The sequence below is a fragment of the Trifolium pratense genome, linkage group LG2 (genome assembly GCF_020283565.1).
Source record: "Trifolium pratense cultivar HEN17-A07 linkage group LG2, ARS_RC_1.1, whole genome shotgun sequence".
NCBI classification, from domain to species: Eukaryota; Viridiplantae; Streptophyta; class Magnoliopsida; order Fabales; family Fabaceae; genus Trifolium; species Trifolium pratense.
This window is the reverse complement of record NC_060060.1, coordinates 25,301,452-25,445,630: the sequence shown is the minus strand read 5'-3', so window position 1 is coordinate 25,445,630 and position 144,179 is coordinate 25,301,452. Positions and strand designations below refer to the sequence as shown.

Here is a 144,179-nt window from a genome sequence, read left to right as displayed (position 1 = left end):
TGAAATAGCTTCATCCTCTTGTAGCATATTCCTCATCATACTTCACCCTCTACTAAACAAACACTTTTGCATAACTTGATTCAAGTTTCAAAACTTGCAAAAACCATAAAAAAGACTCACTGCACCATGTCCCTAGCAGGACTTATTGTAGACCAAGAAATGAATCACAAGAGATCATTCCACAGAAGAAATGATTCTGGTGAACTTGATGTGTTTGAAGCATCAAGATACTTCTCAGGATACAATGAAGTTATTGGATACACTACTGGCTCCACACAAAAGATGGTAAGAGAAGAAAGGTTTGGACATAAAGGAAGAATAAGCTTAGACATGCCAATGAGAAGCTTACTTCCACAACAATTTAATGGAGGGGTTGATCAAAAACAAGTGAAAGAGAAGAAACACAACAAACAACCTAGTTCACCGGGTGGTCGACTCGCAAGTTTCTTGAACTCTCTTTTCAATCAATCAACATCTAAAAAGAAGAAATCAAAATCAAGTTCACAATCCATGAAAGACGAAGACGAGAGTCCCGGTGGAAGAAGAAGGAGAAGAAGTAGCATTAGTCATTTCAGAAGCTCTAGCACTGCAGATTCAAGGACTATTTACTCTTTAAACTCGGGTTTTCGAACTCCTCCTTATGTACAAACTCCAACAAAAGGGTGCAAGGAATTCAAAACCTTATTATCTGATCAAAAGAATGAATTTTCTTTCAAGAAACCATCAAACACTTTGCAAAGTGAGTTTTGTTGGGATGATAAGAAAAAGAGAGACTCAACTTTGTTGGATAATAACTACAAACAGTTGGTGGACAAAAAATTCTTAGCAGTAGAAGAGGAAAAGGTTATAAGAAAATTCAATGAAATTGATGATGGTGCTGAAAGTGATTCAAGTTCTGATCTGTTTGAATTGCAAAACTATGAATTGAGTCACTATTCAAGTGGTTTACCTGTCTATGAAACTACCAACATGGATAATATCAAGAGAGGAGCAACGATTTCGGTGGTCTAGTCCATACCGAACTTCTTTAAATGGCGCGCCTCGTAAACCGACGGTGGGATTGAACTCCTCAGATATGCCGAGTTTTTTTTTATAAGAAAAAAGGAGGAGCAACAATTTCTAATGTCCCTTTGTGATGATTATGATATAATGTAAAATTGATTTCTAGTTAATTTGTTTCATGTTGAATTAGTTATAATTAATTAGAAACTATGAAAAGGGAAATATGTTAGATTTTGCTTGTTTTGTTTTCCCTCTGGATTTGATTTCCAACCTTCTTTCAATACTTTTTTCTCTGTTTGTACTTTGTACAATTTGGAATGTTTGCTTGTCTTACTCTACCTAATTTTTATTATTTTAGATTGCAAAAGCATAACTAAAATGTCATCAAGTGATTAGTGGCTTGTGATTAGATTAGTTTAGCCGTGATTTTAGGTTTATCAAGTGTCATTTGGGTTGCAATTATGTACAATTATAGACCTTTTTTTAGATGAAATAATCATTGTGAGCTTTAATCATTTCCTGCATGCCTTAATTTGATGTGGATCAGGCCTCATTTTTTTTATAAGGAATGGTGTACTAAAACACAAATAAATGGAGTATATTCCCATTATCATAACCCAGTTAGAGATATCACATTATAAATGTAGGGGCCGAACTTCAAATTTAGAATTCTCTACTTATTCATCCCAAGATGTGAATTTCTAGTTACTAAATTATTTTATCAAAAAACATTTACTATAGTTGTCAATCCAACATGATTCATCTACACCTACATATAACCTAATAATTAGAATCTACATTTTAACACACATTTGTGTCCAAAATTTTAAGAAAGAGTTTGGATAGATATAATTGAAAATTAGAGGCATTTCAAAATTTTCAATTGAATTTTTTTGTTTGGATAGTGCAAAGAAACTCTTCATTAATTCTTAAATTCTATGAAAAAAAATAACTTTGCCAAGTTGGGGGAAGGGGTTAGGAGACAAAATGGGGGAAACAGAATTAGGATCAAGAAAGGGAAAACGAAAATCAGTGTTCAATTGTCTTTAGAAGTGGTTATCAAAAGAATTTTTGGCCAAAATTAGAATTAATTCTAGCAACTCGAATTATATCTACTTTTTTTAGAGTGACATGTAAGAAAATTAGGGATCTTAAACTCTCCATCAAGGAAGAGTTTCTTCTTTTTTTCCTATGATTTGAAGAACCATTTTCACCACTCATACAGTTGTCATGACCATTATTAGGGGAAGATAGTGGAAGATATATAGTTGATTATTAGGGGTTTTGGAAGTTTTGAAAACTAAGGAAATGGATATCTAAGATGGGTAATATTTTGCCGGGTTGAGTGGGAGTATGACCTAGTTGCTTACAGTTGGAGGCTATCAAAGAGTAAAAAGATGGAATAATTTGATAGCCTTTTGAAAGAATGATGAATGCAGACAATCAAATGATGCATGGGAAACCAAAAGGGTCGGTGTAACTATCAATGTGGGGTGGAGGGCCCAAATTTTGTTATGATATATGAATTCAAATTCAAATTGGAGAAATGTGTATATGAGTATTGTATGTATGTATATATCAATAATGATTGTCTTGTGAGTTCAACACAATTTAATCAGCGATTATGATGGATCCAAGGAATGAAAGACAGATTTCTAAAAGCAAGTGTAATTAGAGTAGAATTAGTGTCGATCCAAAGTACATTCCAACCCTTTCTATTAACAATCGTTATAGCTAACATCACCTCAACAATTTCAGCCTAAAAAGCATAGGTAACACCAAGATTCTTAGCAAAACAACCAAAAGTACCCGCAAAACTATCTCGAAAAATACTATCGGAGGCAACCAAGCTTGAACACCCGAGTACAGCCTCGTCAATGTTGCATTTGTCCAATAAACCTTTGATAGATACCAATAAACGTCTCACTTCTACAATTTCATTTTATTAACTATTCATATTTTATCTTTTTCCCAAATCACATCAATATTTATAATTGAGATATTGTATACGTGTTGATATCTTTATATTGAAATAACTCATACAAATTGAGTTGCAATTGCAAAATGTAATATATAGTAGCATTTTCTCTCACCTTAGCTGCAAATTTTAGAAGTACATTCTTGGAGGACATAAAGACGTTACATATAATATGCAGTACGAAGGTTCGAACCCTGTTACTCTCACTTATCCGCCTTAAAAAGTAAAATTTTAGTCATTAGACTACTTGACAAAAAAAAATACCAATAAGAGAATTATACAAAACAATAAGATCGAGCACAGCAGAAAAAAAAAAAAAAAAAAAAAAGGAACACACAATTAAAGAGAAACACAACAAAAGCACCCTACAACACCAAACAACACAAAAGCAAGTGCAAAAGTACCCCAATACATCCCCACTATTAGAATTTGAGAGACCTAAACTCAACCAAAAAAACTAACTTGAGAGTTGAGGTTTGCACTACACTTATAAATGCTATATTTATCATATATCTAGCCAATGTGGGACTTCTAACACCCACTTCAAAGGAAAGAAGAGCAGAGTCTGGAGTGGAGGGAAACTCAGAGATAGGAAGCACGAACAGGAGCCCAAGCAACCCAAACTACACACCAACTCACTCCTCTATTGATCCCAACACAAGACAAATTGCACCTCCCACTCATATAAAGAGCAGAGGCTACCACGATTTTCGTCTAAGAACCATTTTTAGGATAAAAGTTTCAACATATCCACCAAACTCTCGACTACCAAGGAACCTCCGACAAAAATAACATCATATCAAACTAAATTCAAACCTAGCATAAACCTCGGTCTAACACCTATATCAAGGAAACTCTCAAATAACCCGACATTGCCCTGAAGTATCTGCCATGAGAACACAATCACTCTATCTCTTTTCTAGTGTATGTATTAGAATTTATATTGAGGGTTGAGAAAGTTTAGGAGAAAATGTAACAGGGACTCAAAAGCGGGATAGATAGTACATATCTTTTAATGGGCAAATTAAATCTTCCTTTTTCTTTTTAGATTTTTATAGATTACTACTTACTAGTTAAAGAAGTTAAAAATAGTAGTTTTGCATTGAGAAAAATAATTTTCAATTTTTAATACAATATTTTTATATTAGGTTTTTTTAACAAATGTCTTAAGAGCTTCTGCATTTTCCTTTTTTATAAAATTGTCAATCATTTCGCTAAATTCTCACTAAATTCTTAAAAAAAAAAATTAATCATTTCACTAAATGCTTATATCAATGCACATATCATGGTCACACCTTAAAGTTAAGTTATTTACCTTAATTTGATTTTAAAAAAAAAGTCACTTACCTTAATCTATAACTTTTTCCCTACTAAACCACCCGTGATAATGGGTGGTCAAGAAAATTCGTTGTTAATCATTCATATTTGTACCCTAGACATGCTTTCTCTTTCCATCAATTCCAATTGATGTTACTACGAGTAAGTACTTATAACATTTCCCATTATTGATTAATATTGAATGACTAACTTGGAGAAAAGCACGGGCTTTTGCCCTCACATGTATAAAAAAAAAACTTGGAGAAAAGCTAAAATAACCAACTAATTGAAAGATTTTGCCAACATCAATACCACATCCAAAAAGCATGTAGAGGAAATTATAGTTAGTTGGTTCGGTGGTGATTGACGTTGAATTTGGTTAGAAGACCACAGTTCGATCCCACAACTGTGATTGGTAGAGGTTTGAAACCACTTAATATTAGAACTGATCCCGAATCAAATTAAACTGATGACGAAAAAAAATCATGTAAAGGAGGGTTGAATTAATGAAACAACTGTTCCAACAAACAAAAGCAAACAAAATAAAATTAAGATTCTTTTTTTTAGCAAAATAAGATAGTTATAAGAAATTTATAAAATGTAAAATAAAAGCCAATAGAAACTTTTGATGTATTTCCTTTGATTAATCTAGGCTACTTAGTTGTACTTTTTAGCCCTTTATTTTTTCAATTTGATGATTTTGACCTCACATATAATTTTCTTTTTTATTTTGAAGTTCTTCACTCATTTTTTCTTTGAAAACTTTTTTTTTTCCCCCCAGTATTTGGTCCACTGGACTGCCTAATGTGGTTCAGGGTCAGTTCTAGAATCAAGTGGTTTCTGCCCCCTCCCGATCGCAGTTGTGGGATCAATTCGTGGTCATTCCTACCAAATTCAGCGCCAATCACCACTAGATAAACTAACGCAATTCGTAACAAGTTGGTCCAATGACAGTATTGAAGAGGTACTCAAGAGATCCCACAAGTTGACGCGGTATGGTGTTGGGTGAGCAAGTAAAGATCCCTGAGCTTTGGACAATTTTACACTTGTAACTGGTGTAGAAATAGGTTTGCAATTAGTGATGTTGGCTTTACGTAGAAGAACATTAGCATACTTGGATTGAGAGAAAAAATCCTTAAGATGTAAGATGTTCTTTGCACTTGAATGTAAGGTAATAATGAAGAGGACCCAAATTTGCAATCAAGACACTACCTAGTCATGACCGTGACTATAAAGGTTTAATTAGATGATATGACATGATGCACATATCAACTTATTGATACAAATTAAACTGAACACAGTTGAACTAATATAATATCTCTATTAACAACAAGTAAGAATTTTTTTATTTGAACAAAAGTATAGCTTATCTTACTAGTAACTCAAAAGTAGCAATGTTCAGTGACCATGACATTATTCATATGAATCAATTATCATTATCAATTAATTGAAGGTATGTTTTATTTGGTTGTAACAACAGAATGTTAGCATGGCAAAGTGTTGGGCTGAAGCAATAATTTCGGCACGTATCCATCTATACCATACGGTGAAAGATGTCATTATGCATACTAGTATACGGACCCGTGCCAAGCACGGGTTAAAAAGTAACTATAAAAATTAGGATTTTAATATTTTAAATTTCATAATTATCTAACACAAAAAATGATAAATTACACTAATATATATGTTTAATAAGTCACCAAATTTTTTTGTCTTTAAGAATCTGTGTAACAAATTTTGCTACTTCAAAAATTAAAATGCCAATAATTAAATGATGACTAAAATTTTGGGAAAAAAAAATAAGGCCAAAAAATCATTTTTTTAATAAGGGATCTAAATTTTACTTTTATGAAAATATGAAGACCAATATACATTTAAATTTATTTTTATTACAAAAACAATTTAACACAATTCAAATTTGCTGCGCACATAAAATAAAGTAAAGTAGTTACATTCGAAAATCATCTTTTTATTTCTAAACTTTTGACTTTCTGCATTTTATTTAAAGTAAAATAGTTATATGCGAATATCATCTTTTTCTTACGGTTAGCCTGTCATAATTTGGTTCTTGCTTTTTCCTTACTCAATCATCGGAAGTTGGACACTTCCTCTATTTTTACTCGATGTGGCCTCCAGGAAACGACTTTCCTTCATTGTGTTCAGGACTATACATTCTCTAGAAACCTTTGGCACCACATTGAATTCAATGACCGGACTTTCTTCTCTTTAATTGACGCACATGATTGGCCAAGGTTGGCTCCATGTGTCCCTAAACTAATTCCTTCTCGGCTGGTGTTTGGTGTATATGGAGATATCATAATTTAATTTATTCAAACAATGAATTTTGTCCTTAAATCAACTATCCTTCAACATCTAGAGCTTGGTCGAGATTTTCACATCTTTTTTCTCCTCTAATCACGTTGGTACAGGTTCATCAAATGGAACAATGAAAACTTCTCTTGTGTGGTCCTCAACGTTGACGGTAGTTGTTTAGGTTCCCCGATTAGAGCTAGTTATGAGGGTCTTATCAGATATAATTTATATTTTTACTTACCAGACTTTTCTGGCTTCATTCGTGAGTTGTCTGACATGATTCTTGCGAAACTTTATGTTGTTTATAGAGGTCTTACATTGGCCAAAAATTTGGCTATTGAAGAACTTGTTTGCTACTCTGACTTATTACTCTACATCAAATATTGAATGTTAATATTCAATATAAGTATAATATTACAAAACATATAAAATTCAAGATAAAGCTTTGTTATAGTGATTATAACACAAAACTTAAAATCATGAAACAAATCAAATGAAACCGATTCGGTGGTAAGATTAAACATTGGTCTTGGTAGTGGAGTTTGGGTAAAAATCTTCGAGCTATTGTCATTTATATGAATGACTTTTTTTTTTTTTTTGAAGGAATTTATATGAATGGCTTATGACACATATAGAATGTTAACTAAAGGCAAGAGATTAAGAATTGTCATAACTAAAGGCAATTAAATGACACATATATGAAACCAGAGCCGATTGACTACAATATACAAAGCAAATTGAACAACATGTCATTTTCTTATAACAACAATAATAAAATATACAAACACAACAATACCAAGAACATATCCACATGAATTCCATTCCAAAACTTGACATTTTCCTATGCCAATCTTATTAGTGAGGTGATTTCTAATAAATATGTTATATTTCAGTACCTTCCAAAGCTTGACATTTTTTTTTGTTCTTATTTCCACTCAGTTATTCACCAGAACATATCCACATGAATTTCATTCATCTCTTTGGGTAATAACATGTTGCCGGCATAATGTTGCGCAAAAGCTGAAATACATCTTAAACATTTCTTTACAACAACTTCACTTTCAAAAGTACACCTTCCACCGATTTAGAAATCACATCATTGTTGAAATCAAATCACCAATGGTCTCTTTGACTCAAGGACGACATGAAAAAAATAGAATTTAAAATCTGGATACTTGTTATTGATATTAGCACAAAATTCAGCTTATGAACTATTTTTTTAAAATAAAATGAAAGTGCAGTGACAAAATGAAAGGTTTTTTAAATGCAGGGACTAAAACTCAAATGACCCGTAAGTACATGGACCTTTTGCATATTTAAGCCCTAAACGAATTATGTAAATTCTGATTTTGTATAAATTGTAATTGTATAATTTGCTTACTTCATATCCTACAGGCTGCACTAATACTATGCTGAAATTCTACCCAACTCAAACAATGAAAGTGTTAAAGTTGTTGATTATGAATTGTTGGAAGCACATCTAGAAATTAGGTCTCAAATTTCAAGCTATAATCCTGACATTAGCTTCAGAATTATGTTCGATGTGACTCAAAATTTGCAAACTTAAAAGAACATAAGATCTTTGTGCAAAACTTGTGAAAACAAATAAGTGCAACACATTTGATATGGTTTATAAGCTTCTTAAGTTGGCTTTGGTCTTGCCGATAGCAACTGCAAGCATCAAACATGTTTTTTCAATTATGAAATTTGTGAACGTGTTTTTTTTTGCCACACAAATATGTCAGGTTTAGATCTGGCCTTGTACTCGAGAGAACTTGATGGATGCAATGGATTTAAAGAAATGAAAACACAGATAGAAAACTATTCAAGAGAACTTGAAATACATAATTTGAAGCATGAAGAGAAGAACGATGGTTTTGTTGAACTTAATGATAAAGAGAATGATAAATTTTAGGTTGTTGCCTCGTACTGTTTGAGTGTTACCTCATAGGCAAAGTCAAAGTGGAATTCGTAAGCTTAATAAATTTATTGATGCATTTCCTTGGTTAATTAAAATCAAAAACAAAAAAACAAACAAATTCAGTTTAGTTTTTTTGGTTTAGTTAATTTTTTTACTTAAAGCAAAAAAAGATCGAGTAATTTTCACTTTGATTTGATTTGTTGGGTTCATCGATTTTGTCCAAATATTTCTGCATACTTAAGTATACTAACCACTTTTTGTTGAAAAAGATGTATAATCAACACTTAGCAACATGGAATTTTTTTTTACAACCCTTAGCAACATGAAATGAAACCTAAAAAACTACTATTTTTGCCACATTTAATTGAATATATGATTTCTTTTTTGACAAAAATTGAAAATATGAATTTATATGAATTAATGAAACATTTAATTTCATAATTAAAAAAAAAATTGCAACTATTCTTTGAACTCTAAGGTGTTTCATGTCTTAGATTAAGTATCATCCCGTCTACCTTAAATTCTTTTTAATAAAAGTTAATATAAAAATGAATTTGAATATATTTTTTAACGGAATTATTTAGGATCAAAGTAATTATTTAGGAGTATAATAACATTTGAATTTTTTTTCTAGAAAACACATTTACATTTCTTTTTTACCAAAAGTCATTTAAAATTTGAAATTGAATTGGCTAATTAAAAACTATCCGTGACTTATTAAGTTTAGGATATTTCACTATTATATTCTTATTGCATCTGAATAGTTTTTTCCTTAAAAAAAATCAGAAGAATCATGTAGTGTTATTTTTTAAGAATCATGTAGAGTTTGACATTTAGAAGTATATGATTAGTACGTTGACAGAGTGTTAAAAAAATTTGCATTAGAAGTCAAAAAAAAAAAATCATTGATTATTTTGATTATGTATAGAAAAACTGACAATTTGAAACAAAAAAAAATTGAGAAGATCTGATTTTCGTTCCTTTAATTCATGATTATGAATAATTAATTGAGAATTGTGTCATTTATTGTAGATTAATTTTTAATAAATGTCCATTATTTAAGTTGAAAAAGTTATGGTAGGAGAAGTCAAGTCAAAATTATGGGACATAATTAAGTGTTTTTAATTTATAATCATATTCAAAATTCACATGTATTTGAATTACAAAATTGGTCTCAATTTTACTCTTTGTTCAAATATTCGGTAGAGTAAATCTTGTGACAAAAGAAATAAAACATTCTGTTTTTTTTTTTTACAAAAAAAAGAGTAATTCATTCTAAGTTAATCATCTTAGAGAAGAATAAAAACAAATTTTTATTTTCTAACAAAAGATTTATCTGCATTAATTTATCTATATTTTCCTCTAACATGTCTCAAAAGTCTTTAATCCATTTTAATCTCATTGTTGTGATCATTATTCTACAACCATATAAAAATAAAAATAACATTAAAACCGAACTCAAAACAAAAATTCAAATAAAAAATATAATCTAATGAGAAATAATCGCATCCATTCGTAGGACACATTAATGTCACATAGAAGCAAAGCTAATAAACCACATTCACATTATAAAAGAAAAATCACTTTCGTATCGCACAGATTATAAAATGCACCGATGTCCAAAGAGTTTCCAAAGGAAAAATTAGTGGTGTTATATGTCCGGTAATCAATATTAGACCACACTTACATATTAGTCTTCACAATATAATTTGATTTTACTATTTCATTAGTAAAAAACATAATATTAGTGAACATCTTACATTAAAATAAATAGGATATAACAACATGACCATATGGTTTTGAACAACAAAACGTTTTATAACCTTTGCGAATACAAACCTTTAAAGAAAGATTCTAATATATGATCAAATATTTCTTTCCAAAAGCTAATGAACCTGTATAAAAATTTGAATAAAAGAATGGTGAAACAAAAGAAAGGATAATTGAGAAAAAGAAATATTTGAAATTTAAAAAATGCAAATTCATGCCAATATATAAATTAAAATGAGAAACAATTAAAAAGAAGAAAGATGTGTCAAAAAAAAAAGCAAGAAGAAGAACTTGAGGCAGTGAGCATCAACATGATTTAATTTGTTGAATAAAACTTTATAGGAGACTCATTATTTATAGATGTAAAATAATAACATAAAAGGTAGTAGTAATAATAATAATAATAATAATAATAATAATAATAATAATAAGTACAATAAAAAAGTATAACAACAATGGGATTTTAAAATAGTGGTTGTTGTAGAAAATTAATTGATTGATATACCTTTATATAGAGAGATATATGAAAGATGGTTTTAGAGATGCATCACAATATTAAATAAAATTTTGTGTAGTACAACTATGTGATCTGACATATTTAATTTTATTTATGAATGAGATGAGATTAAAATTGATTAGTAACTGATGATAATTTTAAGGAATAAATATATTTTAATTTATTGTTTAAAATATTATTAAAGGAAATAATTTTGGTTTCATTTCCCTTAATGTATTAAATGTAATCCTTAAATTAAGAAGGAATGGATTACCTTATTCATTTTTAAATTAAATTAAAACTATACATAAATATAATTGAATTGAAATTGAAATGTTTCTAGAATAAAAGAATATTCTATATTCAGGAATTTTTGATATATTACCGAAAAAAATCAAACAATTTTGAAATAGCATTTACCAGCTAATATGCTATAATAAAGATTATCCTTTATTTTTTAAAAGTTTTTCATATAGTTCGGTGAATATTTTGGGTACAAAATTACAAATTCAATGATGTTCTTCAATACATATGTCAAATAATCTTATGACACATTATTTTGTATATTTTTATGGTACATTGTTTTATATTTGATTGTTGTCAAATATATAAACATTTTTTTATAAAATATATAAATATAATTTAAATATGCAATTTATATATATATATATATATATATATATATATATATATATATATATATATATATGTTACTATTAAGAACCATGTAAAATAAAAACTTACTAAGAGCATCTATTTAACTTTGGGCACATTGAGTAAAAAAAAAACTTTGGGCACATGTATAATTTAAATATTGTTTTATATTTGTCATTACTATTGAAATAGTTCCAATCCTCCCAACAAAATTAAATTGTGAACTTATTTATAAAAAAAAAGAAAAGAAAGAAAGAGTATTATAGTATAGTCATATAAAAAAGTATTATAGTATAGACATTTTCAATCTTTACATTACACAAAATATTGGATGTAGTTCATTCAAGACTTATAGAATGCCAGAGGTAAACAAAACTTTTGCACATTTTCGTTAATCCATTACTTCAAATAATCATACATGCTTCCTCTATAAGTGTGATGTCAACGAATTCACATGTCAAATTGATAGGTTGTCAATTTGTTCATTACACCTAAAATCAAGAAATTTATTCAAAAGGTTAAATAAGATTCGGACCGCCACTTTTCTGAAAGCATGGTTTTTGCCTTCCTCTTTCCTTTCAAATTTCGTACGTAGGTGATCAAGACACACCTGTATATTACCTATAAACACATATGTATGTAAAAAAAAATATAGGTATCCGAAAAAAAAAGAAGTATAGGTAGAGAGAAAACAATTAAGAATAAAGATTATCAGAAAAGACTACAAACCTTTAAAGAAAGATTCTAATATATGATCAAATATTTCTTTCCAAAAGCTAATGAACCTGCACAAAAATTTGAATAAAAGAATGATGAAACAAAAGAAAGAATAATTGAGAAAAAGAAATATTTGAAATTTAAAAAATGCAAATTCATGCCAATATATAAATTAAAATGAGAAACAATGAAAAAGAAGAGAGATGTGTCAAAAAAAAAAGCAAGAAGAAGAACTTGAGGCAGTGAGCATCAGCATGATTTAATTTGTTGAATAAAACTTTATAGGAGACTCATTATTTATAGATGTAAAATAATAACATAAAAGGTAATAATAATAATAATAATAATAATAATAATAATAATAATAATAATAGAACATAAATATAGAATGTTGCTTAATTTATATTTGGTATAATCCAATTCTTTAATATTGTTAAATTTTCTTTAATATAGTTTTGACAGAATTGTAAATCAGTAATCATATTTGATCAACAATCATATTTGATCAATAATTTTCAAATATATGTGTGTGTTATTTTTCAAATCATAATTGTGAAAATAATTTAGTTAACACATCTACTATTTGGGAGAAATAAAAAATAAATATGTATATCAACATTAAATGTGAGGAATGAGGTTGAATGAGGAGAGGAGAGAGAAAGACAAATAAGTCTGGCTTATTACATATTATAGATTTGTAAAAATGAGGATGAAAGGGTGGCAGGATTGTTTGTTATGGTGATTTGGGTATTATGGAATATTAGAAACAATTGCGTTTAGAATAGTGAGAAAGAAGCGGGGCGTAGCTTAGGGGGCTAAAGCATCGGTTTTATGGAACGAATGGTGTGAGATGCAACTGGTACGCACCAACAGTGACAATAGTATGCAGGTACAGCAGCAACACATACAGCAGTGGCAAAAAACCCCCCAATCGGATGGGATAAGTGCAATGTTGATGCGGGATTTCGCAGTGAGATAGGAAAGACGAGCAGGGGATGGTGTGTTCGTGATCAAATCAGTCAATTCGTCATAGCGGAAACATCATGGACCCAAGGAAGGTGCTCTATAATTGAAGGTGAAGCTATGACATTGATATGGAAGCTATGAAGGAGATGGCGCAAAGAGGCATCACCCATGTCATTTGGGAGTCTGATTCCATAAGAGTAGTAGAGGCAACACAAAAGCATCATAGGGGTGTTTCCGAATTTAGCTCTATAATATGTAATGTTCAAAATATTTTGTCTTCCGGTTCTAACTTTAAGGTGAAGTTCACTAAGCGATAAGCGAACATAGTTGCCCATAAGCTTGCTAGAGCGGTCATTTCTTTGGCTAGTCGCTATTATTTTGAATCACTACCTACTTGGTTTGAGACTACTTTGATTAATGAAATATTTGGAGTTTGTGATTGTCAAATAAAAAAATCCAGTTAATAAAGAATGATTAATCAAAATATACCCGAGTGTACAGTGTTATTGTATAAGCATCTCAAACTGGCAAAGTCTATGGTGCACAAGTGTCTCAAATTGTGCACCATGCACAAGTTTCGAAAATACTATAACGAATACGAATTTTACAAAATCCACTGTTGAATAGAAAATTTATATTGTATAGATCATCCATAATTTTTTTAAAAAAAATTGAAAATCATTTGATATGTTATTGAGACCCGTCAAAATTAACGGTTTATGTATTTTTATTCAATACCGTTAATCTTGATGGGTCTCAATAACATATCAAATGATTTTAAAAAAATTTAAAAAATTTATGGATGATCTAAACGATATAAATTTTCTATCCAACGGTGAATTTTGTAAAAATCGTATTCGTTATAAAAAGATCGAAGACTTGTGCACCATGCACCACTTAATCAAGTGGTGCATGTTAGACAAAGCCTCTCAAACTAGCTTTGAGAGTTTTGTATAAGCTTAGATTCAAACAAACTCTTCCATTTTATTGTAAGATTTTCTCAAGTCAATTCGTAAGAATTGATCGAGTGTGTCTTGAAATGTACATTTATCTTAGTCTTTAAGGCTTGAATGTATATTGATCTTGGTTTATATCATAGAAGAAGAAAGTTGCAATAGAGATAGGTTGTATCTCTTAATATTTTGGTGGACAAACTCACACAGAAATAGGGACAGGATGTAGCCCGGTTTAAGGGTGAACCAGAATAAGTCTCGTGTATGATCTATTAAGTTTTAGATATGGTTCGTTAGTAGCTAATATCTTGTGTGATGAAGGGCGAGAAGATCTTAAACACGCTTCAATTTGGTGGCGTGATTTATGGAGTATAGGTAATAAGGATGATGGGGGCTGGTTCGGTAATAATATTAGCAATATTCTTGGCGATGGCAATGAGATAGGATTTTGGAAGGAAAAATGGATAGGATTGTCACCTTTGTGCACTGTGTATCCGACTTTATATTGCAAATCTGGACAGCAAGATGCTGTTGTCTCGGCTATGGGACTTTGGCATAACGATACTTGGATGTGGAACTTGTTGTGGACCGACGAACTCACTGTGTTGGAAACTGATACAGCAGCAGAATTACTGCTACTGCTGCAACATATTCAGCCTGGTAATAACAGTAGTGATAGGCGCAAATGGTCTCCAAACATAGATGGTTTTTTCTCTGTAAAATCTGCGTATTTGCAACTACAAAACAGATACGTGTTGGAGGATATTGATGCAATCACAACAGCAGCCTTAGGGAGTCTTTGGAAGAATAATGTCCCTTCGAAAGTTGGCATTTTCGGGTGGAGGTTGTTGCTTGAAAAATTACCAACTAGGGAGGCTTTATTTCGCAAAGGAGTACTCACTAATCATCATGACAGGTGCTGCGTTTTATGTTTCAAAGAGGAAGAGGATACTCATCATGTTTTTCTTAATTGTTGCATATCAATTCAAATTTGGCAACATATTTTCAAGTGGATGAATACTAGCTCTATACCATTATTACAGGTTCAGCAACATTTTTTAAAGTTTGGTGAAATAGCAAAAGGCCATAAAAGCAAGCACTTTCGTCATATTATTTGGTTGGCAACAACGTGGTGTATTTGGCGTATGGGAAATAACATATTGTTTAGAGGGGAATGTGTTAATGTACAATCTTTAGTGGAAAAAATTATTTACATAGCGTGGTTTTGGTTTGTAGGTCGACTAGGTAGCAAGGCTAATCTAGCTTTTTCAGATTGGTGTAGTAATCCGTTAGCCTGTTTCCAATGTATCTAATGTGTTTGTTCTTGAATTGTAAGGGTTGAGTACCCCTTGTACTCCTTATAATTCAATATTTGCTTATCAAAAAAAAAAAAAGAATAAGTCTCGTAAGAACATTCTCAAAATGAGCTTCTAGTTCTTTCATGGATTCCCCATGGCACACTCTAGTCGAACTTGAACGACAATTTAAAGATCATCTAGTTCAGTTGCCACTTCAACGAATGACTGGCATAAAGGAAAATCGTCTAATATTTCATACACAATCTGAATAATGCTCCTAAGAATCTAATGGTTGTCATGGTTTTGGTGGTCCTCTAACAACACCCAAACAATTAATGTATGAAAATCGCATATCTAAGGTTGAGTCTCCCCAAACTCATAAAGTCTAGGTATACCCATACTTCTCCCAATTTTCAACGGGGATGAAAAGTATAACCCCAAATCCATATTCAACGAAGTTTCGGTATCTCTATCCTACCCTACCTACATATGAATTGGGCTTGTGTTTTTGTATTTTTATTAAAAAATAAAAAATAAAAGTTGAAAACTATATTGTTTCAACGATATAACTTTTTTAAACAAAGAAAAAAAAGAAGAGAAAACACATTGTTTAAAACTCAACTTAAAAATAAAAATGAACATATGGATGTAATTTAAGACTTTGTTTAACGAATTTTAATTTAAGAGAGGTAAAATGAAATTTCGATGTAAGTGGGGCAGATTTGGAGGTATCAATGTCCTCTATTCTCCGCCCAGCCTTGTTTTTTTAAAATCGGGGAAAACTCAAATCCCAATCCAAATAGAGAAAATACATGTTTTGAACTCAAAATTTGATTTCTAAGTCGAGATTTTCATTACTTTTATCTTTATCTTTTAAAATTTAAAAAATTCATATATATTTCTTCTTATTTTAAAAAATTATAAAGTTTTGTAAATAAACTTTTTATAGCATTCTAAACATGTCTGAAAAAATATTATTAAAAAAATTAAAACTTTAAGGATAATTAAAAAAATTTAAATTTTGAAAAATAGCAGGACTAAAATTGCATAAGAGACCAACAATTTAACAATAATTATTCTAACCCATTTTTATTTAAAAAAATATTAACTAGTGTTCCCATGCATATTCGTCATTAAATTGCAAGTATACAATTTGCAGATAAGTAGTAGTTAAGATATCGTGTGGATTGTTGTAAACTCTAAATCAAGACAATTAAACCAATGCTTAAAAGAAAATAAAAAACATCTGGGAGGTTTTGTTCATAAGAATTTGTTGAAAATGAATATTGAAATTTTATCGAACAGTTGGCGGGCGATTGGATCTCTTCGGTTTATTTCATAAAAATTTGTTTGGTGAATCATATTATATACTCATGAATTACTCATCTAGCTTTAAGATTGAATCAATAAAATGATTATTCTCAATCTCTTGAGTAATAATTCTCTCACTTAATCACAACTCTCCAATCTCTTGGGTGAATTTGTGTTTAAGTGAGGTTTTCACAAGCTTTGATTACTTAATCACAATCAATAAACCTAAATCTCTAAAGTGATTATCAATTGTTCAATTAATCTTAGATCCATAGTTAATTTCCATTCTCATGATCAATCAACTATTAACTTCATCACACAATTTCGTCAAATAATATGAAACATTAAGTGCAAAGATTAATCAATTAAAACTAGTTCATAATCCACTTGCATACAGTCAAGTTTACATGGTTCAAACAAACTACATGAGAATCCCCTAAAAATTCAATCTAAGAATTTAGCAATTCATAGTAAAAAGAGAAATTACATGAAGAAGAAGCGAAGATTTCATCATGACAAGAGTTGTTGGAGTGTTTTCACCCTTTGATCCTCGCTTGAATCAACTTCAATTGAGCTCAAATGACCAATTTTAGTCCCCAAATGTGTAACCCCTTTCCAATGGGTCTTCTCTTCTTCAAATAGTGCAAAAATGGGTCGCGCCTACGCAAGGCGCAGACAGCAGAACGAAAACTGTGAAAAACTACAGTTGGGCTGCAGCCTTGCTCCCCCTTAATCCTTGCATTTCTCATTTATTCTTGCAATCAAACCTCCTTAATCCATGCATTTCTCACTTATTCTAAAGCTTAAAACCTTCAAATTATCCTTCAAAGCCCCTTGAATTAAGGAGTTCAGATATGCTCCATTAGCTTATCCTCTCGTTTCTTCCAGTTCCTATCCTAGATCGTGACATGTGGAAAAAAAAATCCAATGGTTCAAATTAAAAACTGGAAAAAAGTTGTAACAACATCATGTCTTTCTTCTTCCTATTCTCCACATTTTTCTGGTTGTTTCTTCTCTCAAAGTAATCGGATTTTGAAATTTTGATTATGAATTTGAAAGCTTTTTCACTCCTCCTTTCTTCCCCATGGATACAGCAATTACTCGCTCCTTTGAATTGTTTCGATTTTCAATTTGGGAGAATGTGGAGAAGTTGAAAGATTGTTGGTAGGGGTGTAAACCGTTGCGAATATCAGCTGTTGGACAGTGTCAGGTTGAGATACGGCGATGGAGTGACCGAAGATTTGGGATATTGAAGAAGGCAACAGAGGACGACGACAACACGGCGAGATGTTGGAGATGGATGAGAACGCAAAAACCCTTTTTCGTTTCTGGAAATTACAACAATTTTTGAAAAAGCAAAACACTCTATACTGTTCTTCTGTCTTCTTCTTCCTTCATTGTATAGATTATATGCGGCGCTGGAACAAACAAAAACGTGTGCCGCCGGTGAATGGTGTAGGGACCGACAGAGAAGGGTTGTATTGTGGAGGAAGAGGAAGAAGAAAGACATTATATTTGAACCATTAGATTTTGTTTTGCCACATGTCACGATCTGAGATAGGAACTGGAAGAAACTGGAGGATAAGCTAATTGAGCATATCTGAACTCTGAATTAAGTCACTTTTAGTGTGTAATAACGGAGTTATCACATAGTATTAATTAAGAAAACCAAATAAAAAAGTTACTTATAACTCGGGTGGTCAATTTTATTTTATTTTGGATCAAGTAGCCTAGTGTCTAGAAAATCCACCTTTCGTTTGATTCGTAAAACAGCAAGAAGCAGACAGAACAATACATGACAAAACAAGATAATACAAGACAAAACTGTACTAGAGAGATATAGGGCGATGATATTTTTATATTCGAAAATAAAATGGGTATTTTCATATTTTTTTATAGTTGTACTGTGGACAAAAAGTTGTCCTGTGGTTTAGTGAGGGACAAAAAATCTTGATTTTGTCCTGTCCATTCTTAGCTAATTTGTCTAGTCTCATAACCAATTTCAAATCAAGCAGGGTACAATAAAAGTTGAGTCCAGTCTCTTATTTTTTTAGCGGAACAAACACACAATAAATTCTAATCCAAACTCCTGTACATACAATGTTATGTCTCTACCATTTGAACTAAGTTCGAAGTACTTTTTTTATTGTGAATATGTGTTGGGGCGTTGGGCATGTGTCAGTATAAGTTATTTCTCCGGTTAGGAAATCATGTTGACTCACTCTGTGTCTGCTTCAACGACGTTCCAACTATTCTGAGAAAAACCACTCTCTCTCTCTCTCTCTCTCTCTCTCTTCACTGTTCATTCTTCTGCTCTGTGTGCCAAAACCACTCACAAGGTGCCACCACAATTCATCTTTCAGGTTATTGCTTACTTCAACATACCTCTCTCTTTTTTTTTGGTTGCATGGATCCTGTTTTGTTCCCAAGAAACTGTGTAAATTGAAAGATAGAATCTTGGAACAGTGATATGGCTGAATAGATTTTGAATATTTCTACCGGTTTGTTTCCTTTTTCTTCTCAACAAAAATTTCCTTTCAATTGCTTCTCACATGGACTTTTCCACCATTTTTTTTTTGTTTCATTTTTCCATTTGGGGTTCAAATGTTAGAAGAGTTGGAACTTGGAAGATATCTAGTTCTGCAATCTGGGTTTGATTTGGTTTACCCTTTTGAAATTTCTCTTTGTTGGTTCCATGGTTTGCCTGTGTCAAACTTTTTATGACCCTTTTGAGAAAATGGAGATTTTTGTATGTTATTTTCTTTCCTTTTCTTCTCCATGGTAAATTTTTATCACATAGTCCCTTAGGTCTTCTATATAAGCAACGATTCACCTTTTAAGGTTTATTGAATAACTGATCTATCTAGCTTATAATCAATTGATGTATTTGGTCTATATTATATGGTCTGTGTTATAGGTCATATACATCAGTTACTCAATGAACCTGAAAAGTAAATCTTTGCTTATATTTGAGACCGGAGGGAGTACGTTGCACGGAACTTGTTTTGTTTTGAGATGGCTATTATGTTTATATACCTGTTTGTATTATGTTTCCCACTTTCCCTAGTGTTCATTTGGTAATTGTATCTTATTTGTGTTTATAGATAAAGCTATAACGTGTAGTTGTATTTTATGTATATGCTTGAATTAGGTGCAATAAAATGAATATCTATCAATATAAAAGTTTTGATTTTAGCAAAGTAGTAGTAATGTATTTCTTTCCAATTGTGGTAGGTTTCTTCATTATTTCAGTGCTTGTGTCAAACTTCAATTCAGTTTGTACTAATGGAATCTTGGAGTTACATCCCAGAAGAGAGAAGCTATTTGTTTTCTGATGAAATGGACTTTTCACTTGATGCTTTTATGAGAAGTAGAAAACCATTGGTTGAATGGGAGAACAAATCTTCGTGTAACTTTGAAAGAGATGGATTTAAAGGTATGGAGTTTGTGGACTTAGGATTTCCCGATTTTCTGCAAAAGTCTTTTCTTAGTAGCAAGCCTATGGAAACATCTAGCTGTGAGCTGGATAGTAATAATTCTAGTAAAAGAGGGAATTCCTCTTCACATGTTATTGCTTTTGATTCATCTTTTGGTGAAGAAGATTCCGAGCCAAAGCATTTAAGTTCGTCTCTAGTTGAATTGAAAAATCGTGATTCTTCGTCGATTGATCTGAAGCTAGGGAGATTAGCAGATTTTCAAGGTGCAAACATTGACAGAAATGCAAAAGAATTCACTTCTGCAGCTATGCCTCAAACCTCGCTAGCTAAGAGAGCTCGCACCTCTAGCTTACCTGCTCAGGCTCCTGTATGTCAAGTTTATGGTTGTAATATGGACCTTAGCTCCTCGAAAGATTACCACAAAAGGCATAGAGTTTGTGATGTTCATTCCAAGACAGCTAAAGTTATTGTGAATGGCATTGAACAGAGGTTTTGTCAGCAGTGCAGCAGGTATAATTTTTGGCTCCTTTGGTATTAACATTAAAATTTGATACTTTGGCATTGAACAGATATCTTTGGCTTCAATTTTAGCATCTGCGGATTGAATTTGATTGTTATTTGTGCGATGAAATGTGATTTTTCTTTTGTTCTTGAATTAGGTTTCATTTGGTAGCTGAATTCGATGATGGTAAACGTAGTTGTCGCAGACGTCTAGCTGGACACAACGAACGGCGAAGGAAACCTCAGTTTGATTACATGACTAGTAAACAACACAAGATTCTTCAGTCATATCAAGGTATGAAATATACGTTCTAATAACATCGTCATTAACATAGATAAGATAGAAAATCCGTTGATAAGCTCTCTTCAGTGTCATTCACAATAACTTCCTATCAGTTCTTTTTAGTATTATGTAGATAATTGGTTGCATATATATGCTTAAAGTTCGTCATATAGTCATATAGTGTCACTCCTTTGATAAAATTGGTGCCATACTATATAAATTCCAGTTTTTAATAAGATTTAGTGAGTCAAATTGTTGACGCAATATTCTCGGCAAGTATAACCACTTCAAAGTATGATTAGGTGCATATTACATAATGAGATATACCTTTAATTTTTAACCACCCTAGGTAGTTTAAAAATCATAAGAATTCTATCTATATTAGTTAGAATTTTGTGTGAAGGTAGGGTCGTTCTATATATGTAACTACATATTGGAGGAATCTTAGAACAAATTTATTCTTGATTAAACTACCAAAATAATATTGAATATTGGTGCAAGTTTTTGACTTTGTGATGGAAGATTATATATTTGCTCATGTATTTTTGTCTCTTCTACATCTTTATTATATATTTTTGTACTAGCCTATGATATACAGGTTGTATAGCAGAAATCTCTTTGATTCTCAAGGGAGAAATATTAATCACTTTTGGCATTTTCTATAAGAAGATAAGTCAAAAATTTTGTCAAATTGCACATCACTAAATTTATGTTTGTTTGATTATGTATAGTTTATTCTTTAAACTTGTATCAGATATCAATCATGAGAATGAAATCATTTAAAAAAAATTAAAATGTCTTAATTTAATATTAAGATGTCAATATTATAAGAAACTTAGGAAGTTAAGTAATTCAGATTAACTTTTACAAGATAGATACTCATACAGTTCCTGCCATGAACTGAAATAAAGTCTTTGAATCTAGAAAAGACAGCATGCGATTTTTTAAACATTTCAGACAAAAGAGACTCATAAAGCTTCTTAAATTATGTTATCACTCTCCATCTTTTAATTATTGTGGTCCCAGGGAATGATGTAGACCATTTAACAAGTGTTTGTTAGCATCCATCAGAATATTTTATGCACAAAGTTGAAGCCAGTCATACCAATGTTGTGAGATTAGTTTTTCGCTGTCGTGGTAGGACATATATTTTGCATTTCCACAATCATTTAAAACATTTATTCAATTCATGATTTCATGAGAAGGTCACTGTTAGATGCTATAGTTTCATTTTTTTTTAGTTTTCACCACCAATATCCGGTCCACTGGACCACCTAACCTGGTTCGGGGTCAGTTCTGGCATCAAGTGGTTCCAGCCCCCTTCCGATCGCAGTTGCAGGGGATCGAACTGTGGTCCACCGTACCAAGTCCAGCGTCAATCGCCAGTCACCACTGGGTCAACTAACGATTGGTACTGTTAGATGCTATAGTTACAATGAAGTTATGCATGATCTATCTTTGTCCACTATGATCAAGAAATTGAACTACTGCTACCTTATTTCTGCCATAAAACTAGATATTAGAAGTGATCGGTATTTGTTTTTCTGTTGGATATTTGGTCCTCGAGTCTATTATAAGAATTTAATGTGGATACCTATGTATTGTAGATGCAAATTAGTTTAAAACCGACATCTAAAGAAAACTCATCATATTGCCACATAAGTCCACTTTATAACCGCATTTTAAAAATAGGCAAAACTGCACTAAGGGTCTTTTTTAATTAAACTTACGGTATCAAACTAGTCTTTTATCTTTTATAAAATGTCATTTATCTTTTTAAAGTTGAATCTGTAGTGATTTTCTGTCCAAAATCATGGAAAATAAATGGAAAGAATAATATGTATTTACGTTTTTACTGCCATTCTGGTTTACATTTTTAGTTTAGTGCCGTTCTGGTTTACATTTTTAGATCTTGATTGGATGTCAGTGTGAAACTAATTTACACTGACAGTGTATTCCCGTTCTGGTTCCACATACATAGCAAAGAGTCTAACAACTTCTCTTACACCAATTGTGTTTCTAGGTACTACCAACTTTTCCTTTCAAGACATATTTATCAAACTTGAAGAGGAGCCAATTTGCAGCCCTCAAATAGAACCGTCGGCCACACTTGGTCACGAGTTATCTACCCGTGCTCTCTCTCTTCTGTCAGCTCAGTCACAGAATCCTTCACGCCACGCAGCAGGAAATGCATTACCAACTTCTCGTACTTTTCGGGACGTCCACACACAAGATAGAGACGACCAAGTTTCTGAAACGCTGTTGATGATAAGCTCTGTGGATAAACATGAACAAAATGAGTCTTTTCCATCTGGGATAAACTCTAAGGAAGTTATCAAATCTGAAAATGGAGGATCCACTGTTGATTTGTTTCAACTGTCTTCGCATCTTCAAAGGGTGGAGCAGCAAAGAAATTCTGTTTTGGTAAAGTGGGAAGATGAGGATTGCTCTTTCCCAACAGTGTAAAGTCTTTATTTTTTATTTTAGCCTAATGTGTCATGGAACTGATTCAATTTGTTGATACATAAATTTTTTGTGATTCTTTAATGGCTTCGTATGGATCAATGATATATAGAAAAGTGTGGGATATCAATGTTAGTGGAATTATTGAGGGAAAATCCAAGCTTTGTAGCACAAAATTTACTGGAATAATTTTTCAAAAATGTGCAATATGGCCTATGGGTTGAATTGTCTTAACTTTACTTGGCTTATCTCGACTCTACAATTTTTAAGGTGGGCAGAATATCTCATTTATAAATACATTTCTAGATCATGTTTTATTCAATGTGCGACTTCTAACATGTTGGATTATGAGGGAGTCTGGAGATTATTACGTACATTGAGTTTTGAAAGATCAAAGTGAAATTAAACCCTTCTTAACCTGAAATGTTAAGGTATTAAACACCATATCTTAATCAAAAATCTTAAATTTTTAAATATACGAGTCCTTTCACTCATATGTTAACTCACTTGCTACTGCTTGAACACATTGGTCATGAAGACTTACGATATAAGGGACTTTCTAACACAACACACATGACACATCCTTCATACTACCAAGAGAAAATATCTAAAGTGTGACTGTAGCGACACATCCAAAGAACTTTGTATAACATTTGATTTCTTCTTAAAATTTGGATCAAAGTTGATACAACCTTACAAATGTGGCAATAATGAATGTCTCACACTTAAATATATTTTTAAGTCATATTTAAACCATTTTAATTTTTTTTATATGTAAAATGTGGCAAAATTCATATTTTTAATAATAGGATTGTGTGCACCAAAATGGACAAGATAGATTATGCGCTACATGTTTCAAAAGACTTGGTCAGGTTCACACTTAGAATGACAAAGCGAGATGGTTGCGGATTGGTCCGACTCAATTTTAACCTATCGAAAATGGGACAGGAAGAGTAGGGCAAACTTAGGTAGTTAAGTTCAAAATGTCATCTCGTTTCGACTCTTGGCGAGCCGGTCTGTCAAACAATTTTATTCTATTCAAATTAATCATAAAAATTCATAATTTAACCCTTTTTTTTTAGCTGTTCACATAATTTGTTGCAATTATTACCAAAATAAACCTCTCAAACAACATACTAATAATAGTGGGACTAATGATTTGGTGTTGTATCCCACCGTCCTGTTTATCTAACTAGTTAAATGGAACAGATCAACTTAAAAAGTCGAATTTAGAATATCGATACAGTTCACCTAAAATATCAGGTTAAACAAACCAACAAATTCAACATGTTTTGCCACCCGTATTCACACTTGAGATTCAAAATGGAATCAAGAAACTACTTAAAAAGTAGTAGACATTATTGAGGCTATCTACTTTATATTTAAATATTTAGGTAGTTGGTACATATCGATCGTTCAAGGAAACATAGATGAGAATGTTTAAAGTTAGAGAAGGAATCAACATATTTTTATAAATATTAGTGAAGCCCAGTAAAAATCAAATCAAACAGTGCTTCCATGAGCATAGTTCAATCGGTAGAAACATTGCAAATTATTGTCGGGATTGGAGTTCGAACTAGTACTCTCAGTTATTCACCTTAAGAAGGTGAAATTTTAACGACCAGACTACTTACAAAAAAAAATCAAATCAAACGGAAGTAATCTGCCGGAATCTTTCTCTTATAAAAATGGTTACATTTAGAAAGATATTGTTCCATATAAGGTATGTTTTACCTTTACAGCCTCAACCTTTAATATAAGAAATTAGCTTAGAGCAGCCATAATAAAAATTAAAAACTACCATGAATAAAGTAAGCTAAATTGCAGAAGCATCGTTGATTTTAAATTTGCAAGAAATGCAACTTGCAACTTTGCGGTGGATTTCATTATCACAAAGTTCGTGGCAAAATATTCTAAGAATACAAATTTCACGTGTGGTCGGTCTTCAATATTAACTTGGAAATTTCAATTATTTATTATATGTTGATGTTTTCTTTGTAAAAAAAAAATCATATAATATGACAAGTAGCTTTGTAAACTATACATAATCATTTTGATCACCACAAAAATAAAAAATTATACAATCATCAAGTTGTTGAATCTTTCTTTTGTTTTACTTTCTTTTGTTGAATCATCAAGTTGTTGAATCATTTTGGCCACTTAAGTGGTTTATATGCTCCACATAAATTTAAATTGTTCAAAAGAATTTAAATTCGATTCCGTAAGGTGTTTTGCTATGGTGTATGCCTAAAAAAATACATATGTACATTGGCGGATCCATGAATTTTTGTGGTGGGACTAGAAAATGGTGTCTATATTTTATACGATAACAAACAACATGCATCACATATCATCAACGTGAAACTCAATACCATATTCAATCCAACAATTTGCCATGTGTTGAACCTCTCTTAGCTCATTCACAATGACAAAAAAAAAACTACACAGTTACAACAATAAAAAAAAACAAAATACATAAAAGCTTAAATAAATTACAATTGTCCTTTACGAGACTTCATATTTTGAAAATGTTGATGATTTTTTCAGTATCAACATTATCAAATATGTCACTCTATGTAACTAAACAGTCATTCAACCACTCATCTCCCATACGATTCCACAATCCATTCTAAACTTTAACTATTGAAGGGAAGTAAAAAGAAGACTATAAGAGGAAGAGATAAAAAATGGTTGGGAGATAAAGAGTGGCTAATTACGGACTAATTCGTTTTCATTTACATAAAAAAATGTCTACGAGAGAGTGCGTGAAAATTAAAAAATTAAGGTAATGAAAAATTGAAAAAATACATTTTTGTTGAATGGTTAGTGGTTAATGGACCTAATCATGGGGGCTTAACCGAAATATATTACTACTATTAAAGGAATTTTTCATTTTTGGTGGGGGCTTGAGCCCCCATGAGCATATGCATGCATCCGCCCCTGCATATGTAATGCAAAGTAAATATTAAACTCACAATGAATCTAAATTTTGTTAAGATGTAACGTGAACTCAACTTTATCTTTTTCTTCTAAATGAAATATAAGTAAATGAAAATGCTAACTAATATCTTAAAAATACTAGTTAAAGAATTAAATATGGTGAAATTTTCTTAAAATTTGTATAATTTTTTTTTATTTTATATAAGAAATGTTATGTTTTTTGTTTCTTTAACTAATGCTCTAGAACACTAATAAGTAGTTACCCATAAGTAAATCATTGTCTCAAATCAGTTTAACTACAACTGTTGTCTTCCTTTTCTATCCCAATCCCTCACCACTGGATTAGACAGTCAAGTGGGCCGGATCGGATACCGATGATGAACAGAAAAATAAATTTTGTGCAATTGTGATTCAAAGGAGGCCAACAATCAATGTCATGACTCATGATTAAGAAAAACAAATAAGATTTTCTGATCACAAATCATGAACAAAGATTAAATACTTGACATTTAAGCCACACTATAGATTATGCACAATCCAAACCACCTTAAATCAAGGTGCAGTACCAATTTTTTCAAATGAGCATTGATGAGATTGCACTATCAATTTAGTGCACCAATAATCTCTCTGTAATCCAGTTCAACTTAAAAAACTTCAAGGCCATTTAAAATAATTTTGCAAAACTTCTGCATAATCAAAGGCATATCCATGAATTTTATAAAGGAAACTAAAACATGGTTTCAATTTTATATTGCCACCTGTTATTTCTATTTGGTATCCGGCCACGACTAATCCAAGAGGACCAATCCCACCGCCCACTTGCGATGCCCCGTTTAAAGCCAGAGTTTTTTTTGCTTTGTATGGACTAGCCCACCGAAATTGGCACCAGCGGGAATCAAACCTGAGACCTTGAGAGGAGCATACTCCAAGGACCCAAACCAAAACCAACCCAAGTGGGATAACATTCTTGTTCAAGAACTATTAAATCCATTGTTTTAGATCATGCCAACTCATTCATCTGGAACAAAGAACTATTAAATCCATTGAGTTGAATGTAACATACATCATAAAATAGAAGCATTGCAAGAATTAGAACTTGTTTATGAATAAATTGCACTCTGCAGCAAACCATTTAACACAATTCATGATTGTGAACTATTTAAAATATAATGCACAACGAGCAAGAATCAATAACTCGAACTAACCAAACAATGGAAAATAACAGCAATTTTCAACGTGTACTGTAGATATGATCGACCATCATACAATGATCCAACAAGTCACTGATAATCATGCATAACAGGAATAAAATAAATAACACAAACAGAAACTAACCATATATATCTTGTAGTTGAATCTCGTGCTTAAGGTGATATCAAACTCTCAACGTAGACTTTTGGGTTTATCGACCACCAGTTCAGGTTTTCAATCTTGGGAATATTCAAAAAAGTGCCGTTTTTGTAATCGTAAACAGCAACTCCCGAATCATTATAATCCACCAACATTTGGTCATCCTCAGACATATATAAAATCTTGGTAATATGAGTAACATAATTTATCATACGAGGAACACGGTTCAATTTAGTCCAAGATTCTCTATTTCCATACTCTTTCATAATCCAAACATCAAAAAACATATCATGGTTACCATCAAAGATGCACAAGCAATCCCTCAACATCCCCAAACTATTCTTCCAAAATTGCCACTCCAAATCAGGTTGCGGAAGCATTCGGTAAGACTCCTTCTCCAAATCAAGAGAAACAATTGTAGCCAAACCACTACTCCAGTTCGAGATATCAAATACCAACCAATTAATAGTGCCACTCACAAATATTCCTGATTCCAGAATCCTACCGGAAATTGGGATTTCATGTATCCTTCTCCAATCATTAGTACCCAAAGAATGAACACCAACTTCAATTTTTCCTTTTTTCGAAGAGCAGTTGGAAACAACAATGATCTTATAACTATCAATGAAATGATCGTACCCAAAGCTATATATTGGTGGAGCAGTACCGTATTCCCATTCAAATTCCAAAGGAGGCAATATCTTGAAGTTTCTAAAGGAAGGGTTCCACAAAATAGCAGAACGTTCATAAGGGATGGTGGTGTTGATACACAGGATGCCGTCGCAAGAACACACCTTCAAACGGCATCCATTGTTGAGACTAACAGGGTAACTGAGTTCTGTCTGTTTAAGTGTAACCCTAGAAGTTGAAAAAACAGAAGGGAGTGGGGAATCAAGAAGACATAGTCCACTCTGAGATCTCATGATGAGGTGGTGGCGAGCAGCTGACATTCGAAGTTGTTTTTTGGCGAAATCATAATCAGAGATCAGAGAATTGAAAGACTTACAAAGATACAGAAGTTGTAAGAGTAAATTCACGGGAAGTCTGCACAGAATTTCAGCAACGAGATCAAAGGGAAGAGTAGGTAGTGACTGTGGGGCTGAAGTTCGGGTTTCAATGGAAGTACTGAGTTTGTGTGTGACGGCGGTTGTTTCCTCCGTCAGTAACTGAGAAGTAACTGCGTCGTTGCGATCTTGCACCATCATGAATGTATCAGAAATCACAAAAAGACAATGGTTGGCGAAAAATATAAATAGTGAGGACTGGTAGTGTGGTTGCTTGCTGAGAACGCTTGAGCCAATCTTCTTTTATGTTTTTATTTTTAGGTTTACAATACTAATTTTTAGGTTTAAAATACTTATTGTTTTTTTTTTCATAGTCATCTTATTATTATTTTTTTTGTTGATAATATATTTATCTTTTTATTTTTATATTCTCTCGATAATTTTTTTTATTGACTAAATTTTTTATAATTTTTTTGTTTTTATGTTATTTATGATTTGTTTTCTTACTAAACATCCTATAATCTTTTATGGTGTGTTTTTTGTTCGTATTCTTAAAGCATAAAGTGCAAAAGAATCCGAAAGTCATTGTATTTTTTTCCTTAATTACATTTCTTTTTATTTTATTTTTTTGTTATTAAAAGGTGGCAAAATAAGCTGACATGATAACTGAGTCAGTTATGTGACTTGTCACATCAGCGTTGACTTTTTCCAAATTTAACCTTTTGCAAAAGGGTAAATATTAAACCAGAAGAGTTATTTTGAAAATTAGAGGGTCACACTTCGTAAGTTTGTGAAATTTAAATGGATAAAAATACAATTTAGACTAAGCTAAACTTCATCCTCTAATCACTATCTCAGCTTTTTCTTCTTATTTGGCTGATGATGCTAATAGCTACTAAATAAGTGTCCCTTTTGAATTTTGCATCAAAATTACTACACCTCCGTAACATTTTATAAGCAAAAATATACTTTATAGGTTCATTGTATATTTAGGATAATAGTGGATTTTAGTTAAAATAATAAGAGTAAAATTGGAAGAAAAATGATAAGTAATAAGTTCATAAGCTACTCGAAATAGCATCTGTCAGTAAAATAAACTATAAGTTTGTGATGAAACGACTATTATCAAAGAAGTCTATTAACTTATAAGCTATAAGACATAAACTATAAATCTATTTTGTGATCACCTCATTCTAAACACCCTAAGATAAACAAATAAGATTTTCAGATCATAAAGCATTAACAAAGATTAAACACTTGACATCTGAGACACACTATAGATTACTCATACTAGAGACCACTATAATTCGAGGTGCAGTACCCATTTTTCAAAGAGTACTCTATAATAATTTTCGTGCGCCATTAATCTATCTGTAATCCAGTTCAACTTAAAAAACTTCAAGGCCATTTCGAAATAGTTTTCTGACTTATCTTGATCTCGGGTCATAATATTTGGCCTAACAATTTTGGCATTTTTTGTCGGTTGAGCTAGGACTTATCGTTCTTACCCACTTGGTTTATTTCTAGGAAAATGCTGAAAGGCACGAGAGTTGTTGTCATGAAAATCCCGCGAGTGACTTGGCATCTTGATGGGGCCACTCTCTTAAATTCATCTATAGACAAAATGCCCAAATTAACCCTAAATTGTTCGCCGGAAATACTCCTTTGCGTCCCTTCACCCTCCTTCCGTACAATCAACTACGCCATCGCCATCGTTCCACAACCGTGAGGGATCAAATCGAAATCGAAACCAACAGATGTTGAGGATCATACCAAAGATTTCTGCAGAAGAGCAGATGACGAACACCAAAAAATCGCTTAAATCAAAATCACTTCCCAATCTCATCGTCGATGGCAAACATTCCACCAGAATTATTCACTAACATACTCTCCCTCTTACCGGTTCCATCTCTTCTCCGAGTCCGATCGACTTCAAAATCACTTCGTTCCTTAATCGATAGCATCAACTTCATCAACCTTCATCTCAAAAACTCTTTCAATTTCAATGGGTCCATGGACAAAATCAATGGATAAGGTGCAAATGAATATATTTAGGGGGTGCAAGTGCAAAATATATTGGGGTATTATGAGTAAATATAAAAATTCAGGGTGTGCAACTGTCGACCCTCATTTACAAGTGGATCCGCCCCTGGCCAGGTTCACACTTAGAATGACAAAGCGAGATGGTTGCGGATTGGTCTGACTCAATTTTAACATATCGAAAATGGGACAGAAAGAGTAGGGCAAACTTAGGTAGTTAAGTTCAAAATGTCATCTCGTGTTGACTCTTAGTGAGCCGGTTTGTCAAACAATTTTATTCTATTCAAATTAATCATAAAAATTCATAATTTAAACCATTTTTTTTTAGTTGTTCACATAATTTGTTGCAATTATTACCAAAATAAGCCTCTCAAACAACATACTAATAATAGTGGGACTAATGATTTGGTGTTGTATCCCACCGTCCTATTTTTCTAACGAGTTAAATGGAACGGATCAACTTAAAAGGTCGAATTTAGAATATCGATGCAGTTCACCTAAAATATCAGGTTAAACAAACCAACAAATTCAACCTGTTTTGCCACCCGTATTCACACTTGAGATTCAAAATGGAATCAGGAAACTACTTAAAAAGTAGTAGACATTATTGAGGCTATCTACTTTATATTTAAATATTTAGGTAGTTGGTACATATCGATCGTTCAAGGAAACATAGATGAGAATGTTTAAAGTTAGAGAAGGAATCAACATATTTTTATAAATATTAGTGAAGCCCAGTAAAAATCAAATCAAACAGTGTTTCCATGAGCATAGTTCAATCGGTAGAAACATTGCAAATTATTGTCGGGATTGGAGTTCGAACTAGTACTCTCAGTTATTCACCTTAAAAAGGTGAAATTTTAACGACCAGACTACTTAAAAAAAAATCAAATCAAACGGAAGTAATCTGCCGGAATCTTCCTCTTATAAAAATGGTTACATTTAGAAAGATATTGTTCCATACAAGGTATGTTTTACCTTTACAGCCGCAGCCTTTAATATAAGAAATTAGCTTAGAGCAGCCATAATAAAAATTAAAAACTACCATGAATAAAGTAAGCTAAATTGCAGAAGCAACGTTGATTTTAAATTTGCAAGAAATGCAACTTGCAACTTTGCGGTGGATTTCATTATCACAAAGTTCGTGGCAAAATATTCTAAGAATACAAATTTCACGTGTGGTCGGTCTTCAATATTAACTTGGAAATTTCAATTATTTATTATATGTTGATGTTTTCTTTGTAAAAAAAATCATATAATATGACAAGTAGCTTTGTACACTATACATAATCATTTTGATCACCACAAAAATAAAAAATTATACAATCATCAAATTGTTGAATCTTTATTTTGTTTTACTTTCTTGGCAGAATTACACTACAGATCATTTATCTTATTTTCCTGTAACATTTTGGTCCTTTATCTTTTTTTTGTAACGTTTTGGTCCTTTATCTCTCAATACGTGAACACTTTAGTCCTTTTCGTCACTTCCGTTTAAGAAGATGTTGATGTGTCAGCACTGTTACTGAGTTGTCAATAAAACTTAAATAAACATGTTTCTACGTGGAAATTCCACCTTGTCACACTTTCTTACTCTATAAACAGATAAAATTGGGGGAAACCAATTTATGAACCCTAAAACGAAATTGGGTGAAATTGCAATTCTCAATGGCTTCAATGCGCACCAGTTCTTCGAATTCCAGAAGCTACAATAACTCTAGGTACAATACGAGTTTCATTCGGAATGATTTGGCACCAGACTGCTTATGTCAAGTGAAAGCTGTGATTCGAATAGTAACCAAAGAAGGTCCAAACAAAGGCAAAAAAATATGGGGCTGTAGAAACTTTGTGGTGAGTTTATGGTTTTCCAAATTTATGTTTATGAGTTTTTTAATTCTAGTTAATTTATGGGTTGTCAAACATTATGAGTTTATGGGTTGTGAATCATATGAATAACGTTAATTTGATTTTGCACAGAGTCGTGAAGTTGATTGTGGTTGTGGATTTTTTGATTGGTACTCAGAGCCAGAGCATGAAAATCAAACACGATGCAGAGAATGTTTACAGAAAGATCTGGAAAATGCGACGCTAAAAAAGACCATAATGAAGATGCACGAGAATGAAAAATCGACAAAGAATAATATGAAGCTTCTTATTCTTATTTGTTTATTGTTAACTTTAATTTGTGTAATGTTTATGTGGCTTTTGGTGTTGATGAAATTTTAGATTGCATAAACTTATGTCAATTGTAATGGTTTATGCGAACTTCAAATTGTGTAATGCTTAAGGTATGTCAATTTGTGTAATGTTGATGTTATGACAATTTGTTCAATTCGTAGTGAACATTACATTTTCTCTGATTGCGTTAAATGGCTAGTGTCAGGATGAAAGTGAAAAAGATAATAGAAACAAAGGATAAAACTGTTACCAATAAAATGATTAAAGGACATAAATGTTTCAGATAGAAAAAATAAAGGACCTAATTGTTACAGATAGAATAAATAAAGGACCTAATTGGTACAGATGTAAGCAACAAAGGACCAAATTGTTACGATATTGAGGAAAAAAATTTCAAAGTCATTGCTGTAATTACAAAGCCATTACCCTGTCAAGAGAAAATTCATGACTTTTTTCATGCCATTACTGTAAATACAAAACCATAAAATTCATGATTTTTTTCAAACTAATACAAAATCAACATTAATACATAGTGGCATCCATTAAAGTGAATAAGCATCCATCCATATTACTACAAAATACATCCATAAGCTATAGCATCAATATTGCTACAAAATATAACCATAAACTAGCATCCATATTGCTACAAAATACATCCATAACATATTGCTACAAAATACATCCAAAAGTTAGCATCCATATTGCTACAAAATATAGAAAAAATAATTTTTTTGTTGAATGGTTAGAGGACCTAATCATTGGGGGCTTAACTGAAATATATTACTACTAGTAAAGGAATTTTTCATTTTTGGTGGGCGCTTGAGCCCCCATGAGCATATGCATGCATCCGCCCTTGCATATGTAATGCAAAGTAAATATTAAACTCACAATGAATCTAAATTGTGTTAAGATGTATCGTGAACTCAACTTTATCTTTTTCTTCTAAATGAAATATAAGGAAATGAAAATGCTAACTAGTATCTTAAAAATACTAGTTAAAGAATTAAATATAGTGAAATTTTCTTAAAATTTGTATAAAATTTTCTTATTTTATATAAGAAATGTTATGTTTTTAGTTTCTTTAACTAATGCTCAGGAACACTAATAAGTAGTTACCCATAAGTAAATCATTGTCTCAAATCAGTTTAACTACAATTGTTGGCCTCCTTTTCTATTCAAATCCCTCACCACTGGATTAGACAGTCAAGTGGGCCGGATCGGATACTCATGGTGAACAGAAAAATAAATTTTGTGCAATTGTGATTCAAAGGAGGCCAAGAATCAATGTCATGATTAAGAAAAACAAATAAGACTTTCTGATCACAAATCATGAACAAAGATTAAATACTTGACATTTAAGCCACACTATAGATTATGCACAATACAAACCACCTTAAATCAAGGTGCAGTACCAATTTTTTCAAATGAGCATTGATGAGATTGCACTATCAATTTAGTGCACCAATAATCTCTCTGTAATCCAGTTCAACTTAAAAAACTTCAAGGCCATTTAAAATAATTTTGCAAAACTTCTGCATAATCAAAGGCATATCCATGAATTTTATAAAGGAAACTAAAACATGGTTTCAATTTTATATTGCCACCTGTTATTTGTATTTGATGCCTCCATTTTTTATTTTATTTTTTAAAAAAAACTTAGTATCCGGCCCTACGACCGACTAATTCAAGAGAACCAATACCACCGCCCACTTGCGAGGGGCCCATTTAAAGCCAGATTTTTTTTTTTGCTTTGTATGCACTGACCCACCGAAAATAACACCAGTGAGAATCAAACGTAAGACCTTGAGAGGAGCATACTCCAAGAACCCAAGCAACAACACTAGAGCAACCCAAGTGAGTTAACATTCTTGTTCATCAACTGTTATATCCATTGTTTTAGATCATGCCAACTCATTCATCTGGAACAAAGAACTATTAAATCCATTGAGTTGAATGTAACATACATCATAAAATAGAAGCATTGCAAGAATTAGATCTTGTTTATGAATAAATTGCACTCTGCAGCAAACCATTTAACACAATTCATGATTGTGAACTATTTAAAATATAATGCACAACGAGCAAGAATCAATAACTCGAACTAACCAAACAATGGAAAATAACAGCAATTTTCATCGTGTACTGTAGATATCATCGACCATTATTATACAATGATCCAACAAGTCACTGATAATCATAACAGGGATAAAATAAATGACACAAACAGAAACTAACCATATATATCTTGTAGTTGAATCTCGTGCTTAAGGTGATATCAAACTCTCAACGTAGACTTTTGGGTTCATCAACCACCAGTTCAGGTTTTCAATCTTGAGAATATTCAAAAAAGTGCCGTTTTTGTAATCGTAAACAGCAACTCCCGAATCATTATAATCCACCAACATTTGGTCATCCTCAGACATATATAAAACCTTGGTAATATGATTTCTCATAGGAGGAACACGGTACAATTTAGTCCAAGATTCTCTATTTCCATACTCTTTCATAATCCAAACATCAAAAAACATATCATCGCTACCATCAAAGATGCACAAGCAATCCCTCAACATCCCCAAACTATTCTTCCACGTATGCCACTCCAAATCAGGTTGCGGAAGCATTCGGTAAGACTCCTTCTCCAAATCAAGAGAAACAATTGTAGCCAAACCACTACTCCAGTTCGAGATATCAAATACCAACCAATTAATAGTGCCACTCACAAATATTCCTGATTCCAAAATCTTACCGGAAATTGGGATTTCATGTATCCTTCTCCAATCATTAGTACCCAAAGAATGAACACCAACTTCAATTTTTTCTGTTTTCCAGTATGCTGAGGAAACAACAATGATCTTATAACTATCAATGAAATGATCGTACCCAAAGCTATATATTGGTGGAGCAGTACCGTATTCCCATTCAAATTCCAAAGGAGGCAATATCTTGAAGTTTCTAAAGGAAGGGTTCCACAAAATAGCAGAACGTTCATGAGGGCTGGTGGTGTTGATACACAGAATGCCGTCGCAAGAACACACCTTCAAACGGCATCCATTGTTGAGACTAACAGGGTAATTGAGTTCTGTCTGTTTAAGTGTAACCCTAGAAGTTGAAAAAACAGAAGGGAGTGGGGAATCAAGAAGACATAGTCCACGTAAGTTGCTCTGAGATCTTACGATGAGGTGGTGGCGAGCAGCTGACATTCGAAGTTGTTTTTTGGCGAAATCATAATCAGAGATCAGAGAATTGAAAGACTTACAAAGATACCGAAGTTGTAAGAGTAAATTCACGGGAAGTCTGCACAGAATTTCAGCAACGAGATCAAAGGGAAGAGTAGGTATTGACTGTGGGGCTGAAGTTAGGGTTTCAATGGAAGTAGTGAGTTTGTGTGTGACGGTGGTTGTTTCCTCCGTCAGTAACTGAGAAGTAACGGCGTCGTTGCTATCTTGCACCATCATGAATGTATCAGAAATCACAAAAAGACAATGGTTGGCGAAAAATATAAATAGTGAGGACTGGTAGTGTGGTTACTTGCTGAGAACGCTTGAGCCAATCTTCTTTTATGTTTTTTTTTAGGTTTACAATACTAATTTTTAGGTTTAAAATACTTATTGGTTTTTTTTATAGTCATCTTATTATTATTTTTTTGTTGACAATATATTTATCTTTTTATTTTTATATTCTCTCGATTATTTTTTTTATTGACTAAAATTTTTATATTTTTTGTGATTTATGATTTGTTTTTTTACTAAACATCCTATAATCTTTTATTGTTTGTTTTTATTTCCTATTCTTAAAGCATAAAGTGCAAAAGAACTTTAAAGTCATTGTATTTTGTTTCCTTAATTAGATTCCTTTTTATTTTACTTTTTTTTGTTAATTATTAGGTGGCAAAAGAAGCTGACATGACAACTGAGTCACTTATGTGACTTGTCACATCAGCATTGACTTTTTCCAAATTTAACCTTTTACAAAAGGATAAATATTGAACCAGAAGAGTTATTTTGAAAATTAGAGGGTCACACTCGTAAGTTTGTGAAATTTAAATGGATTAAATACAATTTAGCCTAAGCTAAACTTCATCCTCTAATCACTATCTCAACTTTTTCTTCCTATTTGGCTGATGATGCTAATAGCTACTAAATAAGTGTCCCTTTTGAATTTTGCGTCAAAATTACTACCCCTCTGTAACATTTTATAAGCAAAAATGTACTTTATAGGTTCATTGTATATTTAGGATAATGGTGGATTTTAGTTAAAATAATAAGGGTAAAATTGGAAGAAAAATGATAAGTAATAAGTTCATAAGCTACTCGAAATAGCATCTAAAAAATAAACTAAATCAATAAAATAAACTATAAACTCGTGATGAAACGACTATTACCAAACAAGTCTATTAACTTATAAGCTATATGACATAAACTATAAATCTATTTTGTGATCATCTCATTCTAAACACCCTAAGATAAACAAATAAGATTTTCAGATCATAAAGCATTAACAAAGATTAAACACTTGACATCTGAGACACACTATAGATTACTCATACTACAGACCACTATAATTCAAGGTGCAGTACCCATTTTTCAAAGAGTACTCTATAATAATTTTCGTGCGCCATTAATCTATCTGTAATCCAGTTCAACTTAAAAAACTTCAAGGCCTTTTCGAAATAGTTTTCGATTTTTTTTTTCTACCCCAACAATTTTCACTCTACCCCAACATATTTTTCAAAATACCCAGTATACCCTTATAAAAAATTGGTATATTTTGATAATTTTTTTTGTCATATTATACTGTTCCGGTAGACTGTTTCATCCTCCCAAAAAATTGTTCCGGTAAGTATTTATTTTTACCGGTATGTTAATTTTACCTGTACACTTTTTAAAAAGTGTTCCGGTATGTTAATTTTACCGGTACACTTTTTAATAAGTGTTCCGGTACGTTGATTTTACCTGTACACTTAGTTTTATTTCATTGATAACTAACTAGTAGCATAAAAACCATGACCACTTACAACTCCATTTTCCGTAACAGAAAAAACAGTATCTCTTCTCTCTTCAAACCCTCTTCCAGCACTCTTCCAGCAGCATTAATTTTTCCACAAGTTTTGAAAAGAACTTCCATATCTGAGATTTGAACCAGAAATGACCAAATAATATTTTTTTTAAAAAAAAAAACAGCCTTCTTTTTGTTCTTGTTTTGAACTAATAATAATACACAAGAAAATGCAAAATAATTATAAATAAAAAGAAAGGGACTTAACCTGAAAAGCAATCATGAAAAGCAAGACGAATAAGAGCAGGAATCAAAGTGTGATTAGTTTTATAAACCCGATGAACCGTAGAAATTCGGACAAGAATTACGGTAAAATTATTAAAACACCGGAACACTTTATTAAAACAGTGTACCGGTAAAATCAAGTGTACCGATGAACTGTAGAACGAACGTACCGGAACACTTATTAAAAAGTGTACCGGTAAAATTAACATACCGGAACACTTTTTAAAAAGTGTACCGGTAAAATTAACATAACCGTAAAGATAAATACTTACCGGAACAGTTTTTTGGGAGGATGAAACAATCTACCGGAACAGTATAATACGACAAGAAAAATTATTAAAATATACTAATTTTTTATAAGGGTATACTGGGTATTTTGAAAAATATGTTGGGGTAGAGTGAAGATTGGTGGGCTAGAAAAAAAAAATTTCATAGTTTTCTGACTTATCTTGATCTCGGGTCATAATATTTGGCCTAACAATTTTGACATTTTTTGTCGGTTGAGCTAGGACTTATCGTTCTTACACTTGGTTTATTTCTATTTGATGCCTCCATTTGGCAAAAGTTATGGTGCATAAGACATTTCCTTATGCATGGTGCATAAGGCCTTCACAACCATTAGATTTTGTTTACAAGTGTAATAACCCTACTCTTTCCCCTCTCTTCCCTCTGCTCGTTACCTTCTTCGTACTTTCACCGTCTACGATAACTACGATGTCGCACTCTGTCCCGTTCGATCCGTTCCTGTTTGCCGCTTTCTGCTTCTTCTTCGTTTGGGTTCATGGTTGCGCGATATCCAAACCGCCGCTACCAGTCGGCACTCCACCAACGCCGTCGTCTCGATTTGTTGTGCTACTTCTTGTTCACTCTGTTTCTGGTCATGAATTTATTACGCCTCTGATTTTTTCTTTGACCACGCCACTAAATCCTTGATCTGGATCAGCGGTGGTTTGGCAAAGCAGAGAAAATTGTTTCTTTTGGATTTGTTGAAGGAAATATATTGAAATTACCGAACCACAAATGAAGAAAATTGGTTTTATTTGTTTTTTTTGGATATGTTGATAGGTAAGAAGGACGATATTGAAGATAATAATTTTGTTTCTTTTATAAAATTGCAGAGAAGCAATGTGCTTAACAATGGTAGGGATTGGAAAAAAAAATGAAGAAGAAGACGTAGGGATTGCCTACAACTAGAACGTCGACCCGTGCGGTGCGCGGGTCTGATTAGCTGTAAGATATATAATGATTAAATAATATAATAATAATTCCAATAATGTAAGGTATATGAAAAACGTTGAATAACATTAAACGATAGTTCAACAATAATTTTGGATAAATATTCATACAAAGAAAATTATATTATATTACGGAAAACTTTCTTATAGACCACATTCGAAGTCTTAGTCGTATCTTCACCGTCGTCATCGATGATCAATATTTTTAATCCTTTTCTAGAAGTAACTCTTGAAATTGCAACATATAACTGACCATGTGAAAACACTGGCAACGGAAGATATATCCCAACATGCTTTAAAGATTGTCCTTGACTCTTATTAATAGTCATCGCAAAAGAAATCATTATAGGAAATTGTCTCTGTTTAAATTTAAAAGGAATTTTCATGGTGTCAGAGAAAATCTAGGTATGAAAACCAGATCACCAATATTACTTCCTGAAATAATTTTTCCTTCAAGAGCACGTTTTCCCAATCTCGTAATAATAAATCTTGTTCCATTGCATAATCCTAATTTTTTATTCAAATTCCTTAATAGCATAATTGGAACTCCAACTTTAAGTTTCAACTTGTGATTTGAAAGTCCCGACGTAGAAATCGTGTTCAAAAATTCGGGAGTATGAACATCATCCACTGTTTGACCGTCTAGATTTTGTGTGAGTGGAGTATCATAACTCAAATATGTTTTTTCTTCACCAGGAAATTAAATCCAACATATAATCATTTATTGTGTCGACTATTGAATTTTTAGGAGCTAGTATAACTCTATTTTGGAAATACATTATATCGTTCATGTTTTGTAAAAGTTCGGGATATGTGCTTTCAACGATAGAAGCAAGAGGATCACCTGAATTTGGAATCAATAAATCTGATGAAATGTCAAGTTCTAAATCATCATCGTTGTCATCTCCAATTTCTCCATCGCCAACACCCAAAACCCATTTAGAAAACAATCTTCTTTGTTCAACGTCTGCACTCGAAGCACCACCGAGAAGCCTCGTGTTTTTACTCAATGTTAAAACTTTACAAAAATTCCAAAGAACTGAAGAATTAATAGTAGCATGAACAACTTTTGTCCTTGTACCTTTGGGTATTAATGGTTGAATTTGTCTAAAATCTCCGTCAAAAACAACTTTTCCACTGAAGAGAATGTGTTTATTTTTTTCATCAACAGACTTGAGAATATCTTTTAAAGTTCGATCAACAGCTTTGAAATAGTGTTTGTGCATCATTGGTGCTTCATCCCATATAATGAGCTTTGCTTTTTGTATTAATAGCGCCAAAGGCCTTTTAGGAACTATGATACATGTTGAAAACTCGTCAACATTTAGAGGAATACAAAACCTTGAATGTGTTGTTCTACCGCCAGGTATAAGCAATGCAGTGATCCCACTTGAGGCAACTGTTAAAACTATCTCACCTTTTGAGCGTAATGCGGCTGACATAGCCCTCCAGATAAATGTCTTCCATGTACCGCCATAACCATAACGAAAAAACACACCATATTTGTTTTCGTTAACTCTTGTCATGATTGTGTCATATACTTTACGTTGCTCTGAAGTCATAGTTGACATCAATCTAACATGTTCCTCAGCTAATGATTGTCTGTTATAATTCAATTCATCGTATATTAAACTATTTTGTATATCAGGAACTAATGATGTGTCTGCTCTAGGCTTTGGAGGATAATCTTTTAAACTCTTCCCACAACTATGTAACATCATCTCAATATCTGCTAGTGCATATTGTATCAATTGATCATCGATTAATATTAAATCTGCAATGTTAAAATCAAAGTAATGAATGTGATTAGTGACATGACTATGGTTGTGTTTGGTTGTATTGCAAAAAAAATTGATTTAGCAGAATTGAGTTTGATAATAACTTTCCAAATCACACGTGATAATAACTTTCCAAATCTCACATGATAATTATTCTCTAAATTTATGACCCGGTAGAAAAAAAATCATTGATTAGGAAAGACATAAAAATATTTCGTGATGAATAATATAGTCAACAATAATTTCGATATGATATACTTTTAAAATTGATGGTGCTTATCAATTAGTGCACATAATTTTAATCTCAATTGGTATACTTGTCATAGTGGTTGGAAATATTGCTTTTCACTGAAGGGTTGCGGGTTCGAATCCTAGTCAAGACAAAATTGTATTATTTTTAATAAAAATTGCAAGATAAAATGGAGGGAAAACAGAGAAAACAAATTAGGGTTTAGGGTTTGCTTGTGTATACAAGCTTATAATATAAAAGATATGGCAGTTTGATGGTTAGATAAATATGAGAGTTTGTCTTTTAGTCTTCATCCATTAGATTGATCTAATGGTTTATATTTGGAGAAGGAGAAAGAAGGAGACTGTTAACGAAGAAGAGGATCCAGATCCCACAATCTGGTAGCTTTTTCAATAATCTGCTTGTCAGTTGATGAGACTTTACAAAAAAAGTGTCCACTGATTGATTGATTGATTATGTTATAAGTGTGAACTATAGTTTGTGAATATTGGTTTAAATGTTTATCACATTTGGTCTTTTGTTTTATTATAAATTTTTTTATTGTTTTTACAGAAAAATAATAAATAATTTTCTGGAAATTTTGGGACCAGTTAGGTATTTTTCTGAGACATGAAACTATTTTTAGTTAATTAAATGAGGTAAATATGCTTTTATAAATATCAGGTATTAATAAAATTTTCCCAAAATTTCATTTAGGGTATTTTGAATTATTTGGAACGGTTGGGGATACCTCACTCTCTCTAGTTTTATATCGTCTTAAAAATTTAAATTTATTTCACAATTAATTAAGTTGATTTAAAATATGTACTTTCGTCGATAAATTAAAATTAAGTTAATTGGGTTGGGGTACTGATAAGAGGAGTAGTAGGCTTTTGTTTTGAGAGAGTGAATGACTAATTGAGTGTACATCTAAAACTATTAAATACATCAAATGATTTTGGAGAACAACTCTTTGAAACCATTCCACAGCAAAAATGATTTCATACCGTTATACACTGAAACCATTAGTCTAGTTAAATGGTTTCATGGCGTTATACACCGAAACCATTATTATAGTTAAATGATTTTATATGAGCATTAGTGCCAATATGTTATACACTGAAACCATTAGTCTTGTTAATTGGTTTCAAGATGTTATACACTAAAATCATTTGTCTAGTTAAATGGTTTCATACTGTTATACACTGAAACCATTAGTCTAGTTAAAAAGTTTCATAGCGTTATACACTGAAACCATTATTCTAGTTAAATGGTTTCATAGCGTTATACACTGAAACCATTAGTCTTGTTATTTGGTTTCAAGATGTTATACACTGAAACCATTAGTCTAGTTAAATGGTTTCATAGTGTTATACACTGAAACCATTATTTTAGTTAAATGGTTTCATATGGGCATTAGTGCCAAGATGTTATACACTGAAACCATTGTTATTAAGTAAAACATCACATAACCATTTTACAAAACCATGCTTCATAAAGCAAAAAATTATATAAAGCAATTAGGGTTAGTTTAGTTGAGAAAAATTTGGACAGTATGCATGAGATATTAGATTCGACCATTTTTTTATTGTAAAGAAAAATCGATATATATATATATATATATATATATATATATATATATATATATATATATATATATATATATATATATATATATATATATATATATATGTAATTAATGTATGAGATTATATTGTGATTATGATTGATAAAACTTAAAATTAAATTGTATGTTTGACAAGTATGCTTTATATATACATGAACCATTCGTTATTATGTTAGGCTTCGAGGGGGTGTATGACGAAAATTAATTAAAAGTGGATTTTTATAATATATACTTCAAAGGAACAAAAATTATTATTTAATTGGAAACGGGGGGCGCGCTAGAAATTTGGGGGGGTGCGCTAGAAATTTGGAGGAGGGAAAAAAATTGGTGGCGCGCTAGAAATCTAGGGGAGGAAAAAAAAATTGGGGGCTCACAAAAAATCTAGGAGGAAAAGGAAAAAAAACTGGGGGGTGCGCTAAGCAAATGGGGGCGCGCAAGTAATTAGGTAGTATATGGGGGGCGCGCGAGTAATGGATTGCCTAATTTTGGGTTTGGGCTGACTTTTGGTGTAGGAAGCAAATATGCTGGGTGTAGGAAGAATTTTATGCATGATGCATAAGTTTGGGCTTATGCACCATAACCACACCCAGGGGGAGCCATCATGTACACCATGACTTGTACACGTCCTGATGTCGCATATGCACTGGGTGTAACTAGTCGATATCAAGCAAATCCAGGTGAGGAACACTGGAAAGTGGTTAAGACTATTCTTAAGTACTTAAGAAGGACTAAAGACAAATTCCTCATATATGGAAATTCTGAATTAAGTCTTAAAGGTTATACTGATGCAAGTTTTGCATCAGACAAGGATGATAGCAAATCTATTTCAAGTTACGTCTTCACATTAAATGGTGGTGTAATAAGTTGGAAAAGTTCCAAACAAGCTACGGTAGCAGATTCTACTACCGAAGCGGAGTACATAGCAGCAAGTGAGGCGGCTAAAGAAGCAGTTTGGATGAAAAAGTTTACATTTGAACTTGGAGTGGTCCCTTCGGAGTGGTCCCTTCAATAAAAGACTCTGTACCATTATTATGTGACAATAATGGAGCTATTGCTCAAGCAAAGGAGCCAAGATCACATCAGAAATCCAAACACATTCTTCGGAGATATCACTTAATTAGAGAGATCATTGAACGTGGTGACGTCAAGATTGAGAAAGTGGATGGAAAAGAAAATGCGGCAGATCCGTTCACAAAGGCACTTGGCATAAAAGTTTTTGACAAGCACAAGTGTGAAATAGGATTGAAGTACATGACTGATTGACTTTAGTGCAAGTGGGAGATTGTTGGAAAATAATAAGGTGCACAAAAAGCCAATCAACAATGTAATCCATTTTCAAATATAATAAAGTATCAGTTTTCATTATACTTCACTATTTAGTGAAATAGTTGATTTGATAATGTCCTTGATTTAAAATAGACGTGTTATCGTGATAGAGATTATGATAATGAGAAACAAGTCTTTTATTATTTTAAATCTAAATAGTTTTTGATCGTATGATTATTGAGAATAGGATATCAATAATTAGGATAGATTAATATATATGTGATGGTCTTTTATTGGATAAAAATTAATACATCTCATTTATTAAATTGCATATATAGATGATGCATATAGTGATATGATCAATGAACTGACTAAGCTTAGAATTTCTAATGGTCGATATTACCTTAAACTGTCAATAGAAATTCTAAAGAAGAAATATAATAATTTTTCTTTGACCTGAGATTAACATAGTAATTAACATGTTATTTATTGTACTCTAATTCTGGACACCTAGTATCTCAGGGTACTAGTTGAAAAAATATTGGGTACAATTAAATACTTGTATAATTAATGATTAACCAAGATGGGATCTGTCAACTCATGGTAATGAGTTTGAACTCTATGATAAAATGAAAAAACCTGGCCAGGTGAATTGAAATAGAAAAGAGTTTCTTGAGTCATATATGTTAACTTAATAGAGTTTGACAATAGTACCATGCTCTAGAGTTAACCAGAGTTGTAACGACAGAGGAAAAATAAATATATTCTTCTTCTAATGGTTCTTGAAAGTAAAATAGTACTTCATACTATCCGGACGTTAAGGAGTGTTACTAGACGCCTACCTTGATTAATATATTTATTTGATTAATATATTACCGGCTTAGTATTGAACCTACAAAGTCACACACAAACGAGTGTTCTAATTCTTACTAAGGAATTATTTTATTTGACAAATTAAATTAGTGAATTTAATTAATATAAAACTATAATCCTAAGTGGAATATTATTTTATTTTTTGCTAGTACAAAGAATACAAATAATATAAGTATAAATTGAGCATATATATATATATATATATATATATATATATATATATATATATATATATATATATATATATATATATATATAGATGGTGAATTGGTATATGAACAAGTAAGCATATTGATTCATAGTGGAGGCAATTAACATGTTAATTGATTTTCATATTAGTGGAATATGAAATGAAAAAGTTTTTCTATTGAGTGGGAATTGATTTCTTTTATTTTGATAAAAGTTCACATGCCTATAAATAAATACCATATAACTTGTTCAAGATATACTACTTTTCATCATGTATGTATTTGCTTAGTTTTCTTGTTTCACAAACGCAAGAGTTGCTAGTAAGGATTGAGTTCGGTGTGGATAGCGTAGAGACTTCACACTATTGAAGAAATTTTTCATGATTCAAGAACTAATCAACAGGTACATGTTTACTGTTATATTAGTTTGTCATATAATTTAAACAAAAAGAATAGATCCAATTTTATCCGCTGTGCGTGTTTTGAACACATTTTTTCTTTCATCTTAGGGAAGACATACCACCGCCGTCGAATGGTACCAGTAATCGCCGATAGTGCTAGTCAGTAGTGCCAGAAAATGATTGTAGTAGATCGAGACACAGATATGCAACCGGTGAAGTATAAATTTTGACAGTGCTATTCAGTAGTGCCAGAAAAGTATAAATTTTGACACTTCTTATTAAGGAAACTATTTTGCCAATACTCATAATTTCCGTTGTGAATCACACTAGCTATTTTTTTTATAAACATCACACCATCTCTATTTATAATTTATTTATATTTATTAATAATTTTTTTAAAAATAAAATGATTTCAATATTTTTTTAAATTTATAAATTAGTTTTATTTAGTAGGCAAAATTACATCTTTTCCTTTGGGTAAATTGCTTATAAAAAAAAAAAGTATTTAGTTAGTATGTAAAAAAGAAATGTTGGGCTTAAGAGAAAAATTATAAAATACGGCCCACAAGCATAGCTTAATATTGACGCTAAGTTAAAAAATAACCGTTGCGCCCTAATCCGCGAATATATATAGATATAGATAATGAACATTCTATTTCTATTCTCTCTCATAGATTGATTGAATTCTTTTGTTGATCAAAGCTCTCTCTGAGTTTCTATTTCTATTCTCTCAATAGATTCATTCATTCGATAATCAAAGCTGATCTCACTTTATCTTTCTATTCTCTCAATAGATTGATTCATTGATTGATTTCGCTCGCTGTTTCTTTTGTCCATTGATTTCGCCCTAATCAAATCTCCCTCTCACTTTCCTTACCAACCGCTCCATGGATTCACCGCCGTGTACTCCTCCGATCACCACTCCTCGTACTCCCATTTCGCCATCCACACCTCGTACTCCGATCACCACTCCTCCTCGTACTCCGATTTCGCCATCCACACCTCGTACTCCTTCGATCACCACTCCTCGTACTCCTCCGCTTTCATCATCGTCCCTGGCGGCGGTAGTAACTCCGTCACCTCCTCGTGCACCAATCAAGCAACGAAAGATATATTCTACCCCGATGCTACAGTTGATGGATAAAATCATTCAAGAGGGAGAATTGTTGTTGGTTGAGTATCGAAGGAATCAGAACACCGCTGAAGCCAGGGAAAACGAAAGAAAAAGAAAAATACGTATTTTGATGTCACTTCGATGATCATTCATTCCTTTTCTATATGAAAATGGGTAAGTGAAAAGGTAAGAGGTTTATTATGAAATTGTGAAATTGATCTGTTAGAGGTAGGTTATGTTATTTTCTGTTAGGAGAGTGTCTTTGCAGGTACATCAACATTCCTATTCTTGTCAGTAAGATATTAATTTGTTTTTGCCTCTTTTGATTTAGTTTTTACTTTTTATAGTATGGAAAAATGGTAAGGAAAAGGGTAAGAAATTCCATTTTTTTTTCATTGCTATTTTGTTATTATGAAATTGTGATGTTCTGAGGTAGGTAGGTATTGCTAGTCAATGCTGAACCAAAACAGGAGAAAAAGGGTTGCGACTCAATCAGGTAAAGTATGTGTTTTTTTTAGTAGAAGTAGAACTTCCTAACTATGATTGGTTTTATTTTCCTTTTTCACAAACTTGCCATACAAGTCAGTCTTTCCATTAAATAAATAGACTTATCCTGAATACCTGATTTATTATTCAAGTTCTCAATGGGATACATCGCTTACATATGTTCTTGCTTCAGTATCACATCCCTATCCCTTGTTTGTCAAACCACTGTTCTCAATGGTATTTATTTCTTCCTCAATTAAAATTTAATTATTTTCTCTCAACATATTATATAAATTCTTTCTATGTTTTTTGTCCTTGTTTGTATAATCATGTTGGCAATATCCAGAAGTAACTAAAAATAGAATGACATTTAGTATATCTGTTGTTGAGGAGGACTTCCTTAATCTGTGTTGTTTATTTTTCTTTTCAAGCAACTTACCACTTATAACAACGTTTATTGCTAATTCGGTATTTAGTTTTAGCCTAGAAAAAAGTAACTCTTACTCTTAATAACAAATAGTTTTCTCTCCTCTACAAGATTAATGCATGTATGTAACCTTTTCTTGAAATAGGATGAGGCTGATTCCTTGTTATTTACTAATTTTTCGATGATACTAACATTCTGATGGAATCAGGTACATGTGTGACTGGTTCTGGTCATGCAGAGAATGTTAAACATGTATCCTTAAAAGTGTGCTTCAGTTCAGCAAATGCAGGTTTGGGTAAGTGGTTGGTGCTTTATCATGACGGTTTATGCTTATGCCTTTATCACTTAAATGAGCCTGAGGTGGCAAAATGTGAAAAAGGGTTGGCATTATTGCGGCTGAGCTGGATGGTGGCCAGACAAAGTGGAGGATGCTGAGTGCGATTTTAATGGATATATGTTTTCTATGAGGAATTATGCAGGAAATGAAGAGTCATCTGTTGCTTTGTTCACCAAAGGTGACGGGTGCTAAGTGGGAATTCTGTCAAGATTTTATGTCTTGACTATGTTTGGATTTGTTGCTATCACGGAGGCAGGGCAGGTATGAATGTTGAATCGACGAGGCTCGTTCAAAATTATAGAGAGGTGGTATGGTGCTTTTTGGTGATTGTTTTGTTTTGAACTGTTTTGGTCGAGGAATTTTATCTTGCAGTACATGTACATTAAACTGTTTTTGGTACGTTTTCTTTTTCTATACTTGTGCAGAGGTTATGTGAGTGGATTGTGTTTTTTTTTTTTTTTTTGATAAGCTGAGTGGATTGTGTTTTGATTTTGAAATGTAATTAGATTCTTATTGGTATTGATTTTTTTTTTTTTAGGTTGCAGAAGGATTTCATATCAGGTATGAGAGAGCAGAATAGTGGAAAGAAGGAGCTTTGCTGGCAAAGTTACATATTTGTGGTAGCAACAAATGGAGGAAGAATAGTGGAAAGAAGAACTATCGAGATCCGGAAGGCGACAATACCGATTCTAGCATGAAATCAGATTGTCCACCATGTCATCATTGTGGAAGAAAAGGTAATGCTCCTCTAAGATCTTGGATAAGGCCAGATGTGAAGTGTAACAAATACAACCGCTTGGGTCATATTTCAAAGATCTACAAATTCCAACAGGAAAAGAAGCAAGAAGAAACTCAGATTGTAGATCAAGATTATCAACACAGGTGAAAGTTGGTTAATTGATAATGGATGCACTAATCACATGTCATATGATATTGAGCTTTTCAAAGATTTCAACGAGGATTCTGTTTCAAAAGTTAAGATTGGTAATGGTTAATTTGTTGATGTCAAATGAAGAGGATCAATTGCACAGTTGCTTGAAAAGGGCTTCATACTTATCTTTGAGAATTGTTCAGAATACCAATGTAGGTTAAAAGTTTTTCTTTGGGCTTTTTGCAATGTAAGGAAGCTGTTGTTGTAAAATCAATTTCTGATACTGAATTTTGTTCTATACTTGGATAAAAACAATCTAGCAGAAGGTATACTAGCATTGGAGAAAAACATGACTAGTTTTTCTCCTCACCAGATTGTTATGTTCACGATCAGAACAATAAGTAGATTGCAGTTGATACATACAGATCTTAGAGGATCTTTGTCAGAAGCATCATTGGATGGACCATATATTACATACAGATCTTAGAGGATCTTTGTCAGAAGGATCTTTGTAAATTCAAAAGATGGGTTGAAAATCAGAGTGAATGCAAAATTTAAATGTTAAGATCAGATAATGAAGGTCAATGCACCTCAGAAAAATTCAATAAGATTTATGAGGAGGCTGGAAACATTATGGTGCGTGTGCTGGTGAAAGGAAGTTTAGGACTGTGATAGAAATGGTTAGCTGCTTGCTATATGAGCAAAATATCTCTTCAGCAGTTTTGGGCAGAAGCTGCAACAAGTCTGATGAAAAACTCCATTTGAAGGATGGTGTTTGGCTGTGTTTGCTTCAGTCATGTGACACTAGTACATCTGATAAGTTTTATAAAAGGTTTCAGGCTGAAATATTCTTAGGCTACCACAATGTCTCTATAGCCTATAGAATCCTTTCAGCCAAAGTCAGAAAAAATCTTCATAAGTAGAAATGTTCGTTTTGAGGAGGAGCAAGAATGAAACTGGGAAGAAGAAAAACCATGCAAGTAAAATGGCAAAAAATTGAAGAATCTCCAGAATTACTATTTCGGGAAGATCACGTTTCTCCACTAGATCATGAGAACATTGATGATGCACAAGTACAAGATTACTTGTTGATATTTATGATAGGTGCAGTTTTCTAATATTCTTGGTGCTAAAAAAAGCAGGAAATTGTTGATCAGTCCGCCGCAGAGGTTGAATTCATAGCCAATTTAGGAAGTTGTTAAAAGATGTTCAAGAGGAGCAGAGGAAAAGTACTAAGAATCTAGTGTTTCATGGAAAGACCCTGAATTTAATGTGAAGTTGCACTTTCTGAGGATGAAATCTCAAATCTCATTGCGATCTTGGAATAAAGATCAGAGTAGATATTTTTACAAAGCCGCTTTCTAAAAGAAAGTTTGAAGTCTTGCATAAAGATCAGAGTCTACAGCTATTAAAGCAAGGAGTAGTATTGAGATAATGCTTCAACATATATCCTCATTGATAAGATCTAGAAACAGTTTGTTGGTGTTATCTTTTAATTAAATTAGGAGGCTTTCTGTTCTGTTTTAGTAGATTTAGTATTTCGTTAGTGAGAGGTTTAAATGTTATTCTTTTTTTTTTTTGGGTAAGAAATTATATTTTAGGATATTTATCTGTAATCAATTTTTGTATTTAAAGAAGCTTCAGATGAATTTTAGTAGAGTTTTTTTGTCTTAATGTCTTGTTTGGATCATTGCTGAAAGGACTTATCAGTGCTTCTCTTTTAGATCAAGCACGGATGCTTGTTAAAAATGTGTGTTTGGTTGAATTTTCTTTATCTGCTGTGACTTTACAAAAATATTTGAGAAGAACTTATTATGATCTTAAACAGAAAACGTCTCTCCTTTCAAACTAAAAAATGAATTTACTAAATTTGAAAGAATGTCCCATTCCAATCCTATCTGAATCGTGTTCCCTTGCAGACAGACAGACTGAAGTTCGACTGTTACTATTCCTTTTGCAGTTCTGCTCACTCTCCGGTATGACTGAATTCACTAATTTGTTTTTATTAGTTTCATTTTTTGGTGACTTAATTGTTTGTGTATATACTCAGGATTGTGCTTCTCTGGATGTTGTCTTAAGGCAAAAGGGGGAATTGAATGCTCTTGTTTTTATTTTTCAAACACTTGATGCATGATGTTAGAATATGAAACAATCGATTTCTTTGGAGCAGATACTAGTACTTGGTCTTAACAATCACTTGATGCATGATGTTAGAATAGGAATTGAATGTTCTGAAAAGTTCCATTTTGCATGATTTCTCTTTGATTTTTGATCCATTGAGGTAAGGTTAGTAATGTTTTTGTCTAATTCACTTTTACCATTAATTAGTAATTTACATGTATCTTCAATAGTTAGATGGACTTTTTTTTTAATTTAGTTTAACTTTAATGTTTGCGCAAGTCCTGGAAGTCAGAGCAATGGGGATACAAGTATTTCAGAAACAAATCCAAGATAATAATAGATGAATGATTCTTTTTTCTCTCATCTCCTAAGTTCTAACCCTAGCCGTCACCTTTTTTCTTCTTCTTAATTTATCAAAGAGGGGTGATTTCAGGTCAAATCTTGACCTAAAATCACCCCTCCAAATTCTTTTTTCTTTCTCGTTGTTAAATAAGTGTGATTTTTCACATATTTGTTTGGTTTTGTGTGCGGTGTATTCTGTTGTGCCGTCTCTGTGCGGTGTATTTTGTTTTCCCGTCTTTGTGCGGTGTTCATTTGTTTCAGGTTGAAGGATTAGATCCGATCAAGTACAAATCTATCCAATGTCGACTTTTGTGTCATCAACGCTGTAGATCTGGGGGCATAGACATTCCAGACACTTCAATATAGTCATATATGTAGGCTTATGTAATTTGCCGTTTTATGCTATTAACATGGATGCTGTGAGTATCCTTTTTGTTTTTAGCAAATTTGAATTTGTATTACATCGATGTACTCTATCAGTTTGAATGAATGAATATCCTTTATTTTTAGTAAAAAAAAAAAGTATTTCAGAAACAAATGAATTCTGAATTTGAATTGTTTGGAACTGATGAGGTGCTGTTCAGCATGATAATTTTACTACCAATGATGCCCTGATGATGGCAGATTCTGCATCTGAGAATCACACTGTCGAAAGTTTAGATACTTATTTCATAAGTTAGTTTGTTATTGAGGAAAAACCAATTATTGAAACTCAGGACTAATCGACCCAAAAAGTGGTCAAGCCACTGAAAGGAAGATGATGAAATTAAACCTGTTAATTCAATTGCAAGTTCAAACCACTTGATTGTGTTATGGTGATTTGAGTTAGATTGATTCTCAATGTCAGAATTCATAACTAAGATCAATTACCAACTACATGGTGTCTGGAACAATGGGAGCTCCATTATTATTATTATTATTGAGAATTATTCTATGTCTAGCTTCATGAATATTTCTCAGACTGGTTTTTTCTCTTTCAACACTATTGTTATGCACTGATTTTGCTTTCCAGGCCAAATGTTCTAAGCCTAGAACAATATTGTTACGCATTCACTTTTTATTTCGGTTTTTGTAATAATCTCATAATACTTTTTTTATCAGCTTGAATGATTTTATTTGCAGCTTAAAAAGAAACCATATACTAAATACCATTGTTGAATGGAGTCTTGTTTATGTCCATCATCTCAATTGTTAGACAATTCATGCTAACACAGACACTTCATCATTTGTGACTATGCACACTGCTAGCTTAGCTGTTTGTATATGATGTGCAGGTAAGTTGTATGATGTTGTAGAAGTAGCTGCGAAGAATTTCATGTCCACTTGATCAGTTATGACCACTGGACTCATGTAGGGGTGGGCAAAAAAAACCAAAAACTGAACCGAACTGCAGAACTAAACCGAACCAAACTAAAAAAAACTAAACCATAACTAACAGTTTTAAAACTAAAATGAAACAGTTTGGTTCGGTTCATGATTATTAGTTTGGTTCAGTTCTCTTAATGGTTCAGTTCTTTTTAGTCAAAAGTTAGTTATAGTTTGGTTCATAACCATAAAACCAAATCATTTTAACAGTTCGGTTCGGTTTAAAAGACAAACGGTTCAGTTCGGTTCGATTATTATGAATTTTGAAAACAGTTTGGTTCAGTTAAAAACCGAACCATGCCCACCCCTAGACTCATGTAACAAAAATTGCAAAAGTATAGACCAGATATGAGGTATGTCAAACTATGATTTTCAAAGTAGTACTTGCACATATATATGTATACGTCCAAAAATGAGGTATGACAAACTATAACTTTTATTCTAAAATATTGCTTTATCAGCTAAAGGCATTGAGCATTCTTTATGCTCAAACAAACAAACTACAATCTGACTCTAGTCTTCTTTTCACGTAATAATGAGTGACTTGCAAGTCTTGTGATCCAAAGCCTCGCCAGCAACAACAATGGAACCAACAACAGCTAATATTGAAATGATAGAGGCAGCATACATCGGGGAAGTACACATTTGCAATGGAAAAAAAAAAACCAATATTCTCTCGTTACACCCATCCTGATGTGTCAAAAACCTGTTTTGTTATCCTGAATTATCTTTATTGTTATAGACTTTTATGATCCCTTTCATATACTCACATTCAAATAGTTTGAGTTTAATTTGTGTAATCTAATCCGTTATAATTTGCCGAACTTCGTAGTAGATCCATTCTAACTTCGTCTATAATAAGCTGACACTTCAAAAACATCCAAACAAGAAACATGAGAGTTTCTTTTCTTTTTTTAACAGAAAATATTATTAATAATAATCAGGTTTCTGTACAAGACGAACAGAAACTCCTAAAGGAGGAGCTACAAAACAGAGGGGCCGTATATATGCGGAACACCAATGAAAATACCAAAACACCACCTAATAGAGGTCACTTCTAATCCCATTCTTAGAAGGACATTCCATAGCTTATAGACCACCAACCTGACCCATAGAGATGCCACTAGATACTAACCCCCGATCTCGAATCAACATGAGAGTTTCTGCAGGCAACACTTTCATGCAAGTACGACCTGAACCTGAACTATTGAAATCGAGACCAAGAATGTTCCTTCTCATAATAATTTTCAATCTTCCTACAATATTACACTCAGAAGATATCATACGGATATTGTTTTGGCATATTGTTACAACTGTGGCACTGGAAAAGTACATCATTTTCCCGTAACAATTGAACTGTAAACAAAAATATAGTTGCAGCTGCCGCCATTACATTTAAATGTCTTTACTACAAAACAATTTCATATAAAACTACAAAACTTTTCTTTCTCATTAACCCAATAAAAGTTGGGAGAAAACAGTTAACCTGATAAAAGTTCGAATATAGATAGAGATTGTTCTGTCAAAGAAAAAGATTTAGGGATTGCTAACTAGAAATGACACTGTTTCTCTTACTAGTGAGATTTATTATTCCTCTTCAGTCTTTTTGTTTTGTGCTTTGGCTTGCGGTTTTGTTTTGGAGATAAATGTTGATCTACATCAGCAGTTTTCCCGGCAGAAGGGCTGTCGCTTGAAGGCAAATCTTCATCAGAACTAAGCACCAAGTCCTCCACAATATCTTCATCAATGGCTTCTCTCTCTTTCCGATGTTTTTTCCTCTTTCCTTTTGTTTCGGTAGGTTGTTGTTTTATCCTGAAAGCAAAGCATTCCTCAGATAAAAAATACGAAGAAATTTGTGTTAATGTCATCTAACGTGTAGACATGTGCCTGAATGATACGTGTGTTTGTGTATGCAGCTGGCTTTGTCAGTGAAAATGAACAAAGAAGAGGAGTGATACTTGTCATTTCCGGGTAACCAGGATGAGCTAAAGGCGGCAGTTCCATCCTCATTCATTTTAGCATCCTCTTCATCACTTTCTGATGCTTCATCACCAAAAACAGAAGATTCTTCTCCGACAAGAACACTGGAAAATTTGAAGTTATTATATAAGAAACCTTCATCATAACGATGACTGCATGTTGGACACATAAATCCATGCGAATGAACATGATTTTAAAGTTCAAACCTGGATTCCATTAACGAGTTATTTTTTTGTTGGGCTCTCTGGCGGAGTGTTATAACATACTTTGATAATGCACTAGAGGCTGACTTCTTCTCATCCTAATAAAATCAAGTTCACTGATTTCAATTCTTAAATATAAATGACATTTGATTTAAAGAACAGTGAAATTGAGGCATGAAATAAGTGGGACCATAATGTATACACACTTGATATAAAAAAAATGGCAAGACCGAAACATTAAACATCAATAAAATGTCTATCTAGTTCCCACCATACACAAGTGTTTAGCCAGATAGATAGACCAAAATGAAATGACTTGATAGCATCGTCGGCCACTTCATTGGTATTCAGTAATAACAGCAACAACCTAGAAGTTTACTAGCTTAAGAAAGAAAAAAAAATATGCAGGTAGCTAAAGTATGGTGCAGGCTATAATGCAAGTAAATACATGAATGAAAAAAGGTCAACCAACATACAACAAAGAAACAACCAATACTCTTTCTCCAAAAGATAAGAGAAAACATGAGCAAACCTCAAGAAAAGATGATGCCGCAGGATCATTAGGTAGAAAGGAAACCGAAGTACGCTTTTCATTCACAAACTGGACATTAGCCTCGATCTGAGTGTGGAAAAATTAAATATTAGAAATGAATGCCACAACATCTGATGTATGCCAATGATAAAAGTAAAACATAAAAGGTTTATGATAAGTTTAATAGAGATACCTCGCGTATAAGCTGCCTCATTTCTCTTCGAAACCTCTCAACTTTGGTCAATTTGCAAAAGCTACGCAACCTCACAATTGGAATAAAGGACAACTCCATGAACGCAACAGAATAACTCCACAGTGCTAGGTGTTCTGCAAGTTCTTCAACCACAGAAAAAACACAAGCCTCTTGAAACGCTCGTGTCTTTAGAGTTGGCTTGCTAACCTGATATGAAAGAATACCTCTATGGTTAGGCACTTAGGTGGATTTCAACAAATGCACATTGTCACCATGTCATATTATGAGTACCTTCAATATGCAGTGTAAATCAACAGCTTTGCCAACACCTCCTGTAGGGGGTCTATTCAACTCTTTCATCTCCAGCATATCCAAAAGGAGCATAGATACTGGTACAAAAGATTGGGTAGAAGCAGAAAGCTTGTTCAGCATCCGGATACATCTCAACCTAAGGGGAATATACCTAGCAGTGGGAACAAGACGAGCAACCCCAGAAATTATTTGGGTCAACGGATATGAGAGTTGCTTAAAGTCAGATTGTGAACTGTAAGCACGGATAGCATCTGTCCAAAGTTCAAGACTGTTTATGAACTTCCATTCATAAACCTTGCGAAAAGCTTCCTGAAGAAAACACAAGGACCATACAATAAAACTGTCAAAAATGCACAATGTTCCAATTTGTGAAAAGCACCAATCAAACTCAAGTGAAACAAAACTATAAAAAATTGCCTGATCACAGTTCCTCTACTCGTTACGGAAGTGTCAACCACAAAAGTCAAGATAGATCAATTGTTAGGATTGGTTCCAGGTGATTGATTGTATCCCTATAGTCATGATTTTTGCTTTGACCAACAGCCTTTCTATATTTTGTATCGTTATCGAAAACACCACACCCTTATTTTGGTGTGTTTCCTTTATCGACAATCAATACCTTTGAGTACATTGTAACAGACAGAAAATTATGCCATGCTTGTTCAAAGTAAAAACTAATTCAAATCCAAATATACTCAGACTTGGTTAACAAGGACAATTTCATAAATTCAAAATGTTATGAGGCACTTCTTAAAGTACCTAGGAAGAAAATAACATGTACTGGACAAATAAACAGCACCTTGGTTTTTGTATCAAGTGCGTCCCTTAAAATCATGGCCAGCTGTCGGATAAAAATGAAGGCATGTTGATATGCAGTCGGAAGATCCACACCGAGAAGTTCAATGACACAGTTGCTAAGAAAACGAATATGTTTAAGTTTCACAGCATTTACAAAATGGCAATTCAAAACATAGGCTTTATATATCCCTTTGAAGCAATCATCTATGCGGCCAGATCCATGTCCAATACAAATGCATAACTCTCTCAAAAATAGACACGAAACAACTGGAAGGGCACCTCCACCAGTACCCCAGAAATGAAGAGCCACCTGACAAATTCAACGGGAAAGTAATTTACCAAATGAATTAAACATATGTTAAGTTACATGTCCTAGAAAATCACAATGTCCCTAACCAGAGGCTACACAAATGTTCACTACAGTGAAGCTTTTTCATTCACATTAACAAAAGTATATACTTACAAGGAAAAAAAACTGCATGCAACAGCAAGTTTAGCAAATGACCCGATTCTTAATCTTGTTTATGTAAGGAAAAATGTATCATTATATGGTTCAGATTTCAAAAAGTTTTAGTTCATTGTTGTCCATCTATTAAGTTGATTCATCAATTACTGAACAAGACCGAAGGGTGCCATAATCACCTAGCATTGGCAGACATACTCACAAAGCCACAAACTTAAAAGTACTAATGTTCATCGATGAGGTGAAATAATTTTGTAGTGAACATTGATTAGATGATCAATGACCTATGTGTACCTTAATGTATTTCCTTAGGAGCGAAGGGAAAGCAGTCAATAACAATGAAGAATATTTAAGCCGGTGTAAAGTAAATGATATCATTTGTGAGTCAGTCATTTGATTCAAAATGTGGAGAGCATTTCCAAGGTAGGACTTCACTATATGGCCATAACTCCTCCATTGTTTTGTGGTCATCAAAACTGTTATATCCTCTTTTCTTCCACCAGAAGCAGGAAGCTTCAACAAATTTCTTAGTATTCCATCCATTTCATTAAGTACAGTCAACATTATTTTGTTGAACACAACGCTAGACATGACACTAAGCTTTGCCATAGACTCATTCTCCTCATCGTCACCATAATGGCATGCTGTCCTAAAAGCCCTCATCAGCGAACGAACCGCATTTAAGCTCCCATTTTCTTTAATTGATTTACACCACAAATCAACCATAGAAGTGGTTATAACTTTCTTAGAAGATTTTTTATCCTTTTCTTGAACCTCGTGCTCAATAGCCTCCTTATCTACCTGTAGATCTTCATCTTCCATGCCAGCATCCACATCTTCCTGGACAAAAGAAGCAAAACAGTTATATAGTTTCTAATACTGACAGAGTGGCATATTAATAGAAATTTAGTAATGCATACAAATAGGTAAAAACCAATATAGTCTAAAACCAATATTTTGAGAATTAGAGATTCCCTACAAATTATGATCTTTGTACAAAATATAGTTCATGAACGTGAAATCCTATAACATAACAGCAAAAAGGCGCAACCTTGAAAATATGGGCATTCCTCGTCAACCAATTTACCAGCTAACACACAAGCATTGCCCAAAATTTTCTATCTTGATTAAAGGATAGATCATAAGGGTCAAGTAAAAGCATCAGGGTCTGTTGCTTATGAGAGATTCAACAAATATCATGACTCTACCCCAAGTGTCTTCTAAAAATCTAACAGAAGAACCGTAACCTGAACCTAAAAGGTTTGAGATTATATAGTTCTAAGAGATACAAATCCAGAGAAGCAAAAACTAAATTTACAGTGATTGGTGGTTCAACCATTATGAGGCTAAGCCATATTGATTTGTGCCACAAACATGTCTATAAATAAAAGGCAGTCCAACAATACCCACTTAGCCACTGTAATGACATTTTTCAGATGGAAAAATAAAGAAAACAAACAAACAAATGCATAAAGAAACGGAAGAGACAGATAACTAAAGCAAGCTTGTTAGAGAACAAAAACTTCACCATATCTAGGAAGGAATTAGACGATAATATAAAACATATTATTCATGATAACCATTTGAAATATACAGCAATGCATCACATAACCATATTCATCACGGTTAATGTAGAAAGCAAAAATGAGACAGATATTAGATAGGAAGTGTCTAAATGTAACATACATCATCGTCATCATCATCATCATCACTGAACTTAAGCAGCTCCGGGTCATTCTCTTTCAAGAACTCGTAAAAATCTTGATCCTGAAATGGAAAAAGTTATTAATAAAATCGCCAACAGAATGTAGCCAAATAAATATATAAAAGATAATTCCTATCAACCACCATCCATCTGGTTCAAATTTCACACATACACACATTTGATTAAGTGAATTACATTATCAAAAAAACCTACACTGAAACCTTAGCTTGTCTTTGTCTACCCTAAGGACAGGCAACATCTCTAATTTATCTAATCTCTAATTTCAAACAATAATGTTTGAAATTACAAAAACTTATATTTAGCTATTAAATTCAAGTGTGAGTTTAGCTACTAAGCTATTTGACAAAAAGCTATTAAATTAAAGATAAACCTTCGAATAAGAACAAGCAAAGCTGCATACAAGCTATGTAGCACCGGAACTTCTCATACCAACGTGTATCCGACAACAACGCATGTGATTACATTAAATTATGTCATTTTTCATTTCAAATAATTATACTACACTGACATTGTTGAAGCAACGAGTCTAACCTTGTGCTGAAGTTTTTCTAGTTCCTCTTTATGTTGTTTTACTTCACTTCTAGTCATGGTGGATTTTTTTCTGCTCCTTCTTTTTACATTATTCTCTGCATCTACATTCCTCTCTAATGTAATCAAATAAATCACCATTATAGAAACATTAAAAACCAAAAAAAAATAAAATAATAAATAAATAAATAAATCAAAGAACCTGTATCATTCTCTGCATCCATGTCTCTTGAAACCATTGTTTCCTGCCGTGGTGATTTGGTTTCTGAGGAAGTGACGTTTGTTATTGGAGGCTCCTGATAATTGGTAGTTAGAAACAAATTCGAACCGAGTTTGATGATTTGGTTTCTTCAGTTTTCGGCAATTGTCTGCTGTTTTAGTTTGCAACAGTGTTTCTTATTTTTATTTTTTTTTAATATATTTTTACCACCCTACCGGATGTCTTTTTCATTTTATTCTTCCACTATTTAAGTAGCGAACGTTATAAAAATGAGAATTCTTTGAAAAATATCGTTCCTTACTTAAGTGGCGGACGTTATAAAAGGAGTATTTTGATAAATTCATAAAGCGCGACAAAATGAATAAGGTGGCAAATTTTATTTTATTTTTTCCCAACCCGGCCCATTAACACTGACAATCAATTTTTTCTTATTTTATTTTAAAAAATTTAAAAAGGGTTAAATATATTTTTGGTTCTTAAAAAATGGAGACCTTCTTCTTCACCAAAAAAAATGAAGACACCAAAAAAAATGAAGACCTTCTAAGTTTAATTCTTATTATAATTTTCTTTTACATAGTTTTAGTCCCTACTAAAACTAAATTTGTTTAATTATCATTCAACTCTTAAATTTTTGAATGTTTTTTTTAGAAATATTTAAAATATCATAAAAAGTTTATTTACAAAAAATCAAATTTTGAGCTAGATTTTTTTGCGAAAAACGAATTCAAAAATACACATTAAATTCGCAATAAGAACCAAAATTTAGTGCATAATAATCGGGACTAACAATAATATGATAAAAATAAACTAAGGACTAAACTTAGAAGATCGTCATCTGATGGCGGCTCTGCAAGTGCACAGAATCGCAACCAAGTAATAAAGTGATAAGTTATCGTTCTCCACAGGGATTATGCCAAAATTACTAGTTTCGCTTAGGAATTTAGATAGTTTTGCATTCGTTTTGTTGTTTGGAGATAGTTGTTCGGGTAAAAGTAAATTGCAGGAAAATAAATGACTATAAAAGTAAAATGGTGCGTGTGTGTCCACGCAGGGTGGTTAAGTGTTTTCGAATCCCTCCCTTTTGTTTGGTGGTTAATTTCTCTTGTTCTCCTCTATTAGAATTAGTCTTATAAAATAGGTTCAGGAGCACTATTTGCCTATTTCTATTACAAACTGGTTAGAGCCTAGTTTAGGTTGCCTTTACTCTGCTTATATGTATATCGCCCCAGTCGGTTCCACTTTTCCGTTTAAACTTATGTATCCTTACCCTTAAGGCTTAATAGTGTCGCAAGCTGTCACATGTACCTAAACTAGTTCTAATTCTAACTTCAGGTAGAATTTATCGTTCTCGACTTAGATTTGATCCTACACTAAAACCGCATATATTGAATTTAATGGTCTCATATAAGTTCTAGCATACCGTCCTTCGGTCGGGACAATTAGCTTTGTTTCCTATTCGAAATCCACTAATTTTTTTTAGAGTTTATTCTAATGTGATCAGTATTAAAATAAAAAATAAAAACCGGACAATAAAAGAGTTTATATAAGAACAATTGAATTTAAACCCAAATAATACAAAACAAAGCATTCGTAGGGAGTTCATCTACTCCACCTAACCTAGGAAAAATAAATTACAAAGACAAAAAGAAAAGAATCTTATTGGCCTTGGAGTTCCTTGGTCCTCCTTGCCTCCTCCCTTAGTTCTCCTAACTCTAGAGTGAATATTGAATATGCTCCAATATTTCTGAATGAATAATAGAGAAGGAGGAAGACTCTATTTATAGTTTTTCAGCTGGGTTTGAGCTTTTTCTACTCGTCAATCACACCCATTGTGGCCACGATGGCGTGTAATTTTGCCTCATCGTGGCTACAATGGATCATATCGTGGTACGATGGAAGATCTTCTCCAGATTTTTTGCTTTCTTCATCCGCCTTTCATTGTGCCACGATGACAAGTCATCGTGGTACGATGAGAAAGATTTGTTGCAGATTTTCTTCAATTTAAACCGCCTTCTCATCGCGCCATGCTGGATCTCATCGTAGGTACGATGAATTGCGCTATTATTTACGTTTTTGCCCTTTTTTTGCGCTATTATTTATTTTTTATTTTATTTTTTCATTTTCTACATTTCTAAGTTAAATCACTTTTTTTTTTTTTTTTTTTTTTTACTTTCATGAGCAGTTTAATCTGGTTCGAGATTAATTCTTGCATCAAATACTTTCAATATCCTCCCGATCGCAGCTGCAGGAGATGAAACCAAGTCAAATCACTTTGTTACAGTTTAATCTAGTTCATGAGTCAGTTATGATATCAAGTGGTTCTAGTCTCCTCATCACAGTTACGGCTCTCTACGAAGTTTATCGCTAATCATTGCTGAATGCCTGAATCAACTAAAATCATTTTGTTATAAAAAATTGATTTGATTTATTGTTTAAAAAATTGACCCATTATAGTGTGGGTAGTATAGCCTATGACCGATCCTCCCAATACGAGTGAAGAAGAGTCTTATTTGCTTAGAAAAAACGGAAACCAGGTTTTAAGTGTGAGACGCCGCGTATCTACACTTAGCCAGCCGTGCTCACATAGTCACAGTTCATTTTCTTCTTCTTCTTCTCACAACCTCACCACCACCGCTGCTTCTCCTTTTCCCTCTCACCGCCACCGCGGCCCCCATCTGTCTTCTCTAAATTCTTCTCCCTTTATCGTTTTCCTTGAAAGCTATGGAGAAACAAAACGGCGAAAAAATGGAAGCAAAGAAAGTGAAGATACTGAACACGAGCTCACTACAAATAAACCAACAAGATGCATTTCGTTTGGTTGGTTCAATTGTAGAAAAGGGTATTGATAATGATGGTGTCTCACAAAACAAGCCAAACCCTTTTTACTCTTTTCCTAAACCCACTGTTGTTCCTTTTCCTGTTGCACGTCATCGTTCTCATGGTCCTGTAAGTAAACCTTTTTTCTTGTAAAGTTTAAACCTTAACAAAATAGGGAACAAAAAAATCTAGTTAATGATTTGTTTTTATGTTTCTAATGACTTTAACTGAGGTGGGTTGTTAAAAAGTACTGAATTGGAATTTGCTGAATGTTATTATGATTTATAAAATAGAAACACTAGACACGACACTGACACGTAGGGACTCTGTGATAATTTAAGAAAATAGAAGTGATTGAATGTAACTACTGTGTCAGTGTTGGACATTTTAATCTGAAGTGTCTGTTACATAGGTAATGATTGGTTTACAATTTACTTTCTTTTCAATGTATTATGGGTATTTTTGTTAGGACTCAATAAGCAAGTTGGAAGTTTGTTTAACGGATTTTATGTAGAATTAACCACTGAAATGTTCTCCCAAATTTGTTGAACCTAAAAGGTATAAATTGGGTATGGTAATATCTGCTTTTATTGACTTCTTTTAGTTGAAAAATGATAGCAACATCGTTAAGCTAATTGTATCCATGCTCGTCTATTGTGTAGCTACGCGTTTGAAGATGTTTCTAGAAGTAGAATAATCTAGGGTTTTGTTTGAATTTTATAAATTACATTGTTATAGATGTTTCTAGGCTTCAAGCTAATCTAGGTATTATTTGAACAATCTAAACACATGTAGCAACTTTAGATTGTTCTAGTTTTGTCTAAGACATTGTCATTTACTTTTACTATAATACTCAAGAAATATGCATCAATTTCAACAAACACACGCTCTAAAACTATATCTCCAGCAACCTCTCCATCATTAGATGAAATTCACATAAGTCTCATTAAATAGGTGGGGGGGGGGACTTACTAATTTAGTGGAACCCTTGTGAATTTCAACCAATCACGAAGAGAGTGTTGGAGAGTGTGTGTTGCTAGCACTCGTCATTTAAGTTTATTGTGAACATGGTCTGTCTGTGTAATGAGTAGTAAGCCGTAGGCTGATAATTGGAACTTGGTGATTTTACAGCATTGGTCTCCACTGAATAGTAAAGGGGGTTATGATCATGACAATGATGCTAGTGACAATGATGTTGAAGATGAAGAAGACAGCGACTTAATGGGGTTTGAGAAAGTTGCTGCCTTTGCTAATCCAGTGCATAGGAAGAAGAAAAAGGGTTTGGATTTGGGAAAATGGAAAGAGATAACTCAAGATGATAAATCTTCTGTAGGGATGGATTTAGAAAAGGATGTATCAATCTCTAGCCAAACTACAGGGAAAAAGAAGAATGGAAAAGGTGGTAAGATTACAGAAAAGAAAATCTCATCTGATTCCGATGATAGTGCATTTGCTTCTATGGAAGTGGATGCTAAGCCGCAGTTAGACAAATCAGATGACGGTTTTATCAATTCTGGCGCTTCCATGGAATTAGATACTTCAAATAAGGAGGATCATCAGAAAAAAGTTGAATATGCCGTAACTTTTGATGACAAGAAAGAAAAGGAATTTGCTTCCAAACAAGACCAAATATGCACTGATAGAATGCCTGATCACAGTTCCACATCTGACAAAAATGACTTCATACATGAACAGGAGTCCACATCTCTTGAGAGTGAAATTGATTCTGAGAATCGAGCTCGGATCCAGCAAATGTCAGCTGAGGAGATTGCAGAAGCCAGGGCTGATATAATGGAGAAGATAAGTCCTTCGTTACTGAAAGTACTGCAAAAAAGGGGTATGGAGAAATTGAAGAAACCCAATAGTTCTAAATCCGAAGTGGGTACTGTTTCAAAATCTGTTAATCAACAAGTTCAGAGTACTCAAGAAGCTAAACGTTTGCAGACAGAGGATAACATCTCCAAAAAACAGTTGGATGATAAGAATGTTAGTGGAAAGACTTCAACCACCACAAGTAGTAGTGCATGGAATGCTTGGAGCAATAGAGTTGAGGCCGTTAGGGAATTACGATTTTCATTGTCTGGGGATGTTGTTGATACTGAACAGGAGCCTGTGTATGGTATGCCTTTATTCATTCATTTTTCTCTTCTAGCTTTTGAGTTCTAATGTCAAACTAATGCTATCTATGACCCTTGCCTCCGCAACTGCACCACGATTGTAATTGCGGTTGCATATGTTTGTAATTTTCCATAATATCAAGGATTTTGATTGAATCCCAACACCCTTTAAAACATTGCATATTGATATAAATATAGGTTGTTCCTTGTTTTTTCTTTTAGGTATTTGTTAAATTAATGTTCAGCTGCTGATAATTTGCAATCTTAATAGTAGAAATGGGCTCTTATGTATTTGATCTTTTGAGCATGTGGGAAATCAATACAGAGTTAGTGATAGTATGTATTTTTTATTGCAATTTGTATTTAAAATTTATTTATTGACTTTCCAACAATCTGTGGTCATTTTTTTGATTACCTACACTTCTAAATGCACATTAACTAAAAATAATTGGCATTTGCATGTGTCTGGTGGTGTCAACAATATATTGCTGGTAAAGAGAGGTTTAAATAAGACTTTGCAAAGTCATAGCTGTCTGCGAGCATCGAGTAAATTGTGCCCCTTGTTATCTTTAGGGCAGAAGTTAGAATATTTGTTATACTTCCACTATGATTTCCTGGTGATTTCTTTTGATTTCTAATATTTCAAGTTCATAGACCATATTGTTTGGTTATTTTTCTATAATCATCATATTAGATGTTAACATTTACGAGAAAAAAGGTCGAGCTGTGAATATAAATATTTGCATTCACTGATATCCCAATTATTCTGTATTTGTTGTTAGCAATAATATCCTGATTATTCTGCTACTGCTAATAAGATTGGTATAAATATAAATTTTGAATTTTCTTTGTATGCTAATTCTTCTAGTCATGATGCAGATAATATCACTGAACGTGACTATTTGAGGACTGAGGGAGATCCTGGTGCAGCTGGTTATACAATTAAAGAAGCACTGGCACTTACAAGAAGTGTGGTATGTTATGTGATGTATATTTTAGTTGGATGCAATTGGGATGGAATTACATTTTTTAATGCAAAATAATAAATAAAATTTATAATATTTTCCAGTTAGTAACATATTATCTGCCAAATGTTGTTGTTTTAGGTGCCTGGACAAAGATCCCTTGCATTGCATCTCCTTTCATCTGTTCTTGACAAGGCACTAAGCTATATTTGCAAAGACAGAACTGGAAATATGACACAAAAGGGGAACGAAGTCGAAAAACCAGTTGACTGGGTGGCTGTTTGGACTTATGCACTTGGTCCTCAACCAGAGCTTGCGTTGTCACTAAGGTAATTTTTGTTTAAGGCCCAAGCTGTTGGTTTCATCAACATAACAACCTTTAGCAGACAAGTGAAATGCCTGTTTATATAGATAGTGAAATCATTAGAATTATGTTTCTTCTGTAGATTATACTTGTATATGTATTTTTTCGGGTATCCTTGGTAAACATGAGTGGGAAGTATTCATGTTCAACTGACCTAGAGTCCGAATTCTAAGAATACCATAGTAGCAGCATCCTTCTTGACCTGTCCTGTGACTATTTTGTCAAGTCCCTTAAAATCTGAAGTTTCACATTGTTTCGTTTGTTATTTTCTTCATTTTAATTAGCTGTCTCTTGTCATGCTCTCCTTCCGTCATCCTCCCTCTATATTGTATTCTTTCTTGACAACTGTCTTCCACTTAGCTGTTTCATCTATTAGGTATGGTATGTCTAGATTGGCTGGTCCTGAAATCACCCTACCATCAAAGCCTATATGCAATGCCTCAAGTTTCCAATGTCCAAAAGCTTCTACAAGTTCCGTTTATGTTTTGTTTTCTTATTTGATTAGAATTTAGAGTCTAGTATCAATATAAATAAGGGACAATATAAATGCTTCTCCTTAAGGTCTCAGGTTCGATTCTCTCTGGTGCCAATTTGGGTGGGCTAATATAGCTTCTTCTTAAAAAAAGAAGGGACAATATTTGTCTTTTGTCACACATCATTACACACCATATGTCAATATAAAATTCTAAATTTTTAATTCATAGTTTGTTCACTCTTTTCCTCTTATAATTTCCACAATTTTCATGCTCTAAAGATGAATTGATTTGTTCTAGTGTCTTATGCTTTTGCTATCTGTGTCTAAAAGTCATTTGGATGATTTAGAATCTAGATTTACTTGATTCCAACATTTTGTTCTCATGTAGTCAATAATGTTATCAGAAATTATTACTCTCCATCTTGTCGTTATTATGTTTAAATTTTGCCAATAGATTGTATTGTTATGTTGTGATCCATTTGCTATCTGAGTAGGTTTGGCTTTTGATAAATAGCTGCTGATGAATACATCAAATCTTTCTAGTTCTATTGGCATATAATTACATTTCCCATTATACAGGCTTCTTGTAATGGCATTGTGCTCTGATTTTTCAGGATATGTCTCGATGATAACCACAATTCAGTGGTTATGGCCTGTGCAAAGGTTGTTCAATCTGCATTGAGTTGTGATGTGAATGAGAACTACTTTGATATCTCAGAGGTAAACATCGTTTATCATCTAAATAATTTTTAATCTTATAATGTTATTCTATGTTACAAATTAGATTCATCTGTAATTCTTTTACTTCCAGAACATGGCAACTTGTGATAAAGATATTTGCACAGCTCCAGTTTTTAGGAGCAGGCCAGATATTTCTCTTGGATTCCTTCAGGGAGGATACTGGAAGTACAGTGCAAAACCTTCTAATATTCTACCTTTTAGCGGGGATTCTATGGATAATGAGAGTGACGAGAAACACACAATTCAAGATGATGTATTTGTTGCTGGACAAGATTTTACTGCAGGCCTAGTTCGCATGGGTGTCCTTCCTAGACTTCGTTATCTTTTGGAGGTAAAAAATAATTATTCATGATGAAACATTTGATGTCATATGATTTTTGTAGGTGTCATAAGATTTTTGTAGAGAGACACTTAGAATTTGGGTTAGGTCTAACTCATCCCAAAAATCTAGCTCAAGTGGTGAGGATTGCCCAAAATTTATATGAAAATCATTGATTATATCTGTTGTCGATGTGTAACCTCACCACACCCTTTCATGCTCAGGACTGCATTTGGAGTATGGACAAATGCAAGATTCCTAATAACAGATATAAAAAAGACTCTGATACAATACTATCCTAGATGTTTGGCTAGGCTTAATGCAAACCTGAAAACTAGTTCAACGGATGAGGATTGCCCAACCAAGACATAATTATTAAGGATGAATTTCTGCTTTAGAATCTGTAAACTTCAATGTCAAACTCATTATTTTCGATTGTTGCAGAATGATCCTAGTGCAGCTTTGGAAGAGTGTGTTGTTTCTATACTGATTGCCATAGCAAGGCATTCACCTTCATGTGCTAATGCAGTGCTGAAGTGCGAAAGACTTATTCAGACAATTGTGCAAAGATTTACTGTTGGCAATTTTGAAATTCGATCTTCCATGATAAAATCTGTAAAACTCTTGAAGGTGAGTCATAATTTTAATTTCATTTTATAAGTTGCTTCATATATGTATTATTTCCTGTTATGTTTGTTAAATTATTTTTGCATTTGCAGTTAGAGAATCATTACTAATGTTTCATTTGATTTTGGAAAAGGTCTTAGCTCGGTTGGACCGGAAAACTTGTTTAGAGTTTATTAAGAATGGGTACTTCAATGCCATGACTTGGAATTTATATCAACTTCCTTTGTCCATTGACGACTGGCTAAAGTTAGGGAAGGAAAAATGTAAACTCAAGTCTGCTCTGACTATTGAACAACTGCGTTTCTGGAGGGTTTGTATTCGATATGGATATTGTGTGTCTCATTTCTCCCAGATATTCCCTGCCTTGTGTTTTTGGTTGGATCTTCCTTCATTTGAAAAACTTATCAAAAATAATGTTCTGTATGAATCTACTTGCATATCTAGGGAGGCATATCTTGTTTTGGAGTCTTTGGCCGGAAGACTTCCAAATTTATTTTCACAGCAGTGTCTAACAAATCAACATCCTGAGTCCACTGATGATACTGAGTTCTGGTCTTGGAGCTATGTTGGTCCGATGGTTGACTTAGCCATAAAGTGGATTGCAACAAGAAGTGATCCAGAAGTATCTAAATTGTTTGAGGGACAAGAAGGGGTAAGTGACTTTACTTTAGGAGGAGATCTTTCCGCAACTCCTTTGTTATGGGTGTATGCAGCTGTGACTCACATGCTTTTCAGAGTTCTTGAAAAAGTGACATTGGGGGATGCTATCACCCTACAGGAAGCTAATGGGCATGTACCATGGCTTCCAGAATTTGTCCCGAAGATTGGACTTGAGTTGGTGAAATATTGGCATTTGGGCTTTTCAGTTGCCTTTGGGACAAAATCTGGAAGAGATTCTGGTGATGAATCTTTTATGAAGGATCTAATTCATTTGAGGCAGAAGGGTGATATTGAAATGTCTTTGGCTACCACTTGTTGCCTAAATGGAATGATCAATATTATTACTAAGATCGATGATCTGATACGGTCTGCCAAGACTGGCGTTCGTAGTCCTCCAGGTCAAGAACAAAGTCTATCAAAAGAAGAAAAAGTGCTTAAGGAAGGTATAGTTAGTAGCTGTCTGTTTGAATTAAGGTCTATGCTAGATGTTTTCATATTTTCAGCTTCTTCGGCATGGCAACGCATGCAGTCCATTGAAATTTTCGGCAGAGGAGGACCAGCTCCAGGTGTGGGAGTTGGCTGGGGTGCTCAAAGTGGAGGATTTTGGTCAAAAACAGTTTTAGCGGTTCAAACAGATGCACGATTTCTTGTCTATTTGCTGGAAATTTTTGAAAATGCATCTAAATATGTTACCAATATAGAAGAAGAAACGACCTTCACCATGCAACGGATCAACACTGCCTTGGGGTTATGTTTAACCGCAGGACCTGGGGATACGGTTATTATGGAGAAGGCATTGGATCTATTGTTCCATGTCACTGTTTTGAAGCACCTTGACCTCTGTATACAGAATTTTCTCCTCAACAGGAGTGGTAAAGCCTTCAGGTGGCAATATGAAGAAGACGACTACATGCACTTCAGTCGGAATTTATCATCACATTTCAAGAGCAGATGGTTGTCTGTAAGGGTGAAGTCTAAAGCCGTTGATGGCAGTAGTTCTTCTGGCATTAAAGCCACTCCAAAAGATGATGTGCGTTTGGATACGATATATGAGGACTCGGACATGTCTTCCATGACAAGTCCATGCTGTAATTCTTTAATTATAGAATGGGCTCGGCAGAACCTACCACTTCCGGTCCACTTTTATCTCAGTCCAATCTCAACAATTCCCCTTACCAAGCGAGCTGGTCCTAAAAAAAGTGGTAGTGTACATAGCACACATGATCCGACTAATTTGCTTGAAGTTGCCAAATGTGGACTTTTCTTTGTTTTAGGTATTGAAACAATGTCTAATTTTCAAGGAACTGCTATTCCTTCTCCTATTCAGCACGTATCGTTGACATGGAAGTTACATTCATTATCTGTCAATTTCCTTGTCGGAATGGAAATACTTGAACAAGATCAGGGCAGGGAAACTTTTGAAGCTTTACAGGATCTTTATGGTGAGGTTCTTGATAAGGAAAGGCTTAAACGAAATAAAGAAGTAATTTTGGATGATGAAAAGCATATTGAGTTCTTGAGATTCAAATCTGAGATTCATGAGAGTTACTCGATATTTATTGAAGACCTGGTAGAGCAGTTTGCTTCCATATCTTATGGTGATCTGATTTTTGGACGGCAAGTTTCACTATATTTACACCGCTGTGTTGAAACTTCTATTCGACTAGCTACCTGGAATGCGCTGTCTAATGCTCGTGTTCTTGATCTTTTGCCACCTTTGGAGAAATGCTTTTCTGGTGCTGAAGGATACCTTGAACCTGCAGAGGTAAAACATAATTAATTATCAGTTGTTTTAATATGGAACATTTTCTAAATAGAATATCTCTTATGCTTTTGATACCTTTTCTTTTAACAATCGAAGATATAAATATCATTTGTATGTTGTATTATATTATAATTATAATTTGTTGAAAATGTGGGTGTTCAAAGTTTGCTTTAAAACATAGAATAGAACCATCTGCTACTGAGTACTTTGGAAGCATTTTCTCTTGTGTCAAAGCATTATCATCTTTGATGCACCTTTAGTATATCTGTGTTCGATTTAGCTGTTGGGGAGGTTTTTAAAAATAAACTTGTATAGTATTCTAAGGATAAGGAGAATAATGAAAATGTTGATGATGAAATGAAACTATCTTTTAATGATTGATAGGCCCCAACCCCTTTTCAAAAAAAAAAAAAAATAGGTCCCAACCACAGGAAAAATAAGATATAGAAATTGTATTACACCAAAGGATATAGCTTCTGTTGGTGATTAATCTCCTGATACCATGCCTAGAGAAAGGAAAGAGTCACAGCTGTTGAATACCATACTTCAATTATAAAGAGGAGTCAACTGTATATTTTTTTTTGACGCAAGTCAACTGTATATTGGCTAAAGGCAATATATACAAAATAAATATTAGAGATACCTTTCATTACATTATATGATGCGATATGATATGATATGCCTTCACAATAATCCTAAAGAATAATTCAACTATATTGTATATTTTCAACAGTCACTTTGCACAAATCTACATGGTGTATCTTTTGTGATAATTTTATTTAGTAGTGAAGAAAACTAAGGATCTATATTTCATGCTTTGAACCATCATGATAATAAGCTTGTCATGCAAGTTGCCATAGAAGGAATGCGAATTGTTCATCATCGTGTTCCGTAGTCCATAACTCTTATTTTTCTTTCCTGTTAATGTTACCTGTAACTTCTGTTAGTAGCAACAATTGGGAGGCGGAACAATTTTCTTTTCTCACTAATATCTGTAGACGGCTTCACCAGCATAATCAAACTGGCAGTGCATGCAAGTCATTCGTTGTATATAAAGTGTTTCTATCCAACATTGATAATGTACTGTTCCACTGCAGGATAATGAAGAGATTTTGGAGGCTTATGCCAAGTCATGGGTTTCTGATGCGCTTGACAGGGCTGCGATTCGAGCATCAGTTTCATATACTATCGCTGTCCATCACCTTTCGTCGTTCATATTTAATGCTTGTCCAACGGATAAGTTATTGCTGCGCAACAGGCTTATCAGGTCTCTCTTGAGAGATTATGTTGGGAAACAGCAACATGAGGTGAGCATGTTTTGAAACTTTTCCCAAATTGGTAACTTGGACAAATCCTTATTCAGAATTTTTACTGCGACACATAAAGTAAATGTTGTGTGTATGATTGCCACGGGTGAAAGTGGAAGATAAGACTTTGTTGTATTTTATTCGCGCTTATTTTAAGAGCTGTGTTATTTTGGTGCAAAATGAGACACTTTTTGATAATTTGGATGGTTAACAGTTCAAATACATGGTTAATTTAATTGCATTCAGTGGATTGTTAATGAATGTAACAAGGTGTCACAACTCATTAACCATCTACTAAACACAATAAACAATGATTTCAAATGTCATTAACCACGAATTTCTGGTGTATATTAGAACATAAATGGTGGTTAATAGATATGTATATCTGATTACAATTTGGATGATTAATGGATATCATATATATTTGAAAACTTGAAAATTGTGGTTAACAACGTTCAAAATTGTGGATAACTAATAATCTGCGATAACCATTTTATATTTATTAATCATTCACTGAATGTAATTAACCACATATTTAAACTGTGTTAATCATCCAAATTGTAGTACAAATTTGTTGTCAAATTTGCGCAAAATATTATTTCTCTATTTTAACGAGCAATATTCCATCTGTATATATACTTACATGATGGTGTAGCTGGACTTGCGCGATATACAACTATTCTGTTACTGATAAAACTTCTGTTACAGGGAATGTTTATGAACCTCATTTGCCATAACAAGCAATCAACATCTGACATGAATGAGCAGCTGGATGAAAAGAACTGGTTGGAGTCAAGGATGAAAGTATTGATTGAGGCATGTGAGGGAAATTCTTCTCTTCTGACACATGTAAAGAAGTTGAAGGCTGCTGCTGAGAAAAGTTCCTTGTGACTGTGAGGTTTACACAAGCATACATGTAAATTTTAGAGATGCAAAAAAGGGTTACAAAGACTAATTAGATTTTGTAAATGGATTTTCAAATGTGCTGAGATTGGAGTGTTGGTGACATTTTTATTCCTTGATGGAATGGTTTAGCTATCAAGATTTTGTGAAGCAATTCACCAGCATGCTGATGCATTTTAGGATATTTAAATTTAGATAATTATTTTATTTAGGACAATGTTTTTACTCTTGCTTTTAGAGCTATTACTAGTATATATATATAATCGATTTATCCAGAGTAATTAAATTAAAAATTAAATATATGGTTATTTTAATAATTTTTTTTTTATTTTTTAATTTTAAAATTGTTCAAACTGTTTTGAAGGAAGAAAAAAAAGTAGCATGGATGAACTGAAAAAATGCTAGTGAAATGGAATAGCAAATGAACACAATTCATAAATCTATTTCTGCACACATAAATCCATTAACCTAATGGAATCCAATTAAAAAATCTTTTTCCTTTTTCCCTTTAGTTGATTTATAATTATCGGGATTTGATTCTTATTCACATTTGAGATTTCTTTTTATCGCTCTATTTGCTTTTGTGTGTCCTACGTATTTTCATTTTTATTTTTTCGCGATGGCACATATTATGAGTAGGTCTTGTAACCTGTTATGCATCATGTCATAATCTCAAAAAATTTGTCATGGATCCACACCAACTATATAATTATTTTTAACTTAGTGGTTTGATTTGGGCAATTGACAATTGTAATGGATAATACTTAAGATGTTTATTTAACATGTTTATGTTGTAAGTACTTTCTCGGCAAAAAGAAAACGTAATTGAAATATATAAAAAAATATTCTCAGTATTCTAATGACTAGAAATTTCACTTTTTATGGTGGATAAGTGAGGTGTCCGAGTTTGAATCTCGGACCCTAAATATAAAATGCAATATTTATACCAATTGAGCCAAGCTCACACGAACATTGAAATAGATAATTTAAGTTCGACAATACAACTATATTTGTTTATTCAATCTTTGTTGCTATTTTTATGCATATAGATCATTTTGTTTTGTTCCTATCTATAATATGTTTTATTCATATTTTTAAGCATATAATATTTTTATTGTATTTATCTTATATTTTTTCTATATTTTTTTCAATATCCGTATCACTTCATGATTTCAGACTGTTTCACTTGAAAAAACATTATCGCTTGCTGCTTCTGTAGGGAGTTATGGGTATGTGAGCTATTTTCGTGTTGACGGCGGTTCATTCGACTCGAAATGCTAGGGCTTTAATTTCTTTCTTTGGGGTAAGGTCTAGTCCCCCTTGTAATTATTTATTTTCTCTTTTTATTTAATAATATGAGATATAGATAGAGGATGGGGAAAGATTGGGATGCCAACAGAGTCGGAATGTTTATCTCTACCTTAATATCTAGACGCTCTTAATTTATCCAAAAAAATCATAATGAAAGATACACAATTTGGAATATGGTTAAAACTATTAAGAATGAATTAGTAGATTTAGTAGGAATTAATTTTATTATATTAGAAGTAGATTAGAACTAGATATTTAGACATTCTCAAAATTTAATTTTATTACAAGTATTTTGTTTAAATATTTGTTTTCTTCTTCTATTCTTGTAAGTCAATTTTTTTAAACTTAATTTTTTAGGGAAAAAATGCGATTTAAATTTTTATTTGATCTTTATGTAATTGTTTATATATGATATTTATATACAAATAAAAAATATCACAACTTTAATTTTATCTTGATAAAAATATATGGTCTAAAATATAAAATTATTGTTATAAAAGAAATTAATTACTTTTTTGGCAAATGAAAGGAATTCAATTGACGAAAAACAACAATTTTAGTAAATGATAGGAGATCAAATTACTTGGCCCAAACAACAAATTATCTTAAATTTTGAATTCCATCATTCAAACAACACTTACCACATCAAACATATATTTTCATACATAAAATATTAATATAAGTCTAACCATCATTAAACTGGTTTCAGATAATAATATAACATAGCATAAGATCCTCAATCCTGAAGCTAATTAGAAGACAGCAATATTACAAATTAGAAATATTTATAATAATTTATTTAAAACAAACTAGATGTCTTGCTTCAGTTAACTCCAAATCTTCATTCATGCCATAGCCCTTTCATCCCTGCACACATGAGCATACAAATGAAAATTTAACCAAAATATAATTTAGAATATGTATGTAAATAATTATAATTAACAACAAAATAAGTATAATTAATTAATTAATTAATTAATTCTTACAAGGCTCCTTTTAGTTGCAGAAAGTGAACTGGTTGGTGAATTTGGGACAAACCTAGCCCACTGTAATAAAGTTGTATAGCACAAGTTAGAATTAACAATTTGTTTTTTTGACGATAAAATAAATTTCATTCATTCATAAAAAATAACAACAATACAAGAGATGAAGATAACTAAATACTCATTAAAAATACATATAAAATTTTCGGTCAACAATATGGCTTTACCAAACAAAAACCTAAATCTTAACAAATTGATTAAATTCTTCCAAATATGACCAAAGGTCAATAATAATTTGAAATCCTAAAGCAGTGCTATAGATAACCCTAAAGCAGTGCTACACATGGACAAATGAAAATCCGTCAATGTTTTAAAATTACAAACATATTTATGACGCCTCTTTTGTTAATAATTTTAAAGATTATAACCGACAACAAACACATTTTAGAAGTAAATTGACTACTTAAAAACTAAAATAATTAATATAAAAGATATTTATGGATGTATTTGCCGAGAAATGAATGCGACAACAAGTGTATTTTTTTCTTCTGATTAGGACTTAAACTTTAGAACTCCAATTTCTTAACATTTAGCTCAACGAACTCAATTAATTGAGCTAATAAATAACTATAAGAAAATGTTTGTCAAAAAAAAAAATTATAAGAAAATAAATGAGGGTGAAAATTGTATACATTTTTGGCAGCAGCACTGAAAGCTTCTCGATGTGGGATCTGAGGATTGGCTGCTTTGATGCGCTGTATCTCTTCTCTGACAGATAAAACACATCAAATCAAATTAATTTGTTGCAAATTCAACAGTACATATATATACTATACTATAATACTACAAAATAAACAGGGTAAGGGAATGTAACAGTGTCACAATCTTGTACTTGTGATTGGTTAACTCTAGTAAAATAGTAGTGAAATAGTTCTCAAAGACAAACAAAACACACATGCATCTCTTTTTTCTTTCTATATTATTTTTAATCTATGAAGCACAGACACGACATGAATATTGACACGATAACACAGATAATAATATGAGAAAATGGTATAATTTAGTGTAATAATAATTGTTAGTGTTGTGTCATTGGAATACGGCTAATCTAAAGAGTGTCTGTGCTTCATAGTTTTTAATACTTACTTCATGAAACGGTTGTAAGCAGAAGGGAGACGATGTTTCTTCTCAGGAGCTGCAAAGGAAATAAAAATGAAGATGATGAAACAAGTTTTTTGTGTGTTGTTAGAAAGAATTGTGAAAAGGGTTGTTTGATAATGATACGTTTGACAACAAATGGTGGTGGTCTAGGAGACAATGAGTCAGTTGAAGTAGTTGGTGAAGAAGATGAAGATGATGATGGATGACCCTTTTTGCTACTGTAAATCCCCTGCTACAAAACAAAATACATGCTTACTTTCTTACTACAATATATCGACGAAAATACTTATCTGTCACAAGTATTTAGACCCATCATTGAGTCGCACTGATATTAAAATACACATTATTTAATTAGTTTCTCTTCTACTTTTTATCAAAGCACGTGTGTCCGACTAAATATGATGACCAAATGCTTTTGACTGTGTACCTAAGAGAATTCAAACTCGGTACTTTGAATTTACGAGATTAAACTCTTCTTACTACTGAACTAGCACCTCAAGAACTAATAATTTTATAAAATAGGAGAGTGAGGGGCCTCATAAATTAACCTGGAGTGTTAGGGTATGATCAACAGTTGGAGTTTTGGAATTTGGTGGTCTTGTAGTGAGAAAAGAGAGGTTGCTGCAGTGACCACACTTCACTGTCACAGTATCTAACAGCCTCTTGCATGGTATTCCAACCTATATATTACAATCAACATTTAAAACCCTACATATTCATATTCAACTATATATATATAAATATTTCACAAACTTCATATACACAACAAAAAGTTGAAATAACGACGGAAATTTAAAGATGAAAAATAGTATAAAATTTGTCTATAATTTAGTGACCAATTTTATTTTTTTCGTCTCTAACTTTTTTTGTTCTGTTATTTCAAACTTTTTCTTGTGTTAAGTGACAATAAACAAAGGTGAAGTAACATACAGCGAGAACAGTGTTACAGAAGTTGCAACGAACATAACAAAGGTGTTGATCAGTAGCTGGAATCAAGTCCATGGTAACTTTCTCTTCTTGGTTCATGTTTCTTGAATGAAGGAAAAAAAGCAAGTAAGTATAGGTTTTAGAAGAGTGAGAAGATTATTATGAATTGAAAAGATGAGTGGAGTGGAGTAGTGATATATAGGAATAGGAATAGGAATAGGAATAGGAAGAAAGGTAAGGTCAAAAAGAAGAGATAGTTTTACTTTACTACTTAGTCTTATAGTACAATATGTTGCAGCATTATATTGCATGCTTTTTTTGCAGACATGAGCAGCATGATTCACTGACATAATTAAACCAACCAGAATTGCCAATGTATATAGTTACTTTTTAATATTATATCTCATAATGCTCCACAAACATGATCTTGAGAAGTAAGGTGAAGATTAATAACTAATACACACAATTATTACTTCCTATATTATTGATCACTAAATAAGCATTAGTTCATTTTTTAGTCCTATCATAGACATATATCATCAAAAAATATTTGTTACTTTAGTCCATATATACCATTCATAGGAAAGTTCTACTATAGAGAACCTTGATGGGTAGGTAATCTAGCGTGAACTAATACTTGAAGTTTGTAGTAGTATTTGTCGTAACCTTTCGGATTTGGATTGCCTACTTTAGAGAAAGCACGCGGTTTCACGCTATTTTAAATCTCGGCCATCAATTAATAATGATCAGACATCTCATATTAAATATAAAAAAGAAAACAACCATTAAAAGATTTCATCCGTCAATTTGTGATCAGACGGTCCATATGCATTAGTTCGTCACCAGTAACTGCACCAAATCCAAATCCGTAACCTCCGAGGCTTATTTGTTTGACAAAAAATAGATAAAATGATATGTGCGCGCTTCAAACCTTAATTCATAACCAAGTGGTTATGTTATGAGCTTAAGGTCTACATGTCCTGGGTTTGAAACTGTTTGGGGAGTGAATTCGTAACTTATTGCCTGTTTACATTCAATCCAAGTGTAATTATCTATTTTTGTTTTATTTTTTTATTTGTTTTGTCAAATCGACATCAATCAAGTTACCGTCTTATGTTGTGGTTGAACTTATTTTAAAGAGCAATGTTATAGTAGTCATTGGTGTAAAAAACAATAATACATGTTATTGATGTTTTAATGATAACAAAATGAGAGAATCATTTGTCTACTATAATTACGGTTGATTTAAGTATATGTAGTGCAAGCTCTATGAGTAGAAGCTCATATTGATTCAAACCTTTAATCACTATATCAAGATTAAGTATGACTTTGTGCCTTTGGCGAATAGAAGATTACTCATAGCAAGCACACTAGTGTGGAAAAGGGACACAAACACCCATATCCTTAAATTGGTTGCAACTAAAGCCATTTCAAAAATGCACCTCCTTGTAAATTATGTTCAGGTCCAACGAATCTTAGAAAGACTCTAAACTCATATATAAATCAACTCACATTCAATATGAGACTTTGTAATACAAAAACTTAATATATTGTACCAACCTGTATCATTTTCGATTAGTGGGAAAAATATTATTTTTTCCGATGATATTCCACTTTATATGTATAATAATGTTAAAAATATTAATTACTTAAAAAATATAATTTCCAACTAGGGTTTATAGTGAGTATGTGTCCAACTAGAGAAGAGAATGATGCCTGTTTTTTTTAAACAAGAGAAGAGGTGTGAATGTCTAATCTTGTATGTGATGTGGATGTATAGTGAAAATTAAAGATGTGTTATTCTTTGTCGTTGAATTTGCATAGTTGCATAGTTTTAATTGTTTTTTTTTTACTGAATTTGCATAAAGCTATTCAAAGCATCTATAACAACACCCTCAAAATGTTGGTGTTTGCTTGGATTGGAGGCCATATTGCATGTTACATAAACTATATGATTCAAAAAGGGCATAGATTTAACGCACGAGGTAATTAACTTGTTTATTTTTTATTTTTTTATAAGAATGTAATTTTTTATGTTACCATGATATTGATATAAAGTTTCTACCGCTGTTAGCGATGATTAATCTCCATCGGGAACCTGTGGGACACACAAGGTGGTTATCCCTCCCAATCGAATTTTGTCTATACGTATGAGCCAAAAATCGACTGACCACATGTTTAAGGGGATCAAAATTCCTACCACTTGGACCAATATATTGTTGTTCAAGAATGTGACTTTTAATTAGTGAGTAGGGATGACAAAAATATCCGTACCCGTAAATATCCGCGGATAAAATCCGCCACGGTACGGGGCAGATAACATAATGGATATCCGCGGATAAAATAAATTGATATTTTAATTACTCGATATTTAATGGATACGGATACAGATTTAATGATATCCTCGCCTGCGGATATCCGTACCGGGAATAAATAAAAAATTACTTAAATATCCTTAGTTATTAAATATAAAAAAGGATTTTATATTTTGCATAACTTTGTGATGAATTTTATTTTAGTTAGAAATGTATGTATATTATTTTTTTAAAGAGAAATATATGAATATTATATTAAGTTTTGGTAAAAAAAAGAAAAATGAATGTGATGACATTGTTGTTAAATTGAAAGTGAAATGTAAGAATACTATTATGTGTTAATATTTTTTTTTACTTCTTTTAAGAAATTTTAGGTAATCAGAAAAAAAAGTATTTTTTAAAAAAATTATCATTCATGAATATCTCTTAATATCCGCGGATACCTCAAAACCCGCGGATTACCCGCTTAGTGGATACCCGCACGAATATGGAGTAGATATGAATATCATATTTATCTAATGGAGTGGACACAGATATCATACTATCCGCCCTAAACAAACCCAAATTATAATACGCAATCATCCATTCCTATCAATTAGGGTTGGGAACAGGCCAGGCCAGGCCAGGCCTTGACAGGCCTGAGCCTGGCCTACGATTTTTTTTCAGGCCTGAGCCTGGCATGTGGCCTATCAAATGTTATTTTTTTTTGCCTGGCCTGAGCCTTTTAAAAGTCTGGCCTGACCTTGTAGCCTGTTTAAAAGCATGTGTTACGTTAAAACTTCTCTATATAGTTTTTTTAAATAGGCTAAACAGGCCTTAAAAAGTTCACATTTAAATTTTTATAATTTCTACAACATTAAGAAAAAACTAATAATATGATTAACACAATAATTAAAAACTAATGAAATAACAAATACGATTACGAAAAGTCGCAATAATTAAAAGCTAATAATATTTATATAAATAATACTTGTTTTATAAGATATAAATAATAATATTATATAAATAATAATTATTATAAATAGGCGGGCCTATCAGGCTTCGTAGGCATTTTTAGAAGCCTAAGCCTGACCTATTTATGTTAACAGGCCGTTTTCAAAGCCTAAGCCTGACATTTTTAATAACCAGGCCAGGCCAGACTTATACAGGCCAGGCCAAAGACTCCTGTAGGCCGCCTAGCCTATTCCCAACCCTACTATCAATGGTTGCTCCTAAATTCTAACACGAGTTCAAATTTAGAGACTTGTTGAATGTTGCCCTTATAATAGACAATAAACATCCTATAAATTAAGCGTTCATTTATTTTATATCGTAATTTTTATGTAGATACGGTTGAAATAATCAACTAAAAATAATATTTTTAATGCAATAGAATATAATACAACACTGATGGGCTTGAGCAAATATAAATGATGGATGTCTTGATCAGAAATCTAATAGTTTCCGACCAAGCGGATTATTGAGGAGACTCTGATATCATTGAGAATTGACAAAACTCAATCCTACAAAACCAGTTTGTAAAGTGAAGATTGTCTCTAATTTATAAACATATATTCAGGTCATCTCGCAATCGATGTAAGACTTCTTAACAGTAAACTGATCCTAATGTAATAGTTTCTTGATTAGATAATGTATTCAAAATTACGTGTTAGCTTTCTTAATTATTAGCTTTCTTATCAATGTTTTCACGAAAGTTTGACAAAATTTGTTCTTGTACCATAAATAAAATTGTTCAATCCTACCTAATTTGTGATGTTTTTATTTTTCTAGCAAGACTTTTTAACCATAGCTAGCATGCATTTGCTTGATTAAGTTTCTCATACTTAAAGGGTGGGCTTCTAATTCCGATGAGCTTCATTATAATCCACTTTAGTAGTTGGAGCAATCACATCTGAGACATATGGATGGGGTAGCATATAGAGGGATGGATATGGGAAGCAACTTAAATAAGTAATGCATTTATAATAATCGGAAAGTCTATAACCTTCTTTGCCTCATGAAAATGTAGGAACATTATGGGTTGCAATTTGTTGGAAAGACAGTCTAACCATCAAGAGTAAGTTATTTTATAAACTTTTATACTAATTATCTTTATATATATTGTCCTTCAATAGAGAAAATATAGAGAAGTTGATTACCTATAAAACCATCAATATCTATGAGAGAGTAATACAATTTTATATTTGAGGTTAGACAAGAGGTGAAACTCTGGTCAAGTCTACATATACATATTTTTCTCTATATCCACTCGTATACAATTTTATATTTGAGGTTAGACAAGAGGTGGAACCCTGGTCAAGTCTACATATGTATGTTTTCCTCTATATCCACTCGTACATAACATCCCCTGGTTTGAGAGTTGATCTTCTGTCATGTGAATTGATCAAGAAGTTCACAGGCGCCTCTTTTTTCATAAATATTCTCACGCGCTTAAAAATATAAAAAAAACTTCTTGAAAAAAGTCGTGTTTGTATTTGTAGCCTGGAAACTCTCTATATAATGTACTGCATGCTCCCCAGAGTTAGCCACATGACTTACGACAAACAAGCTGACAATCCTCATCAACAAGAAATAAAGGAATCATGAGATGATATTTAAGGATAGTGCGATACTCCATTGATGACATATGTTGGCCTAATCCGTCAATAGGGATCAGATAGCAAGAAAAAAATTCCTCAACATGTGCTGCTTGGAAACACGCAAAAATTGTTTTCTCTTGTCGTCATGTTAAACTTAACTTTCATGTCCTAAACAATTTTATCAAACAAAACATGCGCCAAAACATGTTGAACCTTAAGGGAAACGCCGTTCTTCCTAGTAAAACTGTTCAAATTAAAATCAGGAATCATTTCACGAAAATCATTCAAAACATTGTCAAAATTTTATATTCAATTCCTTTTTATTAATCATATTCAACCAAATTTTACATAAATATATTTAAATAAATATAAATTATTTTATTTTAGAGTAACTTTTAATTAAAATAAATTTTTGTCGCCACTTGATGCAAAGACATTTGACCATTTTGAGTCCATTATGTGACCAATCTAGTAATGACAATGACAAGCTTGTCCTGTTTTTTAAGTCTAATTGTTAAAAACTATGAACTACTATCTTTCGAGGAATTAGATTGAATGCAGTTAAAATGTATGCACTCAGCAATTTAGAACTGTCTGATTAAGATTAGATGATTCAAATCTTAAATCCATTTTCTATTTTTATTTAATATAAATATTTAAAATAACACTTAGACCATTAGATCATAATCGAATGGCCCGAACCTACAGACTACATGACTGCAGCTTTTTTTATTGCATAGATTTCAGGTCCATCTTCCAACCAAACAAAATCAAGTATCAATATCACCTTTTTGTTTACCTTTTTATTTTTGGAAATATCACATTATGAACTCTCAAATTTTGGTGCAAATTCATACTCTCAAATTTTTGGGAGTATTATCTTGATTACATGTAATCCAAATCATTTTAGAGTTTAGACCATAACAGAAACTTCACCACAACTTGCAAAATGGTTTCAACTTCATAAAATAAAAGTATAAAATAAGAATGATCAGTCAGAAGATACAAAAACATCAATCCACAAGAAGCTTGAAACCATGATATCAGGAGAAGTTAAATTCAACATATTTAAAAAAAATAAAAATCAAAGGTAGTGAAAAAAAGGGGCCCTGTAGTAAAATCCCCCTTTTAATGGGTGCAGCTCTAGAAGTAGAAAAATGAAAGTGACACATCCTATAGTCACATATCAAAGTCATTGGCAGAAAAAAAAATGTGATGAAGCCAGGAGATGGGGGTTTTGTAATGTCTTTTTATGATGTGACAATTCCACAAATTACCAAAAAAAGTATTAATTTTTCTATTTCTTAACATTAGGCCCCTACCTTTTTTCATCTTATATTGAACTATTTTCATAAGGGGTCCCTTTTTTCATTGAGTCTTATGAAAATGCTCAGTGATTAAACCTGTCACAAAAAAAAATTCAATATTCAAAAAGATGATATCAATGTGGATTTTTTGGGTTGTAGAGATTCTTTTGTCTTGTTTTAAATTTTGTAAATTTTGTAAAATTGAATGTAGCACAAACAACACGAACAGGTTCTTTCACTTTCACATCATGTTTCCTACGTTTAGTTATGTTCATTAACTTATTTGTATACAATCATTTGATCTATTGTTACACCAACTTGTTATCTATATTGGGAAATTAAGACACTACACCTTCCTTTCCCCTTTTTATACGATAAATCAGAATTCGTTTATTTTGATAAAAATTTATTGTTGCATATTTTCATTAGCCACGTACTTCTGATGGGTCAATGTGAAAAGAGTAGTGACAAAACATTGCAAAAAATAATGGATTTTGTGAAATTATATCGGTGCATCATATTATTTGTGTTAAACGTGGACGTTTGTGGTAAGTATGAGGTGAGTTAAGTCTCACATTATTTAAAAAAATGGAGGTTGAACATTTTATAAGTGAGAAGACCCATAAACATAATTCATTAAGATTTTGCGTAAGAGTATGATGTTCAACTCATTTGTAGAGTTAAGCCCAATGTGGATGATTCTTCGTTTGCCCCCTCGTTACCCCACTCTGGTATCATAACTGATGGTCGACGAAATGTTTTGGGTAAAACTGTAGTGTTCATTTCCTTTGTAGAATTGTTCTTAAGCCCAATGCGGGTGATTCTTCGGCTGCCCCTCGTGACCCAACCAACAATATGTGTATATGCTGAGTTTTTTTTTTTTTTTAAAACCGAGTATCCTCGATGCGTTAAACATCATACATGTCAGAATTATATTTTATAAGATGTCAGATATAATATCATATATATGTTTTTTTTTTTTATAGATAGACAAAATGATAAGTTATTAGCAACACATATAAAGTTGCAACACGAGAAAATATATTTTTCTAAATAATTTCATGCATATGACACCACTCTATTAAAAACAATAGGGAAATATCTAATCTTATGAATACCTATTAACCATCTAAGTGGCAACACAAGATGATCACTGATTTGGATATGCAGCGGTGTTAAAAAAATTAGGGATAATTTGTCTCTAATTTGGATCTCACGAGGTTTGGAGTATTAATCTCTACAATTATGCGCAAAAGATACCTGATTTACACCAAAAAAAATAAAAACAAACATAATAATATCAAAATAAATAAATTCAAAGTACCTAATTTTTTGCTTATAAAAAAAACCTAATTTTTTTAGTTTAAGACAAAGACTTCTATTGGAATATTTTATGATATTCCAATAATATTATGTGATCAAATACTTTTATATAATTATATTAGCTATTTATCAATTAGGAGCCTTAATTAATTAAGTGGTCAAATAAAGTTAAAAGGTTAATTAGATTTCTATTTAGAATTAATTAATTAATTAATTGGATATGAGCTCAATATGAGTGTGAAGGTGGAAAAACACAAGAAGGGGGGGGGGGGGGGGGGGGGTTGAATTGTGTTTTAGTATTTTAAAAACTTTTTCGAGATAGCAGCGGATAAAACTAAAGCACAATGTAAGAGGATAGAGAGTAGAGAAGAACACACAGGAATTTATACTGGTTCCTCTCACAAATCGAGAATAGTCCAGTCCTCTTGCACTTCCAAGAGAGTTTCACTAAAATAATCACCAAGATTACAAACAATTTCTCAGGTTAAACTAACAAGAGACTTCCTACTCAAATGCTCAAGTTATCTAAACAGGAGACTTCTAATAAACACAAAGGTTTACAAATGAAAGTATAGAAATACACTTAAGACTTAAATAAACATAAGTATGATAAGTTACAAGTGTTTTATAAACTATCATAGTATGACAGATTAAGAGTTTCAAAGCTTTAAGTCTTTTGTGCAGAGTTTCTTTCAATTCGATTATGCGCATAAGTAAAGTATTTGCAGAGATGCAATTCATCTTGTATTTATAGGCAATGAGATATAGACGTTGCATATGACCGTTGATGAAGATAAGATTGCCAGCTTGAAGTTTGTCTTGACATGGATTTGAATTAACGTCCAAATCTGAACAAGAGTTTCAGCAACTTTGGCTTGATGTAGAGAAGACTTTCCATTCTTATCTAAGAAGACAGACACACAACGTTTCTTCCTTAAGACTAGGGATAATGTAAGAAAGCTATCGTGAACCACTTATACAGTCGCTTTCGTCAATGATTCAAACCAAATAACCCAGTCTTCATAAAGATTAAAGATATGTGCAGAGGTTTATCATCTTCCGTGCTTTCAACTTCCGAGGCTTTCAACTTCTGAAGCTTACAACTTCTAAACGTTGGTATCCTCTGAGCCTTCAGAACTTCTGAATGATCATCTTCTGGCATATCTTCAGAATAATTCTGCATACTTGAAAACAAATTTTAGTACCTCCAATTGTACATTTAATACTTTGTTATCATCAAAACCTTTAATGACCATTGGGGAAATTATAAATCTCAATTTTGTTCCAATAGAGTGGATGTCGGGATGACTCATTTCGGAATAATGGGAACCCTAATTGGCCATCACACTATATATAGGCTATGGTCCCCAACATACCAGACACACTGCATGTCGCCTCTTCTCCCCATCTGAAGAGTGCTTAGGGCATAAGAAGTCCGGTTGAGGAAGAACCACAAACCAACGGATACTCGTCGTCCGTCTCTCTATCTCTTTACGTTTCAGGATCAATCGGTTTGTTCTACTTCTATCTCACGGTTCATCTATTCATGTATTCCTATAATCCTTGATAAATCAACATGTCGTAGATCTTGTGTATATATACATGTTCATATGTTTGTTTAGCTTCCGCACTTCAGTTATAAGATTATATGTTTAATCTTTATTATTGAGAGCATGTCTTATATATAATTAATAATAAATTAATTCCAACAACTTCTAGTCAAATTAGCCTTTTAGTGATTCTATACTCGCCAAAAATGCTATCACATGTGTAAAAATATTATACACTTTAATACATAAGATTAATCTGTTTTTAGATAAGCATCTAATTAATATGTTGTCACATTTTTTAAGTTTTAAAACACATAATGTATTATCGTCAAAATATAAAGTAAAACACACATTACACGTAATGAGTCATATCTAAAATAGGCATAAGTTATGGTGCATAAGCCTTGCTTATGCACACCATGCATAAATACCCCAGATTGCTTAGCGCGCCCCCCAGTTTGCTTAATGCGCCCCCATATTGCTTAGCGCACCTCCCCAAATTGTTTATCGTCGACCAAGTTTACTTAGCGCCCCCCCCCCCCAAATTGCTAAGCGCGCCCCCACCCCCAACATAAATAACACACAAAACCATTTCACAAGCAGAATGGTTTTGGATTACAACTCTCTAAAATCATTCAACAGTAAAAATGGTTTTGGCACGAGAAAATCTAGGATGCGCTAAGTATGTGGGGGGCGCTAAGCAATTTTGGGGGTGCGTTAAACAATTTTCATTATTTATGCATGGTGCATAAGGAAAAAGCTTATGCACCATAACCACTCCCGACCAATCCTAAAGCTTATGGCCCTTATGTTAGAAACAATTCTAACTCCTTCATTGTTCCTGGCCGAGTACTCCTGTTATTGCTCTTTTTTTTAATGCTTATGTTGTTGAAATTGAATTTCCTGCAGTTGTAGCTGAGTGCTGTAACGAATATGTGCCGTCCGATTTCTAATATGCGGTTGGGAATCGAAATTGAAATTAGCATGTAACTGCAAGATTATGTTACTGCTGTGAATCCTAATCGTGTTGCTATCATGTTAATCTAAAAAAGACCAAACTTGTGTACAGTTCCATGTACACAGTTCTTACTGTGCTAGATACATGAGTGAAGTTATTTTTATTTAAAAACAATTTTTTTTCTTTTTTTAATTAAAAAATATAAATAACTACCTTTTTGTGAGAGGAACAAGAGAAACTGCATCTAAAAAAATGCATATAAGTTTTGTCCATCTAAAAAAGATGTTCATGTTAGGTTGCTGACAAAATAAGATAAACTTTTAGAGATTGAACAATTTTCTATATTATAAGATGTTTGGTGGATTTGTCAAAAAAAAATGTTTGTTGGACAAGAAGTTATATTATTATTTTAGATAACTTGTACTTTAATTTGGACACAAAATTATGTTGTGATTTAGTGATAGAAATTTTTTCAGTTTATATATAATCTTTTACACATATTAAGAATCAAACACATCAAAACAAGAGTTATCATGTCCAGTCTCCAATTTTTTACAAATCAAACACACCCTTAAAGTGAGGAGCCGAATCTCATACAATTGTAGAATTTTTTTTTTAAAATATATTAACACTTATAAAAGAATTTGTTTTTAGTCTAGTAGCCTACCTAGTGATTAAACACACACTATAAACATAGAAAATTGAAAAATCCGAAATTCGAACTTCAACTCCTCAATAATATTACTAATAGCTATCAAACAATTCTTATAAAAGAAATTATATTTAGAGTTTTTTTTTTTGCGCCCTCGAATCTCTCACGCATCCCCTAACCTTTCAATTCTACCCCTCACATAGGAGACTATTTTAATCATGTATCGAGTTGACTTTTCTGGAGGATGAAATGTATCAAGTTGAGTGGCTTCTGAATTCCCAAGATTGATATTATTTTAATAACACCATAACCTAATTTTTCATTATATAATTCAATAATTTCAAAATATGATTTTAAGCACCTACAAGTGTACATATTGGACCACTAATTAGAAGAATAGATATTAAGTGCATATAATTTAAAGACATACCCTTACTTTCAACCAAAATACTACCACATTAAAAATTTTGTACATTAGTTCATATTTTCCTAAGAACAAGAACAAAAGTGATGGGTTTAATATCCTCCTTGGCAATTTCTTCATCCACCAATATTGCATAATTCTCAAACAAATTGTCCAAAATCTTTTCACCAAAGTGGTTAGAAATCATTGATTCTTGGATGGCTCTTACTGCCTTTGCAACCTCTGTACCATAACTCTCCTTGCCTTGTTCCTTCTTGTCTATCTCAACCATTTCCAACCTCTCTAATTTCAATGACCCTTCTTTGGTTACTTCATCTTCTATTTCTTCTCTTGATGGTGCATAGAAATGCACATCATATGAATCAAGTTTCTCCTCTTCTATTTCTCCCTTCAACACAAATCAAAGGAAGAAAAAAAATCAAAATAAACACAAATCATCATAAATTGACTGCAAAAAAAATATATACAACTTTAGGGATTCAGGTATTTAGTGACTGCGTGCAATCGTACAGTCATGCGTTTTTTATTATCTAGTCTTGATCGAACGGTCTATGATAAAAAGTAATGTTGCGTCTTTCATTTCAAACCGTCTAATCTAGATAGGACAGTCAGAAACGCGTGAGTGCAAACAATCACTAGCTATACATGATCTAAATGTTCATAACATCGTAGTAATACTTAAATCCTTGACTAAAGACTAAATTTAGTCTAGCATAATTTGTTCCCGGCCCAATTCAATCTCTCACAAAAAAAATATTATTCAATTTAGTTCTAACATTTCTATACAAAGAACAAATAAATTTCTCTATTAATTTTGATTACGTCTAAATTAAATTGTACAATATAATAGTTCTACAGCGATTGCACTTGCACAATATATACAGCAATCGCATAGAATATTGAATCCTCATTTCTCGTTCACCAAAGATTCTTTGGCAAAGAACACATCATTAAACTTTGGCTATAAAGCCTAAGTTGTAAAATAAATGCATAGTTTTAGGTCTTATGGTATTAAGCCACCTAGTTGATACACCACAGTACCTTCATTCATTGTCTATTAATGTTTGAACCATCAAGAACCCACTATTTTCCTACAACTTGCTTTCAATCTTAAACCTAGCCAACCCTAGAAATTAAAGAAACACAATAAAACAGTGAAAAATGCCAATCCATTTTGAATTGCTGTGTTGTGTTGTGTTGTGTAGGGGGCACTATAGGTCAATTGTAAAATAGTACCAGCCACACCAACTGTTTGTGAAAATGCCAATTGACCCTTCTCAGTTTTCATATGAAATAAGAAAATAAAGGCCAATAGCTTTTCATATGGTGGTATAACATTGAATTAGTCCCGTTTGGAGCCTGTGTTTTAATATGTGAGATCGCTATTGAAGTTATATTCGAGTCTCACATTGTCAAGGTTCTTGTTAGATGTACATGTGTTTGGACATCCTCATCATTCGAGATGGTTTTTGAGTCTTAGATGATGTAGGAATTGGATTCAAGACTCATGCAAAGGTGAGAGTGTGTATTGAAGTTATATTAGAGTCCCGCATTACGAAGGTTCCTGGGCTGCGAGCTGTTTGATGTCCACATTGCAATCAATATCCTCTCCTTTGAGCAATGTGTGACTATATATATATAAAGCTAAAGTATTCTCTCATATCGAGCGTGCATTAATCTAGAAGGTCGAACCACATCACTATTTGGTCATCATAATTTCAGGTACGCTATGCATATTAGTATATTTATTTATGATGATTAACTCATTTTGGATTTAAGGATTAATTTTAGTTCTAACAAAGATTCTAAATAGATAGCACTTCAAGCTCACCAACTAAAGTCCCAATTCTAAAACCATGACTATAAAAAAGTGTTACCGACTTGCCGCTTATAAATCAATTTAGAAACATAAGAGATCAAATCAATAGGTAACATTGAAGATTTGTAGTTTAGAAACTTTTTGAAAATTGATTTCTAAATCAGTCATAAACCCATTTAGAGACCAATTTTAAGATTGATTTAGAAAATTAGCTTCTAAATCGACCACTACTGGTACCAAAACTTTTCGATCTTTAAATCAGTCGCTAAATAGCTAATGTTTAGTTGTGTATCCACCCTCAATGGTTCCTGTAAATCCAAGTTACACTCTAACAAAACCTTTGAGGCGATGATAGTTAACCCGTCCAAACAGAACAATGCTTCTAATAGCTTTAAACTTCAAAATATATTGTTGATCTTGACAACTATTGTAATGACAAGGACAACAACAAAGAAGGTAGAAAGTGAGACGAACACAACAATACATGTGCTTAGGGTTGTGCACGGGTCCGGGTGTTTGTCGGAGCACAACAACCGTGGAAGTAGGTTTTTGGTCATTGAGTAAGGAAAATATGTAATATCCAATGTCGCTTTGATCAACTCTTTCTGGATAAGAGCACAAACGGTTTTCTTGAAATAACCAACAGGTCGAGAATTGTAAACCGTTGATGTTTTCAACTAAACTCTTATTGTAAGTGACCATGTACATTAAGGAGAAAAATTCAAGCAATCGACAATCTTTAGGTCCAGTTTCGCCAAACATGGAATTAATCATACCAACAACGGAACTCTTAGGGTGGTGATTTCGATTATGACGTATAATGAATCAAGGAACATATCATAGATATGATGAGGACAACTAAAAGAGAGAGGAACCCTAAGAAAAGAAGCTGACAAAAAGAGAGATTCAAAAAATTTGAAGAACTAAAGTGCAATTTCTAAGATAGTGTGGTCCATTGTTAAGAGTGGTCCATGGTCCACCCTAAAATTTCCCCTTTATAAAAACACAAGAGAGCTTATGATGAAAGCTACAACTTAATGATTGATGTTCATGAATCAAAATCCAAGCAAAATCGTTTTGTTGACATTGTTTCATTCCAAACCAATTCTGATCGGCTAGATGTTACATCTACCGTGAGAAAATTTGCAATCAATTAATGATTGAAAGAACATGCCAAAACCCTCCACATAACTAGAGTAACATCATAGAACTCCCACATAGCACATATAAGTCGTCCAAGTTGGGGTCAGAGGGACCACGAAAAGTTAATTTTCATTCAAAATCTTAAATCATTATATATTTTTTATATTATCTTTATGTAGGTTTTAAAGGAAATATAGTGTTAGTATAAACTTTATTTTTTTAATGGAGTGTCGGTATAAACTAATTTTACACCTGCATTCAATCAAAACAAACCATTCTACTATACATAAGCAAAATTGTGGTTTTTCACAAGACATATACACCGTTAGAAAAAGAAAATTTACACTGTCAACCAATCACAAACTACTATTTATATGACTTTAAGTCAACTATTTTAATGATCTAACACTTATATATTGACGGTGTAAAACTTTTTTACAATCTAGGTCAATCAATAATACTGTACTAGTTAAATTTTTTTATTTATATAATTTCTAAGTAATAAATGAACTCACACATGTGTATCAGAAAATACTTAAAAGAATTTTTTTTTCATATATTTCTTCAGTTTTGAAATGAGTGTCGTTTCACCTAAAAAATGTTTCAAATTGACCGTCATTCTCACTTTCCTATGTAGGCTAGGTTGTAGGCCGGCCTGACCTATTCCCACCCCATTTTCAAGGAAACAAACCAATCAATAAAGTATAGAATTAATTTAGTAGAAGTGTAATTTCTTTTGATATCATAATTGCATTTCTTAATATGTGTGCAAAAACTTTAAACGACACTCATTTTAAAACGGACGGAGTAAAATGAATTTGCTTACTGAATTTAATGAATAAAAGTTCTTAACTCATTCTAACTAGTATGATCTGTCCTTGATTACTGAATTTCAAAGTAGTAATGATAAAAAGATGTCTTAAAGAAAAGTACCTGTGAGACTAGAATAGTGAATGAACGAGTAAGAATCTCCCAGAAAAAAGAGTTGCCTCTGTCAACATGTTCAGGTCCCCTTCTTCCTAGAAATGTCAGCACCATTTTTCCACCAACAACTAATTCTTCAGACCTTGATCTAAGGAACAAGGAAAAATCTTCCTGAAACTGCTGAGAGTATGCTTTAGACACCACTTCAGGGGTTTTATCACAAATGTAAACACAACCCTTGTTCAAAGACTTTTTCTGCTCATCATAGATTGCTGGAGGTACCTATATAATATAACCAGAAATAATTAAAATTAAATATAGTCATCATTTATTACTATAATTCTATTAAAATTACAAAACATCTATAAGTGTATAATTTTTGTTAGTAATTTGATGGACTAAATTGACTAACAAAAGACACATTCGAGAAACAAACTAACTAATGAAAAACATATTCGATGTCCAAATTTTTCGCAATATATTTGTCTTTACCTTTATACATATATTCAAAATTATTACATATCTCCTTGTACCAAAAAAAATTATTACATATGAATGAAAGGCGAACAGGCAACACTTTAGAGCATCCACAATAGAGCTACTCACATGAGTACTTATTTCTCTCCTAATTTAACTGTCTACAACTGGCTGCACCGTAAAACCGCTGTGGAGAATTCAAGTATGATAAAAAAAAGAGTAAAGAAAAGTAGCTAGGAGAATTACCCTTGAAAGCCAGTGTAAACTATGGGAGGAATGAACAAAGTGCAAGTAACTATTAGGGAAAAGTCTTCCATAAAACGAACCAGGGTAACCACCCATAAAAATGGAAGGAAACCCATTTTTCCTATCTTGGTTAAGCAACTTTTGGAATTCAGGCAAAGCTTTAAAGATTGAGTTAAAATCATTAGTAGGAAGATCATTAAAATAAACCCTGAACTCAGTAGAATGATGCATGATCTTCTGACTTGTCAATTGAATTGTTTGGAAGATATCTTTGATGATTGATAAAGTGTTTGGTCCAGAAGAACATCCTAAATCAGCAATGCCTATGCTCTTTGGTGTTGTTTCAATGTAAAGCTCTTCTACTGTTTGTGTGATTATGTGTTTCACCTTCTCAGATGCTTTTTTCTGTCAAAAATTAAAGTAGATTATAAATATTATTAAGAATGAAAAAAACTTAACAAAACTCTAAGATAAAAATAATGAAAGAGATTGAAGGTTAATGGAGAAATTATAGAACCTGTAGTGAGGAATTTTTGGCATAGCTAGTTTTGCCAACTCCTCCGGTCATATGGAATACTTTCTCTACATCCATTTTCTTAGTTAGAAATTATAATTTGCTTCTTTCTAGTTCTAGCTTGTTGAAGAAGTTCTGGTCTTATTATAAAGGAAATTTCGATGACGTGGCCATTTACTTTTCTTTCTTTCTTTGTACTTCTTCTTGCTTGACCATGATGATATTCCATAAAGAGTAGTTTTTGAAATTTAATCCCATGCTTTCAATGATTTCACACATTGGGTAGGTTTGCGACTGTTTGATCTTGATCAAACGATTTATAGAAAAACATATTTTATTTTTAAATTTTTAATTTAAAATACCAATTTTGAATAAGAACTGTTTAATTTTGGGTAAATGATCATTTACCCCCCTGCAAAATAAGCAAATTTTCGTTTACCCCCCTATGCAGATTTTTTTTCTGTTTACCCCCCTACAAAAAATAGATTCACTCATTTTGCCCCCCGTGTGTACAGCAGGACATGTGAATGTGCAAATCTGCTGACATGGCATGTACACGTGAAAAAATAATTAATATTTATTTTTTAAATTCCACGTCAGATAATATATTTTTTTAATAAAAAAATTCCTACAAAATAAAAAAATGGATTTTCTTTTTTTTTTTCCCAAAAAAATCCTACAAATAAATTTTTTAAAAAATTTCCTGCAAAAAAAATAAATTTTTTTTTCCTACAAAGAATTTTAAAAAATTTCCAACAAAAAAAAAAGAATTTTCTTATTTTGCTCCCAAAATAAATATTTACTCCAAAATAAAGTTTATTTTCAAAATAAAAATTTTAAAGATTTATTTTCAAATCTTTTTGAATTAAAAAAACATGATCTTTATTTTTTAAAAACAAAACATTATTTTTTTGTTAATCTCTTTGAATTAAAAAAAATAGAAAAAGAAGTTTTATTCGAGTTTTCCTCTTATACCAAAATCATTTTCCCTAGAACTAGAAAAATAGAAGAAGCAGAAGACGATTCCGGTGATTGAAGAAGACGACGACGAATATGATCACGACGGTGGAAGCAAACCGGCGAAGATTCTGTTTTTTTTAAACCAAAAAGATTTGAAAATAAATTTTTAAAATCTTTATTTTGAAAATAAACTTTATTTGGGAGAAAATATTGAAAATTCGTTTTTTTATTTTAGGAAAAAAATAATAATTTTGTACGAAAAAAAACTATTTGTAGGAATTTTTAAAAATTTTGTAGGGAAAAAAAATTTATTTGTAGGATTTTCTTTTAATTTTGGAAAAAAAATTCGTTTTATTAATTTTGTAGGAAAAGTTTTTTTTTGAAAATAATATTATCTGACGTGGAATTCAAAAATAAATATAAATGTTTTTTTCCACGTGTACAAGCCACGTCAGCAAATTTGCACAATCACATGTCCTGCTGTACACACAGGGGGCAAAGTGAGTGAATCTATTTTTTGCAGGGGGGTAAACAGAAAAAAAAATCTGCATAGGGGGGTAAATGAAAATTTGCTTATTTTGCGGGGGGGGGGGGGGGGGGGGGTTAAATGATCATTTACCCTTTAATTTTGATTGAACGTGTCTTGAATGTGTGTATCGGTGACTGTCTAGAATTATGATTTGTAATGTTTATGAGAAATGTGTGGAGTGTTATCAATATAGTCTTTGAATCTATTAAAATCGTAAATACATCCTTTAAGTTTATCTTTTATGTAAATTTTAGGAACTGTATGTCTGTATTGAAAAAAACATACTATCTCCGATCCTTAATGTAAGATTGATTTTGTGATATTTTAGATAACTAATGTATCTGACCTATAAATATTAGATATATTACATATTGAAATGTATCTAAAAAGTAATTTTTTTTCCCTTATATTAAGGACATTTCATGATGTGTTTGCAAAAGAATTGTGTACGCTTTATAAAAACATGCAATTAATCATGGGAATGAAGAATAACTCTACTTGAGACGGTAAGTTTTCATGAGTGACAATGAATGTTATGTTGATTACTTGGTTATACTCTAAAGTCTAATTGATTGTGTATGGTTACAACCCGTGACATTAAGGTAGATGCTTTCATTACAATGAAGTAGCACCAGTGGCGGCTTGCACACATGTGCAAGGTGTGCGACAGCATCGGGCCTTAAAATTTTGAGGGCCTCAACTAAAAATTTTAAGGTCCTATAATATTACTTATATATTATTTATACTTATATGTAATTACCATAATAATGTATACTTAGTTATCTCAAACAAATTTTTAAGATATATAACATTGGAAATTTATTTAGTACAAGTTAATTGAATTTAACTTCTTAAAGTGTTGTTGAACTTAACTTTTTTAAATAACTCTTATTATTTTTTTTTCTTTCCAATTGTTTCATCTTATATATGTCAAAATTATGGTTAATTTGTTTTGCTTATACTTGATCTTCTTCTAAAAATTATGCTTGCTCCGCCAATGTGTGTTGCACATAGTCAATCATATTTGAGATATTTGATCAATAACAAAGTAGTTTATATTTTAAATTTTTAACATAAAAATATAATCAAAATTTTCATTGATCAATGTCATGGAAACACTTTTTTGTGGAAATGACAACATTATTCTTGTCCTAAAAAATGTGTTTACATAACATTTCTCTATATACACTATATGTTCTTGATCGAAAAATTTAGATTCGGCTAACTTGATATAGTCAAGTGCACACATTCAATTTTTTTTTTCCGATAGAAAAGTGTGTCCATCTTTAAATCACATGGCTTTAAATCATATCATATATGGCTAAAGAAAAACATGTCAACTTTTAAACCATATGGGTGAGTGAGATATAAGAGCTTTTTTCCTCAATTTTTATTTTACATTTTTTATGAAATGGTTGTTCGATCAGTTCATGTTACATCTGATTTAAGAACTTCTACTATTTCAATTACTTTTTTTTATTTTAATTATCCACCATTTTAAGAGTCTATAACGAGTCTTACAAGTTACCACACACCTAATATTTAACATTTTTGGCTCCCAAGCTAAAAAAGTATTTTTTTTTGTCTATGGGATGAATTCTAACATAAAGTTGAAATTTATAGGTTTTTTCCTCCAAATTCAATTTACTTCCACACAAAATCAATCAATTAATTATATATATAAAAAAAAGATGTTGTCTACGGTAGAGTACCTACCCGTAGACCGTCGAGCAGGAACTTAATGGGGGCAAAATCCCATCACCATGCCATGCCTTGCCTATAAGAGCTAAAGGGCTTAACACTAATAATTCAACTTGTGAATAAAGTTTGATGTTAGCCATCAAATTACCAGAAAAAGTTCTATAGTGGGCGTTCACTATTTTGTCTCCTGAAAAAGTTCCATTTGGTTTGAAGAGTTTGTGATTATTAGGAATTGGACCAACTTGTGAGGGTGGTGGTAGTAACTTTAAGTACATCAAATCAGTGTGTCTTTAGTTGGGTCTTTAAATATTATATTTTATTATATCTAATTATACCCCACTTTTCTATAATTATATAACTTTGGAATTTTCAAAAATTAATCTAAAAAAAGCATCACATTCAAATTTTTTTTGCAACTATGATTATTATGTATATTACCTTATATATTTGTAATGATGAAAATACCTCGATGGTTAATAAAGATTATTTAGTGTAAAAAATAAATTTATTTTTTTCAATAGAAAAAATTAAGGTAAAAAGATGGTGCTCCAATCCAAACAAGAAAAGAAATTTGGCGAAAGTAGAAACCACATACCATATAAGGGCAGTATAGTAATATAGAAAATATATGATGGACAAATTTCGAATAAGATTTAGTTTAAAATCATTATTCATTTTCGTGTTTTCCTTCCTTTCCACTTTCTTTTCTTCCAATCAAACAGATCTAAAGGTCTAATGATGTTGGCTTGGTGTGTACTCCTTTTAATAGGTTTTAGGTTCGATTCCTCTTGGTGCCAATTTCGGTGGGCTAGTCCATACAGAGCAAAACTCCGACATTAAATTGGGCTCTCGCAAGTAGGCGATGAGATTGATCCACTCAGATTAGCCACTTAAGTCAGATACTGAATTTTCAAAAAAAAACTTTGAAGTAGTGCTATTCTTCACTTTTGTTCGTTTGGTCTTCGTCATAGATAACGTTATGGTTACAATTATCTTACATTTACCTTCTTCCTACAAAGATTTTTAGGTTTACCTCTCTCCTACAAAGATGTTGATATTTACCGGTCTCCTATAAAGATTTTTATAATCATCTCCCTTCAAGAATACTAGTGAAATTTGAACTCGGAACCTCTTGGTCTATAACATTTTACTATTAGATAATCCCTTAGAGTGTATTTGAAATTTTGAATGAAGTAATTAGAAATTTTAAACGATTTTAAATTCTAAGCAATTCAAATTATATTATTCAATTGAATTACCTTCATTTCTAAATATTTGCTTGAATAGGATAATAGAAAATGTAATCATTAACATTTTTGGGACACTTTTATAAATTTTAATAGTTTGAGTCAAATCTAAATTTTGAAAAATAGGGACTGGTTTGCAATTTTTTAAATTTTAAAGGACCAATATGGAATTTTTTTAAAGACTAAATTGCAATTTTAAAAAACTTAGGGGTTAATTTGTAATTTTTGAAAGTCTACATGCATCAATTTGAAAAGTTTGAAATATATGGAAAAAAACAATTTCAAATTTCTAAGTTTGGTTGTAATTCTTTATTTTTTTTAACTAGTGCCCCTGATTTAAATTGGCCTAAATATTTCATAAAATGTCATCATTTAAAAAAAAAATTAAATTAATCATCTAAACTATAAAATTTGTATCGAAGTATTTGAATTTCTTAAAAAAATCACCTATTCAAACACACTCTTAGAGTTGCAAAACATAAATCTCTTTCTTTCAATTATCCTTGCTTCTTTAGTAAAAAAAAAAAAAAAATCCTTGCTTCTTGAATGAAATACGTCAATTATTATAAAATTCAAGGAGTATTCTTTATGAAAAAAAATAATTGAAGGAGTATTTAATACTTTATTTATGTTAAAAACTACAAAGTCAAAATTGTCCAAAAAAGCAATGGGCTGTCGACACGTGTTGAGTGTAGGGTTAATACATGACTCTATAAATGTGGTTTATAGTGGATGCTTTACTGCCATGGACACCCACATGTACTGATTAAATGCATGAATTTTTCGAACAGGATCATAATGCTTCCCTAACCGGTTGATTAACCACATGGGAAAAGGAAAAGTTTTGGGAGTATTTGTCACCAAATCAAGATAATGGGTTAGGGTGCGAGGAAATGCCGTCAATACATGATTAAAGGATGATGTTAACAATTGTCTTTTTTTTTTTTAACGATTTTTTTTTAATTTATTACGGAAGTTGATAAGAAAAGAAAATAAATTAAAAAGAAAGACTATTTACGAAGAAAGAAAGTTTTCATCGTATTGTTTTTAAGAAAATTATGAATGTCTTTCGGAGAAGAAACATGAGTCAAGAAGTCGGCATTTGAGGATGCTCCAAGTTTAACGAAAGAATTTGCATATTGATTCTCTTATCTAATTGTGTGATAAAGAGAAATATTGATTTGTGAGAGAAGCTCATTTATGTTGTGGATCAACACAACATGTATATGATACTTAACTTGAGGATCTTTGATGAGGTTGACACAATGTAAAAAAATCAGAGTTGCGGACAAGTTCATCAATACCTATTTCATTGGCCAGCAAGAGGTCCTTGTAGATAGCATATAGTTCAGCGTGCAAAATGTCAGACGACCCTCGAATGAAGCCTTAGAAGTCTGCAAGATAGTGGCCAAAGGTGTTTCTAATAATGCCATCAAATCCAGATCGAATGGGAGAACTAAGGTAACTTCTATCCACATTAAGAATGACACAAGAATAGTTATTATTGTTTCACTTGAAGGTTTATGAAGGTTTCGACTATAGCTCGGATGTTGAATGCGAACTTAATTAAGGATCAAGTCTCATTGTTCAAGCACATCAGGCTGCGGTGTCTCAAAGACTATCAGACACCAGCCGAAAAAGTAAGAGTCTGTGAACCTAGCTTGAACCAATCGTACACATCCATATTTGAGAAGAAATCCAGATTATTACGACCAATGTGGTTTCAAAGGCTACAAGAGAAGTCACACTCCCGAATGACTAAATATGACTAAATTTTCCATCTAATGATGTTTCCATCTAATGATGTTTAATTATCTGACCTTGTGAATGAATGATTCGTATTCCTTCCAAGAGGAGGAATAAAAGTAAATTATTACTTAGATTAGGATGAGCATAAGTGATAAGTTGATGAAACCAATTATTCAATTGATGTAGTAAAGTACAAAGTCGCAAAGTTAAGTATGTGTTGAACCTGAACAAGCAAAACTTGCCATAAAAAGGAAACCATGCGTGATTGGGTTGGAAAGTTTTTGGAATATTGGGGAGAGTGGACCTAACGAAACGATGCACTTGTCAGTTGTTATCACATGATATTATGCCTTCTTTATAGAGAGTTTAGTTTAAGTGGAGAACAAGTTCAATCAAGCTTTACATATACTAGCTGTGTAGATGTAACACTCTCATCCACCACCTTTGGAAAAAAGTTTGTGCACATCTACGTTTTTTTTTTTTTTTCTTCTAATCAATGTACATCTACGTATTTAAATGGCTTATTTATTAATTAATTTACATGCATGTGTCACCATGTTATTGGTCAACTCATTAAAATAATGGGTTTACAATTGCCGCGTCAGTACTCCGTTATTAAAATTGACGAAAGGTCATAAAAATTTAGTAACGAAAAAACTATAGGTTTTTTTTACACTGTTTTTAAAATGTTTGTACTATTTTTAAATATAGAACAAATATAAGGATTAAAAATATATTTAACTCTATTTAAAATATTGATGATGAATTTGATAAAATTACTATGGTATTGTGATTTTGTGAAGTATTTTTGTCACGTAAACAAATTAGAGTGTAGAGACTATGACGGATTTGATGTGTCCTAATTATGTTGATATTTTAAACTACTGGTTATCTTTTGCAGCATTTAATAAATATGTTAAAATAAATAAATGGAAAATAATTTAAGGGAGAATTAGACCAAGTGCTTCGTTGAAAATTTTATCAGAAAAATTTAAAGAGATAAAATCTTGATTAAGAAAAAAAGAGTGCAACATAACAAAAATTAAGCAAGCAAAACCATTTTAAGGAAACTTAAAACAAGCAAGATTTTGATGGGTAAGAAATGTTGGGTCAATGCCGAGAAATATTTTCGTGCATGTCGTATTTTTTTTTTTTGTCAACTAGTGTAGTGGTTAGAAAATTTACCTTAAAGGTGAATAAGTAGAGTGTCTTGAGTTCGAACTCAGGCTCCAGCACATATAGTGCGATATCTCTACCAACTGGACTAAGTTCACGGGAACTATGCATGTCCTATTCTATTATGCTTTCTTCTTTTTATCTTTCTCATGCATGTTCATTATAACTATTTCATGGGGACTACAATGTTAGAAATTATTAACAATATTAATCAACAACTCATCAACCAACAACTACATCATCCTTGGCCATATGTGGTTATCTCATTTTTATTTCTGTCCTCTCATTTATGTTATGTACTAGAGGAATCGCTTATATAGTTTGTTTTCTTGTTGGTCCATATGATTAGATAAAAGTTTCTTGTGTAACCTTTAATCCAGATGATGATAATTTCATATAAAGCGTTATCTTGTCAATTGTTGTTGAGTAACCTTGACTTCATAATAATTCGAATGATTAAACTTATGGAGGATTCCATTTTTTTAAGTAGTTAAGCGACTAAAAATTTTATCCTTAAGTAAATAAGTAGTGTTTAGGATTTGAACTCCAACTTTTACATATAAAATTTAGTGTCTATGCCAACTATTAAAAACTTTATGAATTAAAATGAAAAAGGGGTATAAAAAATTAGAGAATTAAAAAAAAAAAAAAAAGCTTTTGGGAATAGATGATCTCTATCAATTGAGCTGAACTCACGAATAAATGGGCATTAAGGGGATTAAACTTTTGGAGGGTTTAAGCTTGTTTCTTGATTAGAATCATACACAAGAGACAATAGAAAAAAACAATCTTCTCTTTATACAAAGCTAAACAGTGTTGCTCTCAGAGCCATCTTCTGATTCACCAGAGGCATAAAGTCATTGAATCTTATGATTCAAGGTTTGAATCAATCAGAACTCCTTATAAATTTTGCTCTACAAACTTAAACAAACAATTAAAAGATAATTCATTATCTTGCTTAATTATCACCAATCCGATTCCTACAAAAATTAAGTAGTTTTTTATTTTACAAAATTTAAATATTTTCTTTTATAGAAATTATAACTTCTTAGTTGTTATGGAGTATGCATTCATGCACTTAAGTATGGATGAATTGGTATCCGTAGCATTCCACTACATAGAGGGTTGTTAGGCCCACGGGTATTTGACAAGTGGTGTCTTTTTGGAGGGAGGGAACAAAGTCAAACTTAATTGTGGGTTAATTTGTTTTAATCCGTTCTTTAAACATACTATATTTAATTAATGGATCTTGCTAACTAGTGTTCCGGAGCACTAGTTAAGAAACTAAAAAAGAAAAGAAAAAAATATATATATTAAAAATAACAAAATTTATACTTTTAAGATGTTGATTTTCAAAAAATAATTTTACTATCTTTGGTTACCTTATAATTTTAATAAGAAGTCACTAGTTCCATGTTTTTGTAATCAATCTATTCAACGGACTATTTCACACATATTAAATTAAGTCGTCTAATAAATATTCGAAATTTCATGTTATTACAAAATTTGAGTTGTAATAAGTAAGGTTGTTAGAATCGGACCGGTCATCAAACCGATGAGCTTACCAGTTCATGGTTCAACTAGTCGGACCGTTTTTAATTAAATATATATTTCAATTAATATATAAGTTTAAATGTGTAAATTTTTTTAAAAAAAATTGGCATACATGACTATTTTTAATTGTGTTAATATTTTTTAGTTTAATTAGCTCTTATACATTTATGGCCCAAGTCCACTTATCAAAACCCTAAAATGCTACTCCCTCCGTCCCAAATTATAAGGGAAAATAAAAAAAACACACTTATTAAGAAAAAGTAAAACATGAGAATTTGAAGTATGTTTTTGTGGGTTTTCCTTGGAATAAGTTACATAGAAAGATGTAAAAACAATTTTTATTGGTTGTTGTTTATTGAGAAAATGAGAGAGAGAAGAAATTAAATGCAATTTACATTTAATTTTATGAAAATAAGGAAAAAACATTCTTGAAAATGATTTTTTCTCTTATAATTTGGGACAAAAAAAAAGGGTTTTTTTCCCTTATAATTTGGGACGGAGGGAGTACTATATAAGTGATGAAATAAATCTGAAACAATAGCACCCTCTCTTTGTTTCTCTCATCTTCAATTTTTTTCATTGGTAGAGGATACTAATCTTTCATATTCTTCTTCTTCTTGTTCTCTGCTTGTCTGTTACTACTTCTTCCTTTTTTACTTCTTATTCTTTGTTAAGAACAAAGATTATTCATAAAGAGAGAAAAGCATACTAAGAGTTTTTCATTATAATGATGATTAAAGCTTGAATACAAAGAGGGTGATCCTAAGAATATATAGTAACTTAAAGACTAGAATACTAAAAGAACTAGAATACTAAAAAGCACAAACTTATAAGCCCAATAACACTTATAAATCTAATACCTATTATTTAACATTCTTAATACGAGAGGAGGGTCACATGCTTATCAATTCTTCTTCTTCTTCTTCTTCTTCTTCTTCTTCTTCTTCTTCTTCTTCTTCTTCTTCTTCTTCTTCTTCTTCTTCTTCTTCTGTATACATGTGAATGGGGTATTCATCTCTTTGACCTCATGAGAAAGCTCAATATCTATTTTTTTCTTTTCTGTAATTTTTTTAAAAGACCAAAATATATTATACATATAGAGTTTAAAAAGTTCAATTAAAAAGACCAATCTCCATTCCTATGCATAGGCAAAAGAATTTAACAAAACAACATTTAATCTTTCCAAGTTTCAATCTTTGTGGCAAGGTTGAAAGAGGGTGGAGGAGATGTTAGGCTTAGGTAAAAACAGAAAAATGACGTCGTTTGGTGTTTCAGATTTAAAATTAAAAAAACTCATAAAATGGAGCTAGTGCACCATCTTCCAATCAAATTTCAAACCATTTTCCAAAGCTTCAAGTTCCCTTTTATATAGGTGATTAGAAATGAGTCACAAAACAGATCTTTCACCTGGGGCACAAGCTTTTTTACCCCAGGCACAAGCATTTTAATGACGTGGCATCTTCTGATTTGCTTCATCTTTGATTTTCGCCCCAGGTACAAGATCGCCCCTGGCGCAACCACGAGAACTTCAAAATATTAAACAGCTTCAACTTTTCGCTCCAGGTACAAGATTTTGTGCATCAAGCGAAAATTCCTGATACTTAACTTTTTTTCTTCATTTTCCACCTTAACTCTTGCACTCAAGTAATCTTTTTAACATGTAACTTCCTCTTTATTTTTAGCTAAGAAAACATCAAAATTAGTCCAAATAGACTAGAATTCCCCTTAGAAAATGTGAAATGACATGCAGTTGTCATAAATCACATATTACGTGGCCTTAGTGTAGGGCCGGCCCTAATAACATTTTCTATTCATTGTGATGTTTTCTCTTCGGGCCCTTGATGTATATTTTATACCCCAAATATTTCAATTTTGACCTTGATAAAAACTTCGGTTCGCAGAAACCGAAGTTTTTTCTAGTTCAAATTTAGGAAAATTTCGGTTAACAGAAACCGAATTTTTTTTCAAGACAAAAAAAATTCGGTTCGTAAAAACCGAAATTTTTATTGAAGGGAAAAAAAGTAAAATCTAGAGGATGAAAAAGAATCATGGGACCTAAAGAGAAAACATCATTCATTGTTGGACATCATTGGAAATCGCTTAATCAAAAGCTTCTCTAAGACAACATGATTTTAGTTATATTCTTACACCTATTTATAATAGGTTTTTTAATTTTAGATATATACTATATAAACTATAAACACAACTAAAGTAAAAACTAAAAAAACTATAAATAACTCTTCATGCGATACTTCAAAATAAACAAATAAATAGTACTCAAAAACGAAAATTATCCTTTTCTTGACCAGATACACAACGAGTTTAATCCTAACAATTTAGTAATATACTGTACTATATTCTCATTCTTCATGTGATATAATAAAGGCTATAATAAAATATGTGTCGTTGAATTGTTTCATTCCCTATCTATATATATATATATATATATATATAGTATTATATATATGTACCCAAAAAAAGAGTATAGTATATTATGTACCAGCTTGTACAATCCTTGTGATAAATTTGTACAAGATAAGAGGCTGCTCATTTTATTTTATTTTATTATAAAAATAAAAAAATATTGTAAAAACAAAATCTGTTTATCATTGTTTAAATAAAACTCACTTGAGTTGGTCTAATGATGTTGGCTTAAGACATGAGTTGTTTGGTGATATTGACTTGAAATCTAGGGAGTGTGCTCCGCGTTAAGGTTTCAGGTTTTATTTTCTTTTGTGTAGTGGACTAATTCAGCTTCTTTAAAAAAAAAAATGTTTTATAAATTTTTTGTCCTTCACTGAATTATATGACAATTTTTTATCTTAAGTACAAGTCGTGTAAAATATCGAAATAACTTTTTATCCATTAACGTACAATATAAAAAATTCTTATAAAAAATGTTTTTCAATATCATAAAACTTTAGAAAATACTAAACAGTTCCCTCGGGACACTAGTTAAGTCTCACATTGGTTGGAAGACTTGAGGTTTATTACTGTTTTTTTTTTTTTTAATGGCAAGGTTGAATACTTTATGAGTGAAATGACCCATAAACTTAATGTATTAAGGTTTTGGATGAAAGTGTTGTGTCCAAGTCATTTTTATGGTTGCTCAAGGCCCAATGTGTTGATGTAATCCAGTGAGGCTATACCCCATCTCAGGCCAACGCTAGATATTGTGGTCTTGAAGCATTATCTTGTTGTTTCTTTCGACGCTCCCTCGAACTGCTAACAAATGGTATCAGAGTCTAATTCAGCTTGATGGCAGAATTAAAGTGAATCATAATCTAGTTGACCTAGTAGATCAGGCTTTGTCTAACATGCACAACCACATTAAGTGGTGCATGGTGCACAAGTTAGCCATATCACTATTTAACAAATACGAATTTTACAAAATCCACCGTTAGATGGAAAGTTTATATCGTTTAGATCATCCATAAATTTTTTTAATTTTTTTGAAAATCATTTAATATGTTATTGAGACTCATCAAGATTAACGGTATTCAATAAATATCCATAAACCGTTAATTTTGATGGATCTCAATAACATATCAAATGATTTTCAATTTTTTTCAAAAAATTGATGGATGATATATACGATATAAACTTTCAATCCAACGGTGAATTTTGTAAAATTCGTATTCGTTATGGTGTTTTCGGTTACTTGTGCATTATGCACAACTTGGGAGACTTGTGCACCATAGACTTTGCAAGTAGATCAACTATATAATATGAGAACTTACGCTTTAAATAGATCAAGTTTCAATTGTTGGACTATTGTTGATTCTCCCCACGCTTGAACTCCGTAACACAAATTAAAGAGGCCCTTATTCAACAAGTTTTGCTCGTTCTTGGTCATGATGTCTAAATTTTTGTAACATGAGATTCGAGAATGTCTTCCATTTACGTCACGTATTTTGAACGCTATACCTGTTCTCCTTGATTAAATTTTGTATATCCACACCACACCTTTGATTAAATCCATATTGGTTTCTGCTTCACATTTGAATGCTATACTTGTTCGCCTTGATTAATTATTTTTTAAAGTAATTTATACAAGGATATTTTGAAAATAAGAAACACGGGAAGATAAATTATTTTTTAAAAGTAAGAAGATTTCCCTAAACAACAAACACGGGAAGATAAATTATAAAGTCATGCACACATGCATGATAAAAAAAAATATTTACAATGTCTGAAAAGTCGTATATTGTCTACAACGTTCGTAGGTTCAAGGAAGAGAACTATTATATTAAAGAAATACAGTATTTAATGTTTTTTATTTACTAAAAATTATTTAATGTTGAGTAAGATGCTTATTTAAGGCAGCAATCTAGATACACATTTGCAAGAATAGAGTAACATAAAACAGAAATGGAGGATAATAAGAAGAATAGGATTCTTGTATTTGGTGGAAGTGGTTACATAGGAAAGTATGTGGTGAAGGCGAGCATCTCTTTAGGTTACCCAACTTTTGTATACACTCGTCCTGTTAACTCACAAACTTCTCCCTCTACGAAACAATTTTGTGAGGAATTCCAATCTATAGGAGTTAAAGTAGTGGAGGTAATTAGTTTTCTCCTTAGATAATTTTTTTTTAATTCATTTTTATCATTTTCCAGATTTTATTACCCAATTTTAAAATATGATATATAGTTTTTATCCGCTATCATACTTTTTTTTACCTAAAAGTTAATGATGTAATATGTTCTAAATGACTTGATATAATATATATATATAGAGTCAGGATCCGTTGACACCAACTAGTTTGACACCAAATGTTACACCTCTCAATAACGTTTTAACCGATATAAATTTTATAAAATCCACCGTTGGATTGAAAGTTTACATCATATAGATCATTTGTGTAAAATTTCAGACAAATCCAAAATCATTTGATATGCTATTGAGACACATAAAGATTAACGGCATTTAAAAAAATACAAAAACCGTTAATTTTGATGTATCTCAATAACATATCAAATGATTTTGGATTTATTTGAAATTTTACACAAATGATCTATATGATGTAAACTTTCAATCCAACGGTGGATTTTATAAAATTTATATCGGTTAAAACGTTATTGAGAGGTGTAACATTTGGTGTCAAACTAGTTGGTGTCAACGGATCCTGACTCATATATATATATATATATATATATATATATATGATGCTGGAAAAATATCAAAATCGATGAAGTTTGAAGTTGCAAGAAAATTCTCTTAAACTTCGTTTGAAACATGTTATATCATTTTATGTTAGACAAAATATTTAAAGGAAACACAAAAACTATCAAATTTTAAAATAGAAAACTAATTATGCAAAATAGTAAAAATAACAAGACTAAAACTGCAACTAAATATAATTTCTAAATATAATTTTTATAAACACTCATCATACAACGCATATTAAAAAAAAATGCAACTTATATGTCAATTTTATATATAACTAAATTATCTTTAACCCACAAGAGTTGACATGATGGTGATGGCTTGAGAGAACACAACACATTTTTAAGTATTGTCCAAATTTTATCTTGAACGATGTTTAATGTGTACAAAAGTTATTTTAAAAATAAAGTTAAAAATAGTCTCGTGGGGCACACAAACAATTGTTCAATTCCTTAAAATTGTTGTCTCTCACTAACTCTTGTTGATGGATAAAATTTGGTTGGAATGGGAGAATCAATTTTGTGTGCCCCATAAATTTTTCGATGGAGATTAATCGCTGCTAAATTGTGGTAAATATTTTCTACCTATGATATGGTAACTGAAAAAAAAAAGTGTTATTTTCATTATTTTTAGTAATAGATAGAGGTATCTAATACCAAATTTTATTGAATATATTATCAAACATTCAATCATTTAATGTCACTATTTATACTTAATTATTTTAAAATTACTTTTAATTTTCAATCAACCCACTTGAGGTTGGTCTAGTGGGGCTTGGGTCCTTGGAATAAGTCCCTCTCAAGGTCTCATGTTCGATTCTCTCTGGTGCTAATTTCGGTGGGCTAAGTCCATACAGAGCAAAAAAAAACTCTGACTTTAAATGACCCCCGCAAATGGACTTTTCGATTCATTGAATAATGGATATATCTGGACGATATTTGTAATAGTATCGGTATCTATAATCTATAATAACTGCAGGGGGAACTTGAGCATGACCAACTAGTTGCGGTGATTAAACAAGTTGACATTGTTATATGTACGTTTGGATACCCTCAAGTTTTGGAGCAACTCAAAATTATTGATGCTATCAAAGTTGCCGGTAATATCAAGGTGAAGTATATTCCCACCCCTCTCCAATATGGATTTTATGGTTAAGTAGCATAATATTCATACTTTTACTCTTTCAATAAGCAAGTTCCCGGGAAATTGGATTACATGCCGTCAGACTACATACAGACAACAATTCTGGATTGTTTGATTAAAATATGACGGTTCAAATATTAAGATAGTTTTTTTTTATTTGATATAAACTTTTGAGATGATATTTGGACCATCCAATTAAGATCGGACGGCCTAAAACGTATTGACTGCATGACTATACTATATTTCAATTGCACAAAATCCAGGTCCGAGTTTCGAGCCCGAACCCCAAAACTTGCATATTGTAATGTTCCTATCATAAAGAGTAGATTGTTAGTTCAAGACTTTTTTCATATTAGGGGCTCCCGTTTTATATTCATTTATTATCTTTCATATTAATTTCTTGCAGAGATTCCTTCCATCAGAGTTTGGTGTGGAAGAAGATAGAGTAAATCCTCTTCCTCCATTTCAAGCTTTCCTTGATAAGAAAAGAAAAATTAGAAGAGAAATTGAAGCAGCTAATATCCCTTATACTTTCATTGCTGGACATTTTTGTGGTGCATATTTTGTCAATTTCTTGCTTCGTCCCTATGAGAAAAAGAACGATATTACTGTATACGGTGATGGTAAAATCAAAGGTATAATTCTCATAGTCAATAGTCATAACACAAAAAAGAAAAGAGAAAAAAAGAAATGGGCCCAATATCATCGTTGGCCCAATTAATTAATTTGAGTAATATTTTTAGAGAAAAAAATGAATTTTTCTCTTCCCAATGTGTTTCTTTTCTAACCCCATTTTTTCATTTTTGTCCTAGTATAAAAAATTCGGAAAACACATTCCGAAGTTTTTTCCAAAGAAAAAACAATTTGGAAAACGTGTTCCGAAATACTTATTCAAGGGCAAAATGGAAAAACGGGGGTAGAAAAGAAACACCAGGGTTGGAAAGAGAAATCTTTTAAAAAAATTATCCTCATCTTTTTCTTTTTTTTTTCTTTGCAAAAATTTGAATTTTGTTAAAGAACATAACCCAGATAAAAATAGACCGGTCAAGCTAAACAAATTAGCAATATTAATAATATCTTTTATATTTGTTAGCTGTACTAAATTATGAAGAAGATGTTGGACACTACACTATTAAAGTGGCAAATGATCCACAAGCATGCAATCGCATCGTTATATATCGACCTTCAAAGAATATCATATCACAAAATGAGTTGATATCACTATGGGAGCAGAAGACTGGTCAGAAATTTTCAAAGACTTTTGTTCCTGAGGATGAGCTTGTTAAGCTATCACAAAGTAAGACTTTTTTTTTTATTGAATTTATTAGCTTTTTTTACTTGTTAATTAATTATTAACATTTTACCAATATAGATAAAAGTTTACATTTTTTTTTTTATTATAAATCAATTAGTTATGCATCATGAGTTTATAAATATATTTTGGTGATATATATATATATATATATATATATATATATATATATATATATATATATTCTCCTTTTAATAAAGTAAGGAGAAAATATATTTAATCAATGCTTTAACTTTTGTAAGGGTACAAATGGTAAAGTATCACTAAATGTGCATTGGTTTCTTAAAAAGACTAAAGTTTTGGGACAAAATTAAAAAACTAAAAAACTAAAGATTTGGGTCGGAGGGAGTATTTGTTTGCCGTGACAATTTATGATTAGATATTAAATCATAATATTAAGCTCTAGATTATCAGGGTCTTTTCTTTGGTAATCCAGTTTCGATTTCGGTGAAAATAATATTTTGCAAAATTTTACTTATCTCGTAGCTGAACTTTGGATTATTCGATCCCCTTTTCCTAAAAATTAAAAGGTAAACCAAAAAAAATGTTAAATTTGTTTACAACTTTTCTCAACTCTTATGCTAATATAACAGTTCAAAAAAAAAACTCTTATGCTAATATAAGATGTTAAAATTGGGAAATCAACATTGATCAATAGTAAAATATTTGTGATGCTGCAGCTTTACCTCCTCCACAAGATATACCAATTTCTATCATTCATAGTGCATTTGTTAGAGGGGACCATATATTTGATCTAAAAGATGATGATCTTGAAGCTTCACAACTATATCCTGATTATAACTATAAATCCATTGATCAACTTCTTGACAAATTTCTTGTTGATCCTCCACCTCCTGCATCTGCTGCTTTTGGATGAAGTTATTATTTTACACTGTGCTTGTGATGTTGGTTACAATAAAAGAGTAGGTGGATGCTCTTGTTTAATAATATTATTGAATAATTTGAGAACACATGGAGTATAGTATCTTTTGTAGTACAATGCATTTGAGAAATAATACTTTGACATCAATATTTTGATGTCAAATTCAATGTATTTTTAATTATTTTTATGTGAATTTTGAAGAGATAAATAAATACAATGTCATATATAGTGTTTGTATTTTGGTGTTCAAAATAACTCAAATTGTTTAAATTAGTTAGCTATAGTATATGTGTGTAAGGTGTAAAGAGCAATAATTTCACATTTCCTTGTGATTGAAAACAACAAAAATAATAAATATACAGGCAAATATGATTTTATCTTTATCTTATCTTATTTTACTTTTATCTTATCTTAATTTTATCTTAATTATATAAAAAGAAGCTACTCTCTCCATTTCAAAATGAGTAAGTCATTTTGACCGGATGCATTATTCACATATCTTGTTTTGACCCTATTTTTCTACTAATAAATAAAAACAAATATTAGCATATAAGATGTTGTTGGATTCATCTCGATGAGTATTTTCAAAATATCATATTTTTATAATTTTTACTATTATACAATTAAAAATATAAATCGTCAAAGTTATACATTAGCATGCATGACGCAGTCAACTGACTCACTCATTATAGGACGGAGGGAGTATTATTCCTCTAATCGCCAATGCTAATTCCCAATACTTTTTCCCTCATTGTGATTTGATTTGAAATTTGAAATTCTCTCCTAATTAATTAATTGCATATTAGTTGGGAGAATCAATTGTCTCAAATTCTCTCTCAAATGTTCCCTCTCATTGTTGCTTGAATTTGAATTACGAATATGATGGTGCTCCATAAATAATCCCTTCGTCTCAAAATATAAAAGAAACTTGATTTAGTTAAAGATTCAGACTAAATACATTTCATTTTTTTGACCAAATTTTACTTATATTTTGGAAGGGATGAATACACCATATAGAAAATAGCATACCATCATAATTAAATGCAAAGCATGTGGTTACATACAAACTTACATTAAACATTATCCATTCTTCTTTGGTGTAAGTGCATCAAAAATAAGCACAAACTATCCGTGGAAAATTTGAGTTCTCTATGTATTACCATTAATTGTATTTTGCAAAAGCAGAATTAAATAAGTTTGGTACTCTATGAATAGTTAAGTGAGTTGGAATACTCTCTATTTTCTAATACATGTATCTATTTTTTTTTTTTTTTAAAGTGGATGAACATGAATATTACTCTTCCCGTATATTTATATGAATTACGATCAACAATAAGATGCTGTCTGTATGATTCATAGATTCAAGATTGAAATTCTTTCTTACTATAATAATTGAATATATGTTCATACGATTGATCGTTGCTTATCAAAACTGAACATGTTCTGTCTATTTATGTATGTATACGACTATTCTGTTCATATCCATTCCAGTAACTGAATCTCGTTGTACCCTACTGTGTGAGGAATCATCAAGCAATTCTCTAATTTTTTAAAAATCGTTTTCCGGTATATGAAAATCCTGAAGAATTATTTTCTAAGATTTTGTTAAAATCCAAACTAATTTATCGATCTGCAATTCTTTAATTTGCTTGATGATTCTCAAAATTATTATGGGCATTCTCCTGTCGTAGTCTTCCGAACAAAACCCATTTAAAATCGCTATTTGTTCGTCGCAAATCAACAGAGATCCTCCTGGGTCAAATCGCGGGTCATCGCAACCCGTTTCCCTATTCCGGGCAAAAAAAAAAAAAGGCGCGTGACAATCCTGGCGCGTGTTTATCACGTGCGTATCCAGTACCTGCAAGGCTGCAACAGCACGTATCCAGTATAATTTTGGCCAAATAATACTTCCTCCGTCCCAAAAAGAATGACCCAGTTGACCGAAACACGCATGCCAATGCATAACTTTGGCGACTAATATCTTTAATTGTATAATAGTAAAAATTATAAAAAATTGATATTTTGAAAATACTCATCGAGACGAATCTAACAACATCTTATATGTTAATATTTATTTTTATTTATTAATAGAAAAATATGGTCAAAACAATATATATGAATAGTGCATATATTCAAAATGGGTCATTCTTTTTGGGACGGAGGGAGTAATTATTATTTACTCTCATAATTATGGCACTCCTTTTGGAATTGTTTTATACCCGAAAAATATTTTATGACACTTTATGAATTTTTATTCTCTTAATCAGGTGTCATTAAGAAATTTATTTTAATTCCATGTTTTATATATAGAATAAAATTATGATTTGATTTATATCCACAAATATTTGGTGTTAAGTAAATTTATGAATTATATATGATATATTCTTTAGATTTGAGTCTAAAATATTTTGTGAAATTTCTTTTAAAATAGTAACACTAATGTAATTTTATTTTAAGTGTTACCATTCTTAAACCATCTTAGACTCAACTTTGTTAATTCACACACCAAATATTTTATATTGTTGAATTTAAAATTATTATTAAATTCTTTATTGCCTTGTTATTATTTGATCGCTCACTTGTGAAAATTTTAACAAAACTATAATTTGAGCAATTTTTAAGGCAAATTAAATTGTAACATCCTTGTATTGATTTACTAAAATAGAGTTTTATGACTTGATATAATGGTTTTCTCCTTGTTTACTTTTATGAACCGTTTGAGATGAGGTCGTGAAAGACTTCCTGGAACCTGACTAAAGTCATTAAAGCTTAGTGACCATACATACAAGGATGAAAGTCACACTCTCTGATGTCAGTGTAATTTAATTATGTGACTTGAATTATATAATTGTATATAAGGAGAAAGTTGTTTATATATTATATACTCCTTTTGTGAAAATATTGAATGTGCAATTATATATATAAAAAATAAACTATTGTCCAAAATAATTTTGAAATTTAGAACACTTTAATCTCTTATTTCTTGTTAATTAACTCCATTTAAAATTAAAAACTATTTTGGGAGTATTTAAAATAAAATTATTTTGAGAATTCTATTATGGACAATTGTGTATTTACTCTATTAGTTAAATTCTTCAATTCATATTATTTTAGCATAACGATCCAAATATTTATAGTTGAACAATTATTTTGCGACAAATATAAATTTATACACTTGTTCTTAACTTTCTGACAAATATTATAAACTTTCTAATTATGTTAATTAAGTGTCTTGTCGCAATTAAATATTTGGATCAAGTTAATATTAAACTATATATTTTATTTTATTCAATGATGCAATCTTGCATTTTTTATGCTAAAATTCTAAGTATGAATTAAAATTTATACGCCTCATTGTTGTTTATCACTTAAATATCATCAAAACAAGTTTATTGAAATTGAGGCTATTTTAAAACTATTATCATCCTTGTAACAAAATATTTATATAAATCACATTGATTTATAATTAGAGTCTCATATATGTTTTAATGGCTTATTCTTTATGTATGGATATTCTGAGATGATGTTATCAAATGGTATTCTCGCCAAATCATCAAAAGTCAATGACTCTAAAGACAAGGATGAATGTCACACTTTATGAGGTTAGTCACAGTTTTATCAAATTCTTTAACCTCTTGTGACTCATTACTTGTTATTGCATATACGAAGAAATTTATTTCTTCTTCTCTTATTGTGCAATTATATAAATATAAAAGTGGAATCCTTTTCCAGGAAATTCTAAATAGAACTCTATAATGATTGTATATATATTGTTTTCTTACTATAATACTCCATTTTCAATTTATATTTAAGTTATAGTGGGAGTATTTAAAACCTTAGTCTAAGAGTTCTATTCTGGATAAAATACAAAGCTATTTTACACACTTTTATTTTAAATAATAACTCTTGCTATCATATTCTTTCGTATATAAATTCTAAAGTCATATTTATGATGTGCTAATTTAAAATACTTTTAAGCATTTTTTCTATTACTTGAATATGACTAAAATTGAGTAAATTAAATAGATTGTTTATGCATGATATTATTTTATCATATTCTTTTAAGCATAAACATTAATGATTTGTATAATTGTAATCTCACCTATCATGGATACAATTATGCAAAGTATACTGACAACAATCATACCCTATCGGTGTGTTGTTGTTAATATAATATTCGTTATTACTCAATGTACTTTAATTTTATGTACTTATATTTGAAATACTCTGTCACTATTAAAATGTGATGACATAAGAACCGTACATTGAAATGCTATAGTTCTTACTTACTATCCTTAATACTCTTGAATGATATTACAATAAGTAAGAAATTTCACTAAATATATTATAGCGCATGTAGCTACTATCTTAAATTTTGCAATCCAATATTATCCTAATTTTAATCAATGAATTATTTAAACTTTATTTAAAAATAAAAATTGGATTGCCATTTAACCCTAGATTTTGTTAAGTGGCGGACATAACCCTATCGGTGTGACGTTACTCAACACGATCTTCATGTGATAGAGAAATAGTTGAATATTTATTTAAAATATTTTCAAACTTTTAATTCAACTATCATTCTCTATCAAGTGGGAGAATCCTCACTATGTATTGTGTGACGTAATGGACATACCCTATCGGTATGACATTGCTTAACATGATCATCCTTTCCTTGGTGTAAAAAATAAAAAAAAATAAAAAAAATAAAAAATCTAACCATTTTAAAATACCATTCTTTGTCAAGTGAGGAAAATTCTACATGCAAATTAACTATAGCTAAGAAACATATATATTTGTTTCATAATTCTAGACATAAAACTACCGTAGAGACTTGTATTGAGGATATTAATTATAGTCTTTTCTTATAAATTATTATATACTTCCATATCATTCTATATTTTTGTAAACTCATTTTGTAAAAGCAATATGTCAAAATCTCAAATGCTTAACAACTCTATCAACAAAATATAGATCATTTTTTTTCACACATGAAAAATATGGATTATTAAAATTTTAATATTGTGATTTTTTTAATTATTTGTAAAATTAATTTTATATTTAATGTAATAATTTATTTAAATATGATAAATGATCCAAATTTTGGAGATTTTAAGGAGAAATGGTAGAACGGAGAGTGATATTCCACTCCTCGTTCCCAACCCACATGTTCGTATATTTGTTCTTTTATTTTCATAAAAAAAGGTCATTAAGCAAAAACTAATCTAACGGTTAATATATATTAGTTCTTAATCGTCATCTCTCTCCTTTAGACATTTGTTTTCTTCTGGAGTATTTTAGCTCATGCCCTCGTGTGAAAAAATTTCACATTTGTGTAATGAACAGTAGAATTATTTGTCATTTGCTTGACACAAAAAAAATTTATATCATTTTTTTTATGCATATCTCATTTGTTAATGGTGCAAATTTTAAAAAATTTATCTATTTGTTTATCATACAGTGATGTTTGAAAAATAAAAACAAAGTAATACATGATATTATTACTTTTAATTCTTTCTTTTTTATATATATAAAATCATTGTTACTTTCCTTACTTTCAATTGATATTTATCGTATTTTTTATATAATAAAATCTACAAATGTATGTCCCACCCCGTGTAAGTTATTTTTTGCTTAATACCTCCAAGTAGATTATTTTTTTATCAATACCCCCTATTGTAATATTATGTTTGGTATAAATCACTATGTAACTTTTTTTATTAATAAAATTAATAAAATAATAAAATAAAATAGAAAAATAATCTATGAAGTCAATTACTTCATTCCTTTTATATTTCAGACAATCACACCATTTTCTCTGTTCGATAAGTATGAAGTTTAAGAATAACTTTTTTTGTGAACAATTAAATTACTATTTTTATTTTTTTTATATTCCTTTTAAGGTAAGTATTTTTGTTCAGTGAAGGTGAGAAGAGAAAATAGAGAAGGGGCGAGACACTAAATGACCCTCACTCTTACATGTTGACCCGTATATATAGAAACTATAGTAGATTTTTGGTTCTTAATTTTTGAAATTTCCATGCATTTAAGCATTGATTTAATTTAATCAATATATATTCCAAAAATGAGTTGGTCAATAATCAAAAGTTTCCATATGTAAAATTTCAATTGTATCAAAATATTAATATATAGACATTTGTTCATAAAACCTGATTGAACAATTTCTATATTTATAATTGAGCACTAATGACTAAAGGAAAAAACATAGAAGAATGACATATCAGCAAAATGAATTGAGAGATTGTCACGTGAGATTTTGACCGGTAAAATAAATGAGATGACGCCACCTAAGAGAATGATGAATGAGAGGATGCCACATTGGATTAATAAAAATTAAAGTTCATAAGAAAGTGACACGTAGATTTGTTTCCTTGAGAAAAAACTCTTAAACATATAAATAATAGATTTCAATTTTTTCCATTATCAAATTTCTAAAACTTTGAAAATCAACACATGTGGTTTTGCTTATAGTAACACACATAAGAATGGAGTTAAGCCATCATTCAATTGTCTATAAATAGGACAAATACATCGATTATTCAATGAATTTAAACCTTGAAAATCACACCTGCAACCATGTTGAACCAATCCTCTTAGAAATGTCGCTAACGTGTTTACCTTCGTAAGATCAACGTACCTCTTAGAAATGAGTATTGGACCTAACTCATCCTTACAAAACTGGTTTATAAGGTGAGGATTGCCTCTAGTATATAAACACTTAGTCAGACCATCTCTCAACCAATGTGTGACTCTTAACCGTACCAAACCCAAACCAAACTCAAGCACATGTCCCAATTCCTACTCCCAGACAAACTGGAGTACGACAAAGTGTTGTAACTAAGGAAGAACCCCATCAGACTCAACAAATCCAATAGGACCAGTAGACTGCCACTGGACTCCAAAGAAACAAACTCTCTTCAACATTGTGTGTCTTCTCCAACAGCAAGGAACCAAGTTAGAATATGTAGAAAGGAATCAAGAGACGGTTCCCCAGCAAATAGCTACTCAAAATCCAACAAAGTCAACAAACAGCCATTCTAGACACACTCTTTCTCACCACACCAAGAGGAGCAGAATCGTCCTTCATCACGAGGAAAAGACAACAGAGGCAACAAATGACGCAATGCAGGCAACGAAGGCTGAGATGGATCCCCTCCACGTGACTCCATCAGTGATAGGGGTAAGACTCCCCCAAGAGGAGGAAGAAGAAGGAATAACCACCGCGATCATGATAAGAAGAAGGATCGTTGTCATCATCACATGGTTACATTCTCAAGAAGAATCTCATAATACAGGATCCCAAGGTCTCTGGGAAACCCCCAAAGTTGGAAACTTATGGCGGGACCACTGGCCCGGATGAGCATATAGAGCATATTGACACCGTTCTCGATTACCATAGAGTGTTGAGCGTTGTCAAATGCAAGCTCTTTGTCATCCCTCTCAAAGGGTCAGCTATGAACTTGTTCATGGGCTTGCCAGAGGGCTCGATCAGGTCTTGGGACAGCTGTGAAGAATTCGCCTCATACATTGGAGTATACTAGTAGTTAAGAAACAAGGATCAAAAGAAAATATATAATAATCATAGAAAAACACTTAAAAAATAACAATTTATTTACGTTACAAGCATTGGCCACTTTATTGCATATGCCAAATGACAAATAAGTAGTGTTACTACTGTTTTTAAAACAAAAATTACAGAGCAAATAAAGTAGACAATCTGTGCAAACTAAAGACAACACAATTTCTAGCATTATTACAATCTTCTTAGCATTACTTCTTCTAGCATAAAGAAAATAACAAGTTGTGACTAATTATAGTCACCTTGATCAGGGTTAGGATGACCAAGAGGTGGAGGTTTTGGTATGAATGGCATAAGAGGAGTTCCATGCTCAATTGGTCCGGCATTTACATTTGATGGGCCTACACCTGGTAATGGATCAATTGGATTGTAATCTTTAAGTGTTACTTGATCGCCTATACCGCCTTTGTCATTGCTTCTTATACTCTCGACATTTTCCTGAAAATTCAGAGAAATTAAAATCTGGTTTGGCCGTGATATAGTTTATGAAGCACAACACAAACACTGGCACTGGCACAGACAGGACACTAATAATAATTTATGAAATTGAAATAATAGAATGTAACGATGTGCCGGTATTGAATTCTAAGATGAAGAGTACCTTAAGTTTCCTGCTTACTGAAATTGGTGTTGTTTTATCGCCACATCTTGTACCAACCAAATCTAGGGTGACAAAAAAAAGAGTATGCTGAGTGGAATATATACATGAAGGGTTCACATAAAATATTTGTACAATTTCAAAAACTCAAGTTTTGAGGGAAATTGTCTAGTCTAAAGTCTCAAGTCTCAACTATGCTTGATGTGAGAATCAAAACAATATGTAGCACAGACCAATGTTTTTAAATGCAATTGCAACTATTGCAATCAAATATAGTTGATACAGTGGCAACACTACGATACAGAGAGACACTCTCAAAGGCATAAAATAACCTTGGCATGGTTATCAAAATTACAGTAGAGAGTAGAGACACCTTTTCAATATATTGCATATCCAAAGTTTATGAAGAGCATGTTTGTATTAGCAGTGAGTTTGAAAAATTTACAATGGCACCATAATTTTGTTAAAGTTTCAAAGCGTAATTTATGTTACAAGTCTAGTAACACACTGTATTTCTGACAAACTCACTCTCAATTCAAACTTACAAGAAATATCTACAAAAGTATTGTGACCACGCTTTCTTTAATATCAAGGTTAGCATAGCAATTGCATGCACAATTACACGAGATTTCCTCAAAATAAATAAATAATGTTAAGAAATTCTACATCGGATGTGAGTTAGTCTGGATAAGGGTTTATAAGTAAGAGGCAATCCTCACCTTACAAGCCGATTTTTTAGGAATGAGTTAGGCCCAACACCCGATTATAAGAAATAATAACATAAATAATAAGGGATAGAAGATTTACCTGGAAACCAAGAGGGCCCTGCCGATACTTATGAAGCTAAAAAAGGCAAAAGTTGTCAGAACCATCAAGAACAAAGCACATAAGCCAGAAACCTTCATGATATCAAAAATCCTCAAAGTGGGTCAAACAAGTTGCAATATCAATATGACCCTTTTACCTAAACAAGAAACTGAAGAGAAGAAAAAAAGAAAGAAACCAGCTTCTTGAAGCAAAAAAGCACTTATGGTATGGTATGTGTTTAGTTGCATATTTTTGTGTAAATACAAAACCAGCATTCATTGCTAGCATTCACAAAATTCCAATATAATATTGCATGAGCCTGTTATGCATGCATGCATGCATGCAGGAGTCTCAATAAATGCAAAGTTACCTCAGCTTTCAATGTCTGTAGTACAGAGACGGAAGCATCTGCCTTATTGATGAGCCTGTTATGCATACAGGAGTTTAAATAAATGCGCATCAACAATCCTGTTCTCTCCATTGTATTCACAGAACTCGCTACTTCAATTCTTCCCCTGAAAACGGCGAACAAATTCGTGCATATTCATTGTCAACTTCCTGTAAGCGGCGAGTGTTGTCGGTGGAAGATGATGTGGGATAGTAAAGTTGCAATTACTAGACTAGATGAGTAAAAGATGCATTGGTAAAAGTTTTGAAAGCAAAGATGCATGGATAAAACAAATTTATCTCATGTTACCTTTCTTTGTTTCAAGTAAAATATAAATTAAAAAAAAAAAATAATGCTATTAGTAAAGAATTTTATGTGACAACATTTAACACTTAGTATAAACTAGTCACCATGCCCGTGCGTTCGCACAAGTCAATAATTGTAAATCAATTATATTATATCTCTTTTAGCTACAAAGTCATATCCAACACACAATTTTTCTAATTTGAATTTCATAGGAGGTTCAAATTTTGGTGGATCTATAACTATACGAAACTTATCTCTCAAATTTTGGTCCTCTTCCAGTCAGTGGCAGAATCAGGATTTTTTTTTTGGGGGGCCACTAAAAAATATAGTATATAAATTAAATACGGAAATTATATTGTATGCAAAAAATTGATTATCAATAAATCAAGTTTCATATTTTAAAATGACACTTTATGTGTGCCAAGTGACTTAAATTAATCAATTATTGACTTTGAATTAATACTCACAATTTTTTTTAACAAAATCATATATTTTATTATTATATTACAAATATAGTAAAAAGAAAATCCATGTCAGTATATAAAAAAAAAAATCCATGTTTTTAATTTAAAATCTATATTTTTTAGTGAACAGAAAACATCTTCGAAAGCATCATTGCACCCTATAAAAACAACACACAATAAAAATTTTAGCGAAAGAGAATTTTGAGTTTTTTTCATTTATTTTATTATCCCTTGTTTTCATCCAATTCCTGAATTATTTTTTAAAATTTGAAAGTCAATAAAATAAAATAAAAATATCTAATGCAGTTTGTTCTCTCTACTTTTGTATTTTTTTTTTAGTTTTTATCTCTAAAAATTAACATCTAAGAATTCCAAATTCCAAAACGTTCAGATCTATTAAAAAATCTTATTTTTAACCGTTTCTCAATTTTGTATTTCATCCATCTCTCGATCAGTATTTAAAAGGAAATTAAGACTCTCCTGTTGTGAATAACTAGTGTAGTAGCACGGTGGTAGCACCTAGTATAATTTGTGAAAATTAAAAATCAATTCACATAACAATAGTCGTAATGATCGCAATCGCAACGACCACAACCAAACAATACCATGTACTATTTATTTGACAATGTATGAACAATAAATCTTTAATAGTTAGATTTACTATACAAAAGTCAACAAAATTGGCTTTATGTTTTCCATGCTTTCCGTGCCTTCACAAACAACACATATAAAACTGCATATAATTTTTTCCTATAGAAAATATGTGGTTAATAATATTTTAGACGTCATATCTATCACCATATACCAAATCAGAACCGGAAGCGTGTTTCTATGCTTACCTTATAACCTCAGTCTCGAAATATAAGACTATTTTGACTAATGCACGTACATTAATACATAAGTTTGATTACGAATATTTTTAATTATGTATTACTAAAAATTATAAAAATTTGATATTTTGAACATACTGATCGAAACAAGTCAATCAAGATTTTATATGATAATATTTACATTTATATAATTTTAGAAAAATATGGTCAAAACAAGTCATGTAAATAGTATATTTACTATTTAGTTAAAGTATGTCTTATAAAATGGGACGGAAGAGGAGAAACTTGTTCGTTCTTTCTTTCTTCATCAATAATATCATCATCCTCATTTTATATATAGTCTTCATTCAAGCGTTTTACTACATCCAACAAAGTGTTCTCCCAAATCATCAATCCAAGTTATCTCAAGCTAATTAAGGTATGAATTATCTCATTTTTACATTCACATGCATCTCTTCAATTTTCTGTTGTTTGTGAATAAAACAGTTATAAATCAACTTATATTTTTTTTTTTTACATAAAATCAACTGATATTGTTGAATTAATATAAAACTATACCTGTAAGTACATGATGATATGGCAACTGTACCTGTAGTAACATGAGTATAAATGAACTTAATTTATAAAGACCATCTTGTACTTAACGAAACTTTTTTTGGTTTTTTCTAATTTACCCTTTATAGTTTGGGGTACTAAGTCATCGACTAATAAGAATAAGTTATGTGTATGTGAAAAAATTGGTTACACGTTAGTTGTGGGTATCAGATACAAATCTTTTTTTTTTTTTTTTACAATTCTATTTATGTGGTTTGTTTTCATTATTTATTAAACAAATATTTCCAAATTATCAAGCAGTAGAATATACTCACCATTTATTTTATTTTTCTCTTTATGGTTTTCTAGTGTGTTGGCAAAACCTTTTTTCTTAGTAATCAAAACATTAATGAGCTCATTTAAGGATAAATATTTTGGAAAAATCTAAGTTGAATTACTGATGCAAACAATTTTTAATTCGACTTTTTATATCTTATGGTCGAATTTTGGATTACCGGAATCACTTTCTTTAGAAATCAAAGGATTAATAAAATAAAAAACTTTTTATTGGTTTTAAAATGCAGGTATTTTAGTATATATGGATTTTGATGCATATTGATTAAATTTGTTCCTTTTTGCAATTCCTTTTTATTTCTGATCTTATTTATAAGTAAAAATTACTTTTTAGATTCATTCAGCAATTGATGTATTTAGCTTATGTTGCCCGGGTGCGGGTACGATACCGGTATTCGGTACGGGTACCGGTACGAGGTACGTCATTTTTTGAAAATGGAGTACCCATGCAACATATAGACTAGATACATTGATTAATTTAAGCTAGATACATTAATTACTGAATGAATTTAGAAAGTAATTTTTACTTATAAATAAGGTCGGATGAAGTATTTTCTAAACATTTAATGCATGTTAATATGTTATGTTGTTTATAGACACACATGGATTATTCGGTAAATAGGTTTGACAAAATCTTTTTAGTAAAAAAGAAAGAATAACTATTTTTTTTTAAGAAGCCAAATATATTAATAATAAAAATATCTCAATTAAGCACTTAATCAATGATAAACAACCGTCTCTAGAGGACTAAATGACACACCCCCAAAAATTTACATTCAAAAAGCCAAAAAAAAAAATAAATAAAATCAAGTGATTTCAACTCCTAAATAAGATAAAGGTTGGATCCATCAAGAATTTAAATCATAGCTAAAAAAAATTTCTTCGATTTCAACCGCCTTCGCCACCTCCACCTGCCAGCTTCGACCCCCAACCCTGCCAATACATCTCAGCTACAAAGATATTTTTATGTAACGACGAATTAAAAAGTCTACCAAAGCTATCACACAAAGGAGCGTCCCTCAACCACCTATCCTACCCTCTTTACATTCTCCTCAAACCACCTTCATACGCTTAAACCAACGCCATTTCTAACATCTGCTAAATTCCTCCACCAAATAGACGCCCTTCTCCCCCCTCCTTTGATTTTTCCATCTTCCAACCCGGCCATCTAACACCTTATACCACAAGCTGATCTCTTGATTCGCATACATCCTCCAACATCATTTACACCGGACAATGCATAATTAAACTCCTTAATCTTACGCACCACTGACCCTCCTTCTTGTGGTAAACAAATTTTATCTCATCTAATCCAATTAATTTTTCTAGAGTCTTCACTCCTCCGTCCCCATAAAAAAAATTTAAAAAGAGATTCAAGGGAAGAAATTATACTTGTTGGAGCCTTGAAAAGGGAAAGAAAAGTACACCGAAATTAAAGACAAGACATATTTTAGCATGACAAGGCGACCACCCATCGACAAAAATCTACTCTTCCAAGTAGAAAGCTTTTTATGAATATGAACAACCAACGAATACCAAAAATCCAAACAAGGATTACTTCCAATTGGAATGTTCATTATGCAAGATGTATTATTACTATTATTATGCAAAAGATTAAATAATTTTGAGAGTGGTTGATTTAGACAGGTCACCTCAATATTTGATTGCCTTTAATCAGTTTTCATAGAATTTCATGAAATTTGATCATTCAATATCATCATATTAAAATTGAAGCATGTCGTATCATTTAAAATATATTAAATCACCATTTTAAATGCAAAAATCTAATTGAGGATCAAAACTGAGCGATTTTAAAATTAGAAAACCACTTTCGTGAGCGGGTGAAAGTAGAAGATCAAAACTGTAATTAAGTCTATAGTTTTTTTTTTTTTTTGCTAATGCCAAGTTTCGAACCAAGTACCTCTAGGTTGCAAAGTGACTCCTCAACCAAGGAGTTACCTGGAAACAGGCTAATTAAGTTATAGTTTATGAGAAAAGGAAAGATATATAGTCAATTTGAAATCTTTTTATTTTTTGACAATTTGAAATGTTATCAGCCTAAAAAAGAGGATTCATCACTTGAAGGAAAAATGTTCAAGAACTTTGGAACCTCAATATTGGTGCCTTCTGTCCAAGAGCTAGCAAAGCAGCCAATCATAGAAGTTCCAGAAAGATATCTTCAACCAAATCAAGACCCTGTTGTTGTGTCAAATACAACTTCTTTACAACAAGTTCCAGTCATTGATCTTAGTAAATTGTTATCTGAAGATGCAACTGAGCTAGAGAAGTTTGATCATGCATGTAAAGAATGGGGGTTCTTCCAGGTTTGAACTATTAATCTTCCTATATTATATTTTTCACTGGTAATGTTTGAATTCTGTGTTTTTAGGTATCATAATGCTAGGCTGCTAGCTTTAGTTGACCAAGTTATTTTTTTGGATCTGTTCTAATAGGGCCGGCCGACGAATAAGGCGACTAAAGCCTTCGCTTTAGGCCTCTCCAGCAAAAAGATATTTTTATTAAATTTTGCTTTAGGTCTCACTTTTGAAAATTATTGGGCTGGCTCTGTGTTCTGGTTTGCTATGCAGAATTTCTTTTTTAAATTCTTGCACATATTGATACAACAGAAAAATATAGTCCTATATGATAGGTTCAATGTCAGCTAGGGAAATTTTGTGGTTAATACAGTTCACCACGTATTAGGATATAGATTAGGATGGAGGATTAAAGTATATCATTCATCGCCTTTTTGGTTCCTGGTCACCTATGAAGCACAGACACAACACAGACAATGACATGTCGACACCGATAATAATTTGATAAAATGACATAACTCATGCTTCATAGCTGATCACTTATCTCCATCCCAATATATAGTAAATATACTCTCTAATTTAAAACATTTTGTAATAATTCTAATATTGAAATTGATTACAGCTGATTAATCATGGAGTCGACCCTACATTGGTGGAAAATATTAAAATAGGGGTTGGAGAGTTCTTAACTCTTCCAGCAGAAGAGAAGAAGAAACTTTTGCAAACGTCGGATGATATGGAGGGTTTTGGTCAATTGTTTGTTACATCTGAGAATCAAAAGTTAGAATGGGCAGATTTATTCTACACTACAACTCTTCCGTCTCATGGAAGGAATCCCCGCTTATTTCCAAATATTCCACAACCATTCAGGTTTCAAATAATTTTTTCATTTCGTCTTTGTTTCCTAGCCACAATGTTGTCAATTGTGGATCGCGAAAAATAGTTCTTTTTTGTTCAAATTTGGTAACTCAGTAGTGCTACAGTGTTTGTTATAGTCGCTATTTGACAATAACATGCACTAAATATTGTATCACAAAACAACATCGATTTGTTCAAATTCAACTACATTGTAGTGCTATAATAATGCCACTATAGGCCTATTTAACAATCCTGTCTAACCATTATTTTCATCTAAACTAAAATAAAGATTCTTTTATCAGGTTTATCGGATACTTGATGTATCTTATCCATATTATGAATCAGATACATCAGTTATTCAATTAACCTGAAAAAATGAATCTTTGCATGTATACGAGACTAGAGGGAGTAATTATATTACTCTAACAACCATTGTTTCATATTGCAGAGATAATTTGGATACATATTGTTTAGAAATGAAAAAAGTTTGCATCACAATCATCAAACATATGGAAAAAGCTCTTAAAGTTGAACCAAATGAAATGCTAAAAGTACTTGATGATATGGTTCAATCAATGAGGATGAATTACTACCCTCCATGTCCCCAACCAGAAAATGTCATTGGACTGAATCCTCATTCTGATGCTGGTGCCTTAACCATCCTTCTCCAAGCCAATGAGATTGAAGGTCTCCAAATAAGAAAAGATGGACAATGGATTTCTATTAAACCACTCACCAATGCTTTTGTCATAAATGTTGGAGACATGTTGGAGGTAATTGATGGAAAATAATACTCCCTCCGGTCCTAAATATAAGACAAGATTTACTTTTTAGATTCATTGAGAATCTATTTTATCTAGTCCAGAGATTCGGAAATCTTCTCTTATATTTATTACCAGAGGGAGTAATTCACTATGAAGTTTAAGAATTAATCTGAGTTGATCTTAAATTGTTGTGCAGATAATAACCAATGGAATTTATCGGAGTATTGAACATCGAGCTATCGTGAACTCAAATAAAGAGAGGATTTCAATTGCTACATTTCACAGTGCTAAAATGAGCAAAGTTATTGGTCCAACACCAGGACTTGTTACTCAAGAAAGGCCTGCATTGTTCAAAACACTTACTGTAGAAGAATACTTCAAAGCATTCTTTTCAAATGAGCTAAAAGGGAAATCAAGCCTTGATGTTATGAGAATACAAAATGAGAATAATAAGTGATAAAAATATATAGTATAAGTGATAAAAATATAAGCAAAAGTTAACAAAAGTAACTTTATTAAGGTAACTTATACGAAGTGGTCCATGGTGGACCAGTCATGAATAATATTATAACGAATACGAATTTTACAAAATTCACCGTTGGATTGAAAATTTATATCATATAGATCATCCATAGAAAAATTTAGAAAAATTAAAAATCATTTGATATGTTATTGAGACACATCAAAATTAACAGTTTATTAAATAACGTAAATCTTGATGGGTCTCAATAACATATCAAATGATTTTCAAAAAATTTTAAAAATGGTCTATATGACATAAACTTTCAATACAACAATGAATTTCGTAAAATTCATATTCGGTATATGGTATATCACTTGTCCACGGTGGACCATTTTTAAAGGTGGTCCACCGTAGCATTAGCCCTTTATTAAATGCTATCATTCCAAAAGTACCCCTAATTAATTGTTCAACTTTTTTACATGATTGTAGAGTTCCAATGCAAATTTAATATATTAGAAGGTCATTTTAGGAATTGAAATAGAAATTTCACATAAAATCAATACAAAAAAGTAACTCATTAATAAGTGTGCAAAAAGGAATTTTGGCTTACAAAAGAGTCCGGAGGGAGTACAGTAAATAAGGATTCCTGACTATATAAAAGTTGTATTCCCCTGATTCAATGAAAATTGTTCACTGACGTAGTAATCTCGCAACTGCAATTGCAGCCGTATCATTGTTGTGTGGTAGTCTCTGCAACCGCATCACACTCTTAATCACATGTACAGCCGCAATATAATTGTATCCGACAACATCAGACATGTTCTTTTAAATTTTATCTCTAAAAATTAACATTTAGAAATTCCAAATTCCAAAATGTTTCAGATCTATTGAAAAATCTTATTTTTAACTATTTCTCAACTTTGTATTTCAACTATCTCTCGGTCATTATTTAAGAGAAAATTGAGACTCTATTGTTGTGGATAACTAGTGTAGTAACATAGTGGTGTCACTTACTATAGTTTGTGAACATTAAAAATCATTTCACACAACAACAGCCGCAATGTCCATCACTGTAACGGAAATAGCAATTCCAACGACCACCGCAATACTATTGTCATACTATTTATTTGACAATGTATGCACAGTAAATCTTAATAGATATATATACAACAAAAAAGTCAACAAAATTGGCTTGATATTTTCCATGCTTTCCATGCCTTCACAATCAACACATATAAAACTGCATATAAATTTTTTCCTATCCAAAATATATGTGGTTAATAATATCATCCTCATTTTCAAGTCATACTTGTCCCATACATACCAAATCAGAACCGGAAGCGTGTTTCTTCTTCATCAATAATATCATCCTCATTTTCAAGTCATACTTGTATATATAGTACTCTTCATTCAAGCGTTTCACTACATCCAACAAAGTGTTCGTTCTCCCAAATCATCAATCCAAAATTAAGGTAAGAATTATCTCATTTTTACATGCACATGCATCTCTTCAATTTTCTGTTGTTTGTGAATAAAACAGTTATAAATCAACTGATATTGTTGAATTAATATAAAACTGTACCTGTAAGTACATGATGATATGGCAACTGTAACTGTAAGTACATGATGATATGGCAACTGTAACTGTAAGTACATGAGTATAAATGAACTTAATTCATCCCATATAAAGACTTTCCGGTATTTAAAGAAACTTTTTTTTGGTTTTTTCTAATTTACCTTTTATAATTTGGGGTATTAACCATCAACCAATAAGAATAAACTATGTGTATGTGAAATAAAAGTTGGTTACAAGTTATTTGTGGGCGTCACATGCAAATTTACTTATGTGGTTTGTTCTCATTATTTGTTAGGCAAATATCCCCATGTAAATAATGACACCTTTAAAGGAATGAAGATGTTCCAAATCACCTCGTGTTGCTCCAACTCGCACACTTGATTCTCTTTAGATAACAAATGATAAGCTTCTTTAACCGAATAACCTTCGTAGGGATCAAGTTGTCATTTCCAAGAATCAATAATACTCACCTGCAAAATTATTTACCAGAGTAGCACAACATTCCACAACTACTAGATATATCCTCCTCCCAAGCAAACAACCGCCTTCGCCACCTCCAACCCCCACCTTCGACCCCCAAACCCTGCCAATACATCTCAGCTATAGAGATATTTTTATGTAACGACAAATTAAAAAGTAAAGCTATCACCTAAAGGAGCGTCCCCAACCACCTATCCTTCCAAAATAACGTATTTTCCACATTTTCCACTACCCTCTTTACATTCTCCTCAAACCACCTTCATACGCTCAAACCAACACCATCTCTAACATCCGCTAAAGCCCTTCTCCCCCCTCCTTTGATTTTTCCATCTTCCAACCTGGCTATACTTCGCCACTAAAACCTTATACTACAAGCTGGTCTCTTGATTAACATATATCCTCCAACACCATTTACATCCAACAATGCATAATTAAACTCCCTAATCTTACACAACTCTAACCCTCCTTTGTGGTGAACAAATTTTATGCTAATCCAATTAATTTTTCTAGAATCCTCACTCCCCCTCCCATAAATTTTTTTAAAATAAGAGATTAAAGGGAAAAAATTATACTTGTTGGAGCCTTGAAGAAGGAAAGAAAGTACACCGGAATCGAAGACAAGACATATTTTAGCATGACAAGGCGACCACCCATCCATAAAAATCTACTCTTCCAAGTAGAAAGCTTTTTACGAATACGATCAACCAGCGGAAACCACAAATCCAAACAACAAGGATTACCTCCAATTGGAATGTTCATTATGCGAGATGTATTATTGTGCAAGATTAAATAATTTTGAGAACGGTTGATTTAGACATGTCACCTCAATATTTGATGTCTTTAATGAGTTTTCATAGAATTTCATTACTTTTAATCATTCAATATCATCATATTAAAATCGAAGTATGTCACATCATTTACAATATATTAAATCATCATTTCTAAATACCAAAATCTAATTGAGGTTCAAAACTGAGCGATTTTAAAATTCGGGAACCACTTTCGTGAGCGGGTGAAAATAGAAGGATTAAAACCATAATTAAGTCTGTAGTTTATGAGAAAAGGAAAGATATATAGTCAATTTGAAATCATTTTATTTTTTGACAATTTGAAATGTTATCAGCCTAAAAAAGAGGATTCATCACTTGAAGGAAAAATGTTCAAGAACTTTGGAACCTCAATATTGGTGCCTTCTGTCCAAGAGCTAGCAAAGCAGCCAATCATAGAAGTTCCAGAAAGATATCTTCAACCAAATCAAGACCCTGTTGTTGTGTCAAATACAACTTCTTTACAACAAGTTCCAGTCATTGATCTTAGTAAATTGTTATCTGAAGATGCAACTGAGCTAGAGAAGTTTGATCATGCATGTAAAGAATGGGGGTTCTTCCAGGTTTGAACTATTAATCTTCCTATATTATATTTTTCACTGGTAATGTTTGAATTCTGTGTTTTTAGGTATCATAATGCTAGGCTGCTAGCTTTAGTTGACCAAGTTATTTTTTTGGATCTGTTCTAATAGGGCCGGCCGACGAATAAGGCGACTAAAGCCTTCGCTTTAGGCCTCTCCAGCAAAAAGATATTTTTATTAAATTTTGCTTTAGGTCTCACTTTTGAAAATTATTGGGCTGGCTCTGTGTTACTGGACATATTGATACAACAGAAAAATATAGTCCTGTGTGACAGGTTCAATGTCAGCTAGGGAAATTTTCTGTTAGTACAGTTCACCACGTATTAGGATATAGATTAGGATGGAGGATTAAAGTAATCAAGAGAATTAGAGTAGCAACTATATCATTCATCGCCTTTTTGGTTCCTGATCACCTATGAAGCACAGACACAACACTGATACAATACGGACACTAACATGTCGACACCGATAATAATTTGAGAAAATGACATAACTCATGCTTCATAGCTGATCTCTAATTTAAAACATTTTGTAATAATTCTAATATTGAAATTGATTACAGCTGATTAATCATGGAGTCGACCCTACATTGGTGGAAAATATTAAAATAGGGGTTGGAGAGTTCTTAACTCTTCCAGCAGAAGAGAAGAAGAAACTTTTGCAAACGTCGGATGATATGGAGGGTTTTGGTCAATTGTTTGTTACATCTGAGAATCAAAAGTTAGAATGGGCAGATTTATTCTACACTACAACTCTTCCGTCTCATGGAAGGAATCCCCGCTTATTTCCAAATATTCCACAACCATTCAGGTTTCAAATAATTTTTTCATTTCGTCTTTGTTTCCTAGCCACAATGTTGTCAATTGTGGATCGCGAAAAATAGTTCTTTTTTGTTCAAATTTGGTAACTCAGTAGTGCTACAGTGTTTGTTATAGTCGCTATTTGACAATAACATGCACTAAATATTGTATCACAAAACAACATCGATTTGTTCAAATTCAACTACATTGTAGTGCTATAATAATGCCACTATAGGCCTATTTAACAATCCTGTCTAACCATTATTTTCCTCTAAACTAAAATAAAGATTCTTTTATCAGGTTTATCGGATACTTGATGTATCTTATCCATATTATGAATCAGATACATCAGTTATTCAATTAACCTGAAAAAATGAATCTTTGCATATATACACGAGACTAGAGGGAGTAATTATATTACTCTAACAACCATTGTTTCATATTGCAGAGATAATTTGGATACATATTGTTTAGAAATGAAAAAAGTTTGCATCACAATCATCAAACATATGGAAAAAGCTCTTAAAGTTGAACCAAATGAAATGCTAAAAGTACTTGATGATATGGTTCAATCAATGAGGATGAATTACTACCCTCCATGTCCCCAACCAGAAAATGTCATTGGACTGAATCCTCATTCTGATTCTGGTGTCTTAACCATCCTTCTCCAAGCCAATGATATTGAAGGTCTCCAAATAAGAAAAGATGGACAATGGATTTCTATTAAACCACTCACCAATACTTTTGTCGTAAATATTGGAGATGTGTTGGAGGTAATTGATAGAAAATAATACTTCATCCGGTCTTAAATATAACAGAAGATTTAGTTTTTAAATTTATTGAGAATCTAATGTATTTGGTCATACCAGATTTATTTGATTCTTAATGAATCTAAAAAGTAAATCTATGAAGTTTAAGAGTTAATATGAGTTGATCTTAAATTGTTGTGCAGATAATTACCAATGGAATTTATCGGAGTATTGAACATCGAGCTATCGTGAACTCAAAGAAAGAGAGAATTTCAGTTGCTTCATTTCAAAATGCTAATATGAGCAAAGTTATAGGTCCAACACCAGGACTTGTTACTGATGAAAGGCCTGCATTGTTCAAAACAATTACTGTAGAAGAATACTTCAAAGTATTCTTTTCAAATGAGCTAAAAGGGAAATCATGCCTTGATGTTATGAGAATCCAAAATTAGAATAGTAAGTGATAAAAATATATAGTATAGGACTATTTGGACTAAAAATAAATGTTGTTCTCTGAAAACAGTTATACCATATGTGGTAGCATAGAAACAATAATTCAATAATGTGGATCTGTAAACATAAATATCATATGGGAATTTAAAATTATATTCTCAAACTATAAATAAATACTTCAATTCACAACACAGAACATGCAGATGTGGAGATGAAAATTACTACAGTAAATAAGGATTCCTGACTATATAAAAGTTGTACCTGTTTTAATCAAAATTGTTCGCTGACGTGGTAATCTCGCAACCTCAGTTGGAGCTGCAGTATTGCTAATGTGGTAGTTTCTGCAACTCTATCACACTCTTAATCACATGTACAGCCACAATATAACTGCGCATACAATATTAGACATTTTCTTTTAAATTTTATCTCTAAAAATTAACATTTAAGAGCTCCAAATCTCAAAATGTTTCAGATCTATTGAAATTTTTTATTTTTAAGTGTCTCTCAACTTTGTATTTCAAGCATCTCTCTATCAGTATTTAAGAGGAAAGTGAGACTCTACTTTTGTGGATAAATAGTGTAGCACGATGGTGTCACCTAGTATAGATTGTGAATATTAAAAATCATTTCATACTGTGCACCTTGCAACCTTAATGACTGCATGTCTACAATCACAACGACCACAACCGCATCCGTGACTGCACGGACGAATAATCAACATAACACCGAAACAAACATACAATTGCTAATTAAGATAAAATAAATACTGAAGTTTTAGTATTCTGGTCATAACAGAAAACATACGGAGGAGTGTATTGAAATCCTAAACTACCACAATGAAGCGTGAAAGTAAAAACGAAAATAAACACCGTAATTATCTAATGCGAAACGACGATCTAAGCATATCATCCTATAATATATAACCATCAAAATTATTATTTCTTATAAATTAATCAACAAGTCGTTGTAGTATAGTGGTAAGTATTCCCGCCTGTCACGCGGGTGACCCGGGTTCGATCCCCGGCAACGGCGTTTTATTCCTTCTTTTTGCATAATTCCTTTTCTCGTTGCTTCTTGATGCAAGGTCAGACTCAGAGACGCGGTTTCACACTCTCAGTGGAAACAAACAAATTAATTATTTTGAATTTTGACTTCCTTTTTGCTTTGTCTACTATGATACGTATACGGTATGGATTTCTCTTACACGTGATATTATCATATTTTAAATTAACCAAAAATAATAATATATTGTGTCAAATAATAATAATATAAAAAGGTTTAATTTTATACAATGTAAATTGTTAAAAACTTAAACTATCAACGAATCACCATAAATAATGTGTAATTTTTTTTTGACAATAATAATATGTGTAATTTTAAAATTAATTGTGTAAATCAAATGTTTTTAATGATTAGACACAGCCCAACACATATGTTAAGGCTTGGGACAAATTATAAAATAAAATATTTTTAATTTAATTATAATATTTTATTTTTTGGATGCAAATTTTTTTGTTAAATTATTATAATCGGCCTTGTTTAACATTTATTTATCGATCCGTAATTAAGTTTTTTTTAAGAAGTCAAAGAATAACCATAAATAAGGTATAAGAGAGGCCTAAAAATAAAATACAATGAGTTTAAACAAAGAGTTTAAAGACTATGCACCGTCAGTGTAAATTAATTTTATACTGACAACCAATAAGAATGAAGCATTCTTCCACATCATATTAAGAAAGTGGAGTTTAGTGGGGTGATGTGGCGAAAAATATGATTGATGTTGGTTGATAGTGTAAAATTATTTTATACTGTCAGTGCATATTCTTTTTTCTCTTAAACAAAATCGTATTATAAGTCGTTTGACAAAAAAAAAGTATTATAAATCAAGGTAACATACAAAGTCAAGGAGAGAAGGAAGGAAGACCATAGGATCTATGAGAAATTTCTAGCCATGCCACAAAACATCCTAATTTTTGAAGAAAAATAATAGAACAATTTTTTTTGCACCAAGAATGAGAGCATGGAAGATAGAAATCAAATTCTCCACATAGTAACAACCAGCTATTAGAGGCCTAGACAACTAACAGGATTCGACCACCATTGATGACAATCAAAACTAAATTTTTTTTTCCTAGTTTAAAGTCACCACAAAGAGACCATTTTAATATTCCTCATCAGTTGATCCTTAGACAAAGTCTTAACCTTAAAAATACGATTGTTGTGTTCCTTCTGAATAGACCAAGAACATGTCGCCCGGATCAAATAAAGAACATTTCCAAGTTCTAACATCATAATCGATAGGTAACGATCCTCTAAATTGCAGAACGTGAACAATGACTTCACGTGAAGGGCAAGAGAGAAATCTAGCCAACTTGCCACATCATACCAAACAGTCCCAAAAAAATCAAAATCAAAATCAAAATCAAAGAACAAATGTGAGAGACTCCACCTTACTTGTATGACGTTATCATTGATGTTAATTATTGGACAAGAATCTATGAACAATATTAACAAATAGATTTTTTATTTTTTTTTACTAACATCAAATAGAGTGTTTAATGTATGATTTTTGTACAAATTTAAAAGTAAACTTCAAGCATTTAAGCAATATTGCGGGGCGAAGAGCAATCTTCAGCATTTAATAGGCCTAAGCCCAACCTAGCGTCGAGCTCGATCCAATATCGTGATAGTCCAAGGCCATCTATTATGTTCAACGATCACAGAAGCTGACATTTTTGTAACGGCCGACATCAAAATGATTGTCATTTACTGTGAATCATAGTTTTTTCAGCCGTTATTTCGACAACCATTAACGTCGAGTTTGTTAGATCCGCCATCACATTAAGGGCATTGCCTCCGCGCTGGATGCGATATATACCCTTCTCATGTAGAGGGTAAAGTAATCTAATTCTTACTCTATAAACCTTTCATTTCACGTAAAAATTGTCAGTAATATTTTTTAGATTACGAATACGCCGAATCAAAATAGGAATGTTTTCGTTAACAGTGCAGCTTTTTATTATTGTGTCAACTAACACCTTTAAATCACGGTCAACTTAAAAGTATATAATTCCTTATCTCATAACCAAATTTATAATACATTTCGCATGGGAGTGGTTATGACCTTATGCACCATGCATAAATAACGAAAATTGCTTAACGCGCCCCCCAGATTGTTTAGCGTGCCCCCATATGCTTAACCCATATGCTTAGCATCCCCCGCCACCCAGATTTTCTCGCGTGCCCCCCAGTTTTTTTTCCGTCCCCCAGGTTTTTTTCTAGCGCGCCCCAAATATTTTCTCGCGCGCCCCCAATCTTTTTTCATCCCTCAGTTTTTTTTTCCTCCCCCAAATTTCTAGCGCGCCCTCCAGTTTTTTTTTCCTCCCCCAGATTTCTAGCGCGCCTCCAAGTTTTTTTTTTCCTCCCCCAAATTTCTAGTGCGCCCCCTAGTTTTTTTTTCCTCCCCCAAATTTCTAGCACGCCCCCCCAATTTTTTTTCCTCCCCCAGTTTTCTAGCGCGCGCCCCATTTCCAATTAAATAATTACTTAGTTCCTTTGAAGTACATACTATAAGAACCCATTTTAAATTAATTGTGTTGGATGATTATATAGTCATATTTTAATTTAAAATTACATACTAAAACATGTACTGTAATTATGGTTTAATTAATCACAATTAACATAAAAACTATTAAGTATATCTAATGATTTTGGAGTACAACCCTTTGAAACCATTTCACAGCAAAATGATTTTCGCATGATTAAGTACATCTAATGGTTTTGAAGTACATATCTCTGAAACCATTCCACAGCAAAATGGTTTTGGAGTACAGATCTCGAAACCATTCCACAACAAAATAGTTTTGCCATGATTTTAGTTTAAAACAAACTACTAAAATATTTAACCATACATAATACTCTGAAAATTATCCTTAATCAATAAACTAAAATTCAATTAATCAAAATTAATCAAAATTTAAAAATAAAATAAAAAATCTGGGGGGCGTGCTAAGCAATCCGAAGGGCACTAGAAATCTGGGGGGCGCTAAGCAATCTGAAGACGCTAAGTAATCTGGGATAAGTAATCTAGGATATGTATACATGTGCAAGCCAAGCACCATAACTTTGCCCATTTTGCACATAGGTAATTTTTGTTTATTACGTTGAATAATGCCTTGAGGTTAAATTGAATCTACTTTTACCGAAAACTAGTGACAAAATTATTCATCAAACCGAAAGTAATAATCACAAACTATATCATGCAAGTCATCATTATTTTGAATCAATTTTTAATTTAAATATTTTTATTTGTAATAATGTAATATCTGTCATATCATAATTTTAAAAGTAGTTTTTCTTTTTGTTACCATTTTTTTTTTGGTACATTCTTTTTGTTAGCATTTTAAAAGTTGTTGTATTGTAAATAAAATCAAATACTTAATATAATTTGGCGAATATGATCGATTTATATTGTAAAAAAAAAATTTATAGTGAAGATGTCTATGATGAATTGAATCTATTTCAATATATACACAAATGTAAAACCGTATCAATCCAAAAATAAAATCGCCAACCGAACTGAACCAATCCAAACTGAAACCGCAAACAACCGCATTTAGTTTTAACTGCACGTACGGATTATTTTTCTTTTAAACCGCATGATTTGGTTTGGTTTGCGGCTTTCATTTCAGAAAACCAAACCAAACCACAATATTTAATAACTTAGCTCTATCAACTATTAGCAATCAACCCAAATTGAGTCCATAAAATAACAGGCTATCAAAACATATCATTTCACGCGATCATGAACTATACTATTGGTATTAAAAATAAGTTATTATGTATATGCAATTTATGTATTGCATATCGTATCATGTAAACAATAAAATAAATTAAAATTTCCTATGTTTATTTTGTAAGAAGTTGAAAATATTGTCCTATTTTTTATATCGTGATAAACCGCACAAATCGAACCAACCCTAAATCCTAACCGCATTGGTTTGGTTTAGATGACCTTTTAAAAATCAATCGAACTAAACTGAACCGCATGCATTTTTATCTCGCGGTTATGATAACTTTTATGTTCAAAACCAAACCAAACCGCCCTCTCAATGAGCAATTGAGTATTCATGAGAAAGTCACTTAATTATTTTTAGGTACGAAGTCACAATTATTTTTAGGTACAAAGTCACCTAATATTTTTATATACACTACTACTGTATTTCCATTTTAACTTATCCACAAAAGTCAAACTTATCTAATTTTGGCAGGAACCCAACAATATTCGTCCAACAGTACACCGATTAATGACATTACAGAGTGGTTAATGATATTTTAGATGTCATCATCTACGTGCCAAATTAATACTATTATTATGCAATCCACGTTTTGTCACCCCTACTTAAAAGGCAAATAAGTCGAGTGTTCGGGATTCAAATCTCGGTTATAATCCTATTGACTGAGCTAAGTTCACAAGAACATTATTTTAACTGTATTTTTCTAATAATAATATATAAATGTAAATATTAATGTATAAGATTTTATTTGATTTTTTTATAAATATTTTTAAAATATCAAATTTTTATAATTTTTCTAATAAACATGTAAATTTTTTTTCTTTTGATACATTAACAAGTAAATATATTACTAATGATCAAAATTATACATTGACGTCTAGTGGTCAACTATGGCATTGTATAAAAACATTATTATTAAATCCTTATTCTATGCGGGTAGGCCCATTATAAGTTTGGTAAACTGGACTAAAGCAGCCCAGATCCGGGCAGGCTGATATTGACAGATCTTCTACTACCCTTAATGGGGAAAAAATCTTATGATAGTTGCCATGCCCTCCCCAAATTGTCCATACCAAGTGATTTATATGACAATTTGACTCCTAGAGAATATCCGCAAAAAATACCCACAATGGATAGGGTAAAAACTCGCATGTTGGGTACGGATATGGATAATTACCCGCAAAAATGAACGGGTATGAGTGCGGGTACCTTAGTACCCACCCCGCCCCATACTCACGTAATATATATTTATTTATTTTATTATATAATAATATATGCAAATCAATTTTAAACGATACAACTCTATTAAACTATTAGATATTTTTAATAAAAATAGAGTCAGGATCCGTTGACACCAACTAGTTTGACACCAAATGTTACACCTCTCAATAACGTTTTAACCGATATAAATTTTATAAAATCCACCGTTGGATTGAAAGTTTACATCATATAGATCATTTGTGTAAAATTTCAAATAAATCCAAAATCATTTGATATGTTATTGAGATACATCAAAATTAACGGTTTTTATATTTTTTTTTAAATGCCGTTAATCTTTATGTGTCTCAATAGCATATCAAATGATTTTGGATTTGTCTGAAATTTTACACAAATGATCTATATGATGTAAACTTTCAATCCAACGGTGGATTTTATAAAATTTATATCGGTTAAAACGTTATTGAGAGGTGTAACATTTGGTGTCAAACTAGTTGGTGTCAACGGATCCTGACTCATAAAAATATTTATTTATAACATAATACAAAAATAATGTGGTTAGTAATAATTTTGTTTATAATTTTCATGAGTCAATAATAAAATCTTTGAAATTTTTTTAATTCTATTAAAATTATAATTAATCAATTTATTTTTATTAAAACGCGGGTAACAAGTACAGGTATGTAGAGCTGTAAAAAGGGCCTTAAGGGGCCGGCCCTTTAAGGGGCGGACCCACTTATTCCTGATTATTAATTTTATTTAAATTTTAAACAATTTTTCTAGTGTCGTGAACTTATTCTCTTTTTCTTCAATCAGCACTGTCCACGATCGGCACCCTAAAAAAACTGTGTTTAAAATTTAAATAAAATTAATAATCAGGAATAAGTGGGTCCGCCCCTTAAAGGGTCGGCCCCTTAAGGCCCTTTTTACAGCTCTACAGGTATGGGTACCTAGGTACCCACAGGGTATGAGGACGAAGAAAAAATTGTTACCCACGCAGGTATGAGAATAGGTACTATAGTACCATACCAATACCCTACCCATTGTCATCCCTAGATTTACACCGTCAGTAGATATCTTCTTATAAAATTTGCACTACCGAAAAATATTTTCTGGTGGATGGGAGGACATGAGGGATATTATACCGCAAATACAATAAAGATCATATTTATAATAATAATAATAATAATAATAATAATAATAATAATAATATAAATATTAATAATGACATCAATATCAATAAATTGTTCTGGAATCTAGCAAAATCAACAAGAATCATAATAATATAATAATGCTAACAAATATGATGAAGATGATAAATGAAAACTGTTTGAAAACTACTCTCATCTCATAAACTATAACAAGTTATTTCACTTGGCAGCAGCCACAGCAGTTTTGTTTTCAGTTGTCTTCTCTTCAGCTGAGTTGTTAATCTCATCCCAAGCTTCAATCCATGTGACCATGGCATCAGCTAGTTTGACAAAGTAAGGATCAACAACTCCAAGTTTCTCCTTGACTTGCTTGGAAAGTTCAATGTAGCATTTCTGAACAGAGGTGGCATCTTTCGAAAGAGTCGCGGCTTGGAAAAATGGAATGATCTCTTCTTGCCAGAAGATACCTTTGTACTCCTTTTTCAGATTCACAAATGGGTTACTTGCTTTGCTGTGCCATATGTATGGAAGTCCAGTTTTCACTCCAAGTCCCAAATGGTCACAGATAACCTGTCAATTCATAAATGAGTTGTCGATCATGATAGGTTCGGGATTGTAGTGAATAAAAAAATGCAACTAGTTTAGATCGATAATGCATTAATCTATTGAATCTATTGAATTTTATAATCTTTAAACATTCACTGACAGTTTAACAAATTGAACACAGCTATTCAATCATATTTTAATTGCACAAGTGTTTAAAGAAAATAATAATTGTGTATCTCACCGTCATTATTATGTGGTTATTAAACTCTACCGTATTCAGATCTTGGGGATTTGATCTCTACATTTTCAAGAAGATGCTTGGAAGGAGGAAAAAAAGGTAATTTTCATATCACAGAAAAGAGTGAATAATGTGCATAAAAGTATAGTAGAAAAGCATGCGTCATCAATAACATTCGGTTATTCAAGAAACAAGACAATACAAACGAGGAAATATCATAAATAAAAGGCACTTATATAATAGAAATAGCAATTGATAATGATCATGAAGTACTCCTTGACTTGTTGATTTAAGGATTGTTAACAGAAAAGGGAGACATGATTAATATACCTTAATGCACCAGCCAGCCCACATATCGTCGTAACGTCCAATAGGCTGACCATCACCCATGAGTCCAAAGTACATTGCAGGCCCAATCAGTTCACGGTTGAAAGCCAAGTTCATACCGCACATAGGGAAAAGTGATCCCTTGGGAATGGTCAAAACAGCATCAACAAACCTGAAAAATATACTCAATGATTAAGCAAATGCATATAAACAAAAGCATATAATATCAATTAACCGCAATGAAGGTGCTAACTACATAGTACATACCTAGTGTTCCTCTCATGGGGCTTGACAAGCTGTGTTGGAGCATCATAATCAGGTATGTTGAGCCAAAGGCCGTGAGAAACAGCGGTGGGGACACCTTCACGAAGACTGAAAGGGTATCCACGGACGAAATCAGCACCGTCTCTGTAAGGATCATAAAGGGTGTTGAAGAAAAATGGAGTGGACGGACTTAGGAGATTCTTAATGTGCTGCTCAAGCGCATTGATATCATGGCCAGTTGGGTCTTTGGCAACCTGCACAAAAATAAAAAACATTGAGGAAATTGTGTATACGAAACACAGAACATTCCATGAAATTGGTCTCAAAAGAACCTGCAGGCTGTTATTAGTATCACGCAGATATCAAAGAACCTACTTACAGCAATAATTAAATCCTATGAAACACTAACACAGACACCGAACACATCAACAATGCCAATAATCTGAGAAAATGAATTAATTAGTATCCTTAAGTAGTGCCCGGGGGCACTAGTTAGCATTTTCCTTAATTTAATATATTGACATGTATCAGTGTTGGATTCCGGACACACCTTTAATTGGAAATATCGGTGCTACGAATATTAAATCAGAGTCAATAATTCAAAGTTAGTTGAAAATGGATAACTCAAACAATAAGTTGAGAAAAAATCACTTTAAATTTGACTGGAAATCATTTTGTCCACAAAAGCCCCCAAAAGCAAAATGGAAAAGTTTTGAAGGAAATCATTATGTCTACAAGATCTGTTCACATTATTGATGTCAATCATCTACAAAGGTAATGAAAAACAAAACCTATATGAATGTTAACAATCTGGATAGATCCAGCTGTATTTGAAATCATTAGAACTGAAATCAATCTGATCTAATTCAGATTCAATTCCTTTTCAAATGCAATTCTCATGTTTGAAAACCTCATGAAAAATTCCAATCAGGTCAAACCAGAATCAAGGCTGTTGATTCAAACAATCAAATCTCAAAAAATTCAAATGTATTTCAAAATGCTCAACCATTTCCAAAGTTAAACTCATTCTCATAATTTAACAAAATTCAAACAAATTCAAGAAAAATTAAAATGAATTCATGAGGTAAGCCATTCCAAATATACACACTCAATTCACAAATCAAATCTCAAAGTTAATAACCCAAACAATAGTACAATAATCTCTTAATAATAGCCCAGATCTAACTAGAAAAAAATGCTGAAATTGTTAGGCTGGACGACATGACCGGGTAGCTCACTTGTGTGAGTTTAGGATGGCTTTGTCATTTTCTCTATATACCAATAAATAAATAAAAATAAAAATAAAAACTCAGATCTAACTCCAATTCAAATCGAAAAACCCCTAAAACCCTCAAAAAAGCAAATCACACAAAACAAGTCAATTCAATTTCAATTCACGACCCATCAAAGAAAAAAGCAGAAATCAATAAACTTTAAGTCAAAGCTAGAATCTTTCCGATCTAAAAACAAGAATTAACAAATAAAAAACAAAAGGGTATAATAAACAAATCAAATAAAATGAAATGAAATAAACAACACTTACAAAGCAATCATCATCGATGGTGTAAATATATTTCTTCTTAGAAACCATATAACCAAAGCAACGACAAGCAGAATCCTTGAAAGAGATACAAGAAGCTTTAGGACCCAAGATCCTATTAATATCATTACGATTATAAAGTTCATAATCAAAACCCTCAGGAACCTTGATAACTTTTGTAGGGTCACCATCTTGAACAATGATGAGATGATACTGTTCAAAAAAGGGTCTCCACATCTCTAAGAAATCAAGGTTACGGATCGTAGGGATAACGATGTCAAGTTCATCTTTCAAAAGAGGGACTGGTTTGGATGATGTAGCAGCCATTGTTGAGAGAGAGATTAGAGAAAACAAGAGGAAAGTGTGTGTTTTGTGTGTGTATGAGAGAGTGAAAGTGTTAACGTTACTATATATATAGAAAAAATGGATACTTTTTCGAGAAAAAATACAAAATGGAAATAAAAGTGTTGCGGTTGCGGATTGGACTTTGCGTGGTTACCCGTTTGAACCCAAATTATGGGTTTGTTTGCCGTATACAGCTGCTGGTTGATCATACACGCGTAAGGCGTAACGGATCTGGATTGGGTGCAGTTATAAAAACACACAGTTGGTCGATGTTTTAGATTTTAGCAGTTGATTGACAATTTGACGGTTCTAATTATGCGGTATAAAATTTCATAATTTTATACGATTTAAAATTTCAACTGTTTATTTTAGATTTAACGGTTTTGTTCAATTATTATATTAATGTTACTACTTGGAATGATATTAGGGGTTTTTTTTATAGAAAAATAAAAGTGAAAACAATTTTTTTTATTGGCTAGAAATTTCATATTAAAGTTAAATAAGTATAGTGTCCAGTATTCGAACTTCAACTCCTATATATGTAATATCTCATTATCCCTATCAATCGAGTTAAATTTATGGAAACTCATCAAAACAATTTTCTATCTAAATTTTAGGGGGTATTGGATTGGGATTTCATGGAATTTTAAAAGATTTTTTTATGACAAAAAAATCTAGAGTATTCAATCAAGACTTTTACAAAAGTTCAATAAATCTTGTGCTATTTAATTAAGACAAACGTGATTTTTTTTTCAGGACAACCAAATTTGTTGGTATTCAATTGAGATTTGTTACTACTTTTAAAATGTCTATTGGTATTCAAAAGTCTACCGATTTTGATGGATTCTTTTTTGAAATGAAATTTGAGAGACTTTTTAGTTAAAAATACACTTGATAGACTTTTTCAACAATCTCACTAAAAGCCTTCAGACTTTTTTGAACTCTCCAAGACTTTTTACTTTCATCATCACTGTATTAAATTTCTTCTTCTTCTTTATTACTTTCTCAGTTCATCATCACCGGTTTTCTTCTTCTTTTCTTTTTGTTCATTTTTTCAACAATCTCACCAAAAGTCTTGAGACTTTTTCAAACTCTCCAAGACTTTTTACTTTCATCATCATTAT

General features: G+C 31.9%; 13 protein-coding genes, 1 long non-coding RNA gene, 1 other non-coding gene and 1 pseudogene across 24 annotated transcripts in view; 8 read left to right on the top strand and 8 right to left on the bottom strand.

The window, feature by feature from the left end:
- The window catches only part of LOC123911544 (protein BIG GRAIN 1-like E), a 2,110-nt gene extending 596 nt beyond the window's left edge, over positions 1-1,514 (top strand). The window contains exon 1 of the mRNA XM_045962981.1: positions 1-1,514. This exon is cut by the window's left edge and continues 596 nt beyond it. Within this exon, the coding sequence (XP_045818937.1) occupies positions 127-1,011 (885 nt within the window). The 5' untranslated portion in view covers positions 1-126 and the 3' untranslated portion in view covers positions 1,012-1,514.
- A 17,327-nt stretch (positions 1,515-18,841) lies between these two features.
- Positions 18,842-23,535, top strand: LOC123911542 (squamosa promoter-binding-like protein 6). Of its 3 annotated transcripts, none has more exons than XM_045962978.1 (4): positions 18,842-19,059; positions 19,931-20,643; positions 20,793-20,929; positions 22,941-23,535. In XM_045962978.1, exons 2-4 carry the CDS (start codon positions 19,982-19,984, stop codon positions 23,381-23,383), a joined length of 1,242 nt encoding a protein of 413 aa, XP_045818934.1. In that variant the 5' UTR covers positions 18,842-19,059; positions 19,931-19,981; the 3' UTR covers positions 23,384-23,535. The 3 variants fall into 3 exon arrangements, with proteins under 3 accessions (XP_045818934.1, XP_045818936.1, XP_045818935.1); XM_045962980.1 differs by having other exon boundaries at positions 18,853-19,035; XM_045962979.1 differs by having other exon boundaries at positions 18,888-19,197.
- A 3,918-nt stretch (positions 23,536-27,453) lies between these two features.
- LOC123911541 (F-box/kelch-repeat protein At3g23880-like) lies at positions 27,454-28,986 on the bottom strand. Its single transcript, XM_045962977.1, has one exon. It carries the CDS (start codon positions 28,873-28,875, stop codon positions 27,685-27,687), a length of 1,191 nt encoding a protein of 396 aa, XP_045818933.1. The 5' UTR covers positions 28,876-28,986; the 3' UTR covers positions 27,454-27,684.
- Positions 28,987-35,156: 6,170 nt separating this feature from the next.
- Positions 35,157-36,378, bottom strand: LOC123911540 (F-box/kelch-repeat protein At3g23880-like). The gene has a single exon (XM_045962976.1). It carries the CDS (start codon positions 36,345-36,347, stop codon positions 35,157-35,159), a length of 1,191 nt encoding a protein of 396 aa, XP_045818932.1. The 5' UTR covers positions 36,348-36,378.
- A 3,148-nt stretch (positions 36,379-39,526) lies between these two features.
- LOC123904454 lies at positions 39,527-41,176 on the bottom strand (annotated as a pseudogene).
- A 5,166-nt stretch (positions 41,177-46,342) lies between these two features.
- Positions 46,343-51,432, top strand: LOC123911539. 3 transcript variants are annotated; one of them, XR_006810562.1, is made up of 3 exons: positions 46,382-48,529; positions 48,672-51,290; positions 51,405-51,419. It is a non-coding gene; the product is annotated as an uncharacterized LOC123911539 (long non-coding RNA). The 3 variants fall into 3 exon arrangements; XR_006810561.1 differs by having other exon boundaries at positions 46,396-48,529; positions 48,672-50,980; positions 51,055-51,432; XR_006810560.1 differs by lacking the exon at positions 51,405-51,419 and having other exon boundaries at positions 46,343-48,529; positions 48,672-50,663.
- Positions 51,433-54,169: 2,737 nt separating this feature from the next.
- LOC123911538 (nucleolar complex protein 2 homolog) lies at positions 54,170-59,957 on the bottom strand. 2 transcript variants are annotated; one of them, XM_045962973.1, is made up of 11 exons: positions 59,770-59,957; positions 59,571-59,683; positions 59,000-59,080; positions 57,608-58,153; positions 56,852-57,160; positions 56,032-56,361; positions 55,741-55,947; positions 55,548-55,634; positions 55,019-55,113; positions 54,791-54,916; positions 54,170-54,644 (listed from the first exon to the last, which is right to left on the bottom strand). In XM_045962973.1, the coding sequence occupies exons 1-11, from the start codon at positions 59,804-59,806 to the stop codon at positions 54,407-54,409; spliced, it is 2,169 nt and encodes a 722-aa protein (XP_045818929.1). In that variant the 5' UTR covers positions 59,807-59,957; the 3' UTR covers positions 54,170-54,406. The 2 variants fall into 2 exon arrangements, with proteins under 2 accessions (XP_045818929.1, XP_045818931.1); XM_045962975.1 differs by having other exon boundaries at positions 59,571-59,671.
- A 2,260-nt stretch (positions 59,958-62,217) lies between these two features.
- Positions 62,218-73,064, top strand: LOC123911537 (transcriptional elongation regulator MINIYO). Its single transcript, XM_045962972.1, has 10 exons — positions 62,218-62,733; positions 63,736-64,723; positions 65,601-65,695; positions 65,828-66,015; positions 67,140-67,245; positions 67,337-67,597; positions 68,030-68,215; positions 68,346-70,637; positions 71,735-71,944; positions 72,653-73,064. The coding sequence occupies exons 1-10, from the start codon at positions 62,509-62,511 to the stop codon at positions 72,833-72,835; spliced, it is 4,734 nt and encodes a 1,577-aa protein (XP_045818928.1). The 5' UTR covers positions 62,218-62,508; the 3' UTR covers positions 72,836-73,064.
- A 1,806-nt stretch (positions 73,065-74,870) lies between these two features.
- Positions 74,871-77,383, bottom strand: LOC123909899 (protein CRABS CLAW). Its single transcript, XM_045960829.1, has 7 exons — positions 77,233-77,383; positions 76,851-76,982; positions 76,426-76,531; positions 76,288-76,336; positions 75,834-75,909; positions 75,145-75,204; positions 74,871-75,025 (listed from the first exon to the last, which is right to left on the bottom strand). Exons 1-7 carry the CDS (start codon positions 77,326-77,328, stop codon positions 75,020-75,022), a joined length of 525 nt encoding a protein of 174 aa, XP_045816785.1. The 5' UTR covers positions 77,329-77,383; the 3' UTR covers positions 74,871-75,019.
- A 10,840-nt stretch (positions 77,384-88,223) lies between these two features.
- LOC123910190 (probable methyltransferase TCM_000336) lies at positions 88,224-93,623 on the bottom strand. Its single transcript, XM_045961270.1, has 4 exons — positions 93,464-93,623; positions 92,947-93,351; positions 92,233-92,505; positions 88,224-88,725 (listed from the first exon to the last, which is right to left on the bottom strand). Exons 1-4 carry the CDS (start codon positions 93,536-93,538, stop codon positions 88,393-88,395), a joined length of 1,086 nt encoding a protein of 361 aa, XP_045817226.1. The 5' UTR covers positions 93,539-93,623; the 3' UTR covers positions 88,224-88,392.
- A 13,097-nt stretch (positions 93,624-106,720) lies between these two features.
- On the top strand, positions 106,721-111,054 carry LOC123908950 (eugenol synthase 1-like). Its single transcript, XM_045959700.1, has 5 exons — positions 106,721-106,939; positions 108,524-108,655; positions 109,095-109,323; positions 109,782-109,985; positions 110,681-111,054. The coding sequence occupies exons 1-5, from the start codon at positions 106,748-106,750 to the stop codon at positions 110,875-110,877; spliced, it is 954 nt and encodes a 317-aa protein (XP_045815656.1). The 5' UTR covers positions 106,721-106,747; the 3' UTR covers positions 110,878-111,054.
- Positions 111,055-118,462: 7,408 nt separating this feature from the next.
- On the bottom strand, positions 118,463-120,369 carry LOC123904453. Its single transcript, XM_045954122.1, has 4 exons — positions 120,259-120,369; positions 119,889-119,924; positions 119,085-119,171; positions 118,463-118,921 (listed from the first exon to the last, which is right to left on the bottom strand). The coding sequence occupies exons 1-4, from the start codon at positions 120,367-120,369 to the stop codon at positions 118,712-118,714; spliced, it is 444 nt and encodes a 147-aa protein (XP_045810078.1). The 3' UTR covers positions 118,463-118,711.
- Positions 120,370-122,158: 1,789 nt separating this feature from the next.
- On the top strand, positions 122,159-127,696 carry LOC123907738 (protein SRG1-like). Of its 2 annotated transcripts, none has more exons than XM_045958111.1 (5): positions 122,159-122,294; positions 124,822-125,088; positions 125,702-125,949; positions 126,386-126,710; positions 126,898-127,696. In XM_045958111.1, exons 2-5 carry the CDS (start codon positions 124,855-124,857, stop codon positions 127,156-127,158), a joined length of 1,068 nt encoding a protein of 355 aa, XP_045814067.1. In that variant the 5' UTR covers positions 122,159-122,294; positions 124,822-124,854; the 3' UTR covers positions 127,159-127,696. The 2 variants fall into 2 exon arrangements, with proteins under 2 accessions (XP_045814067.1, XP_045814066.1); XM_045958110.1 differs by lacking the exon at positions 122,159-122,294 and adding an exon at positions 123,113-123,181 and having other exon boundaries at positions 126,898-127,186.
- A 700-nt stretch (positions 127,697-128,396) lies between these two features.
- On the top strand, positions 128,397-132,821 carry LOC123907737 (protein SRG1-like). Of its 4 annotated transcripts, none has more exons than XM_045958107.1 (5): positions 128,397-128,636; positions 130,344-130,610; positions 131,191-131,438; positions 131,877-132,201; positions 132,381-132,821. In XM_045958107.1, exons 2-5 carry the CDS (start codon positions 130,377-130,379, stop codon positions 132,627-132,629), a joined length of 1,056 nt encoding a protein of 351 aa, XP_045814063.1. In that variant the 5' UTR covers positions 128,397-128,636; positions 130,344-130,376; the 3' UTR covers positions 132,630-132,821. The 4 variants fall into 4 exon arrangements, with proteins under 4 accessions (XP_045814063.1, XP_045814064.1, XP_045814065.1 ...); XM_045958108.1 differs by having other exon boundaries at positions 128,434-128,636; positions 130,372-130,610; XM_045958109.1 differs by having other exon boundaries at positions 128,436-128,636; positions 130,350-130,610.
- A 769-nt stretch (positions 132,822-133,590) lies between these two features.
- TRNAD-GUC lies at positions 133,591-133,662 on the top strand. The gene has a single exon. It is a non-coding gene; the product is annotated as a tRNA-Asp (tRNA).
- Positions 133,663-139,829: 6,167 nt separating this feature from the next.
- Positions 139,830-143,229, bottom strand: LOC123907987 (probable UDP-arabinopyranose mutase 1). The gene is made up of 4 exons (XM_045958474.1): positions 142,714-143,229; positions 141,174-141,424; positions 140,910-141,078; positions 139,830-140,365 (listed from the first exon to the last, which is right to left on the bottom strand). Exons 1-4 carry the CDS (start codon positions 143,035-143,037, stop codon positions 140,015-140,017), a joined length of 1,095 nt encoding a protein of 364 aa, XP_045814430.1. The 5' UTR covers positions 143,038-143,229; the 3' UTR covers positions 139,830-140,014.
- Positions 143,230-144,179: the final 950 nt, after the last annotated feature.

Coding starts and splice junctions, on each gene's coding strand:
- LOC123911542 (XM_045962978.1), top strand. CDS start 19,982: ATGGAATCTTGGAGTTACATCCCAGAAGAGAGAAGCTATTTGTTTTCT. Junction 20,644..20,792: donor TTTTGTCAGCAGTGCAGCAG/GTATAATTTTTG, acceptor TTCTTGAATTAG/GTTTCATTTGGTAGCTGAAT. Junction 20,930..22,940: donor GATTCTTCAGTCATATCAAG/GTATGAAATATA, acceptor TTGTGTTTCTAG/GTACTACCAACTTTTCCTTT.
- LOC123911541 (XM_045962977.1), bottom strand. CDS start 28,875: ATGATGGTGCAAGATCGCAACGACGCAGTTACTTCTCAGTTACTGACG.
- LOC123911540 (XM_045962976.1), bottom strand. CDS start 36,347: ATGATGGTGCAAGATAGCAACGACGCCGTTACTTCTCAGTTACTGACG.
- LOC123911538 (XM_045962973.1), bottom strand. CDS start 59,806: ATGGTTTCAAGAGACATGGATGCAGAGAATGATACAG. Junction 58,154..58,999: donor ATGATGATGATGACGATGAT/GTATGTTACATT, acceptor TCTTTTGTCCAG/GAAGATGTGGATGCTGGCAT. Junction 54,917..55,018: donor AACTCGTTAATGGAATCCAG/GTTTGAACTTTA, acceptor CAAATTTTCCAG/TGTTCTTGTCGGAGAAGAAT.
- LOC123911537 (XM_045962972.1), top strand. CDS start 62,509: ATGGAGAAACAAAACGGCGAAAAAATGGAAGCAAAGAAAGTGAAGATA. Junction 67,246..67,336: donor ACTACTTTGATATCTCAGAG/GTAAACATCGTT, acceptor TTTTACTTCCAG/AACATGGCAACTTGTGATAA. Junction 71,945..72,652: donor TTGGGAAACAGCAACATGAG/GTGAGCATGTTT, acceptor CTTCTGTTACAG/GGAATGTTTATGAACCTCAT.
- LOC123909899 (XM_045960829.1), bottom strand. CDS start 77,328: ATGAACCAAGAAGAGAAAGTTACCATGGACTTGATTCCAGCTACTGAT. Junction 75,910..76,287: donor GCTTACAACCGTTTCATGAA/GTAAGTATTAAA, acceptor TTTATCTGTCAG/AGAAGAGATACAGCGCATCA. Junction 75,205..75,833: donor TCAGTGCTGCTGCCAAAAAT/GTATACAATTTT, acceptor ACTTTATTACAG/TGGGCTAGGTTTGTCCCAAA.
- LOC123910190 (XM_045961270.1), bottom strand. CDS start 93,538: ATGGATGTAGAGAAAGTATTCCATATGACCGGAGGAGTTGGCAAAACT. Junction 92,506..92,946: donor GTTTACACTGGCTTTCAAGG/GTAATTCTCCTA, acceptor TATATTATATAG/GTACCTCCAGCAATCTATGA. Junction 88,726..92,232: donor TCACTATTCTAGTCTCACAG/GTACTTTTCTTT, acceptor TTTGTGTTGAAG/GGAGAAATAGAAGAGGAGAA.
- LOC123908950 (XM_045959700.1), top strand. CDS start 106,748: ATGGAGGATAATAAGAAGAATAGGATTCTTGTATTTGGTGGAAGTGGT. Junction 106,940..108,523: donor TAGGAGTTAAAGTAGTGGAG/GTAATTAGTTTT, acceptor TAATAACTGCAG/GGGGAACTTGAGCATGACCA. Junction 109,324..109,781: donor CGGTGATGGTAAAATCAAAG/GTATAATTCTCA, acceptor TATATTTGTTAG/CTGTACTAAATTATGAAGAA.
- LOC123904453 (XM_045954122.1), bottom strand. CDS start 120,369: ATGGAGAGAACAGGATTGTTGATGCGCATTTATTTAAACTCCTGTATG. Junction 119,925..120,258: donor TACAGACATTGAAAGCTGAG/GTAACTTTGCAT, acceptor TGCCTTTTTTAG/CTTCATAAGTATCGGCAGGG. Junction 118,922..119,084: donor CAGTAAGCAGGAAACTTAAG/GTACTCTTCATC, acceptor CTGAATTTTCAG/GAAAATGTCGAGAGTATAAG.
- LOC123907738 (XM_045958110.1), top strand. CDS start 123,128: ATGTTGCCCGGGTGCGGGTACGATACCGGTATTCGGTACGGGTACCGG. Junction 123,182..124,821: donor GGTACGGGTACCGGTACGAG/GTACGTCATTTT, acceptor AAATGTTATCAG/CCTAAAAAAGAGGATTCATC. Junction 125,089..125,701: donor AAGAATGGGGGTTCTTCCAG/GTTTGAACTATT, acceptor AATTGATTACAG/CTGATTAATCATGGAGTCGA.
- LOC123907737 (XM_045958106.1), top strand. CDS start 130,275: ATGAGAAAAGGAAAGATATATAGTCAATTTGAAATCATTTTATTTTTT. Junction 131,439..131,876: donor AATATTCCACAACCATTCAG/GTTTCAAATAAT, acceptor TTCATATTGCAG/AGATAATTTGGATACATATT. Junction 132,202..132,380: donor ATATTGGAGATGTGTTGGAG/GTAATTGATAGA, acceptor ATTGTTGTGCAG/ATAATTACCAATGGAATTTA.
- LOC123907987 (XM_045958474.1), bottom strand. CDS start 143,037: ATGGCTGCTACATCATCCAAACCAGTCCCTCTTTTGAAAGATGAACTT. Junction 141,079..141,173: donor CCCCATGAGAGGAACACTAG/GTATGTACTATG, acceptor TATATTTTTCAG/GTTTGTTGATGCTGTTTTGA. Junction 140,366..140,909: donor GGGCTGGCTGGTGCATTAAG/GTATATTAATCA, acceptor ATGAATTGACAG/GTTATCTGTGACCATTTGGG.